At 35.6% G+C, this 144,179-nt stretch overlaps 3 protein-coding genes and 4 pseudogenes across 4 annotated transcripts; 4 read left to right on the top strand and 3 right to left on the bottom strand.

Moving 5' to 3' along the window:
- Positions 1-17,633: 17,633 nt before the first annotated feature.
- LOC146148671 (uncharacterized) lies at positions 17,634-20,297 on the bottom strand (annotated as a pseudogene).
- A 5,779-nt stretch (positions 20,298-26,076) lies between these two features.
- LOC146148670 (alpha-2Da adrenergic receptor-like) lies at positions 26,077-45,308 on the bottom strand. Its single transcript, XM_083387150.1, has 8 exons — positions 44,748-45,308; positions 43,454-43,551; positions 36,956-37,081; positions 35,825-35,907; positions 30,158-30,360; positions 29,409-29,791; positions 27,403-27,532; positions 26,077-27,327 (listed from the first exon to the last, which is right to left on the bottom strand). Exons 1-8 carry the CDS (start codon positions 45,228-45,230, stop codon positions 27,142-27,144), a joined length of 1,692 nt encoding a protein of 563 aa, XP_083243276.1. The 5' UTR covers positions 45,231-45,308; the 3' UTR covers positions 26,077-27,141.
- Positions 45,309-51,774: 6,466 nt separating this feature from the next.
- On the top strand, positions 51,775-54,814 carry LOC146148669 (uncharacterized; annotated as a pseudogene).
- A 10,934-nt stretch (positions 54,815-65,748) lies between these two features.
- On the top strand, positions 65,749-66,241 carry LOC146148668 (uncharacterized; annotated as a pseudogene).
- A 4,678-nt stretch (positions 66,242-70,919) lies between these two features.
- On the bottom strand, positions 70,920-96,258 carry LOC146148667 (xaa-Pro aminopeptidase 1-like). Of its 2 annotated transcripts, XM_083388537.1 has the most exons (16): positions 96,101-96,258; positions 88,589-88,714; positions 87,028-87,163; positions 85,410-85,489; positions 83,987-84,146; positions 83,662-83,743; positions 82,887-83,055; positions 82,460-82,600; positions 82,266-82,402; positions 79,979-80,050; positions 76,844-76,928; positions 75,525-75,675; positions 75,327-75,416; positions 75,188-75,264; positions 74,767-74,865; positions 70,920-71,754 (listed from the first exon to the last, which is right to left on the bottom strand). In XM_083388537.1, the coding sequence occupies exons 1-16, from the start codon at positions 96,215-96,217 to the stop codon at positions 71,635-71,637; spliced, it is 1,842 nt and encodes a 613-aa protein (XP_083244663.1). In that variant the 5' UTR covers positions 96,218-96,258; the 3' UTR covers positions 70,920-71,634. The 2 variants fall into 2 exon arrangements, with proteins under 2 accessions (XP_083244663.1, XP_083244664.1); XM_083388538.1 differs by lacking the exons at positions 88,589-88,714; positions 96,101-96,258 and adding an exon at positions 87,628-88,546.
- An 18,137-nt stretch (positions 96,259-114,395) lies between these two features.
- LOC146148666 (lymphocyte-specific helicase pseudogene) lies at positions 114,396-117,566 on the top strand (annotated as a pseudogene).
- A 133-nt stretch (positions 117,567-117,699) lies between these two features.
- LOC146148665 (histone-lysine N-methyltransferase EZH2-like) lies at positions 117,700-143,517 on the top strand. Its single transcript, XM_083388464.1, has 15 exons — positions 117,700-117,956; positions 124,692-124,791; positions 127,654-127,725; positions 128,293-128,435; positions 129,336-129,390; positions 129,943-130,090; positions 130,629-130,788; positions 132,084-132,234; positions 134,086-134,233; positions 135,291-135,454; positions 135,629-135,842; positions 137,038-137,216; positions 137,282-137,444; positions 138,422-138,597; positions 143,276-143,517. The coding sequence occupies exons 1-15, from the start codon at positions 117,736-117,738 to the stop codon at positions 143,420-143,422; spliced, it is 2,241 nt and encodes a 746-aa protein (XP_083244590.1). The 5' UTR covers positions 117,700-117,735; the 3' UTR covers positions 143,423-143,517.
- The last annotated feature ends 662 nt before the right edge of the window (positions 143,518-144,179 follow it).

The following is a 144,179-nucleotide window of genomic DNA, read 5'->3' as shown; positions in this document are numbered from 1 at the left end:
GAATTTGGGGAATGATCGAAACATATATTTGATAAATAGAATTTACTTAGATAATGCATATGGCTAATTTATTAAATTTTGACCAGCTTACGTGTTTGAAAATCAAATATTATCATTCTCTTAAAGACTAAAAATGGTTTAACGCCTATGGTTTGCTATACTTTTGCAAACTTTCACTAGGTAATTTTTTACCATAGCTTGGTCCGAGCAATCACTGTTAAAACAGGCTTTAAATCTGTCGTTTCAAACAATATGAAAAACACTATTACGTGCCTAATACGCAAACTATTAAATCGAAAGTTTTGCTAGATAAGTTTAGGCCCGATGTTGGTATGCTGGTTGGAGCAAGATGCACAACAGGTGCTAACAGAGAGGCGTAGACTGCCTTAAGATTTCGCATTTAAACTTGCGGCGGTAAATACACCCTATTGACACTTAATTATTAGGCGAAGCTTATCGCGAAGTAATTGGTCGCCCCAAAAATGCTGACGCCGCATTTAAAACAAGCATTATAAATGTGTCGCCGATATTCTGCCTTGAACATCCCTACTCGAAATGCTTCCCTCCGTTAATTGTAAGGTGGGTGAAACTTTATTCACGGCCTTACCTCTTTGTGTATTACCGCGACAATACGATGAAATACGATTTGGAGAATATTGGAAACATCGTATTTGGAGAATATTTGCTATTTGCACCTGTTCTGTATGTTACTCCAATCCAACATATCTACACACAATTATAAGTTGTGTATAATAATATAATAACTTATGGCTTTGAAGCGAAGGGGGTTCAAATATGGCGTAGATTTTGGCAAATGATCGAAACATACATTTGATCAATAAAAATTTACGTAGATAATGCTTACGGCCATGTTATTACATTTTGGTCAGCTAGCATGTTTAAAAAGTCAATATTTTCATTCTCTCTAAATGATTTAACGTCTATGGTTTGCTATACTTTTTCCAACTTTTACTGTGTAAATTTTTACCATGCCTTGGTCTGAGCAATCACTGTTGAAACAGAGTTTAAATCTGTAGTTTTGAGCAATATGCAAACACGTTTATGTGCCTAATACGCCACGTTTTATATTGAAAGTTTTGCCAATTTAAATCCAATAAACGCAAGATTTATTTATTTATGACGCCATGTTATGACGTAGCTTTGTAACGTCGTCGTTAAGAATGCGTTAAACTTAAGCTTTTTGTTGTTGCGGCCCTTGTATAATTATATTTGCTTAGACCTGGTGTTGATATGTTTGAATGGTGCAACAATTACAACATGTGCTAACAGAGATGTGTACACTGCCTGTAGGATTCGCATTTAAATTTGCGGTGGTAAAATATTTTGTGTTGTAAGAGCAATAGGTTTTTTTACTTAGAGAGGCCTCTTTATGAAAGGCAAGTCGCATGTGCATAGTTTTACTAGGCAAGCCACTTCCAACACAAATGTTGCACGCGCGGGACAATAGGGCGCAGCAGGGATGCCAGCAGCCGCCTCGTCGCGACGCGAGCTGTATAAAGCAAGTGATATGAAAGCATTCTGTATTGAAGTTTTTCTGCTGCTAGATGGCTGTCGTTAGCTACAAAGTGCTAAAACGCAATATTTCAGGTTTTTACCCCCCAAGCAAAGGCCCCTGGGAGTGCAGCCTCATAAACTTTTACAAAGCACCTACATACCACTCTACGCCATGTCTGAAAATTTGAAGGTTCTACGATGTCTACTTTTTCTATAAAGCTTCGGACAAAACTCGGTCTGAAACATACCATAGGAAACCATAGGAAACCATAGGAAACCAAAAAAGAACTAGACGGGGGTGCGGTTGTTGTATATTTTGTCAGGGGGTATATTTTCAGGGCTTAGTGTTTATTTTCAATTTTTACTTTATTTTATTTTATTTTTTTTATTTTTTTTGTTTTTAATATTTTGTATTGGGTACTTTATATTATATATTTTGTTTTTTAGTTTCCTTAACTTGTTTCTGCAAGCAAAAACAGATATGGGCCGAAAACTTCCCACTTAAAATATGCCTTTGATGCGAAAGGGGTTCAAATATGGCGTAGAATTTGGGGAATGATCGAAACATATATTTGATAAATAGAATTTACGTAGATAATGCGTATGGTCATTTTATTAAATTTTGACCAGCTTACGTGTTTGAAAAGCAAATATTATTATTCTCTTAAAGACTAAAAATGGTTTAACGCCTATGGTTTGCTATACTTTTGCAAACTTTTACTCGGTAATTTTTTACCATGGCTTGGGTCGAGCAATCACTGTTAAAACAGGCTTTAAATCTGTAGTTTTAAACAATATGAAAAACACTATTATGTTCTCAATACGCAAACTATTAAATCGAAAGTTTTGCTAGATGTTTAGGCCTGATGTTGGTAGTATGCTGTTTGGAGCAAGATGCACAACAGGTGCTAACAGAGAGGTGTAGACTGCCTTAAGATTTCGCATTTAAACTTGCGGCGGTAAATACACCCTATTGACACTTAATTATTAGGCGAAGATTATCGCGGAGTAATTGGTCGCCCGAAAAAAAAACTAACGCCGCATTGAAAGCAAGCATTATAAATGAGTCGCCGATATTCTGCTTTGAACATCTCTACTCGCAATGCTTCCCTCCGTTAATTGTACGGTGGGTGAAACTTTATTCACGGCCTTTTCTCTTTGTGTTTTACCGCGACAATACGATGAAATACGATTTGGAGAATATTGGAAAAATCGTATTTGGAGAATATTTGCTATTTGCACCTGTATAGTATGTTACTCCAATCCAACATATCAACACACAATTTTAAGTTGTGTAGGCCTGGTGTTTATATGTTGGATTAGAGTTGCCACCAGATTTCGCATTTAAATTTGCGGCGGTAAAATAAGTTGTTTCTTAACAGCATTAAGTAATTTTACTGAAGAGAAGCCTCGTTTTAAAATGCAAGTCGCACGAGCCCAGTTTAGGACGTGCCCCTTCGCACAATGAAAGTCTCACGCGCTGGACAATAAAGCCCAGCAGGCGGTCACTTCACAAGCTGGACAAAGCAAGCGAATATGAACGAATTCTGTATGAAGGTTTTTCTGCTGCTAGATGGCAGTTGTTAGCTACAAAGTGCTAAAACGCAATATTTCAGGTTTTTACCCCCCAAGCAAAGGCCCCTGGGGGTGCAGCCTCATAAACTTTTACAAAGCACCTACATACCACTCTACGCCATAACTGAAAATTTGAAGGTTCTACGATGTATACTTTTTCTATAAAGCTTCGGACAAAAATCGGTCTGAAACATACCATAGGAAACCATAGGAAACCATAGGAAACCATAGGAAACCATAGGAAACCAAAAAAGAATAACGGCAAAAACAAGATATGTCCCGAAAATAAATTTTCGGCCCATATAATAACGGCAAAAACAAGATATGTCCCGAAAATAAATTTTCGGCCCATATAATTATAACTTCGGGCCACATCCGCTTTTGCCTGCTAAAGCACCTAAACGACAAAAAACCTTGGGAGTGTGGGGCACGAGTTTAGATCGTTGAACTTATAAGAGTTTATTCAAACAGAATTGCGTGCTAATTCAGTGGTCTTCAACCTTTTAAACAAGCGACCCCAATTTGAATAAAATGAAATCAGAATTTACCTTGCGACCCCAATTTGTGTCAGATACGGATAAAAATATTTCAATTAATGCTTTGGACAAAGTAACACGAGCAAATACGCGTAAATATACACAATTCTAGAGGACTGTGGCTACAGCATGTGGCCTAAAAAGATTGCCTTTAGGAAGTTAACATATAAATTTGAATTTAACAACCAATTATCGCAGAAATTTCAATTTGTGACAACAATGAATTGCATTCAGTGCGATGGTTGCACATGCACAGTATCCACTAGTTTTTTGCAAACGCGGCTCCAATTTGCATACGCTTTACCGCATGTCATGCTTTACTTCCAAGCGATTACGATGTTTTGCTTTTAATGTGCCCGTTGCGCTGAATCCAGCTTCACAAAGCCAAGTGGCTGAAAACGAGATGAAGAAAACAAATCGTTAAAACCGCAAGATGTGGAACTTTTAAATCCATCATCAGCTGAAAAAATGTGACAACGTTCAGCTCTTTGACTTTAACCTGTGATTGATAAGTTTCAGATGTTAGGCGATGAAGTTTAAAGATTATGTTACTTTAAACACGCTTTAATTATTTAACACAACGAAAAATTTCAATTTTATTTATTTAGTGTATTTCAGCAGAGGCCACCAATTCTATTCGTAATGCGCGGATAACTGTATGGATTGATGATCGCGGATTGGACATTTAACATTTTGCGTCGAATTTTGTTAACTTTGTTATTATTAAGCGAAGGGCAAATGATTATTAAACAAAAAATCTGTAGTAAGCTTTATAAAGTTGCCCTTCAGTTTAAAACTTCATAAAAAGGTATTTAGGGATATTTCGTTTTTGTCAGGGAAGCATATAGAAATATATAGAAAGATTTTCGTATTGTTTTTAATGTATATCCAAATGTTCTACTTTCGGCAGGGAACTATTAACAGTTTAAACAAACATTCAATTCTTAGGATTCCTGCTTCGTTTTGTGCTCTAGATTTCACCATTTACTGCATATTTAAATTCTGAGCTCAAGTTATGATAGCACCCAACAACATTTCACCCTTATTTCTATACAACAGTAATAACATCAAACTCTACTGACTTTTTTAATATACTTACATCTGGTTCCTCAAGAATCTTGTTCTTTTCTTGGCTATCATTTGTGGTTGCCCAACTCAACGAAATGTAACTTCCAAGATCCATGAAAGAAATCAATTTATCCTGGTTTATTTTCTTGGCCTGTAAAAAGTCACAAATAACGATTAAAAAAGCATAAAAAATTGGAAACGATAATGACTTAAACGTGATTTATTCTAATTTAGAATCTGTACTCTCCCAATTAAAATGCAGAATGAACCACAAAGGTTTAAAAAAATATGTTAAACAATGAAACCTAGCATGGGTGATAGTGTGGTGGCAGTGGCCATTTTTACATGTTTAATTAATCGTTTTAAGTAATTAACGAATAACAAAAACATGCGCCCCTTTATTATTCCTTGTCTATTTATCAAAATTGTCATAACGCATCCTTACCAAAAACATCCTGTTGTATATTTATCAAAATTGTAATAATATATCTATTTATCAAAGAGCTTTATGTGTCTAAACTCGAAAATGTAATGTTGACGAATTGCTACTGTGTGCGTTTTTAGTGAAAACTTCCGGTAAATTGCCAGTGCCTTGCGAAACAGTTCGGCCACTTGTTCACAGATGACGAATAGCAAAACTGACACATATCCTTCCTTATATTGTCCTCGAATGTGCGACCTTAAATCGCCGCTTTGAGAATTGGCACATTAGCCACATCTCAAAGCAGTGATTCGAAATTGTGTTTACAGTTAGAGAAGCCGTTTTCGTGTACTAATATGGACAGATTCTAACTTCCTTGTAGGAGATATGTTGAGAAAGAAAGGCGATAAGCCAACACCCGTGTGACGAAATTACTATTAGATAATATAACAATTTGCCGTGTCATTGCTGCGTCATAATCTTTTTCTCGCACAGAAAATTTCTCTTCTGAATTTTGTGTATAAAAAGGATTGCTCACAAAATAAAAATGTCCAGTTCTCAGGATCAATTTACAAGTTGTTCTGCTGTTGAACCAATCCAGTCTTGTCTAGTCAATACAGTGAGTGGTTGTGCTTGCCGGGATTAGCCGGTTTGCCCATAATAGCCAACACAAACTGTGTGGAATTGTAATCAGACAACAGCAATACTTATTGAAGCAATAGCGAGGTTGATTGCCGAGGCAAATTAGTTTAATGAGACTTGTAATCAACACGCTTGCCTCAATAGTAGAATTTTCAATAAAATTAAAAATCTAATTTTTTGGCTTTTATATTTTCATCAAAGTAAGTCATAAAAAATCCACTATTTTTGTTTTCTTTTTCTTCCTAAATGTTCCAATTTTTTCCCACAACTTACCTCGTCTAGTTTAATTTTTTCGTCTACTCTATATTTCCTTAGCCCCAACCAGCCCCAGAATTTCCATTTTAGGTCATTAGTATTGACGTCTTTTCGGACAATAATTTCCTATCAAAAAAGACGTACCGGGGTAGGTTAAGTAAGCTTAAACAAAATAAAATTTAATCCCAATTAAAAAATTATGTACTAATTAAAAAAAAAAATTTTTGTTCTGCTTTTTATGTCTTTTAATCCACAAAGTTTGAACGTTTTGACAAAACTTACCTCTAGTTTGGCTTTTTCGTTTGAACTAACTCCAACTTTTTTAAACCCGACCCTTCCCCAGAATTTCCATTTCCAGACATTAGTTTTGACCTCATCTTGTGTGATAATTTCCTGTTAAAAAACAATGGTTAAGTAAGCTTAAACAAAATAAAAATGTAACCTTATTAAAAAAAAATTAAATTAAATAAAAACATCGTTTTTGTTCTTATTTTTATGGATTTTATTGTGTTTTGCTAAAACTTACCATGGGTTTAGCTTTTTCGTCTGAGTTAACTTCATTCTTTCCTAACCCAAACCAGCCCCCAGGCCCCACAATTTCCATTTTTCGTCATTTGTTTTGACCTTATATTGGACGACAATTTCCTGTAAAAAAAATACGATGTTAAAGCTCAAACCACAAAATAAATTTAAATAAAATATATGTGATAAATTAAAACAATTTTTTTTTGGTTAACACATCGTGGAAAGTTACTGATTTTTTTCATTTAAAACTTGTTATAAATAATTGTTTAAGAGTTTATGAGCGATTAGAAGAATTTTAATAACTTTTTAAGAAAATAAACATTAGTATTTTAATTGTATTAAATAAAATCTTATTTCAGTATTACTTAAAAAAAAGGAAATATCGCTATCAAGGTCCTAAAATTCCTCCAATATGCCTGCATTATGATTGTATACCTTTTCAATGGAGATTTGTATTTGATCATGTTTTGATTCACTTTCTCCAATCTTCTCCGCTTCAAAGAGTTTCTTGTGATAAAGATCGCTAAGGACAACAAGTCTAGCAACCCGTAGATTCTGCGCATAACATAAGGTTGTTTGTAGTCTTTATAAAATGCCTTGGAAAAAACTAATTAAAAAAAAAAAATTAATCATTTTACAAACTTATGCAGATATTCTTAAACAAAAAAAAGTAAAAACACCCAATCGCGCCAAAAATATACTTTTATAATGTTTATGTAAGCATAAAATAAGCAGAATTTTATGCATGGAATTTAGGGGATTAAGAAAATGATTCATTATTCTATGACAAAGTGACTACAAAATTTAATATTAGTCGTTTTTTCATTAGATATGCGAATTGACTTAGTTGATGAAGTTAAAGTTTTCCTAATATACACCGCAGCTAGCTAAACGCTTTTATTGAACTTTATTTCTGGTTGACATGACAGCATTACAGATTTCAATACACCTTGTAAGAATGCCCATAGAGGTATATTCTGAACATTTTGAATAAAATCTTTATTCATTTTCAAACGTACTAAGATTATGTACCGGTATTACAATTTAGCCCAAAACACCCAATATCTACATAAACGTACTAAGATTCAGTCAGCCTGGCCCAACATATGCCATATCTACATAACTACACATAACGTTTAATTGTAACTTTACCTTTGCCCGATCGACTTTATCTTGTAGTTGCATTAACATCCTACGTCTAACCCTGTCTGCTCTGAAATCTTTAATTGTAACCAACCCAGCAATCTTGTCGGTGACTTGTGTAAAAAAGTTCGCTACTAAGTCAGTGGCCCACCACAATACAGATCCCTGCAAAAAACACGCTGGTTTTTATAAATTGCTCGTATCTTTCACAAAAAACGGTGTTTTAAAACAAAAGTTGTAAGCAGACGCGGATATAGGATTTATTTTAAGAGTCCTTAAATTTTTTTCTTAGATGCGTCACAAAGTAGCATATCATAAAGTCAAAAAAAAAATTCTGCACTTCACAACTATTAAAAGGTTAAAGTAGCCTAAAGTTTTGCACAAGCCAGGGGTCACAAATATTTTAAGACACGATATTTGCAAAGGTCATTTTGTTGACGCAATATTAGGATTTCTTCAGCCGAGTACTTTTAAAAGAGGTTTCTTGTAATTCAACTGTTTTTTTAATTTAAGATTGACAAATTTATCTAACTCTAAGAACTTAAACACCCAATGTAATTTTCTGTTTCGAAATTATGTGTCTCATTAGATTTTTTTAATGCAAATCACTTTTTTTTTAATTGCAAATTACTTAAGGGCTCAGCATCGCCATATTTTAATATTATTGATTTAGTACACTTACCTTTGGTTCAAAATAAGTGTCGCAATCAACAAAGTAAGTTTTTCCAACATTTTTTGCCGAATCACCAAAATCAAGCACTGAATTTTCTTCCTGCAAATGCGACTGAATTTTCTTCCTGCAAATATTTCTTAAATGATCCTAAAGCATGGATATTAAAACCATATTTGGCGAAATGTATGTCGGATGAAAAACTAAACTAAATTTGATAAAATTTAAACTAAACGACAATATCATAAAGCTCGGTAAAAATTTTAATAAATATTGTTTTCGCCTTTTCTTCTTTACTAATTCAATAAAATCAGATGAATGCCGGCGATTGTTAGCCCTGAAGGCTATTCGGCCTATTATGAAAAAGAATTACCAAACCCTGAGATAATGATTCTATATTGTCAGCGTTTTAACAGTTTTTAACTAAAAATACTCACAATTTAGTTTGTTGTTAAAATTCACCATTACCATATAAAGCCACATAACGCACTTCTCTGCAGTTCTACTTAGGGTTCCTCTTTTTCCCGGATTTTTTCACTTTCGGAAAACGGGATTGAAAAATAAAAATTCCCGGGAATCCTGACGAAATTTTCGTGACCTAATTACGTCATTATGATGTTTAAAATTACTCTATATTAGCTCCAAACATTTAATTAAGCTCATTTATGTTCTGTAGTATTGCTTCTGCAATATTACAAGACCTTCTCGTATTAAAGGCTGGACCCTTATTTGTTTTTATTTAGAAAACACGCGCATGCAGGGCGCATTTTTATTGGTAAAATAAATTTAAACACGTTATTTCCGCTGGAAAGCGCAAATAAAGCAACTTAGGCAAAAAGTTTTGCCATGTTGCCGAATAACGGGGATTATAAAAAAAATCCCCGGGAATTTACCGTCGAAACATTCCCGAAGAGGGGTAGATTCTTTTACATCTACAAGATGCAGGACAGAGCAAAGAGATTATAACCATGAGGACAAACTGTGACGTAGCCCATTGTTCTACTTTCGACAGCGTTCCGCTCTAGTGCATAATAGTAAAACGTAAACAACTGGGCTTGACTTGTATGTTGGTGAGCTAAAATTTTGGAGCAACCGGCTTATATATATTAAGGTTCGACATTTCTGACAGGTTAAAAGTTATGTTTGAATTAGGATTCAAACTTTCATTGCCGAGTTTCGTGTAAACACACTTAAAAATGTCTGTAGGGCATACAATATCAGTTAACCATAAGTACTATATAATATGGTTAACACACTCGTCGGCGCGCCAACGTCGTCCAGTTAATGACTGCGGAAGCGTACAACGCGTTTCTGTAGAGTAGACCAGTGGTTCCAAACCGGGGTGCCGGAGATGAATTTACATTTTTTATTATTACTAGTAAGCCTTTTGGCAGTGTTGGAAACAAGTCATTTTGAAATAACTTAAGTCCCAGTCAAGTCATTCGTAAAATAACTTAAGTCCAAGTCAAGTCTTTTTGAATAAATAACAAGTCAAGTCCCAGTCCAAGTCATCAGTTGCCCAAGTCAAGTCCCAGTCAAGTCATAATTAGAGCAAGTCAGCTTCAAGTCCAGCCCTTGTCAAAAAAATAAAACTTTAAATTATGAAAACCGGCAAACTCCTCCTACTATTAAGAGCAACTCAAGTAAAAAATAAAATAAAAGCAGCATATTACAAGCAACTTCTTTTATGTGCAAAGATTGGAATAAATAACGCAATTTTATAAATAATTGCTTAATTAAAACAATTTATTTTAACCCACGTCTTTGTCCAAATGACTTAAGTCAAGTCAAGTCATTTGCCCAAAAGACTTAAGTCAAGTCGAGTCATTTTGCCCAAAAGACTTAAGTCAAGTCAAGTCATTTAAAAACAGTGACTTAAGTGCACTTAACTGCCTTTTGGTACAACTTTTTGTGTTTGCTTTTATAGTACAATAAACAAAATATTACAATATTGCTTAAAGTTATTTTTATTGCCCCAGTTTCGTTTATTTTAGCATTACAGTAAAAAACTTAAAGAAAATTAGAGTAGGGATCTTGTAATATATTCAATTATTCTTTATTTTTGGTGTTAAGGAATATTAACATTACACATTTTGGTACTGGATAGGGTTTGGTGAACACAAACTTAGTGTGTAATATTGTTCATTGAAAAAGGAAAGCACCAGATTATGCAGCTTTGTAATCTGTTGAAATTAAATGTAATAATAACCTTTATTATTTTACTACCAGTTATCCAATCAAGTTTAAACTGAATAAAGATATATATATATTTAAGCTGTTTACAAGATGTCACCTATTTCTATACATGGGCTTTGATATACATTCAACTACATCCTCCAGCAGTTAAGCTCCAAACTTTTGTTATCAGCTATTAGGGAGAAAAGAGATGAGAAGCACTCAAGGTAAAAAATACTTTTCGGAAACTTACATTGAAAATGACAAAAAATATCTATTTCAAACAGGGCTGCGGAGTCGGTTAAAAATAACCCGAGTCCGACTCCGGTTATATGTGGCATTTCATTGAGTCCCGAGTCTAGCCCTGACTAAACAGCCTGTTTAACAATGGATGTTCAGCTATACACTTATAGGGGTGTCATATATTCATTCATTCATAATACATGGTTGGAAAATATTCCACCACATGCTATATTCCACCTTTACAATTTTCAGTTGGCGATCATATTAGTTTACTGCGCATGTCAGACTTGGGAGTCGGGTAGTTTTATATGGTCTTACTCGAGTCCCGAGCCTGACTCCAGCAAAACAAACCGACTCCTCGAGGCAGACTTCACAGTCCTGATTTCAAACCTGTACAATATGCTACCTAGTTCTGTGTGGAATTTTTTATTTACTCTAAATTAAGCCACTATACTTATACAGTCTATAATTTATTTCCTGAAATTTATTCAGAATAAGTAATAACTCAACAACTCTTTTGACGACAAAGTAAAAAATTATAAATATTTTATTCATATAAAACAAAACGTTTACTATGTAATACACACTTGGAAATATAAATATAATAAATCAGTGCAAAGAGAGATAATTTAATAAAATCATAAAAAACATTTGTAATATATTGGTCGATAAATTGTGTTCTTACAGACGCTGTTGACCAGGTACTACACAAAAGAGTACAATACTGAAATGGCCTCTGGAATCTGGTGTCAATCAAAAACTTTATTCATTCCTTAAATTGATTGATTCCTGCCATGTTTAACCAAATAAATGTTAAATAAACATTATTTTGTTTTGCTTGCCTGAGTTTGCATATTACCAAAGAAGTAGGAAAATAATGACACTTTTAACAAGAATTGATTACTTAAGACAGGGTGGTCCAAAACCCAGGCCCGACATCATTGTTTGTGGCCCGCGAAGCACTGTTGAATTATTGTAATGCGTACAGGGTTTATTTTTAAGAAATATAAGTGACCAACAATCAGTAAGCATACTGCAATGGTTTGGTTAGGGTTACATTTTTGCGATTACACTATTAAATAAACCAGTTTACTATAACTTGGCAAAAAAAGCCTAATTTTTTGTATGTGTCAGACAGGTTTGAAAGTCGCAGTGCGTCCTATATGGAACTTTCTAAAATGGCTATTTTGCAATGCAAGTTATATTTGTGTTCACTTATAAATGCAGTCTTTTTCGAAATTAAGTGTTGTCAAATATGCAATTTTGCGTGTTTGGAGCGCACCATTCTGCCAGTCTGATTAGTATCGCTCGATTTTGTTTGTGCACAATTTGGTGATAGCAGAAAGTTTGTGCAGTTTATATATCTTTCGACAGTTACTTTTTGACAATGCTTTGTGCCATCATCTGTAAACCCCTCCATGCTCCGACCTAACGAAAATCGTTTATCCGCTCCTGGCCTGCATGTAGCCTGCTTTGTGGCCCGTAAAGTATATGTAAGAAATATTGTGCAACCTTGGACCCCCCTGACTTAAGAAATCCAAATCAAAAGCCCAAAACAATTGCCAGTAGGAATTTGTGTAAACCAGTGTCATATGTTATCCACAAGAGAATAAAGTTTCACATTAATTAATAGGCTTCTTGCAGCACAACAAATGGTAAACGGGTGGAAAATTTGAAGGAATTTATTGTGTTTTACTCTTTAATCTGCTCATTCTGTGACCAGAACTTTTTAAGTGGAGGTTCCCGATCAATTTTCCAACCTGTATAATAGAAAAATAATGTAACATACTAAAATAAAAAAAGATTTTAAATAAATAAATACTTAAAATATGCCAGTAAGTCACAAACAAAACATTGGTAAAAGCACTCGGAAGTTTTGTATAACTAGACCAGGGCTTTCCAAACTGGGGGTTGCTCATGGAGTTAAATTTTATACAAAGTGCTAAATTTATAAAATTGTTATTTTTGTTTGTTTGGTATGTTAATGGTAAATTATGTAATACACATTACTTCAATAAATACATGCCAAAGCAGACATCGAGAAATGTTATGTTTTAAAATGTTAAACCTAGTGGGTCAAAAAGTTTAATACAATAAAAGCAGTCACAGACTGAAAAGTTTGGGTAGCCCTAAACTAGATAGGCCTAAACTTTACTCATGGACAGATGGCAGTTTAAAGTTTTGTTTATAAGTAAAATAAATACTCTATAATGGTTTGCATTACACTATGATCTCATTGTCACAATAATCTTACCAGAGATTTGTTGTATCTTTGAGGAATAGACTGACTATTTTTTTATTTTCCCAGTGTACTGTTGATATGTCTTTAAGCAATGTCCAACATAATCCCAGAATGGCTGAATCACAGTTATAGACGAATATGTGTTCTTATTATAGTTTAACTAGTAATACGAGCAAGTTCTATAAAAATAAACCAAGTGGAGAAGTTTAACATTATAATAACATACTCCAATACTGAGCAATCAAATATAATATAATTTGCAAAATTATTAACTGAATTCAGTGACATTTGGTAACTACTGATTTCAAATGTAACTACCTTTTTTTAAATGTAACTACAAATGCTAATTGCTTGCTTCACTCGCACAAACAGCACACCACCAATAATATTTGCTAGTTAAATATTACACACAGCAAACTGAGGTGCAAAAACTTTTTGTTTAAACGATGTTTTTAAAGAATTTGGTATTAATTTTCAGTTTATGGTATCAATTTCAATGTGTCTTAATTTGTAACACTGGAACAAGTGTATAGAAGACTATTTAGAGCAGCAGTACAGCATAAATTTATTTTGCGCACTGAACACTGGCATACTAAAGAAAAATTACTGTATGGAAAGTATTCTTTAGGATAAGGATATATTTGCGTAAAGAACATTTCCTAAATGAACAACGGCTGTTACCATTTACCAAGCACAGCAAATTTTTTTATTTAAATTAAATTTGTATACAAAAAATATTACTCCAACTTACTTTATGTAAGAAAAGCTGGAATTACCACCAAGGGGCAGACAAAATTTGCACTTCAAAAAATTGTTCGCAAGCTGCATAGCACTACTGCGCCCCACCACTAAATTTGGGATCTTAAACAGTAGTATAGAAATAGATAGATTTGTATTCCAATAGTATTGTAAGGCAGTGGTTCACAAACTTTTTTTGCGACGCCCTCAAAAAAGAATTTTGATTTGCAGCACACTTATCAAATTTGGAATTCTACAATTTTTACTAAAATTTATACACTAAAGCCAATTCATTTATGGGTTTGGTTTACCAAAAGTTTCTTTTTCTGTAATAGGCTCTGTAGTGTACAGTGTACAATGCAAAATACCTATATCATTTACATTAAACATTAAGAAGCTAACAATTAACACCGCCATACAGTTAAGTTTAATGAGTTCGGCACCTTGAGATTAACAACAAACTAAGTGATATTAATTTAATTTATACGCCAACTCCTCACATAAATCTTAACGTAGAAAGTAACGCAAAAAAACGGTCAACAAATACCGCATACGGCAACCGGTTATGGTGCGGGTTTGAGTTTGGGTTGGTAGAGCATTATTATTAATAATAAAATAACGATGTGCGTTGCGTTATGCGGCATTTGTAGACCGTTTTTTGCGTTACTTTCTACGTACCAAATTGAAAGAGACGACATAGCTCAATCGCGTACATTTTAACAGTAACACGCCTTTCAAAAAAGTACAGTAGGGTCCTAAGAAAGTTTCACGCAACTTGTGATAACCTTGCCTGTCCTACCAAGTCAATTTTGTAAACAGAAAACGGTTTAAATTAGGACTAGGGGTCATTAAACAACAAATTACCCCAAAAGCGTACATTTTTATAACAGGCTTAAATGGGAAAGATGATGTTTTTCTTATTGTGAATCAGACCGTGACGGCTGTCGAAAGTAGAATACATTGCTTAAAGGCAAAAGAAAAAAGGCAAAAGTGAGAGTTTGTCCTCATGGTTATAATCTCTTTGGACCGAGTAAAGAGTGAAATTCTTGAATTTCCTACTAGTGGTTAAGTTTTTTTTGATGGGGTCGGGTATTTATTAACAATATCTACAACTTTTTTCTAATAGATAGAATTATTTAATATAAAATGCTTTACGGTCAGAAGTTTTTATTTAAAATAATTATTAAATACATTTGCGGGGTGATGTAGAGGGTTTTGTGAATCGGTACGAAATGCCTTCAAATTAACTCAATGTGTGACTTGGGGATTGTCGAAACGCTTATGGTCTAAAGTCTAAACAAGTTTACTGAATGAAATGTTAAACACAGTGTTTATTTGTGATGATCGGGTGCACAACGCAACGAATTCATAAACAGACAAGTCACTACACACCTTAATATGAGAATTTTCTGTACAAAACCACAGCAATTAACCCTGAGGAATATAACATCTAGTACAACTATCACTCACAACACAGTTTTATTATGAAACTCGAAATATTAACAAAATTTATTCATAAGGCGTGTAAAACACCAACAAAAATAAGTTAAAAATACGCCAGAATGATGACTATTAGTGAGAGCAACAGGGAAGACCACGTGAAGGTTGTCATCTCCTTCCCCAGCATGCAAAAACAAATATGGAAGCAACATACAAAAATGAAACAAATTAACATTAAAAATAAACGCCAAACAGTTGATTGAAAATAAACTTTTAGTTATAAGAATGGTTATTCTTTTAATGGTCTTTATATCATAAATCAGGAGTTTGTTATACATATGTACAGGTGATAATAAAAGTGCAGTTAAAAATGTCTAAAGATAAATAGCCACCAGTTAGAACTATGCTTTGTAACTTTTATTATGTCTGGCCCACTATTAATATAATTTTTCCTAGTAGTTTATTTTAACCAAGTATGTATTTTAGCATATACTTTTTGTGTGCGTGGTAATAACAAAATAAAAAAACAAGCATGCTAAAACAACAAACATTTTTTTTGTTTTTTTAATGATATAGCAACAAAAAAACAAAATGAATTAAAACGCAAATTTTATTCTTGGGACACTACAACACGCCAGTTTAAGTATCTATGGACAGGTAATATCGGACATGTCAGAAGATAGACTAAATCCTATAGGCAGGGTTGCCATCAGCATAGACCCCCGAAAAAGGACAAATAGAAAGTTAAAATTTTATACAAGAAAACAAGTTTTAAAAAAATCGTTGCATTCATGCGAACCATAACATATGACATTTTTGGTCTAAAATCTAAGTTTTTCAAGAAGCAAGTAATTCTTGTCCTACTCTATTTCGAGAAAATTTTCACAGACCTCTCTGTTTGCTATGTTGTTATGCCAAAATGTGATATTATTATTATGAGAAAACTTCTTGCGCTTTGGGTTCTTGTAAATTATTATCGAAGTAGTTTTTGTAATTATTGAAAATAAGACAAAACAAGAACTCAAGTCCAAAAGTAGGACATTTCTTATAAATAAGGACGGTATGGTAACATTTCCTATAGGTCTTTAAATACCAATGTAAAGCATAAACAGAAAATCTGTTTTGTTTTAAAAATAATAAAGTAATAAAAAACAAGTAACAAAACAAAAAACATGCAATTTTTTTAAAATTTTGTTTGTATTCGTTTTTTTACCCCCAAATCAGGCCAGTTTAAGTCTTTATGGAAAAGGAATATCGAAAATGTGAGAAGATAGGGTAAAGGTAAGATTCTGCAAGAAAAACATGATTAATGATGTGCAATATGGTATTTTAGTTCATATTTATGTTGATTTTATTAAAAATGTGATTGAAGTAACTAACAATAAACGTCGTCAAGTTCGTTTACTATAGCTTTAATTAGACGAGTTATAAAGGGAAGGAAAGAATGTAACAAGACGCGGGACGTATAATGATAATCACGGAGAGAGGCAAGAAAAAGAAAGGAGAAACGCACAGGAGCAAATAGCATAGAAATCAGGGTCACAATAGAAACATAAAGCATTACATTCAACCCTTCTAGATAAAAGACCCTTCAGACAGTCCAGTCTCCGTAGCGGAGAGTCAGACGTTCACGACCCGATCGTCGGATGTCGGGGAGAGGTACCTCGACTCCAGGAGAGGAGGCGGTTTCCGAGGTCGGTTCATCTTCAACCGGTACCGGTGCCTCGCCTTCAGAGGTCCGAGAGGTTTCGGCGTCGCAAGGGGGAAAAGCGTCATGGAGCGACTCAGGAGAACCAGGACACGGAGCGAGGTCGGATGTAGAGACTGTACTTTCGCGCCCATCATAAAACCGAACATGGGCGTAGGATGGATTCGCGTCGAGCAATGTGACAAGGTCACACAGGGGCTCTCCCTTGGTTCGAACAAACCTACGTAAAAGAACAACACCACGATTAAGTAGCCACGAAGGCATAGCGGTTCCGGTTAAAGCTCGTCTCGGGAAACGGAGGAATCTTTCATGAGGTGTTTCATTAGTCGCCGTACAGAGAAGCGAACGAATAGCGTGAAGAGCCTCTGGCAACACTTCCTCCCAGCGGTTGCCGGACAGACCACGACTGTGAAGGAGAAGTTTAATAGTTCTCCAAACCGTTTGGTTTGTCTTTTCGCACTGACCATTATCTTGTGGATGATAGGGCGTTGATTTACTGGTTGCAATGCCCCGAGTAGTAAGAAACTGACGAGTTTCTTTTGCTGATAAAAGAGGTCCACGATCACTGTGAATATATTCGGGAAAACCGAATAAACAGAGAAGGACGGAGAGACAGTCGATGACGGAGCGGGACGTCACGTCTCTGCAAGGAAAAACAAAAGGATAACGACTATACTCATCAACTAGCACTAGAAGGTACGGATTCGGTCCCTGTACAGGACCCTTGAAGTCCATGCTCAGTCGCTCCCACAATCTCGTTGCTTTGACCAGATCCCGAGGTTCCGGTCTGTAGAAACGTGGTTTTAGTTCGGCGCAAGAGCGACAGTTCCGCCCGACGGCTTTGGTTTCCTCGGGAGTGAACGGTAGGTTCTTACTTTTTATGAAGTGATACATATGGGCGTATCCCGGATGTCCCATCGCTTTATGTAACTCCTCAAGATTTCGCGTAGAACCTGTGAAAGCACATACCCGTGATATAGCGTCGGGGACCAAGTTTTGAACACCAGGGCGATGAGTAATAGCGAAGTCAGAAGCATCGGTTTCCACCTCGAAGGGAACGCCGTCGCGAATAGCCCCAAGAGTTATCCTTTCGAGCTCAGTCTTTAAATCACGGAAGGAACGGACGGCCGTCTCATTCAGAGGAAAACGATTTGCAGTGAGCAAAGGCTGTACGCGACGAGAAAAGTCCTTGATCCACTTAGCGTAGTAGGAGAACATCCCCAAGACGCGTTTCAAGGCTTTGGGTGACGTGGGTGGCGAGAGCTCGAGAAGAGGCTGTAGACGTTGCCGGCTGTATTTTGTTTTGACTAATCCGGTATCCCAGGAAATCTAAAGAAGTACGGCGAATCATTGGCTTTTCTTCATTAAGAGTGAGATTCTGCCGAGCAGCAGCTTGAAGTAGAGCTCGAAGGTTGCTGTCATGTTCCTCCAAAGTCGAACCCGTTACAGTTATGTCGTCGAGATAGGCATAGACCTTTTTCAGCTTTAGCTTCAATAAACTCGTCAATAGCGCGCTGAAACGCGGCGACCCCATTAGTGACGCCGAACGGCAGGCGTTTGTATTGATACAGTTTTACGCCAGCTTCAAAAGCCGTGTAGTGTCGCTCACCAGGTAACAACGGAACTTGATGATAAGCGGAACGCAGGTCGAGCGAACTAAAGAACTTATCTTGAGCGACCTTGTTTACTATTTCCTCAATCTTCGGCAATGGATAGGCGTCCAACTGGGTGAATCGGTTTATGGTTAGAGAGTAGTCGACAACCAGTCTCTTCTTGTTACCACGAGAGACCACTAATACAGGAGCTCTCCAAGGAGAACGAGCAGGTTCTATAATATCAGACTCCAAGAGACGCCTGATCTCATCATTGATAAACTTCCAGTCTTCTTTACTATATCGACGAGAGCGTGCAGCTATGGGAGTACAACATGGAAGCAAAAACTCAAATAGGCGAGGGGGGTTTAAGTCAGCGACGGCCAAAGAAAGGTGGGAGAAATCATTGAATCCAATTTTCAGGGGTGCTTCCGATCCACCCATGAAGAAACTAACCTCGACAAGTTTCTTCAGAAAGTTCTGACCGAGAACAACGTCAGCGCAAAGGTCATCTAAAACACCAAAGGTTAGGATGTAGGATCGACCTAGTAGGGCTATGGTAGCGGTGGTTCTTCCCGAAGTAGCGATAGAGAGACGAGGCCATGGAAATGGAGGAGTGGGGTCCGAAGGTCTTCAGACGAAGCTTGGTGGCTAACCTTTTGTTGACAAAGTTTTCGGAAGCCCCGGAGTCGATCAAAACTTGGACCGGAGTGGATTGTAGAGTCGCATCGACTAACGCAGGACCCAGACAGGAAGGAGCACCGGCCAGAAACGAGGGCGGAAGATGACCGGAAATCATGGAAGAACCAACGGCGGTCGGAGAAGCGGGTCGTGAATTCACTCGGCGGGAGGAATTCGAAGAACGACTCTGGCAGACTCGTGAAAAGTGTCCCTTTTTTCCACATTGGTAACAAGTAGCGTTACGTGCAGAACAGGTCGCGCGGCTGCTGTGCTGTCCACCACCGCAGAAATAGCACAAGTTACCTTTGGCTTTTAAGCTTCTGTCAGCAGTTGCCAGAGAAACAGACTCGGAAGAAGTGGCAGAACTTCTATTCTCGTCGCTTTCTAGCTCTTTAAAGGCGGGAACAGACGCCACAGAAGGAATTGTCTTGCCCATCAAAACAGACTGCTGCTGCGCTTTGGACAGGCTTTCGGCAAGCTGAGAAGCCTTAGTTAAATCAAGATCTTCTATTTCCAAGAGACGTTGACGGATGAACGGAGCCGAAAGACCGTTTATGAAAGCATCTCTGGTAAGATCGTCTTTGTATTGATGAGCCGATACTGGAAGAAAAGTACAATCCTTCGCTAAAAGTTTAAGTTCCCGCAAATACTCCGCGAGTGTCTCGTCGGGGCCTTGATGACGACTTACAAGTAGATAGCGAGCGAATACGTTATTTTTCTTCTTCACGTACATTTGTTTTAAAGTACTGACGATTTCTTCGAAGGAGTCAACATCCTCTACATAAGAGAATATATCCGGAGATAAACAGTTGACAATGATGCGCTTCCTGTTTGCAGCGGAAGTGGTGTTATCGCCTTCGTCGAGATGGTCGATAAAGTCGTTAACGGAGCGTAACCAATACGCGAAGTGTCGAGCAGCATTAGGAGCTTCGGGCTCGATCGTCAAAGTTTTAGGCCGCAAAAGTTGTCGGTTTTCCATCATGGAAATGTTGTTGATTAAATTGAAGTAACTAACAATAAACGTCGTCAAGTTCGTTTGCTATAGCTTTAATCAACAATTTACAACATAGAGTGCTGTAACAAAAAGAACGTTATTAGTAACGAATATAAAAAGAGTACCCAATAAGAGAAACTGACAAAGACTGACGAAGCATAGTAAAGTTACACGAGTTATAAAGGGAAGGAAAGAATGTAACAAGACGCGGGACGTATAATGATAATTACGGAGAGAGGCAAGGAAAAGAAAGGAGAAACGCACAGGAGCAAATAGCATAGAAATCAAAGTCAACAATAGAAACATAAATCATTACAGTGATCAGTTCCTTACCTTATTTAGAATGGTTCCCTCCAATACAGCTAACTAAGGTTTAAATGAAGTGAATAAAATACTTCAATGGTAGCATTATCTGCAAAGTCTTTCTCAAAAGTGACCAATTATTTTTTATTACCTCCCGTGGAAAAATCTGTTTGTTGCACAACACATGAAATTAAACATAAATTGCACTTAATTTACAGCTCTCAAATACATATTTATAGAAGGCTTATAAGATTAAGATAATAATTCATTTTATTCTTAAGTTCAACAATTAAAAAAAATTCTTACGCTGTTTAGTTGCTCCATCAATGTATATGGATCCGTTTTTTTTTTTCGGTATAAAATTAATATTTTCTTTGATTGTGTCAAGTGTTAATTCAGTGTAAAAAAACCTTCTGAAACATTTTCGGGCAAAAACAAGATATGTCCCGAAAATAATTTTTCGGCCCATATAAATAGCGGCAAAAACAAGATATGTCCCGAAAATAAATTTTCGGCCCATATAATAATAGCTTGAAGTTATTCGAATTGCGACCCCTATTATGACGTCACAACATACCTTTGCCTACCTCGTGCGAAGCCGTTTCTTCTGCTGATTGTATTTTGCCACTAGCGCCTCCAATTCCTCTGCTGTGAGTTGTGGTTTGATGAAGTTTTGGACTGTGGTTAATATTGCTTTCTAGTAGTTCTCCACAGTTTCCCACCAACTAATTTCCTCCTGCGTGGAAAAAGTATTCTTACTAACAGATACAATTTAAAGGTTTTATAAAATCTAAGAGGGAAACCTTTATTGCGATAGTAAATCTAAAAGATGGACCTTGCTTTTTTCCTAGCTATAGTTTCTTATTGCACTGGTCTAGAAATACTAATTCTAAAACAATTACTTTGTCGTTGGTAATTATACTGAAAGTCATTTGGCTAGCGAAGCCTTTTTAGAAGCTGTATAGTGATTTTTGCTTTTTGGTAATCCTTATAAACCGGCAAAGTTTAAGTTTTAGTGGGAAAACATTTAAACAGGGCTTAATTCTAAAACAAGCCTCTAAATTTTTAATTCTTACAAAAAATCTGTCAAATGTTACCTGATTTTCCTGCATTGCCGAACCATTGACCTTTGTACCCAAAACACGAATCTCAGCTGACTCGTTGACCTCTGACCCGCTGACCTCTGACCTGCTAACCTCTGACCCGTTGACCTCTGACCCCTTTGCACAACTGACCCCAACCATGCAAACGAACGCAGCTAACTGCAGTTGCACAGAAATGCATCTTAATCTCGCTCAAATATTCCACTCTCTCTACACTATCCACCCTCTAAATCTCAAATATTTTTCGTTTTTTTTTCTAATTTGTAAATTTTGCGTTGCTAGGATACGCATATCGTTTTGTGACGCAACTATGAAATAATTTTTCTTATTTTAAACAGTTAATATTAAATAAAATAATAAACTTTTTCATTACGCGTTATGTGAACAACACAACGATAATGGGAAAATAATACAATAAAGTTCAAAGAATAATGTCCTAATCTTTAATTAATTATTAATTTTCCTAAATTGTGATTAATAAGATTAATTACTGATTTTACTTTAATTTGACATGCAATTTAGGTAAATAGTTTACCAAACAAAGCCTATTGTTTTTCACAAAGCATTTTATAACTGCTAGTAAATATCAATGCTATGGTTAAAACATTTATTTGTTAAGAATATTTACATTAAACGTCTGTAACAACAGCGGTAATTTAAGATGTTTTATTGAGTATTTCAGACGTTTATTTGAGTTGTGTTCTTTTCAAAATGTATAATCAAAAATGTTGCTACTTTTTCACGCCTTCACAAAACACTTCCTGTCACGCTGCGAACGAAGCTTCAGCTGGTTCACATATGATTAATGTATATTATGACTTATTATTTCCGCTTTTCGTCGCCTGTGAAATGTCTCTCGGCACGTTTCACAATGAGCAATCGCCAGGTAAAAACATACGCACCTTTTTGAGAAGTAAGCTGCTGTAAAAAGTCGCAATTTTTCATGCAAATTTTCACCTTGTTATAAGCAGCGCGTTATATCAATATATATCCAGTCTTGTCCAGTTAATAAATAGAATGGTTGCTGCTGCAAGGTCGAGTGGTTGTTAACTGAGCTAAGGCTTAATGCGAAGCAAAAGATGAAGAATTCAATTTGAATAAGACTTTACCTCGAACAAGTGAAGTTAATCATCGAGACAAAGACACTAATGAGACTTGTATTACCCCCACCTGCGTCACGTCCTTTAAAGCAGTGCTTGCCAACCAGCGGGTCATTGGTGGGTCGCGAACTATTTCAGGTAAGTCGCGAAGCATTTCTAAATGTTACAGTTTCCTAACAGATAGGGAAATTATTACGTAACATTTATGCAACAATGCAACAAATACGTAACAATCCTTAACTTGACCTGATAATATCCAATATGCAAACTCAAGTTTTGCATTATAGTAAATGGCATATGCATGCATGTTTCTTTTTCTTCATTAATTTGTTTTTCATTCATTTAATCATATCTCATTGTGGGTCGAACAATAAAACTTGTATTAAAAGTGGGGCGCAAACTGAAAAATGTTGACAACCACTGCTTTAAGGCATATTTTGTACCAACTAAGCTTTATGGAACACTGTAAACGTTAAAACTCGATATTAGATGGTTATAATTTGATTACAAATGTAAAATAACTCCAAGCAAGGTTAAATTCGGAAATAAAATCGAAAGTTGACACGGTAATAAAAAATAATTAAATAAAACTTATACACAATTGCTGAAAATAAAACTTATAAATTGGTGATTTGTAGTTAAACACAAAATACACTGTTTCATAATTTTACGTTGTAGATCACATTAACTACGTATAAGTATATAAGGCCTTATAACACAATACTGTACTAACGTTGCTTAACTTTACAGAATTTTAAAATGATAACTAATTCAAAATACTTTATAATTCTGTTACAAACTTCATAAAAACCTCAAAGTCGTTTTGAAAGCCATTAAGTGAGTCTTTTGTGATAATAAGTTGTTAATCTGAAGCAATTGTAGCAGAATGTTTGTTTTATCTCTCTCGGCTTATCCGGGCATTTGGTTAAAGCAATGTTCCAAAACCCATGTGTTGCCACCCCAAAATTAAATCCTTGTTTAATTTGGTTGGGTCGCCGACTGCAGTAGTTTACATTGTTAGATTTATTGAGATTATGAGCAAGTTCCTCCGAAACTGCGGAGTTTTTGAAGTATTTAAAGTTTTTTTTTATTTGTGTTTTGTCCACTTTCCCTTACAAGACGTCGTTTATCGAAAAGGATTGGGTCGCCAAAACTTTTGTAATATTTAGAAGCGAAGTTTTTAGGTCGCCAAGAAATAGGTTGAGAAACACTGATTTAAAGAACTGGTCTTTTTGAAAAAAATGTTCTGTCGCTGCGTACCACCTGGTTTCAAAATTAAGTCATTTTTTGCTCAAATTTGCGAGTGTTTTTTTTAGCCAAAATAAATTAAAGACCTACCTCCAAGCATCACAGATTTTAATCTGGTAATGAAAAATGATGGAATATCACTTACAACAGGCGTAATATTACAAATACGTTAAACTCCGCATATGCGCAGCTGGTGGGCCATGGAAAACGGTCAGGTGCTAAAGAATGTTTCAAAAAAATAAAATATATGAATATAAATACTTGTGGTATGCGTAGCACATATTTAGAATGACTGGTTTTACACTCCCAGTATGCAGCTGGACTAGTTTTAGGGTCCCATAAAGGCCTGTTCTCTTCAAATATATTCAAACTTTATTTTAATTTTACATTTGTTTGACCGAAAACAGAAGACTTCTTGTTTACTTGGTTTACGACGTCAATTCAATGACGTCAACTCTGTAAATTTTGATGGCGGACCATGTTCCACGTGAAACAAAAGTATATGTGATTTTCCACGAGTTATTGTTAAAATTGAATCATAATTAACTGACAGCAACCGCAATCTCTCCTCTTTGGATTGTTTGTGATTATTATTCCATATTTTTTTCCCAGTCAATTAAAAAAATTGCGTATCACTTTTGACAAGAAAATAAAACAGAGTTGGAAAATGAAATTTTCACAACTGTTAGAGACCCATCCAAAATTGTTTCTTATATAAAATTTTTGTGCCCAAGAACTAAGCGGTGGTTTTTAGGGGGGCAAAACCGTCATTTTTTGCTAGTTTTGGTTTTAAGCGTTTAATTTTCAGAGATAAAAAATATAAAAAAAAATCTGATATATTTATGGATGATGGATTCATGTCATATACAAGGTTAAGTAACAGAATTTTAAACCTTACCCCTGAACTGTTCATCCGGGGGGTCAAAATGCACAACACTTTAGGAAATTTCAATGATATATTTACACTATGAGAAAATGACATAAAAATCTGAAAATTTAAAAAAATGTTAGAGAACCATTTAAAGCTTAGGTTAAAAAAAACATTTGCACGCGCGGGACAATAAAGCGCAGCAGGGTACCAGCCGCTTCGCGAGCTGAATTAAGCAAGCGAAATGAACGAATTCTGTATTGAAGTTTTTCTGACGCTAGATAGGAGTAGATAGCTGTACAGAACTAAAACGATGGCGTCACACTATTGTTTTTTTGTCCCCCAATTGGAGGGCATAGGGGTAGTGCAAGAAAAATTGTTAAATATTGTATAATTATAAAGACAAATTATAGGTTTGCTTCGCAGCAAAATTTTGACTTTCAACTTAAAATTATTAAACTAAGGGGGGAAAAATATATAAAAAATTAACACTCACTAAAACAATCAGTTAATATTGTGTATATTCTAAAGTTAAACCTTCAGACACCATTTACATTAGTATGGATATATTTGGCACGGACCACTGGCAACGATCTTGTAAAAGTGCACCATGCCCAACTAATAACACGCAACTTCGGGCCACATCCGCTTTTGCCTGCTAAAGCAGCGAAGCGACAAAAAAACATTGGGAGTATATGGACATTGACAGATAAAATCCGTTTGAAGAATATAAAATAACTGCAGAAAACCCCACTGCTACAATATAGCGGAACCGCGCTACCCTGGTGTAAAATAGTAGAACCGCGCTATACACCCTTGCAAAATATACAAAAAACGCACACCCTGTCTAGTTTGTTAACAAAACTGTCGCACAAATTGCAAAAAATGAACAACATAAAGCTATAAAAATCAACTTGTTTAGAATTTCGTTTCTAGGGGTGTATAACCCATCCTATACTTAAACTCGTACCAGTTTATTAGCAGCTTAAGAGCTGCTGTCAGTACTACAACCAAATCTACAAACTTTATGCACACGAAAGAGATGTAAGAAATTGTAGGCCACAAATGTATTTCGGCGTTTAAAATACGGTTTTTATTGTATTATACAAAGATTATAAATACTACGACCATATTCATACAATGAAACGAAATTTCGCAAATCACCGGAATGTTTCACATCCTTAAAAAAATAATGTCGAATATGTTGGTTAAGGACTTGAGCCGATTTCGACCATGCTGCTACCAGCGGGGCATTTCTGCCGTTCCGTAGCTCACTCCACGTAATAAATTTCACTAAATGTAACTTGCCCATCGAACACCAATCGCAGAGTTGACGTTAGTTGTTATAGGGTTAAAGGTTCTGGGAAAAGCATAAGTAAGTTTAAATGTGATTAAGGTAATGTATTTATGCAGATTTGTGCAACCTTTTGTCCGCATTGTGTATGGCCGGACTAATTTATCGGAACACTTTGATGTTTCATCGGTCGTCGCGGACATACCGATTAAATCGTTAGTGATAAAGACAAGAGTTTTGTTGTTGGTGAGCGCATTTTGCGTAATAAGTATTCGTTATTACTTTTAGCAATGAGGTATTGACAAGTACTGCACTATCAACGTGTAGGACTTTTTTTATTAAAATTCAATATTTAACGTTCAGTTTATTTCATTTAACGTTCAGTTTAATAACTTAAAATCTTAGGTAAACATTTAGCCATTATTACCAACATACGATAGAAAAAAGTTACTTCAAGCCTTTGAAACTTTTAGCGTCAATTTTTACAATACGATAAACATATGGATATAATCACATAACGAAGTCATTTATGCTCCATCTTCAGTAAGCTATTAATGAATGTCTATTGCCGTTGCTCACATCGAAATATTTGTAACAGCTTCACAAATTATATTAAAGGCTTACACATATTTTTATTTTCTAGGCAAATAGTCGCCCATCTTGTGAAATCGAGCATGTTAAATTACATTTGTTTGCTGCTACATTAAATACATGTGTTTGGTGTAAACATTTTGAGCGTTAATTGCATTCCGGGTTAATTTATTACGTCAAATAACTTTAATAGGCTTGTCCAAACAACAATTGGTCATTTTAATGTTCCGTGTGCGACAGCTACTGTAATGACGTAACACATATTCGACGCGATTGACCAGCTGAGACGTAGCGATCGACTTGTTGGCTACCCCTGGCCTATAACAATAAAGCGTTTCAAAAAATAAAGAAATGCCAAGCAAAATACACTACTTGAAGCAGTAGTCACTTTTGATGATTTGCATTGAGCCGCCAAAACCAATCTTTATCGTTGTCACGATTCCACCGGCATAATGTTGAGAGCATTTAAATTTATAACCTTCTACGGTACTCTTTCAAATGAAACAGTCTACCAAATCCTCGCCGAAAATCTTTATTGAAAATTGTATAAAGAATAGGATTGATAGCGCTGTTGAGATAACCCAACCAGAAAAACACCTTAAATAACTGGACGTTTATGCAACAGGCTTGTCGGCAAATTGCATATATTGTGTATGTCTAAAAAATATAATATCTTGGTTAATCGTTGTAATTTTTGGTTTATCTTGTTATTAGTTAAATGTATATCTTTACCAGAAAAAACGGAAGCCAGCAAGCCATGAAAAATCCCATTACGATGCTAATGATAAAAACAAATCTTCTTTCCCGATTGGATATTACCGCACATGTGCTAGTCTGCGAAGCAAAGCTCTCTCTGTTTGCCCTGCAAAAGTAAACTATTAATTGATAATCGTGTTAGATAAAATAAGATTAAGCCAAAATTGACACGTCAGTTACAATCCTGAGTTTTAATGTCTTAGTGATTAGATTGACTGTAAAACACCCTGTCTTTTGTTTTAATGGCGTTAAAAACTCTTATTTTAATGGCGTTATAGGAAGAAAGTACGTTGAACAAAATACGTTAACTAGTGTAGCAACAATCGCCACGTTTGACTTAAAATGCATTTATCTGAAAGGATGGACTTGACCAAATCGGTTCTGCTCAAAACTAAAAGCTGTTCTATTCTCAAATAATACCATTTGTAGTTTAAATCACAATTTATTTTAATAACTGAAATGGCTTTTGCAAATCCACTCAAAACCAAAACGTTTTATGTCTAACTATTTTACTGATAGGGCCCACAACATTTGCAGCTCTAGGGCCGTTGTCGGCATCTTTTGTGGCGGCCAACTTGACATATTTGATTCATAGGCGTAGTCAGCCAAAAAAGACGTAGCCCCATAAGCGTAGCTTCCCAAAATTTATAAATATTGTTCTCTTGTCGGCTGTCAGATTTATGTGTGCTTCATTCTAACCGTAAAAGGATAAATGAAAAGATCGATCAAGTTGTCCCCTCTCTCAAATTTTTCGTCTGGCTATGCCACTGATTATACCTCCTATCTTTTTTTTGCTTAGTTATTCGTCTGTAACTTATCTTAATACAATTTATAGTTGTGACATAATAAACATCTTTGATGCGCTATACACGAGGATGGACACCAGCCATAAGATGGAAATAAGAACAACATCAACCTGGGAATGAAACACAGTTCGGAATAAGACCAAAATAGGACTTACCTAATAGTCGTAATACCATCTAAAAAGGAATAAATCCTAAACCCGTCGGACCTAAAATGGCCAGAATCAGGCCTATACAACATTTTACCTGACCAAAAACCCTACCCCTAAGTACATCACTAACTCACCTAAATTTCAACAATAACCCATTTTCTAACTCCACCATTAACCAACTAATAAGCCCAAACGGGGTCAAAATAGACGGTTCCAAACAGCGCCGCTCTAAAGGCGCAATTCAAACTGGGGCGCCCAAACGTCGACACCGAAAACGGATCTATAGCCCTCGATCGCCACTCACCCTCTCCCTACAGTCGAAACTAGAGCATTCTACATTTAAAGTATAACATTGAAAGCACATTGGCCTAAAATTTTGAAAAGACATTATAAATTCAAAGTGATGCGCGATAAAAGGCAGTCAGATATACTAAGCTGGCGAAACAACATTGTTTTTAGTTCGTGCCTTTAGGCTGAAAAGATTTTTTGAAAACGCCCCACTCGTCCCAGCTTGTGACAAAAGATGGCGGAACGGATGCTTAATTGGCAACCGGTCCGCGGGACGTAGGTTGAGAATACAGAAAAGTTATGTTTAATGTACACGTATCACTATAGTGCTGTACGGATCTGATTATCAGGTGGTATACGCGAATAGTTTACCAGTCGTAAAAGAGTTTAAACAATTTGCTTTAAACGAGTTTTTATTTCATTTGTTTTACCGATTTGACTTGGTGGTAGCCTGGTAGGAGACCATAAAAAGTTTGTGAACTTGACGGAGTCAGTTTATTTGGCTCAAGTCGGACTCGGAACTTGAGTTAGATACGTCCTGAGTCCGACGCTCACAACAAATTCAAAACCGATAACGCCGGAAAAAAGTGAAATGGAAATAGGGTGCGAAATTTGCATCCACGTTTTGTAGGCGGATGAGAGTCGAATTTGAGTTGTTTCCTACCGACTACGGAGACCTCGGTAATGGTCATATCTAATTTAATTTTAATTGGTAAGAAAATGTTAATCAAATACTTACTTTCGTATATGGCTTGTCACAGATGATACTGAAAGACTTTGTCTCACATCGTTTGAAGAATTATTTCGTGCATTTGTTTCTTGCCTGTTGTTTTCACGCCCACTGCTAAGCACAGTTATATAGTTCCCTTTGTTTTTATTTTTTTGACAGCACAGTCTCTTTAAACACAGCGAAACGAAACTTTTACTTTGTCCTGGTGACTCGATTATATCCAAATTCTTTTTCTGAGGTTTAAACGTTGTATATGAAACTGTTCTTCGAGAAGCACCTGACGTTTTACGATCATTTCCTGCGTTCACTGTCAAATCACGTGTAGCAACGTCATCACAATTCCAATAAGGGTGCAACTTCTCTCTTGACATACGCGATCCATTGGAGCTTTCCTACAATGAATATTTTTGACATAAGCTTCATCTTAACATCTCGATTGGTAATAAATAAAATATTATTTATGTAGGCTAAATACAAAGAAAACAGGGGCGGATCCAGAGCACCACAAATATTCCAAGATCCGCCCCTGGTCGTGGCATGTTAGACACGATATTTTATCCGGAAAATTTTTAGGCTGTATTTGGCAATCATCAGGTGATGAAATAATAAAAACGTTTTATATTTGTTAAACAGTTTTCACCATATATCTATCAGCTATTTACTAGTAGGCCTAATTAGCCAAGTCTACTGAATGGTGGCTTTGGAACGAACCGGCTTGTCGAAAAACAATTAGTTTAGTACTGTAGATGATTGCTTACATGTACAACTGTCTCTAAAACTCGAGGTGTTTCCAAATTACGACCAATTCCAGATGAACATGTTAACTTGTTGGGACCGAATTCATCATGTTCTATTATGGAGTTGATTTGGTTATTTTTGGAAAATTCTGTTAAGTTTGCTTCGTTATGTCCTTCACACATTGTTGAACATTCTTCCCTGTTGCAATCCAGCACACATGAATCTGCATAATATATGTGTAACAATCAATCGTACTTGTTAAATTGTCTTTAATATAGATAGATACAATCAGTTAAAAAGCATTTCTTAAGTAAACCCAATGCTATTTACTTCCTGTATTATAGCAACCTAATCAAATGTGTGGCTTTGCAAGAAAAACTTTCAGAACAGTGTTTTAAGGCAGTGTTCTACGATAATGTTTTATAACGTGTCGCTTGCGATAACTTTTGTTAAACTAAAATATCTCAGTTGCACTTTTTTTAAAGTAGGTTTCAAAGCAGCGCTGTGAACAAGTGATCTTGAAATGTTAATCACAGTCCATGTCATGGTCATAGCCAGACTTGGACAACTAGATTTATTTTAGCTTTTAAAAATGAGATTAGAATTAAAATTAGATCATTTCGGTTTTTCAAAACTAGATTAGAATTAGAATTAAATCATTTTGAGTTTTCTCAAATTAGATTAGAATTAGAATTACCGAATTCTTAAAAAAAATCGAATTTAAACTAGAATTTGAACTAGAATTACATTTGATTATTTACAATCAGTTTCATTTAAATCGAGAAGTATTCTAGTAAGATTGTGGATGGTCAATATATTTGTGCTAAGTTCGATGTCTTTTAGATTAACATATGCTTTTCAGACTGTAAAAATTAAGTTCAAACCAAAGAGTTTTAATTCAAATTCTTTGTTCTGACTAAGAGACTAAGAATGTCGTTGGACAAAGTAGCATTTTTGGTAAAATCCGGATTAGATTAGAACTAGAATTAGAGCGCACAAGCAATTCACAAATTAGATCAGAATTAGAATTAGCCGCATTTTGCTCTAATTCATTGAATTAGAAAACTAGAATTATCTAGTTGTCCAAGTCTGGTCATAGCAAGTCAAGTCCAAGCCACGCCATTTACATCAAGATAAAATGTTAAATATATGAAAACTAAAGTAAACCCGTCCGATCTTTTGACTATTTTACTAGAAGAAAAACAAACGGTGAAATGATAGCCTAACCCAATTTACCACAAATTTTAGGTCAAAAAGTTTGTTCAAAATACTTAGGCAAGTCGTTTGTCCAACGATTTCAAGGTATTCAGTTACTTAATTAAGTCAAGCCAATATTAAGACATACGACAGAAAATTAAATGCAGTAAAACATATAACTTCAAACATCTGTCAAACATCTTTTACGTAACGAAAACCAGGGACATATATCAAAAAAAATAACCACTCATGGTTCGCATTGCGTGATATTCAGCAAATACGCAATCCTGGTACCATACTGCGTCCGACGTAATCTCGTTTGAAACTGAAAATTGTTTACGATTAAAAACGCCGAATTAAATGCGAAATTTTGCGAACTCTTCCTAAATTTTGCGCGGTAACATACTTCAAGAAGTTCTTAAACCTAAATGGAATTAATTTAAGTAAGGCAATATACGTAATTTGATTTTTATTTCCACGCAGTTAATTGCTATTAAAGTTTTTTATAGAATGTAACAAAGTATGTAAGCAAAAGCAATTTTGCAACTACTCACATACGTAAAACCTTGCAGATACGTAATCCCTGTACCACATTGCGTTGAACGTAGGTAAAATCTCGTTTGAAACTGAAAATTGGTTACTATTGAAACCGTCGCATTAAATTCGAATTTTGCGAACTCAACCTAAATTTTGCGCGGTAACAGACATCAAGAAGTTTTTAAACATATAAGTCTTGTTGGAAACTTATTAAAAAAAATGATTAAGGCAATCAGCATGTTGACTTTAATTTGATTCGTACTGCTGAAAACCCGCGACATTTATCGATATAGAATAACTAACAAACGTAAAACTTTAAGTTGTAACAGCAATTGTTTACACTTGCGTAATATTCAAGCAAATAATACCGGCACCAAACTGCGTCATACGTGAAAAAAAATCTTTGAAAATAAAAATTGCTTAATGGTGACCGGGTTGCGACGGCGATCGCTTAATTTCCTCAAAAAGATATCTCCCAGCACCCGCCGGATAATATCCATTTAAATTTATTTACTCACCACACACAAAAAGAAACTATAGCCCCAGCAACCTCACCCCCAGAAAAATATTTCTTAACACTCGCTGGAAAACTAATTAATTTATGGTAAAAAAGTTTGCTTGACAGCCTTATTAACGAAAAATGAAAAGTAAAAAGTATTACTTAGTTTTGAGAATGAATTGTTAAATGGCTAACTCAAAATTTTTTACATTTTTTATTTATTTTGGTAATCTCAAATTAAAAAATCCGGGACAAATTGGTTAACCGGGCGGGACACCGGGACAAGGCCTCAAAACCGGGACTGTCCCGGCTAAACCGGGACGTATGGCAAGCCTACCTATGGCAACTCTTCAGCATCCTTTTAATTAATTCTAGAAATCGAAAACTGGGTTGTAGGAGTAAGGATTGTCATGTCATAAAGATTTATAGTATGTATGTTACACGGAATATTTCATTCGTTTGTTTGTGTTGTTTGCACCATTGCATTTTCACTTGCTTTCCTACTCATCTTCACTCTTGCGGCACCTTGCTTTTTACCTGTTTCATTTCTTATCTTTTACGTTTTGCTTTGACACCTTCTTATCGTTGGCCTTCTTCACTCACACTTTTTTCTTATTGCTTAGACTTTGAGTAAAGATTGGGCGTATGAGACAGTCAGATTTGGGCAGGCTGGGAGAACCTTTCGTTATTTCCACGTCAGAGCTCTCTTTGTGTCGCTGGCCGCATACCGTTTTCGCCTTTAATATTTCTTATTTACGCTGACTGCATTTAATACAATTATAGTAGACGTCTCGTGTAGTGCTCAGGCATCCGACAAGCCGTCAAGTAGAGAGTCCTGAATATTTAACGTAACATGTATACGGCGACTCTTGCTTCTAAAGTTGTTTTTTTGTGTATTTTGCCTTTAATAAATTCCAGTCAAATAGCAGGGGTCCGCACATACTTTTTGGCACGACCCAACATTACTAGTACAAAGGTGTCGCGACCTAAATACTTGTCTAGTTGTTTTTAACAAACACCTTTGTTAAAAAACACAGTAACTTATTGTGTCTCTATTTATTAAGACAAATCTGTGTTACGGTATGCGTTGTGTTCATTTAAAAAAGAAAAGGTTCTGGCCAAAAATAATGATGGATTGCAAGCGTGTTTTTCCTCACAAGATCGAACAAAGGTCTCACGACATTTAATGGGTCGTATATATTTCGCGGACAATGTCAGTCGCGCTCAATGTAAGACGGGTATATAATGTAGTGTACTAATGAAAACAATTAAAAACTTACCAAATGTAGGCTGTATTAAAATATATTAAGGGCCCCAAATCATCACACTTTTATTTTAAAAAATATAAAGCTATAAACCAAAAACTAACCATACCAAATCATGAATCTCTGTGGTCGGGTTTTCGACAAAACTATATACACGAACATTATGTGGAAAGTCCAGACGATTCCTGTCTTTAAACTTTTACATTCAATTCAATGTGTAAATTTAAATCAATAACGTAACTTTTCAGGGGATATTTCATCACGGTTCAAGTCAATTAGAAAGTGATTCGAATACATACTTTACGCTTGAAGCTACCAAAATTAAAATAGCCTATACTCAATCAACAAAATTCTATTTAAAAATTACTGTGAAATTTCTCATATGAAGAAAGTCGTTTTTCATGCAAATAAAAATGCCACAATCTTTTTAATTCTCATGGGGAAATGTTTTCCGTTTTTTTAGACCTTCTAGTACAGGGGTGTCCAACATGAGGCACGCGTGCCAAATGTGGCAAGCGACCTAATAAAAAAATAACACGCAAACCCCCCAAAATACAGTCAATTGTCAAAAAAGATAAATTTGTTATACAGCCAATTGTCATTTGTTATTCACAATACAAAACAATCCCAGCAATTAGACAACAAACAATATTACTTCTGATATAATAACACTATACTTTTTTTTATTTTTGAATAAAGGCGCTTTTAATATTAGAAAAAAAAAAGTTGCCAAACTTTGGCACAGAAAGAAGTTATGAGATAAAAATTGGCACGTCAGCATGTTTGAGTTGAAAACCCCTGTTCTAGTAATTTTGCTGACTTAACGCTACTATTAGCCAATACTTTTCCACAGAGGAGTTTTTTGGTACTAACGCGAGCCAATGCAAGAACAGTAAATATTCTTCATTATATTTTATATTTTTACTTTCCATGACAATTAATCTTTTTTATAGGTTAATCCAGCGCTTCTCAACCGGTGCGCCGCGGCGCACTGGTGCGCGTTGGAAGGCTACCCGGTGCGCCGCGAGCAACAAAAATAAAAACTAATATGTCTAACATATATATATATTTTACTTTCCCATTAATCTGAGCTCATTGATTTCACAGTACTTCCAGGTGGAAAACGTAATAAGACCTACAAAGTAGCATTATCTTAGTATTAAGACCACCGACATCATAGCGCCAAATTGGCAGTAATCACGACAGAATTAGATCTAATATAGTCTATAGATAAGGCCTAAATATGTCAAAATAAGTCCAAAATTAATCTGAATAAGACTCTGGCATTGGCTGTTTGTTGTCGCCATTTGGGCGCCGCTATTTTTGCCCCGGATTTTTGCCCCTATTTTTGCTTCAATTGGGTTAGGGTTGAAAATATCAGGGAAGTTAGTGATCATTATGGGTGGGGTTTGGGGTTAGATAAAAGGTGGTATAGGCCTTATTTTTGCCATTTAGGTCTGATTCCGAATTTGTCATTATTACGACTATTGGGTATTAGTCCTATTTACGCCTTATTCCTAACTGTATTTTGTTCCGAAGTTGATGTTGTTCCAATTTTGGTCTCAAGGAGATCTTTTAAAGGTTTACAACTATAAAGCCTATAATGAAAATTTGCACCAATTTAAAACATATACCGGTACACCTCAAAAATTTCGCGCTGGCTTCGCTCGTAAGGTGCGCCGCCAGGTTTTCATATGTCTCTAGGTGCGCCCCCAAGTAAAAAAGGTTGAGAAACACTGGGTTAATCCAAACCGTTGCTAATGCGTCGCAGTAAAAAAGGGTACACTGTGACATCAAAATAACGACTACACGATTCAACTAGTAATCTCAATCTCTGAGTTTTTGTAACAGGACAACGGATTTCGCGTAAAATTGCTATTGTTTAGTCGGAAAAATGTTTTCACAGAGTGCCATGGTTTTTACGACGTCGTTGGACTGAAAAGTTTCCTCAAAATCAGGTGTATAAATGCCCTAGTTTGCCTTAGTGCGGTGGTTCTCAACCTTTTTTTCCTTGAACCCCTTTGTTTTCTCCATTAGAAAATTAGGAACTGCAAATACAGCCTACTTTGAAATATTTTAACGAGAGTATAAACTCTTTAAAATTGTAATAAAACGATTGAAAGTATAATATTTTGAAGTTTGAATTCCAACAAAGATTTTGATATATGGTAAATATCCACTATACTAACCTTTATAGAATTTCATTTTCATTTTGTCTAAGCTTTGTGCTTTCCAGCCTTTGATACCGCTTGTAGTTCTTTCCTCACCGAGACTATACACCGACAAAAATGATTAAGTTTTAACTCGGTTTTCTGATTTGCAATAAAAACCATCTAAAAAATTCAATTGTTTTTTACCGTCTATCTACAATCCAAATTTAGAATAATGGATATAGGAAATTTACGGGAGTCACGCGTAAAGGGTATTTAAAACTGTGTTAACACACAAAACAATACTAGAAATGCATGGGCAAAAAATGGGAGGCACAAGATAAAGTACAAGTTTTTTTGGAGGCACAAGATAAAGTACAAGTTAGCCGTATAAATCAACGTTGCCCTAACTTTCTGATTGGGATGTGTGTAAACATACAGAAGTGGGGTTAATTACACACAACTTGTTTGTTACAATTAGCTCGACAGATTCCAATATACCGGGGAACGTGCAATTTTATTGGTATGCCCAATGCGTCACGCCTCCTGGTACTTGAAAATTTTGCCAATTTAAATTAAATAAAAACATGATTTTGCGCAATTTGCGTGGAGGTTTTGCCACCATTTCCTTGTATTTATACTTAGTTTTAGTAGCATATCTGTTCTCAGGTTCGACTGCAAAACACTTGCTTTATGACATAGGCTATTAGGCCTACGTCATTTTGTTACGTATCTCTCAAATTTCAAATTTTTTTCATGGATCCGCCCTGGTGCAACTAATGATAAAAACTGTAGAAAAACTACGAAATAGAAACCATTTACGTGAGTCGAAATAAAACCATATTGCAGAAACAAAGGTTCGATATTGGTATAAAACTTGGTATAACTGTCTGGAAATGAAATATGATCAATTTGGGAATTGTTATATTAGCGTTATTTCAGCTCTTTGCAATTTGTTAGATTAGATCTGAAAATAAAATTATATAAATTTATTTTATCCACCAATGAAATGTTTTCTGAAAAGAAGAAAAATACCTAACTTACTACTAAAACTTTATATGATGTGTTGCTAAGTTTTAACAAAGGGTTTCACTTTTTATTATATGATTAACATGTCTTTTTCACATATTGGTTCTGCAAAGGTAAACAATAGGCTATGCCTTTACTTACTTGGTTGAGGCACGACCCCTTCTGTTTATTTCTAAGTTTCGACCGACTTTATAAATCTTGAGATACACCGGCCACACAATAAACGCTGGTAAAAAGAATGACAGTAATGTTGACAGAATGATGAACCTACAAATTAGAACAATATTTAAATAGTTATTGGCGACAATCATTTGAGCACCGTATACCAGGAATAGAGTCCTAGCCAAATTTTACCCTGGACGTTTGGGTGCCAGGCGCATTGTTTTTATTATAAAATTGTTGCATTTCAATTTTAATATAACTACAACCCGGACAGAATCGATACGGACAGTTATTAAGTCAGGCCTGCTCAACCTTTTAAACATTGCGACCCAATTTATTTGCCAAATGACTCAGTGGGCCACTTTTGGTATAACGATAAATAACTTCATATTAGTAGTTATTGTTATTTTTTTATTAATATTATAAATTTAACTGTTGCCGGTAAATGAACACTAATTACCAGCCAAAGGGTGTTTTGGATAACAACGCGCATTCCGTGACCCTCTTTTATTGAAACAAAAAATCTCAACTAAAAATTGTCAGCGAGCACTAGCAGAATGCCCTTGTTATGCTGGATTGAGTAATCAATATCGGGTTCCAAAGCTATTGTTTTAAAACGGAAGCAACGTTCAAGATGGCTATCAGTGATAGAAGATTATAGTTTCGATTTGGTATGTTTCATGCTAGAAAATAATATAGTAGCCGTGCTGCTTGTTTCTTTATGTTGGGAATTTGTTGTGAGGACACATACTTTTGTTATGAGGACACAGAGAAAAATCAATTAGTGACTGTGTTAAACTTGCTTTTAATAAAATCGTTACACTGTAAATCAAGCAGTTCAAAATTCTTTCGAAACATTTCCAGCTGGCCAGAAATAGCTGGATTAAAGTCGAGCTCTTCTTAGAATGAAATCCGGTTCGTTAAATTCGTAAATATGTTTGTTATAAGAGTTTATGAACTCTCGTAAGGCGTTTGTTTTTTCGGCAATTAATTGAGCGCATAAGCAAGACACTGTACAGTACAGTGATTAATAATTAAACAATTTAAAACTGATGATGGCTAAAACCTCTTTCTGGAATAAAGTTAGTTGTTTATTGTAACAACCTTCATTACAGATGGAAATATGTTAAACTGGTACATTTTCTTAATAATACAATGACTACAGCACAGTTGCAATTTGGACCTCACCTTCTGGTTTTAAAAGGCTATTAGCCGCCTAACGACTATGGATGGTACTCCATCTGTTGAACCCCCCTCCAGATTCACCAGCCCAAATCCGTGTTTTTAAAGACACTCTTGAGGGCTTGCACAATATCAATGCCTTCTTTTCTATTTTAGTGAAAAAATAGCCAATAGTTCTTTAACGACATTAACAATTTCATCAATAGCGAGAACTAATATTGTTAGTTAAGTCGTCGGCTCATATCTGTGTATTATTCTACGGCAACTTTAATAAAATGCATTTATGTCATTTTACCTTAAATTGCTTTAATCGCTCAATGTCCTCTAATCCATCGAAAAAAGGTAGGGGGGGGGGGGGTGGACCATCGAAAAATTATACCATCAAAGAGGTACAATTTTCAGAACTTTAGGCAGCTTAAAATATTTTGTTATGTAACGTCATCATAAAGCGCTCTTTTACTCTCGGCTGACATTATGTGTCTTTAGTTATTTCACGAACATGATTTTTTGTATTGCAGCGATTGTTTTTTCAAACTCTGTTAATGTGTCGCAAGTGAAAAGAGGTTGTGGAGCACTGGCCTAGACCGCTTAAAAGTAACTAAATTAGTGTCAAATGTTACATAACTTGTACATTTCAATATTTAGACGTCAATACAGTTTTTAAAATACTTGCACACATTTTGACATTAGCACCTGTAGTTGTAATAATGTACGCATCTGCTTGCAAAAAGTGTGCAAAACTGGGTGTGTACATTTAGGCATAAACTGTGCGCACCTGCTTGACTAAAGTGGATCACAAATAGTTTTATGATTGCTTGCAATAACGCCATACAAAAAGGCTAGTATTTTTCCTGATGTTCTCATACAGTGGTAAGTTCCGTAAATATTGGCAATTGAGATATTTCTGATGTTCTGCTTTATAACATTCTAATCGGAATATTTACGTTTGTGTTTCACGTGATAGCAAAAAGTTTTTGTGGCAAAGCATGCCTCTTTTCGTTCGATTTGATTGTAGCACTGTATCGGCTTTGAAGAATGACGTCCTTTAGGTCAGTGGTTCCCAACCTTTTTAGCTTACCGACCGGTAAAATTTCAAAACAAGTTTTGCGGACCGGTGGAGATTTAAAAATCAAAATCAACCAAAAATGTAATTACGACAAAAGTATATGCAACTTAAAAGCAAAAAAAACGTCAATTTAATAAGCAATTTGCTGCTGTCTTTTTGATATCATACGTGTTTTACATGGTTCATTGAAGTTTTTCACCTACAACTGTTTTTAAAGCTTAAGACTTAAACGAGTTGTAGCCTACTACGACACTTGCACCATTGTGACGAACAATAAAGAAAAGTAGACCATTAACTCTATGTTGCGTCACAATGCAGCAAATTACGGAACTGGCGAAGTTCTATATTTGATGGACAAGCTTTTAACATCTTGCATTTAGCAACTAAGATATGAAATTGTAATGTATTTGGAGGACCGGCAGAAAAGTTGATGCGGACCGACACCGGTTCGCGGACCAGCGGTTGAGAACCACTGCTTTAGGTCACTTTTATTTGAGTTATTGGGGAGCTTTTTATTGTTTAAAAACAAGTTAATCTCGTGTAAAACAATGTCCGAAACACGCAGACAGAAAATCAATGCTCTCACATAATTGAGTGAAAGGATTCCCCAACTCTAACACAGTACCCGAGGTACACTGATATGCAGCTGTGCAACTTGAACAAATCTGTAAACTCTAGTATTGTAACCGAAATAAGCAAGAGTTTTGAAACCGAAATATGCAAAAACAGATTTTTTGCTTTTTTATATAGCCAGTGAATTTAACACAAAATTTCTTGACACATCACTCATTAACCATCTTACTAATAGGATAATAGGATATAGCATACGTAGCAAATTAAAACTAATAGCAGAAAGTTGGTATAAATCAGGCCTAGAAAAACATACAGCCCGCGTGCGGCCCACAAAGTAATAAAATGTTGCGGTTCTATTGCTTTTATTTTAATCAGTGCGGCAACGTCGTGAGTCGCATTTCAAATTAGAAGTTTACTGAGTATTCAAGTTGATTAACGCGTGGACATTTTTCGCCACGCAAGAGTACGGAAAGTAGTCTGTTGTGAGGTTCACGACACAGAGTTTGCACAACTATGGTCACAAACCGGGGCGAAGAGGTAAGGGGTCACCACGCTAATGTCCTTCAAACTGTATTTTTTCACAATTTACTACTTTTCTGATTTTACGCTGATGTCGTCAGTTTTAAGGATAGCTGTTCAGTCCGTAAGCACTATGCATACTGCGGCATGTTGAGCCATGTGACTCATAAAGGAATACAAAGTGCATTTTTTCTTAAATTATGCTATAAATGCCGTTATTCTATTTAAATCTATTTATTCTATACCAAAAGCGTCACCTTATTTAAATCGAAAATTTTTATATTTTAAACCAAATAAACGCAATCGCACAAAGGGATTGTACTTCAGTTGCACACTTGAGCACGATTTTCGCTAATATTGTTTCACGACGTCGTAATTTTGTAACTTCATTCCTAAAAATGCTGTCCAAGAAAATGTTTTTTTCAGTTGTTTTCAGTTGTGCCTGCCTAGTGTAAATAAAACACACGCGCGTTGTAAAATTTATAATTGTTTTTTAGAAAATACTTTATTTTAGAAATTTACTTCCAATGTTGTAAAATGATTTCTGGAATTTCGATTAGGCTTTTACGGTTTCGTCTGCGTTTTGGTCCATGGACCTCGGTCAAGAAAACTTGATTTGAGCACTAGATATTTTTACCTGGTGCAGCTTAGGCTACTCTGTGCATTGGACAGTTGAGTCGGCTCCTTAACCCATTATCCAAAGATGAATCATTCCAGATACGACAAATTACAAAAATGTGGATTAGGCCTATACATACAGCCTGAGCAAAACTAATTTATTTTATCGCATTCTTGTTTTTTTTTAATTCTCCTTCCGTACAAGCGCAAACACTGCCATTTTCTCCCTAGCGAAAAAAATATTACAAAAGATAACAAAAATGGTAACTTTGCAAAAGATAAGTATTCACCTTATTTCACTGCCTATACTTCGATGAACTTGTTGACAAAAAAACTACTGTAGTATAAGCTGCGTATATAGTCTAGAGTCTAGACCAGTGGTTCTCACCTTTTATGCCTCGTGACCCCCTTCGAAAGGCTTTTAATCCTCGTGGCCCCCCTCGATTATAAAAAATTACTTTTTTGAATTTGTGACGGCATCATTCTTTCTTCAGGATGCTTTTTATCACGATGATTTTTAAGTTTTGAGGATAGTAATGACGCATTTGAGGGTAGTAATGACGCATTTGATCACCACCGAGCAGTGCAGACACTGCGCACAATTATGGCTACCTCGTCTAACTTTTGTGAAGCCAAAAGAGACGTAACTCTTGCATCATTCGCGAATTTTCGACATTTGATAACACAAAACCTTGCTCTGTGTAAAAACGCGCATTTTCATTGGTAAAGCTCTGAAAGTATGTGCAATTCAACTATTCTTCGCTCTGTTAAGCTTTCTTTAACCAATTAACAGAATTAATTTTACCACAAAATTTGAATCAGTGAACCAACAACAAATCTATCTCTCCGATCCAACATGGTAATATCGTTATTTGACGTTTTGTGAAAAAAATGTTCAACTTGCTTGTATTAGTTTTGCTATCATTCTAGCTTGCGGTTTACAAACTAATTAAAATGCTGGTTAAACGTTCCATACAAAAACTGAGAAAACTAGAAAAACAGAAATGTTGGTTGTAAGTGATGTAACAATGTTTGGCAATTAAGCGACAGATAAAGAATTGCAATTTGCAAGCTTGAGATCGACTGTTGCAAAACTTCTCACGAATAGCAGGTAGTAACATGTGAGAAAAAATGCGTTACAATAGGTCAAAAAAGGTTTACCACTACAAATATAGTGACACGGGTTTTGTAATACCACGACATTGCTACAGACTTATGCTCGTGGCCCCTCAATGACAGCTTTCGCAATATAGACTAAAAGATGTGTGACTATTTTACAGCACATTTAGCCTACATTTAAAAAGTAAAAAATCGGGTGAGGGAATGGCACGCCGAAGAGAACATTTGACGAGTCGCTCCCGTTCGAGTACAATCTTCTTGTTGTGTGTTCCCGTAGCGACATTTTATTCAACTCGTGCCCCTTTTTGTTTAGTTTTAATTTACTTTTCTTTGAGATCACATGTAGTGTAGAGCAAATGCGGAGTCAAAGTTTTGTTTTAGAGTATAGTGCTTGCAACCGGTATGCCGAGGACCATGGCAGGTGTGCTGCGGTGGGTAAAACACTTTTTACTTTCCAAAGGCGCCGTCTAAAATATAGCAATATAATTAAAAAAGGTACAGCTTGGGCAGGTATTTGATTGCATGCAATATTTCTGCTAAACTTAACTGTTATTACATTGTTTTTTTTTAAACCTATGTTACATTCAATCGCAAAAATAATTTGGAGATAATTTTGCAACAAACTCAATATCCACCAGGCTATTTGCGCGCCTAAACAAAATAGCAACGGTTTCAAACCTTTGTACGCGGGAACCCCGGAGATATTATCCATACGCTCGAAACCCATGCAACTTGAATGTAAAACAATAGGCATTTTTGTTCCCGCCTCGGTTCGCACTTATTTTTTTATCTTGGTTATTGGTCCACAAATTTATCTTGGTTGGTGTTGCAAAAGACTATTTGAACATTTAAGTACGAAATACAATGTTCGAAGGAGTTTTCCCAATGTAGTTTGAACGCCGTTAAAAGCCGAGGCCCAAGGCTTTGGTCGGATTGTTTTGGGACTTTAAAATCCTAAAATTAGATGATAAGTGAATTTAAAACGGCAAAAATTATTCGCCTTTGGCTCCATTGAATTTAGCCAATGTGTTATCGTCGTTTTGGGTATGTTTTTGTAGGTGTGTCGCCAAGAATTTTAAACCCCGTTGGTGTGCCGCAAGTGACAAAAGGTTGCGAAGCACTGTCCAATATGCATACACATTTTTAGAGTTAACGTTTAAAGTTACTTGATATTGTGTCGTCATAAAACATGTGAATAATAGTTTTATTATTATGTTTTCAAATCAAAAAAAAAATTAATTGTTAAAAATACAAAACTTTTCATTTAGAAAACACCTTCTTAAGATTAGCACACATCTCAACTCATTCCCCTATTAAGTAGAGGAATTAAGTAAGTTCGCTATAAGGTACTGTAAAGCAACACTAAAATATTAAATCAATTTATGACACAAACTTTTTACCAGGTCGAGTCGTTAATGGAGCAGCTTTGATTTTCATTGTCGTCCTTGTTTTTGCCAGCAAAAGAAAGAAAGGAAAGAGCTGCGGAGTATCCCCAAATCTGCAAAATGGCCATGTACGTTTGAAAAAAATCCTATCGATTTTACTGTTTGTAGAGGCACAGGCGTGTCGAAGTTTGTACAGTTGCGACGCTGTGTGCAACGCATAACCATTTTTTTTCAAAATAATCTGAACGTTGATTTTTAGATTCGCTTCCAAATCGATTTATTGACGGTTCATTTTAGGCGCTTACAAGATGCTTGTGATTTTCTATTCTGCGTGCTTTGTCGCGGTGAAAGTGATTCAATAAAACCATTCCTGGCGATGTATAAATGTTGACTTTTTCTTCTGTTATCGATTTGGCAACTTGTGTTTAAACATTCAAAAAAATGTCTTCTGTGATAATTTAGTAAGGTATTATGTCAGAGCACCAGTGCCGAAGATTTATATCTTTCCTCACCTCGCCTAACCTCTGTTGGCTTCACCAATGCAACGCTTCACTTGTAACTTAGGAATTTGGCTAAAGCACGCACAACTGTAGCAATAAATTGCTCAAAAGGAAATATAAAAAGAGCCAAATAAGAACATGTTTAAACATAACAATTAATCTTCCTAGGCTTAACTTGAAATTACTCGCAGATGAACGTGAATGTGTTTCCAAACGCCTTCGCGTTGTCAACAAGCAGAATTAATTTGACAGTTGCAAAAAGCTATTTATTACAAGTTACATTTATCTCAACGAAACGATTTTTGTGGATGGCTATGTCGTTTATAAGATTTTAATTTATTCCGTTTTATCATATTATTTGTTTTCACACTACGACAAAGCTTAACGTACGACTTTTAACGGATATGTTATCCAATTATATTATTATAGCCCAAGGCAATGTACAAAATGATCGTATCACCCATATCTATATTAGATTTTGTAAAACATCCATCAAATGAAGTCACCGGTAAGCCGCCGTGGCAACCCGATATGTATAGCCTAAATGCTGTTATGACACATAGTAAATCCGTTGGTAAAATAGATAGATTCAAGTTGTTGGATCCTGCACGCTTGGGTCACTTTTTAGGTGGGTTAGCCTACGCCATTTGAAAATTTTTACATAGGAGTCAAATAATCGTAATTCGCATAAAAAATGAGTTACAAACGTAGAATTAAATCATGATGTCGTTTTCGTGGAAAATATATTATAGGATAGCCTACAATTAATCAAATATGCTATTTCAATTTTTGTTAAATACCGTACTTACAAACAAAATTGCAATCCTTATTTTGGAAACAGTGCGAAACTTTCTGTAAGTTGTTGGATAGGACACTGAAACATAGCGGTCGAGGCCAATAAAGCAAATGTTCCAAATGGATGCGGTACAAAGCATGATATCAACAGACAGGTATATGCGACAGTACAGATTTCCGAAAGGCCATCTTCCTAATAGCTCATTGGCGAGAGAAAATGGCACAACTAAGACAACAAGGCATGCGTCGGCGACAGCCAGGGACAACAGGTAAAGGTTCTGTTTGTGTCTACTAATTACCCTGTCTTTGTATATAACTAAAATGACGGCAACATTGCCAACCAGGCCGACAAAGCAAAACAGAGCGCAGGCGATGGAAATTAGCACTTTTCCCACATCAGTATACACAGCAGTTTCAGTTGAATTGCTGCCAAGACAAGATCCGTCGTTTAACCATCCAATGCTTTCATTTCGCAACATCAACACGTCTTTTTGCATGTTTTGTCAAAATTGTTTCGAAGTATATACTATATTTTGACACAAATAAATCAGCCTATGTTCACTCCACACGGAAATTTCTGTGTAAACTAGCAAGAAATAGAAATTAAGTAAAAGCAAAGCAACCTGGCTGTATTTTATTAATAATGAATGACCTAATTTTACGGAGAGTTTCATTATACACGCCATACAAGCTTGTAACAAACTATAGCAAGAAAGGGTGAGATTAGTTGATGTAAAACGCTTTTTGCGACAGTTCCTATACAGAAAACACAGATGTGCAGCAATCGCAACACGGCTCACAAACCCGTTTTATGCTGCGCTTATCGAAAATATTCCATAGCTTTTTGCAAAATAGTTACCGGGTCTACTCTTTAAGCGATTAGTTCTGCAGTCGACAGGATACGAAAAAACGGCCCCGAAGTGATGCGTATTTTTAAAAATATGGTGCCTCAAACAAGTTATAATAAAATTTTATACCAAATAAATATTTGAACGACATCGCATGTGTGTTTTTCCTATGTATAAAATTATTACCGGCATAGCATAACCCATTAGGTCATCATGTGGAATATTTTCCGAGAGCCTATAGTTATTTGCACGCGTCAAAACGTTTTTGCTTTTTTGTTTTAGTTTAACTTTTCATCAGAAAGTAATACTATTTAGTTTAGATGAACCCCAGCTATGACAGCTAAGACTTAGAATTCTATGACAGTTTAAGACTTTGTATTATCTGTATTATTATATCAAGAAAAGTATTAATTGTGGCCCTGCGTTCAATAGTTTATTTTTATGAACCAAAATAAGTTTGGTGACAAATAAGTTGGCAAAGTAGTTTTCATTTGTTTTTGTTTTATTTTTTACCTCAATAACTAAAATGAAAGTTAAGTTCAATAATGCTTTATAGACTCTAGAGGTAAACAACTCTCTTCCGTAGAGATTAACGACTTGACACTAATACTATAATCCAGAGGTTCTTAAACCGTGCATCGTTTCAGTTTTCCAAGAGGGTCGCACAATAATTCCGTTCCGTATCTAAACTCCATTGCGGTTATAAAATGCTTGCAAATATTATTATATCCTGACATGTGCATTCAAAACCGTTGTTACGAAAAACCTGCAGCGATGGATATGATTTTCTGATACCATATATTAATAAACAAAACAAAAAATTAAATTAAAAATTCCTATCGCTGGGCGCTTCGCCAGTCCAACGAACTTTTCGGAAGGCGTCGCACGAAAAAAATGATAATCACTGCTTTAATCCATTGACAAACTTTAATAGCATACTTTAAAACAAACGCAAAATCTATCGATTGAGGCCAATTTGAAAAGCAAATCACCTCAAAATTGCAATTGTTAAACACCAAATGAAGTAAATCAGGATTTATATGGTAATGGGTATGCATACACCGATATGTTAAACCGTACAAGTACTGACATCACAACACTTGACACAACAACAAGACTAAGAGGAAAATTAAAAAATTAGCATGATAGGATTGCAGAACATGATGATTTTACAAATACTTAACTTAAGTGTAGCAGCAGAATGATAATAATTTACAAATTTTCTAACTCAACTTCCAGATTTGTTATCGTTATGCTGCGACTCATGGAACAATTACACGCCCAAGCGCGTTGCTAAACTTTCATTTCCTACTTGTGACTACATCAAGCCGTTGACCCGCACGCAAAACATTACGCTAGCCACAGACAGAGAACGTAAATCAGTCAACGTTAAAAGCACAGCACAAGAAAAAGGGAGATCAAAATTCTTTGCACCACAGTCTGCCTTACGAAAATCGAATTGATGCCGTTGTTTTGCAATCCGTAAAAATGATTTAAACCTTTTATTTTCATAATTTAGTCAGGGCGCTTGAGAGTTATATCAGTTCCATAATCGAAACAAAAACGACAATTGCGACAAATTAATTGGACAAAAGTTTCGTGATCAAACATTGTAATATATTACTTTGTGTTATAGTTTAGTTGAATTAGAAGAGTGATGATGCCGTTATAGGCAATAATATTTCTCTTTTGACATAAAATTACACAGTTCAACACAGCATGACAACTGCATGACCTAAATGTGTGTTCAAAAAAAAATAATCTTGAACAACACATAAAAAACAAAACATAAGACTAATTTTAGAAAGCGGGACAAGTTTGTCGTTTGTCTAATTTAGGGTAAACAAAACTGTTGTTTGAATAGGGCTATTAAAAACTTTCAACGTTTTTGTTTAAAAGACGTTAAATCGTCGCACGAATGTACTTTTATACAAATCTTATACTAAGTTGGAAATCCTTTCAGCATTTTGGGGCTTAACATCTTACATAGCGGACTAAAATACACTAGCAAGTCAAATGAAAATCGCGTTTAGGTAACCAATGCTTCCTGTCCCACTAGCGTTACCCTGTCAGCAGATATACGAATTTATAAACGGGCAAGTTTCTTTACAAACACGCACTTCTGTTTTCTATAGTGGTTAAATTTCCGAGTTAAACGCATTTGATGTTGGTTGCAACTGTTTTATAATTTAGGTTTCTTATAAATTTTTAATAATACAAAAATCGCAGACATCGGCTAGAATGTAGATCAATCACTGAAGGAGAAAGATCTACTACAAACAAAAAAGCAAAATTTCGTGCTTCTCTCTGTTTACTTGCGATTATTGGTTATTGCTCGTTGTCGTTCGCTATGTTGTTTATTTGCCCTATAATTTTTCAGGTGTTAAAAATTTCATAAGTGGCCTTACATATATAACATATTAACTACATTTTGGTATTTTATACAACTTTATTTTTGTACAGATACTGATAATGCCTATCTTTTTTTATGTAAACTTTAAGAAATTATTTTATGATTTTTTAACAGTTTTTGCTAAACAGTTTAAGTATCGTCCGATTCGAAAGTAAGAATCTTGTTTTTACATTTACTGTCTGACCGTTAAAAAAATGTTCGTTTTAGTTTTGGCCAATTAATCACTAGTTTTATATGATTTTATATTTTTATTTTATCAAAAATAAACATCTGTAAATAACTATTTAGTACATTTCTATGAATTGAAAAAAATTGCAAAATATCATAATAGGAGATTTCCTGAAAATTAATGATTTACCTGCAAAACTTTAACTTGATAAACATAGGGAAATAGTGATATTTTTTACTAATTCATGGTAACCAGTTCGCAAAATATACCGTTTTTTCAAATGTTTAAAATCTGAATAACCCTATCAATCCATTTAACATATGCTGATGTAAAATCACCTAGTATAATTTGCTAAAGTTTCTTGACCGTGACACATGTGGTTCGCGCGGGGGTAAGTGGCACGAATCCATGACCCCTACTCCTACCAAACCCATGCAGGATTGTATAAATCTTTATCTAACTTTTAGAAAACTAGTGTGTCTTAGCCGATTTTAAAACCTTTCTAAAATTCAGATGTTCAGAGGTGCGTTACTTTGCCAGCAAAAGTGACATACAGTTTTCCTAAAATATGGAAACTTTGAATAACATTTTTTGTCTGGTAAAAGTGACCTCGTCATGTTATACAAGTTATAGCTACTGTCAGGCAAGTCTGTATTTCATGGCACTTTTCGGCGATGTCGGGTGCGCAGCGCAGTGGTGAAGGTAAGTCGGATGGTCCAGAACGTTCAGGTAAAAACAATTGCTGCCGGAGCTGCATTTCGGTAGACGGGTAGAAGAATGTTGTACACCGTACCAGTAAACAAATTTTCACCAGGCCAACATCTCCTGATGCATTTAGACTAAGACTTTAGTTGCATGTTTGTGCACAACTTCAATCGATAACCTCAGGTTACTTGTTGCGTTCCAATAAAAAAAATTCGGTAAGAAAATTATTTACTTTCTGTCCAGGTGCAGTGACAAATTTTTAGGTGTGCAGGTGTGCAAACCAGGTTGTACAGTACGTTAGGAATGGGTATGTAATTTAGTAATTCAGGAATGCACACAAATTGCGTTAACATATATATAACCTGGCGAGCACCTGCCAAAGAATTTAGACTACCTGTTAGATGCTTTACGGATGCCCTTAAAGCGCCAGGATTAGATGTTGCAAGTGCTACATTTTGTATATTAAACAAATCCGTTTTGATTTGCGATTTACTGGTTTAAGCTGACAATATAATTAAAAAAGGGGACGAAAAAACAATGTTGTAAAAAACTGAAATTAAAAGAAACTTAATCGCACACAAATCATATTTGCATAGGCTACTACTCTGAATGGTACACCGATGTTAGTTACATCTGTGGAATTACCAACAATGAGACAATTATTTTTTACGACAAACAAGCAGTAATCGGTTCGTGCGATGTAAAGAAAAACTCGGTAATATTGATTCCAAAACGAACACGCAATTAACTAACTTCACACACTTTGCGGTTTTTGACTTAAAATACAAGCGCTTAAGTAGCATATATACAATAAGCTACTAATTAATTGTTTTTTCGTGTCCCCTACGCGAAAACAACAGAAAACAAAACAGGAAATTCCTAGATTCGTAGTTGACAAATGAATCAGAAAATAGATTGGCAGCGTAAGTGAGACAACCGGACATGTTGTTCACAGCATGAACTCAGTTAACACTTAAAGTATCTCCAAAGGAACGCAACACGTCCCTGAAGTTTGGACAGAATGCATGTGGTATTTTTAAATCGCCAATGTACTATAGGCAGGCTCTAAATTAGGACTTTTGTTTTGGGACATATACATTGTTTAGAGATGACCACGTGCTTCCTCCCTGAATGTAGGCTACAACATCTCTACTAAATCAATTTCAATATCAGTTGCTAAAACAAATAACTGAAAACTATGAATACTATAGGTTCTCTTTTAAGAAAGTTTGTTCCCTTTACCAAATAAAAATGGAATGGTCCTGGGACACTGAAAAAGTCCCAAATATTTTTTTTTGCATTTTTTGCTTTAACTTAAGTGCTGAACTTAATAATATTTTTATGTCACTCTTCGGCATAAAACCTAAGTGGGGTCAAATAATTTGGCAAAGGATTGTACCGTTTAAGTTTTCCGGTTTAGGTTCTGTTTAGGTTCGTGTTTTTGTTTTAAATCGGTTCAGTTCCTGTTTCGGTTCGAAGCAATTCAAACGCTCTGGTTCATTTTCGGTTCAACCAAAGTTGTTTTAAAATCGGTTCCTAAAATATCGGTTTGTGCTTAGTGAAAGTATCTTTCCTTAACTTAATACTGTGTATCTATAAATGTATAGAATAATTATATTTTGGTACAAATACTGTAACTCGTATTTTATCTGAAGTTTGTAACTCGTTTTTATCTAACCTTCCGTGTGGTGTTAAAAAGAAAACAAACAGCTATCATTAAAATTTCTGGACAGTAAAAATCCAACGTTTTGTTTATGAGTATATGTATTATTTTTCGTCATTTTCGTGCTGCTGCAGCCAGGGGGGCACGCGATCATGACCCATCAAACCACGTTAAGACAAGCAACGCTTTTCGTGTAGAAACTGTTTCTACTTTGTATTCTACTTTCGTAAGGACATCGGGCGTGAGCTCGTTCAAGTGCAGTTTGCATTACATTTATTGTCTTTCTCATAGTAAAAGAGTTTCTCATAATAAATATTTGCGATTCTTTTTGGGACATTTTCCCACAATAAAACATCATGTCATGGTATCCACCCAGTCGGCGATCAAGAGCCACATTTCTGGTGTTTTAAGTGCAAAGAGCCCAACACACCAACACACCTTACAAAAGGAGAACTGACTATATAACACGGGCCAACAAAAAATATTTTTTTAAAAGGCATGATATGTTAGGTCGATTTAGGGGTGTATCAGGGGAGCTGAGTCCGAAAATGCCATTACTTTTGCCTATTTGGCTCTAGTCTTTGAGATATTGCTTGATTTGATTGATAGTGAGTAACACAGGTTAAAGTGGGTAACATAGGTCTAAAGGGCTGGCCTCTCGCCCCCGTGATCATAACATTCTTGATTCGGCAATAAACACAATATTTTACCGGGACAGAGAATAAATGGTAATGCAATTTTTCACTCGAGAACATAATTTTGTGTACTGTAATAACATCGAAGGACTTCTTTTGTCTATGGGTCTATACTTGAATATAAACCAGAGGAATGAAGGTTATTCATTAACAGCTCCAAAAAAAGTTTGAAATGTGTGCTACTTCACAGCGGAAATAAGTTTGCATGTGTTCCAATTGGACACTCAGTCGTTTTAAAGGAACAGTACCAAACTGTAAAGATCCTGAAGAAACTTTCTTATACTAGAATAACTGGAAGATATATGCGTTTATTTAAAAATGGTCAAATTTCTCTTACAACAAGCTAGGCGGCTTCACCAAGTAACCCTGTTTTTTTTTTGCTACTGGACTAGCCGGGCCACTGATCAACACTGGATTAAAAAAGGAATGGCCCATACGTAAAAACAGCTTGTGCACGGAGATAAAGATAAAGACATTGTAGTACCTTTGGTCAGTCGTGATCGCATCATTTTACCCCCATAGCACTTAAAGTTGGGTTAGATGAAACAATGTATCAAGGCCTTGATAAAGATGGTGCTTGTTTTGATTACCTGTGCAAAGTATTTCCTGGTCTTAGTATTGAATAGCTGAAAGCAGGGGGAATTTTTGATGGGCCACAAAAACGAAATTTAATTAAAGATCACAGTTTTCAATCACATATGACTAAAGTTGAGAGCAGCCTGGCACTCTTTTGCATTTGTAAAAGGTTTTCTTCTCGCAGAAGTAATGCTTACGAACTTTTAAGCTCTTAGATCAAGGATGAGCATAAAAGTTTACCGTCCATTCAGTTGTAGCGAACCAGCGTCTGTATTCGTGATCGGATCCTGGGAAGATTTTAAAGAAGAAGCGCGGCCCAACGAACTGCTAGGAACTTTTTCGTGTTCCTGGGGGAAGGGGGATGGTGTGGCGAACCAGCGTCTGTATTTGTTATTTACCGTGCTGTGTTTGTTGTGCGTGTGCTAAAAGTCTGCTAAAGTCTTTCTGGCGTATTTCCTGTTCCCTGCATCCTGCTCGTTTACTGGCTAGTTTTAATCCCCAACGCATTCCCTTTTACTGGAACGTTAGTTGTATCCGAATTCTAAAAAACTGCAGTCAACAATGCACGCCTTACTGGCAACACGTGTTTTTACTGCGCTGTAAGCTCTTTTATTGAAAGCGAACTATGCTGAATTATGTGAATGTACAATAAATCTATAAGCGACCTGTCAATACGCCCTTTGAAATGCAATGACAGTTTGTTAGATTTCGATATAGTGGAGTTCAGATAGCACGGTGGTCATGTCTTACCTGTTGAAATACACATTGGGGACCCCGACTGAGATAACAACATGCAAATAAATCCTTCCGAATGAAATTTTATGCATACTGTCAGGTTGCATAGAAAGTATGAATTATCTTGGTTTGCTAGCGCAGTGTCTCGTTTGTAAGTATTTTTAAGTTACGCCGATCAGTTATGATATGTTGAAACGTTTGTTAACAAGTTTATGCCAGCGTTATTGCTTGTTAATTTGATGTTTGATTAGATCAGGGGTGTCCAACAAGCGGCACGCGTGCCAAATGTGGCCTAATAAAAAATGGCACGCAAGCCCTCCCCAAAAAATACGAAGTTTGTTATACAGCCAATTGCCATTGTTTGTTCACAATATAAAACAATCGCGGCAATCACGACAACTAACAATTACTTTTGATATAGTCACATTATACTGTGTGGAGGCTAGCATTCACATAATATTATATAGATTGGTGTGAACAAACAAAAGTCAGCTCAACGAGAGACACTTCGATGTAGTGATGCGCATTTCTACTATAGACAGTTTTTTTTTTCAAGTTTAAATAAACGTTCTTATTTTTGGTAAAAAAGCGCTTTTGTGATTAAAAAGAATTGGTTCGGTTACGAAACTTTGGCATGGGAAGAAGTTATAAGATAAAAATTGGCACGCCGGCATGGTTGAGTTGGACACCCCTGGATTAGATGTAATGCAGAGAAAATCGTTTGACGCTTTAAATTGTTAGTTATGCAAGACTGTTATAGTTATTGTTGCGAAATTATGGCCTTATTGGTAAAGTTTTAAAGGTGAAAATATTACGATTGAGGTTAAATACCTCTCGTGATATCTAATCTCAAAACCAATAAATGGATAGATTCTATCTCAATCAGCACTTACAGAAGTCGTTACTTCTAAAGTGTCAAAGCCACTGCGGCTACTGTTTCTGGTCACGTGTTATGGTGATTGATGTTTTATATCTCACCCAAAATAACCCGACCACTTTGTCTAAAATCCCTGCGTCACTTAACCGTTATGTTTCATTACAGAAGGAAAACAGAGCAGAAGGCCAAACCTTGTTGCCAATTCCCAACATAACGCGAGATTTATCTCATTTGTGACTGCAAGCGAGCATGCTCTGGGTATTATAAACCCATGATTACTAAGGCCTTTGATGCCTCATTTACCTTTCAGACGGTGTGAGATACCGTCATATGCTACATATGTAGCCCACATGAAGTTACTAGCATGCAGAGAGTAACTTTCCAGAATAACCTTTTGCGCCAAGGTTATTATGTCTGCTATTTAGGGAACCCATTTAATGTGGACTAGGCGATGTAATTTGTTTTCGCGTTTCTGACATTAGCACCTTACCCCCTTCAATTGGTATTCTAGAGCAAAAGACTCTAGGCAACTAACTACAGTTTTGCAATTTGAAATGAACTGCGTTTTAAGAAGGTCATTTTCTGCATTATAGGCTATTCAAAAGCGTTTTGCATTGTTTGTTTATTGTGCCTTTTAGGTACCATTTCAGACGTTACATCGTGTCTCACAATCAGCTACCCCTGGAGTTGTTCGTTGGCCGCCAAGACAAGGAATTCATGAAACCTCTTCGCTCTATTGAACACCACGATCCCCAACATGTGCTGTTTCTATATTGCACAAATGTCCGACGTTCTGCGTTTGCTGGTCGACTCGTGATCGGATCCTGGGAAGATTTTAAAGAAGAAGCGCGGCCCAACGAACTGCTAGGAACTTTTTCGTGTTCCTGGGGGAAGGGGGATGGTGTGGCGAACCAGCGTCTGTATTTGTTATTTACCGTACTGTGTTTGTTGTGCGTGTGCTAAAAGTCTTCTAAAGTCTTTCTGGCGTATTTCCTGTTCCCTGCATCCTGCTCGTTTGCTGGCTAGTTTTAATCCCCAACGCATTCCCTTTTACTGGAACGTTAGTTGTATCCGAATTCTAAAAAACTACAATCAACAATGCACGCCTTACTGGCAACACGTGTTTTTACTGCGCTGTAAGCTCTTTTATTGAAATCGTCTTACCTGTTGAATTATGCACAGTCAATTGGATCGCTTGACTAAAAACCTCGAAACATAAGTGAGGAACAAGCTGAAAGGTTTCACCAAGATTTCAAATAAATGGAAGAGAGATATCAAGGTAGATGGGGTATCGTATGATGGCAGATTACTGCTGGTGCCTAATGCGAAGCTGTCCACAACAATACTGCAGGCGAAAGTCGTACAAAAGGGCTTTCCTGCAGATGACTTCGCTAATTTGAGTAAATAACTAGAGTCGCAAGTGTGTTCACTTCAAGCAAGTTTTAAAGTGAAGAAGGTTAGTCTCACAAATTTCAATATGTTAGGAGAAACTGACGAAAATACGAATAAATGGGTCTTTTTTTGTGTTAAATATATGGAAAAAAATAGATTTATTCAGCACTTATTCATTTAGCTAATCTCTTTATGCCTTTACCTTCTGCTCATTGTTGTGGATTAAGTGCAGATAGACTTGTTGCAACATTTAATATAGGCTGTTGCGTCGTTATTTTGTCTTATTTTCAACAACTGCAGAACTTCGATCGTTTTCCTCTGGTAACCAGTGTTCAATAATGTTCTAAAATTATGCTTTTGCGCCGAGTTTTTATGACATCATAAATGAAAAGAGACTTCCGTCCCCGTGGCGTTTAACTCTCAGGATTTTACTTCTAAGTAGAGAGAAAGGTAGGGCAGTGGTATACCAGGATACAGCAGCTAACGACATTTTAGCAGTAAACAGCAGTTACTATAGGGGAGGTGCGGGACCAATGGAACGAATTTTTTTTTCCGTAATATCTTTCGAATTACAACTCAAAAACACTCGCGGTTATTTTCTTTGAAAAGCTTACAGCTATGGGTATCTACATGGAAAAAATAATGGAAATCTGACATATCCTTCTAAGTTTTTTTTAAATATAAAAAACCTAACTTTTTGTTCCATCGGTCCCACCCCATAGGACCTATGGAACACCCCATAGGACCTATGGAACAGAGCATGACTGCATCTAAAACAACTGCGCTGAGTATTGCTGAAGTGCATAACTACTCAGTTAATGGTGTAGAAACAATAGCACAAGAAAATGTATTTTCAGAAATAAAATAAAAACACATGGAAACAAGCACAATATGCTGAAATGATATTTTTATTTTTGGTAGAATTTGCAACCCAGGTTTATTATATCCATTGTTTTTATTTTTAGGAGAACATATCTGCAAATATAATAATAGTCAAATGTGCGATTTTGTCGGGTCCTGAGTCCGGCCCTGACTCTACAGTCTGTATTCCGCCAAATTACGTAACTAAATACGTTGGATATTCAGCAATCCACTCATAGGGATGTCATATAATTCATCCACTCACAATAAATAGTTCGAAAACATCCACCATATGCTATTCCGCTGTTACACACTGCAATTGACGGCAATATCATATTTTGGTACTGCGCACGTCGGATTCGGGACTCTGGTAGTATTACATGGTCTTACTCGAGGCCCGAGTCCAACCCCGAGTCCGCAGCCCTGGTCCTCAGTGAACAACCTCTTATTAGATGTTCTTGTCTTAAAAGTTGGCATACTAACCTTAAAATCTAAAAATATGATCACAAAATTATCGAGAAACCAATGGAACAGACTGTTCCAAAGGTCCTCTAATCGCCATGTTTAATAAAAACACTCATGGCTAGCCAGTACTCGTACCAAATTAATCAAACTAACTTTCAACATGTACCTACCACAAAAAAATATTCACTGATTTACAATTACCTAAAGACTATCAAAACACCTTACGAATACCAAGCTAAAAAGTACATTTTTTACCTAGAAAAGTGAAAAATTGGAATAAATCAACCATTTCCAAAAGCACGCTATAGAACTTTTTGGACAAAGTTCTGTACACAAAAACTTCCAACAACCAAAATTTTCTTTAGTTTGGCCAACAGGGGGCGCAATATGCCAGTGTTGGCTGGCGCTCTATCTGTCAAGATGGCAGTTAGTTTTGCTATGGAAAAATCAAATTTGTAAATGCAGCTATTATTGCTCTTTTTCTTCTATCCTGTAGGCTCTGTCTTTTAAAGGAGTTACTCTTTAATCAAACAATTGTTTGACACAGAGCGCACAAAGATTGCTAACTAAGGCTTTAAACGCAATTTAACTAAAATACTCGCATTCCTGAACGCATGCGAAGTACCAAATTTTAAAACTGATACAGCCGCCAACTCGAACTTGCAAAGGTGGAATATTTTCCAACCATGTATTGTGAGTGAGTGAGATATATGACATCCATATAAGTGGATTGCTGAATATCCACGTTATTCTAGTTACGTAAATTGGCGGAATACAGGCTGTAGAGTCTGAGCCGGACTCGGGACTCGCACATTTGACCAGGAGGAATCGCACATTTGACCAGGAGTCGTACTCAGATATATTTTTTGCCGGAGTCGGACTCGGGTTATTTATAACCGATTTCGCAGCCCTGAAGACCTCAATTGAAATAAAATCAAAGTCGAATTTAAACGAAATTAACATCGATTCCAGATTAGCGATAACAAACGAAATACGGTACAAACCGTATAAAAAAGGCCTAAAGGTGTAGGAAAAATACCAAAATGTATTTAACATCAAAATCCGTCAGAATAACAGCACCTCAGACTATCGGAACAAGATCAAAAGCTGTCGAAATAAGACATAAAGCTGCCAGAGTAAGTCTATAAACTGTTGAACCAAAGTCCAAATTTTATTAGTCCAAAAGCTAATAAAGCAAGGCGTAGAGAATGCGAATATAGGTCCCAAAGCCGCGAGAACAAGTTTTTAAACTTTTGAACTAACACCTAAAGCCGAAAATTACATCGAAGCAGTCGAAATAAGACCAAAAGCCGTCGGAATAAGTGTTACAGCCGTGGGAATAAGGCTTGAAACCATCCAAACAAGATGGAAAGCCTTCGGAATAAGACCGCCCAGAAATAGTTCTAAAACTGTTTGATTCAAGCTTAAAGCCTTTGGACTTAGACCTAATCCCTTCAGAGCAAGACCTAAAATCGTCAGAATAAAACCTAAAGCTGTTGGATTCAAACCTAAAGCCTTCGTACGTCGACCGAATACTTTCAGAACAATACTTAAATCCATCAGAATATGACCTAAACCGTCGAAATAAGTTCTAAAGCTGTCGAACAAAGGCTTGAAGCCGTCTAAACAAGTTCAAAAGCTGTCGGAATTAGACCCAAAATACCAGAATAAGTTCTTAAACTGTTTCATTAAGACCTAAGGGCGTCGGAAGAAGTTCTAAATTCTTGTCAGTTTTGGGCGAATTTATTCAGCCCAAAGGTCACAAACTCGACGAAGTGCAATGTCAGCTAAAATAGACTATACATGTCGTTATTTCTACCAATAGTTAAAATAGACTATAAATTGTCGTTTTTTTTTCATCCATTTAAATTGAAAGTTTTACCAATTAAACCAAATCAAGGCATTTTTTTCATACGCGCGATTAGACTGGTTTTAATCTACACTTTGTGATGGCATACCCGAAAAAAATATGGCTGGCCAAAAATATTCTGGACCCGCCTGGGGATACTCCGTATATGCAGATACATCGAAAGGGTACGCAGCTAATAAAACAAGTGTTTGAACCCTTGGCCAGAGATTCTAAAGTTTTTGTGCTAAAATGTGTAATGGTTAGAGGTTTCGCGGCAACGTTTAATTTTGACTGGTTCTGTTACGATAAGCTGTAAGTCTCTTCCTACTTATTTAGGTCTTATTCTGTGGGTTCGTGGTGTTACGACGTGGTAATTAGTAATTATTCTGACTGGTTTCGTTCTTGTTCCGAAGAGGTATGAGATTATTCCGACAACATTCGGTCTCAGTCCGACGAGTTTAGTTCTTTTTCCGGTGTCTTTAGATTTAATTGTGTCGGGTTTGGTTCATATTTCGACCAGCTCTATGTCTTATTCCTACGGCTTTACGTTTAATTCTGAATGATATTTGTTTTATTCCAAACGGTTTTGCTTATGTTCCGACAGGATTTGGTCGTATTCCGACTAGTATACTTCTTAACTACGGCTTTAGGTCTTATTCAATCAAGTTTAGGAAATATTACAATATCGGCTTTAGGTCTCATTTTAACTGGTTTCGGTATTATTCCGACAAGTTTAGGTCTAATTACGACAACTTCCTGTCTTATTCCGACGAGTTTCAGTGTTATTCTAATCGCCATAGGTCTAGTTCTGTAGGCTTTCAATCTAATTACGACGAGTTTAGTTCTTATTCCTATACGTCTTCCTTATTTTATCGGGTTTCGGACATGTTCCGACAAGGTTAGGTTTCATTCCTACAACTGGTTTCGGTCTCATTCCAAAAGGTTTTGCTATTATTCCACCAGGATTCAGGTTTAATTTGGCTGATAGGTTTAGTTTCGACGACTTTAGGTCATATTCTATCGGGTTTTAGTCACCTTTCGACGAGTTTCATGTAGTATTCTGACTGATCTAGATCCTGTTCTGTCTGGTTCTGGTCTAATTCCGAAAGGGTTTATTGTTATTCCAACCTTTTTCTGTTTTATTCCAAAGACATTGCGTCTTATTTTGACGCCTTTTCGTCTTATTTCAAATGGCTTCGGGCGTTTTCCAACTACTTTAAGTCTAATTTTGACGGATTTAGATCTTGGTGTGGCGTGCTTCGCCCTTATTCCGAAGAATATTGGTTTCATTCCGACTTTTCCGATGGCTTTAGGATGTTTAGATCCTGTTCTCATCGGTTTTGAATTTAGTCCGGTGGTTTTAGAACAGGTGTTAGAAAGTATTCGGTACGGTTTTGGTTTTATTCATGCAGGTTTTATTGCAAAATATAAATTATTCAATGTAGGTTTGACCCTTATGTCAATATTGCCCTTGCTGCGCTATCGGTGAATTTTGTTCCGGCGTTAAAGTTATTCCGACATGGGCCCAAATACCTTGATATTATGCATATATAAACCGGTGTTTATATTGCGGCATCGTTCGTAGTGTGTGCTCCCAAATCAATCAAGTGGGCTCTACTTTGCAATATGCAGCTTAAAAACAAAGCCCATTTAAAAAAACCCTTGGTAATGCTTATAATTATTACTTTTTACCAGAAAGTCGAACCGGAACCGAACCGAAACATCATAAACCGGTTTTGGACCAAATATTTCCGAACGTGAACCGTTTTTTGTAAGATTTTAAGGAGCCGATTCGGAACTGAACCGAATATTTTGAAAGAACCTGAAACTACATTTATTGACTTAAATTTTTGTTTATCTGCATCTCATATTGTCTCTGAACCGTAACTTTATAAACAGATTTTGGAAACAAATTTGTTCGAACCAGAGCTTAACCCGACCTTTTAAATTGCTTGAAACCGGAACTGAGCCGGATTCAAACAAATCCTTGAACAAAACCGAACCTGAACCGGAAAAGTCAAACGGTTCGACTCCATGCTTTCTACTTATTAAAACAGACAGCAATAGTGATTGAAAGTTTAAAACGCGTCTAATTTAACTAGAAGAAAACAATAATATTTTAAGACAAACGCCAACTGTTATTTGCAATGAGGATTTGTAAAACAAAATCCAAAACAATTAAGCTGATAGGCTTTTGATATTTAATTAGTAATGAATAACGATAGACATTCTTTAAAAGACATTGATAGAGCAAAGTTGCGACTTATCTGAATGACTCTAGCCATAAGACCGAACAGCCACATAAAACAGATTAAAGCAGTGGTTCTTAAACTAATGGGGGGCGTGTGAGGTTCACTAGGGGGCGCGAGTTTTGCAAACCCCTTGAAACGACTACTAAAGCAGAATATGTATTTTAAACAGTTGCAATAATCATACGAGTCGTCAAGTTCGTCAAAACAAGTGCTGTTAATACGAAATTGTTTATTAAGCTGTGTCAAAACATGGACTCCAATTATAAAATTCTACTGTTTCATACATCCATTTGATGGTTTTCAAAAGGTAATATGTTAGCTCGAGTGTATGAAATAAGAGACGAACTAAAACTATTTTTGGAAGCTCATGGGAAAAATGATCTGCTTCTGTCATTCACTTGAAAAGTTTAAGTTGGAGTTGGCCTACCTCGTGAATATTGTCGAAGCCCATAATAATTTAAATCTGCTCCTGCAGGGCAAAAATTTTTGATTTTAAAACAAGGTGGAGCGCGAGTTTTGTTGGAATTGTAGAAGGGGCCTGTCTCAAAAAGTTTTAGAACCACTGGGTTAAAGAGTCGCGTGGAAAGTAAATATCTCCGAAAGTTGTGCCGCTAAAGTCATCGCTTGTATAGTTAATATCAATCGGGCTATGCTTTTAGTATTCGATAGGTTGAAATATAACCTTTCGATTTCAAAGTCCTTAAACAACATCCATAAAATTCACGTTGGCAATCTAAAATTTACACACACGCCTTGTATTTGCTTCACCACACCACCAAACATGCTTTTTAGCAAAATATATTCATGAAATATTAATATTCATGATTATGAATATTTATATTCAGCCCTATTATAACCTAACTATTGACCCTTCTCTCTGAATTTTTCACGGTACAGACTACAACGGAATAGGCTAGTCTTCAAAAAGCAATCACTTGTAGGATCGGGCTAGTTTTTTATATTTGAAAAAATTTTTTTTTGAAAAAATGCTAAATTTTTTACGACATTTCGTAAACTAATCTCTAGGACTAAGCCTATATACCTCATGAAGCTTTTTTTAGGCTAAACTTTCGTCTGGTCCTTTGGGTTCCGGTGATTTGATCAAAGATACCATACCGAAAAATAACCGAAGCGTTTTTCTTGAAATTCGGACAAAGATCCCGATGATTTGTGAAGGCAATTGATGCCTCTTTCAGACAAATGAAATACCACCGCGGCCATTTAAGTTACCAACTTTACATAGTGTAACTTTTTAGTTTAACATTTGCGCCAAGGTTAAAATATCATTTTAGGGATTACAGTATATATGGACACGGCGTCCTGGTTTGTTTTTTGAATTTCAGAGATTTGCCCCTTTTGAATTCCTCAATTTTGGTATAGGCTTCTAGAGCAATAGACGTTCTAAGCAAATGACTGACACCTTTGTCTTTCTGCCTTTCCAAAAACTCGGTCTTCAGGAAGGAATTTTCTGTAACAAGCTTTGGTAATTGTACTTTGCACATAATTCATTTGTTGTTAATTCGTAATGGGCTAGCAAACAAGGTGAAAAAAGGGGAACAGAGAAGGTTTTTTTGATTCATGACGAGAAAGCTTCTAGAAACTCCCTAAAAAAGTCCCCGAAAATTAAACGTGTCCAACACGTCATAATGACGTCATTCATATTCCTTATAGGCTCAAAAATTGTTTCTAGAGTTCTAGACACTCGCGATTGGTCTTAATTTAAAGAATATTATCAAAAAAAAGTCAATTGAGTCCAATCGATTAAATCAACTTATGACGTATTTAAGAAGAAAAAAACTGTAATTGATGTAACATTTGCTCTTAGCGCAGGCTGGTAAGAAGGACCTCGAATAGAAACTGAAGCTTACATGTACAAAACATTAAATTGTTATAATAATAACACATGATATGACATTTATTACGTCACTGGTTAGAGGCAGTGGAGGGATTCAGACGGTCCGCACCGGTTCTATAGAACCGTCTCACGAAATGTTAAGACATCAGCGAACCGGTTGGCATTACTGGTTACTGTCAATAGATTTTTGCCTTTTATTTAATACACCGATTTCGCACGTAACACTTGTGTACATAGTGTTAATTTTTATATTTGTAATTTTCCTTTTGTGATTGTTTGTCTAAAAAATTAATTGTTGCGTCATAAGTACAAGTCATGAGACGACTGCTGCTTTCAACAAACCGGAAATATTGGGTTCGCGGCATGACAAACGCCTTTTTTGCTTGAGTCGCTGATGGTCTAACACTCTAACATCACAAACCAGAGCTTAATATAGATACAACCTCGGCACCTTTATATATTTTTAATACCTAGCGCTACGCACTGACCCATACATCGCCTTTTTTCGCTGCTATTTTTTGTCCTTTTTTAATTTCTTTTTACGTTTTATCGCTTTTATTTTCACTTGATTTTTACACTGATGATGGCATGAGTAATTGCTGAAACGTCTGTAAAAAAATGTCGATTTTATCGAATATTATGGCTTTGATATTTTTATTGAAATCACTTCTGTTAATTTTCAATAATTTATGAGCAAATATAAGCACCACATGGATGTAGTTAACACTTGTCACTCATAGATTATCGCCCAAGGTTTCGTTTTGGACAACAATATTTCTACAGGTCATTCCCTTGCATTAACCGCATGCAAACGTACATAGCAAATTATGCTTCCTGCGCGTACATTTTACGGTTGTACATGTCGTTGTAAAATTACATCGTATCGCCGGATATTCTGTGGAGCTGCTTTTAAATCTGTCATTAATAAACTTTGTTTCATTGATGTTTTGTGCAGCACAATATCTCGATCTTTCCCCTTTTGAACCTGAAAGTACGTGCGCATGCCATGATATTTTATAGCAGCGGATGTAGTGGGCAAATTTTGAGGTTCAACCATAGAAACCTTAAATAGAAGGACTAGTAACTCGCACTCTCGGGTTACGAAACTTGGGTCCCAATCATAGACACCTTAAATCAGAGGTTCCCAACGTGGGCGGTACCGCCCCTTGTGGGCGTTGGCGAGTTACAAGGGGGCGTTTTGGGTCCGTTTCTAATTTGGGGGGCGCTGAATGCACTTAAGGGGGCGTTACATAAAACCACTTATAGGCTAAATTTTATAAAAAGTTCACATAAATATAGTAACAAACAGGACTGTAGGTAGCTTTTAACCTTAAATGACAACTTTCGTACTGCGAACTTGTAGCAGTTTTCCGACCATTGTTACGTAATAAATGTAAAGTTGTTGGTTGTTGTTGCGTTTCACAGTTTTACACGCGGCAAAAATATTTCTATATTTAAAGCAGGGGTCGCCAACTTACGGCCCGCCACCTGTTTGACAACTATAGACACGAGTCCATTTTAAATACTTTTTGACTATTTCAACATAGTACGGGCAAAAATTTTTCGAATGGTCTTTCTACGTCCAGTTTGTTTACGTTTTCATGCTGTTTTTGGAATAGATTAGAGCTTTTTTACCGTTGCGGACAAACGGAAAACGTATTCAAAAATATTAGACATATATTATTTATCATTTTTTGATTTTTTCGGCAATGTAATGAATAGATAGATAGATATGTTTATTGTTAGGGAAGTAGATTCCCAGGGAGCAGCGAAAGACCGTTAGGTCATCAAAGTCAGCCGCTCCCTGACCGCAATATAATCAGAATACATGTACAGGTATACGACAAATTAAATCAATAAAAACAACTTTAAATACAATGAAACAACATAATCTTGGCCACATTAGTGGCTGCTATAACAGTGAACAACCTTTGTAGAAAAAACAAAACAAAAAGAGGTACAAACAAACAGCAAAAAACAAAAGGGCAACGGTGCAACACAAGCAACAGAAGGGGCACAATTTGTGGATGGCACCTTTGCCATACAATACAATAATTACAATGATAACTAAATACAATACAATGATAACAATACAATAAAAAACGAACAAGGGTATAACAAACAGAAACAAAAATATGACAATGCAACGGAACGGAGCGGGACGATACAACAGCCAAAAAACTAAATAAACAACTAATACAGGCACGATAGAGAAGGTTCCGTAAGCGACTAAGCGTGACGGTTGCTAGGCTGCGTTTACCATGTTTTTTTGGACCACGTGGTTTTGGTTTGTTGTGATCACACGAGGTAGGATTCAAAGTAGGCTTGTTTTATCGATCGTACGAAAGATTTAAAGGGCAGTGATTTAACATTAGAAGGGATGGTTTCCCAATATTGCGTACCTAAGTATCCTAATGTATTTTTTCCCGAGTCAGTTTTTACCTTAAGACGGAAATAATTTTGCTGATCATGTAGTCGTGTGTTGTAAGAGTGTATACTAGTTAGGGGAACAAGCAAATTGAAGAAAGCAATACTAGCACGAAATTTAAAAGAAATGTTGGCATACCCCCAAAAATTGCAGGGGGGGGGCACTTGCCCCTGGAATTCCTGGAATTTCAAAATGCGATTATTAGTAATATTTGTAAGTGTGATATGTATTTATTATGAAGGTTAAAAATATTATACATTATTATCCATTGCCCCCAGCGGCGTATCCAGGAGGGTTGGGGCTCTTGCCCCTTGCAGGTGGCGAAAGGCGTGCTTGTAATTTAGCGCTAGTTCCGTTCATGGAACTTAGGAAACTACGCTGCTGATAGTCGAATTATGTATGTTTCTACCACAATTAATTAAACATATTTCACGGTCTTGGTTTATTTTTTCGCCTGAAGTTAACGATTGCACACTGTGATTTCGCAGCTGGCGCCTGGCAGGATTGTCGACGACGCACGTGTTCGCTTTGCGTCTAAAGGTTCGCTTTTGGTGGTCGTTCTTTGGCTGTTTCTGATTAGTTGTTTATGACGTCTTGCAACCACCATTCTATGACGTCATACTGTCACTGTTTTATGACGTCATTATTCATGAACGTCAGACGGAAGATAGGGGAATTCCCTAAGTTGAAAATTTAGGACCCCCCTTTTTGATTTTCTGGTACGACCCTGATAAAAAACTTAATTCAGATCAACTCAAGAAAATTCTACTGGAAGCTCTAGTAGCGGAAAACAATGCTGGTGGTAGTATAATTTCTTGTGTAGGTGATAAATGCAATTCAAATGTTGCAGGTAATGGTAAATTACATGGCCCTGGTACAGTCTATTGACGCTATAAATTCTTATGCTTTCCTCGTTTTTGACTACGTTTATTCTTTTAAAAATATAAGAAATAACTTGATAACGGTGCATGTTAAGGAACTTTCTTTCACAAAAGATGGAAACACATATATTGCACGATGGAAGGACATAGAAGCACTGTACAATGAAGACCGGAAAAACAGCATCTGTCTTACCAAAATCACATACACAGCTGTATACCCAAAATCTTTGCAGAGACAAAGCGTGCCTTTTGTATGCCAGATCTTCAATGACAAGACAGTTGCTCTTTCAACTCTAAAGGATAAACTTGGCATTAACGAGGGCACCATCATTTTTTTTTTCATTTTTTCTCATGATGAATGTGAAAGGTCGATATTCCGGTATTAACATGCGTGATGAGTGTCGTTAAAACCATGGACCAAGAACTGCACTAGTTTCAAGAAACTTAATGAAACTTGTGACATTATAGCCTCTTGTGCATGGTCAGGTGGTCGATGTCGGACGCAGAAGCTTACCAATCAAACTGCAGAAGCATATTTGGAACACAAATATCGAGCTAATATCTTGCGTATCGAAACTGAAAATGACGACGACCATCAGATTAATTCGGAGTTTCCCACAAACTTAAATAGAGGTGGACTAACTGTACCTCTACTCTTAACAGTACATTTCGTACACTCAGCCTATAAACTGTTTGATAAGTGCAACTTGCATTGCTGCCGAGCTCATCTCAGCCATGCTTTGCTTCGTATCGATATTCCAATGTTGTAATTCAAGGATGTCTTACTTTATCAAACATTCTTTTGAAAGCATTTGTGCTTGACAACAGTGACAAAAAAAACTAAAAAAAGACCCTCTACTGAAAACTGTATCTTTAGAATGCCAACAAGTAGTTTGATTACTCATTTCTACAAATTTCATTGTGATGAGTCCCTTGAAATAACATTGTTCTAGCAATTTTTCCCTAAAAATATTGAATATATATTGTAGAAAACTTTTAATTATGTTATTTCAAGAATAACTAAGTTGTTCGTCTAAGATATATTTCTGTTGAACTATCCAGGCTAAACTGTCCATGTATAGATTTTAATTCAGTCACAGGGTAACATATTATGTGTTTCAGTTGTTTAAGTGAGAAAATATGTAATATTTTGAGTGATTTTGTGCTATTTTTATGTGATTTGACCTTTAAATGACCTTCAGATGACCTGGTAGAAGGTTAAAAGTATGAAAAGGTAATTCTTCACCCTTCAAATCCCCCCAAGAGACACCAGAATGAAGGTTCTACCATGTATTTGACACAAATTATGGTGGGACCCAAGTTCCAACTTGGGACCCAAGTTCCAGATACCGAGCATATAAGATACCAGTCCTTCTATTTAAGATGTCTATGGGTTCAACACACTTTGTAGAACTGCTAGCTATCTGCAAGTAGAATTTTATGTGTCTTAACTGGTTTCCCGTTTCACCGGCATCCCCATTATAAAGAAGACCTACTGCTTTGCGCCCGTTTTCAATGACAGCGATAGAAGACAATGCAGATGAATAGAATAATGAGACACAATCACGGAACCCTTTGTTTTTCGCAAATAGAGTCAACGCTTTAGGTTTTCCTATTCCGAACTTTAGGTTTTCCTATTCCTTTAGGTTTTCCTATTTCCGCATCCAAGTATTGCGTGTAGGAATATTGAACTCTGTGGTATTTCTTTATCAAGTTGGCACTCTACTAATGTGATTTTCCAAGTTTTTGTGCTGGATATATACTTTTTAGAACAGGACCAAAATACAACTTGTAGGGACTATGCTCATTTACGCCGGCGTGACGAATGAAGGGACCGGAAATCTTTATCACCCCAACTATAATTGTGTTGGTTTATTTAAAAGACTAGATCATCAGCATCTTCCGGAGCATGAAGGAACGTACATTTGCCTTTAGTGTGATATGACCCAAGCAATTTAATATATTTTTTTAATTTCTCAGAAACTGCTCCTTTCGTAGCATGTCGCCACGGAAGTCAACATTTACTCCAGTATTTCCATGTGTTCTTCTCGCGATGGTGGACGAAGTGTGAATTTCTGGGATCCATGGTAATACTTGAAATGGGATTCTTCCACCAGCCACAGTCATAAACTGGTTCGAGGTTATTGGAATATCATTCACAATTGTTCATCATGTTCATAACGCATTTGCAAAAGTGGTTTGCATGCTGGCCGCGTAATGAAAGGGGATATGGAAAGGTCTGGCGGTTGAGTAAACAATTCAAACTTAAAACACTCTTTGAAAACATCTAAGTTATTCGCAGCAATTACCAAACTTTGAAACAATATTTGTGGATTGACATCACTATCAAATTTTCACATAGACTTTTATGCCCTATTACCTTATCCCAGACCTGGGCAACATACGGCCCGCGAGCCGAATCCGGCCCGCCAAGCAGTTTAATCCGGCCCGCGGCTTATTTTCCTAAAATACATAACCTAATTAAAAACAAGTGCATAAGCTAAGTAAAAAAACACGAGTTTTCACATATTTGGTTGTGTCGTAAACACTCTTTAGTAATGACCCGGCCAAATTTGATTTTTAGCCTGTTTTAAATACTAAAACGGAAAATATTATCGCGCTTAGCACGAATTTCTTCTATCTTTCTCCTAAATTCCATGTGCATCTTTACAGACAAACAGCGTCCTATGCACTAATTGCCCACCCATGGCTTAACCTGTTGATTTTTCCAACAAACAAATTCTGAAGCATTTTTCGTGTTTAATAATTTTAAGATTTTAAATCAATTTGTTTGTATCGAGCGTATCGCGATTTTGACGTGCGTTTGACAAATCATTATGTTATTAGTTTTTTTCCGTAATCGAAACCAGTTAGTTCTTTAAATGTTGATCTTGCAATATCTTTATTTGTATAATCGTTTTTATTTATTGTCTTTTTGATTATTTAAACTTTACCTTTCATATGAGATTAATTTCAAGGTGTTAGGACTATTGTAAAATTTCAGCCTATATTAACATGCTCATGGTTTTGACTTCATTATGACGTGTTAGACACTATATTTTTTGGGGGGGTTGTGGGGGGAGTTCCAGGGACCCTTTCCGGTATGATTCATAAACAAAACCTTCTGTTGCAATTAGACCAGTGATTCTCAACCGCGGCTCTCAACTGAACATTTTGCGGCTCTCTAACCGAGTGAAAAATTAGTTATAAGTAGCAAAATTGCAACAAAGTAAGTAAGAGAAATCAAGAATTAATGAATTGTATCAGCAAGGATCCCGAGTACGAAGTACTAATGTTACCGGGTACTTCCGTCCGGCTCTTTAAAATAATTTTGTGGTTTGTTACGTCACAATATATTTAGTCCTGATCGACAAGCTATGGCAAACACTGTTAATTAGTTAGGCTAGGCTAGCGTAATGTATATTTGTTGTTTTCTAGTTGCTTTCTTAATGTTTTTTAATTATATGCCTACTTTTGTTTTTTATGCGGCTCCTTGCAAACCTTAGGTTTGAAATGCGGCTCTTGCACTAAAAAAGGTTGAGAATCACTGAATTAGACCAAGGTTTGAGCTTTTTTCCACCGGAAAGTATTGTTTACTGTAGTGGCTTGTCAAAATGTTGTGCTTGCTATTCTTTGCCCCGTAACATGTTCGTACACAGATTTTTTTGTTGCAGCAAATGAAATAGGATTAAACATGTTAAAATATTTAAGCGTTGGTGCAATATTCGATGTAGGAACTTTTTTGGATTAAGTTGTCAGTGAGTGAAATTTCTTTCATGGGGCCTTCGAATGCTTATTACCTTCAGGAAATGAAAAAATCTTGCGGACCTATCCAAGTCGGGTTGTGACCAGTGACGTGCGGTGAGGTTCCTATGGTGAGGCACAAATTTTTTTGAGTTACGTTTTTCTTTAACAACCACAAACACGGTATCGTACTAATAAAAATATAAAAAAAAGTTTGAACTTTTTTTGTTTAGCTTTTGCCATTGTATGAACTGCGCATCGAAAACAAATAAATATGTTAGCAAACCGTTTCGAGCAGCAACTGACTGAGTTCAGCGCAAATCTCAAAAACCATTCAAAGAGTAAAAACAAAATGACTGAAAAGTAGTAAAACTACATTAATATAGCAAACGTAAGCATGACTATACATCGTTTATGAGGTAACGGTGCATGACAATTGAAGGTGTGGCACGCCTGTGATCGTTGTGGTACTGTTAATCAATGCTACATAACAAATTATATAATTAAGAGTACAATATTTAAAAACACCCTATGCGGGCATTCAAGTTGGACAAAGAGAGGTTTTATAGCGTGGACGTCACAATTGAGGCATGCCTCAAATCGGACTTCAGCCATAAGACCGAGATAAGAACAACACCAACGCCAGAATAAAACACAATTCGGAATAAGGCCAAAATTTAGTACCATCTAAATCGAAACAAGTCATAAATCCGTCGGAATAATACCTAAAAGGTCTGAATCAGGCCTAAACGACACTTTAACTAACCTCAAACCCCACCTCTAAGTACATCACTAACTCCCCTAATAATTTCAACACTAACCCATTTTCTAACATATTTTGACCGCTTGAACGCTGGATATGAATAACGCAACATAGAAGAAAAAATAGAGCACGCTTTAGCTTTAGAAACGTAAAATTTGCGATAGAGATATGATACAACTTTTGCTTGATATATCTTTTGCTTTGCCAGATGTTGACAGGTGAGGCAGTGCTGAACAAACTGATTTCGAACGAATATTTGTTGTGCTAGATAAATTTGGAGACATGTCCGGATGTAAAATTAATATGCAAAAATCGCTTGCATTCCACGTAGGAGCCAATCGTTCTTCGACAGAAAAACCTTACGCGAACAAAGGCCTCGAGTGGCCAGAACACTCATTTAAGTAGGTATAAAAATTCCACTAAAAAACCCAAAGGAACTGTTTACGCTTAACTTTGGTAAAGTTATAAATAAAATTAGTGAAGTTAGTTTTAAATATTTGGTCCTCTCGGGGGCTAACTCTTCTGGGACGAATTTGTATACTAAAAAGTTTAGTAATTCCCACACTAATTTACAAAATTAGTGTTCTTCCGGTCAACTTGCCCGAATCATGGTTGCGTAAAGTTAAAACGAAATTATTTCAGTTTATCTGGGGATCTAGATGGGAGAGAATTACGCGAACGAAGTTATGCGCAAAGACTGAACACCGACGAGCAAATATGTTGGACTTTGACGCATATATCATGTCGCTAAATATTAAATGGGTGTCAAAACTTTTTGACGATGAGTATATAATGCACCGTGCAAAACGCTTGAAAAGGGTGTTCTAACACAGTGGTCGGCAACCGCCGGTCCGCGAGGAATTCGTTACCGGTCCGTAGCAGGGTTACCAGATTAAAACTTTGATTTAAACCTAAACCTTTCGTAAAAGCAACTTTTCAATCACTATAACTTTCGTTTAGATATACTTTATGGTTTATTGGTATGATAAAAAATCACAATTAGCATCAAGCTCTCATGAGATTCAAAACAAACCAGTGTGCTGTGGTCGATTTAGGCCTACAAAGCACGTTCACAACATCCAAAAATGCATTCTTATTGTAAAATCTAACTACGTTTTTCATCGAAAAAAGGCTGTATATGTAATGTTTTTTTGATGTTCAAGCTTGCTCACCCTAAAGTGCAACATAATCAAATTATGCACACAGTGTTTATAAACAATGTCTCGTGATAAAATGATTCATTATTTTGATGTCAGGCAGGAAAGTTTCGAAAAAACGTAGGGGAGATGTGGAACCGGTCACTCAGGAGCTTTTCCCCCTTCCATTTAAAATAAATATTTGAATTTTTTGCTGTGATGTTGAGATGCAACGCCATTTTTGTCTACGAGGTTTTCGAACAAGAGGTAGAACTACTCACCAAAATCAAGCTCGGGCTTCACGTAAACAGCGTTAAGACTAAATAAGTTGCAATATTTTTGCATGCAAGAAAAATTATTTAATTTATTACCAGCCTGAAAAATAATGCACGCCTTACACCGGCACGCTGTGCGAAACAGATCGCCGAACCCTGCAGTAAATCACCTCGCGCAGGTATTTCAGCAGTTGCATAAAAAATTAAATTATAATAACGATGATAAAAGTAAAACTTTTGGATTTTCGCTAACAAATCATGAATTTACAAAAATATCGCAATTAAAACATCCATTAAATCTTGCAAACTTGATTTGTAACTAAACAATAGGTTCGGTGTTAGCTAGAAGCCAGCGATGAGTGTCATCAAAGCCCCTATTTTGCAGTAATGGTCCTATAACATCTCGACATCGCTGATGGTAAACGTTTAGCCACTCAACCTATAAAAAATTACAAAACGTTAGTTTTCATTAGAGCTTCTTCTGGCTAATGTGTTTTTCGCCTAAATTTCAACGACTTTTTTAGGTCGAAGCTAACCCACTGTCCAGGTTGGCTTCAACATTTATATTCAGCAGCAACAGTTTATTTATAGAAACATAATGTTGAGTAATGATCTTTTTTTGGAATTATATAACTGGCGTGGTTCTTTCTAAGATATACCCAGACTCAATCGCAAAACTTAAATATTGGACTTAAAAAAACTCTTACATTTGGCTGTAAGTTGCCTCGGAGATAAAGGGTATTAACGTTTTCGTATTACATGTTTTACATTACAACTGATTCATATAAAAATATAAAATTGTGTTTCTTGTTTTATGTAGTGTTAAAAACACGTATACACATTTCGCCAAACAGTGCACTGAACCAGTGGAGTATGCCTGCAAGGTTCAATGATGCAGTTCTAAGATTTATTTGATCTTTCTAGCTGTACAGATAAATTCGTTTGTCGTGTACAATTTTCGAAAAAAGTAAAAAATAAACCACAATCATTTTGTAGAGTAATAATAAAAGAAACACAGTAGAGGATACTCTCAGAGTTGAAAAAAAAATAGCCACTCTTAATATTTTTGACCCGACTTCCTATACGTCTGTGTGCCACAGCATATTATGGAAAGCACCTTAAGGGTCAAAACACTTTTATTTGCAAATAAAGCTGCCAGCGATAGTCGGAAGTAAATTATGTTAAATCGTGTTTGCGTTAAAAATCAAGATATACCTTTGACGGTACATTTATTGCATAAAGGTGGCACCCTGTATTAGTGTTTCGTCTATTTTTTAACATGTGCGCAGGTGCCCAAAATTTTGCACAAGGGCCGAAAATCAGTGCGCAAAGTTCCCAAATTATTAAACGTATAGGCTCTGCGAAAGACCTTTTTTGGTCTTCACTTTCACTTCTTTAGTCTACTATTATCCGTCGCCTTTTTCACTTTTTTAGTCTATTACTATCAGATCACTCATTCGCTGTGCTTACTTGCTTGCCTTTCTACAGAGCATCTGGTCTTTTTATTGACACCATGCTTGTAAATTCTATAAAAGTTGATGCCAAACGTAAAAAAAGTATAATTCGTTTGGATAATTCTGCTTTTATTAACTCCCAAACATGATCGGGAGAGCAAGAGAGGCGTTGCAATAATATTATTTATAAAGACAGTGATTTTCTCCCAGACATCACAATGAGTATCATTAATTGGGCTATTGCGCTCGCTTGAGACGTTTCGCTTGGTAGTTTGCGTGGCGGACTTAGCCAAGTGTAGCGCGGGGTTACCGCTTAATGGTCAAGGCAATGAATTGTTCACTTTTCAACGGGTTACGAATTTCTTTACGTTGATAACTTTGATTAAAACGAGATTTCGCCCTGACATCTTTCCTGTTTGACATAAAATCAGGCTGGTCATTTAGTTTATCCATATAGGACACAATACACAAAATTGCTTTTTTTAGTTATTTTAGAATTTGCATTGTACACTGTTTCACCAAACAGTGAGCCTGAGCGTTTTATCTTTAAAACGTCCTAACTTTTTAGGCTTTAAAAAGCAGCGTAAAAGCCCTTTATTGCTAATAAAAGCTTATAGCAGATAATTGCAATAATTTTGCTCGGATAAAACTCATTTGGTCACTCTTTTGTCCGTACCTAGCTCGGATAAAACTAATTTGATCACTCTTTCGAAAAGTAAAAATAGGGTACCCAAATTAAAACGGGGTACCCAAAGTATGATATTTTGCAAAGATAGCGATAATGTGGGCTTCAGGAGACGACTGGAGATTTAATTTTAGTACAAAAAACAACTTTTAATAACATACAAAAATAAAAAGTTGTTTTTTTACTAAAACACTGCCCAGTATTTTATTATTAGTATACCGCAATTGTTCGTCAAATATATTTTATCAGGGCGAAATCACATAGTAAATCGCCATGTATATGGCATGGATCCGGCCTTTAAACTGGGTTGATAATCCCGTTCTATTTAGTTGTACGGACGAATGGGAAACAGCGGTCAACGGTTCTATATTTTTTTATAGTTTTTTTAGGCTTACTGATATCGGTAATATGTTTTCCGAAGTAATCATGTATGTTTTAATTAGTAAGCCGGAATCGTTGGTTAGTATTAGTTTTTGCAGGGCTTAAACGGGGCACTGCATATACCCATAGGCGCCAAACTTTCAAAATGCCAGGGCGTTTTTTAACCAGAAAAAAGTGCCAATCACCAACAAAGCGTAACAGCTCTTGAAACAAATTGTTCTTTACTAAGCAAAATCGGTCCTGTCCATTTCAGCCCTTCCGTTTTTATGTCTATAAGTGCGAACTAACACTTTCGCAGATTATGATTGCAAACGAAATTCAGGACAGTAACGCCTAAAATGAACCTAAAACTATGTTAGTGGCGGCGTATTTGCGTTTTCTTATTATAGTTTTCTCGCGTGTAACTTGGCCGAATGTATTTTGACGCCCTGCAAGAAATCCATGGCGTCGAAAAACGCTCTGCACACCAACGTTCGTCGCCAATGTATATACCCATTACTTTAGTATTCCAGGGCTTGGTTAGGTTTGATTAGTGTCGTATATTTCGTGCAGTTAATAATTCGAGATATATTGCAAAAAATAGCTAAATCTTTTACTAATTGCTTTTGTAATTGACCGCAATCAATTTTAGAACACTTCCAAATTTTTAGCAGCAAGTCCTTTACTAAACAAACACTGTTAACATAGTTTACTATTTACCAAACCAATGTGTTTTCTTACAAAACGCCTCTTTGTCTAAGCTTTACATAATTTATGACCAATTTAATTCTTCAGCAATAAAGAGAAACAAAAAAGTGTCAACGAAACTCCTGTGAATTTAAGCCACTCTAGTAATACATTAGATGTAAAACAGAATTTAAATTTAAATATTGTTATATTATAAGTAAAGTTGTTACAATTGGCCGAAATTTTCGTCGGAAAACATACAAACCTCTGGATCTGTCAACATTGACCGTTCTATCAGTTTCTTTTGGATTGGAACCAAAGCAATTGATTCAAATAAAAAAAACTTCTTTCCTCCAAAGCAGAACTAAAAACAAATAGGTGTTTGTTTTCAAGCAGGCAACACATAAATCGATATATAGTATTTTGGGGGATTGATTTCGAAGACTATTCTTATCTCCTAAACTCAATTGCCAAAAAATAAATCGTTCGAAGTTCTTTTTAGCAAAATTGGTAAAAATTGCAGGTAATTTCATTTCCCAGGTTGGTTTTTAATTCACAAGTTTCACTTTTTTAATTCACAAGTTTCACTTTTTTAATTAACAAGTTTCACTTTTTTAATTCACAAGTTTCGCTTTTTTTAATTCACAAGTTTTGTCATCTATTATAAAATTTTATCAAATGAGCACCTTAGTTTTAGCCTCTTTGCAGAGAAGGGCGTTTTCTATTCGGATTCCAAATTTCCCATCCTCATAGTAGCCAGGCTCTGCATGTCCAATACAACAGTCATTATTTAAACGAGATTTTAATATGCTTACAGATACTCACCATCAGTAATAACCATTCCAGCAAGGATTTCAACTTCACTTGCTACAGAAACGACTCGGTCACTGTTTCCAATATACGCGCCCACTGGACCTTATCAAAAAAAAAAAATAGCCAAAAAACTAAAAAATCTTATTATTTCTTAAATGTTATAGCGAAAATGGGAGCAAATATGATCGCAAATTAATCGATTAAGGTTACCTTCATGAACATTGAGAAAACAACCAACTCCATGTCCTGTTCCGTGCCGGTAATCGAGTCCATCTTTCCACAAATGCATTCGAGCCAGGGTGTCAAGCAAGTATCCTTTAGTACCGGCAGGAAAAATGATACTGGCAAGGGCAATGTGACCCTGAAAGTTGAAAGACAATAAGCTAGACCAGGGCTGGCCAAACAGTCAGAGACCAAGAGTCACATTTCCTACTTGGTTAACCTCAAAGAGCCACACATTGAGCATAAGCAGAAATAAATATCCCCTGTTTTTTCCTCACTCACACGTACATAATTTTGCTAAGCTGGAATCATTCTAAATAAAATTGCACACTTAACAACATTGCGTAGGGCGTAGGCTACATTGAACCGAATTTTTACTCAGATTACACGACTTTTCCAATAAATGCCATCACGCTGTCGAGGTTTCGACATTCATTTGACTTTAGATGTTAGCGAACTGTCGCGAGTCGTAAAAGGGAACAAGACATATTGCAAAGTGAAACTAGTTTTTTTTTTGCATTACCATTCTTAGCATACGAATCTTTACCATGTAAATTCTTACATGTTTTTCGCCCAAAATTCTATTTTTGCCTGTTTTAAACAAATGCTTTCGTCCCACATAATGCCATGAGACGCATTGTTTTTGTTGACAAGTTTCGTGTTTTATGCTGACAAGATTGCCCCAAGGGGTTATCAAGACATATTATAATGAACCATCAAATTAAAAATTTTTTTTGCATTTAAGTAGCTAAAACAGACAAAAATTGACACTGGACATCCCAAAAAACTCAAATACAACCCTAGGATGACAGCCAATTAAAAACGAGTTAAGAGTCGCATACGGCTTGCGAGTTTGGCCACCCCTGAGTTAGACTATTGGGCTCACAAAAATATAAATAAGAGTTTTATCTGCATTTAAAAAAAATATTCTGTTCACCCCAGTAAGAAAAGTACGATTTAAGAGTAACCCGAAATAACTTTATTTTAGGTTCTTGGAAATACATTGTCCTTACCCTTACAAAACACAATATAATTAGACATTATAATCCAAAATCGTATACGGTAAAACAATTTCGAAAAAGGTACACAACAAATCAGAAATAATTCTGCTCTACGCATTAGATCAAAGCTGACTATTGACAAGGTGGTCGATGTTTTTTTAGCTGCGTGCGTTCTACTTCAACCAGAACCACCAATATAAATAATGAGATTGAAAATTGACCGAAATTGACTTCATTTGAATCTGGACTTTTTATTACAATGCGAACAACGCCATTCAACAAAATCATATCACTAAAGTAACTGACCTTCAATACCCTTGTAAAGCATTCCTTCTCATGTTTGGTTGGAATTCCAAAATGCACAGTTCTGGTTGTGTCAGTTGTGCCTTCTCTGAACAAATGTAATGAAAATTTTACATATATGATCAGATCACTGGTTCATACCTTGCTTCCCAGAAGGCAATAAAAAAACATATCAAAAATTAAAACAAAAAATAAAATGCGTTTTTACTTTTCTTTCTGCCAAGAAATGTTTAATATGGAATAATAAGCATTAACAAGTTCTTACTTTCTGTAAAACTCATTTTACGCTTGGCTGATAGACAGCGCTAAAATTGGCGTAATTTATTAAATTTCTAAAGACCTAAAAATATTAATATATGAACTATCTGGCTAAGCATGTAAGTCGGTCGCCATTGTGTCATATGGTAAGAAAAAGGGCGGAGGAACGAGAAACGATTGGCCTCGCAATACTCCAAACACTTCAGAGCAGTAATTCAGGTATATTTTACAAATTATTTTGCTTATTGCAGAAATAATTACTAAACAACGCAATGAGTCACTACTAAACCACCTATAAAAGCTAAGTCCTTATAGTTTTCAATTAAACGGTGTTTTATTAAAAAAAATCGCATTTAATAACAGTTATCAAATTAATTATTTAATCATTTTTTGGCGTATGCTAAGAAGCTAAAGTTTTCTTCTTTCAATTAGACAAAGGTATGTTTTTTTTCACAACGATTAGTTTTTCGCCAGTAAAAATGTATCTGAAGCATTTGAACTCTATTTCATTTACTTGTTTTTATTGTGCTTTCAAACATCATATTTAAAAGTTGTCAGCCACCCCAAATAAAAAACCTACATTCGAACAGAACAAATGATGTAGATAGTAAACATATTTTTCTAGTGGTTGGTGACACTGACAGCACTTCGCCTGACACACAATTTTTAAATGTTCTACATAAAAAAGTGTGTAATGCAAGAACTTGATTTACAGGTTTTGTCGCTATCTTAAAACTGCAATATAATGACATTTCTATAATATTTAACATGGAAAGCCAGATTTCACAAGATGTGTATTAAATTCAACACTAAGGCCGTTTATATGCACCTTTCGCGGGCAGATTAGATTAAGGTTCAATCCGGATTGAAAAGTAATCGGTTCCAGCGTTGTAATTGCATGGCGCGAAGTTCAAGCCAGCTTAAGTGTACAAACTGCACTGATATGCATTATTACGTAATATTTCAGTAAACTTATGACGCGCAACCGATTTTTCGGCTTAGGCTACTCCTTGCGGTAGCAATCTATTTCTGCTTGTTCGTTTTTATTAACCTAAAAGTAAAAAAAGCAAGAATTATTTGAGTTAGGTTTGCCGATTAAGTACGTTTTTGACTGTATAGTGCTTCAGTTTACCTGGCACACAGAATGTAAGTGCAGGAAAGTTAATCTTATGTGTGCCGGTCAACGCTATATACAAGGCAGAGTGGACAAAAGAAGGTGAAAGATGTACCAAACATGACTAATGAAAACTGTATTTGGCGCTAGCCTACAATCCTACCACAACGTTGAGACAATTATTAAAGCAATGTACAATATTTGGGTGAGGGTGGGCCAAGTAGGCCTACTACTATTTAAACCTACCCAAACCCGCATCCTAACCCAAATAATGTTCGATTCTGTCGATTCTAGACAAAGGGCCTCTGTCACAAATTAGTATCTAACGCAGTGTTTCTCAAACTGGGGTCCGCGAGACAATTTTCTGGGACCGCGAAGAACCCAACAAAAAATCAACACGACGCTTCTGATGAAGAAAGCTTTTTGTGCAATAAAACTTTCAGGTAACTTAGTTTTCCAAACCGAGCTGATTAGTTGTTCTTTCACGTTATTGCACGCTTTGAGTTGAATTGTCCATTGTGACGTCATAGTGTTGCATTGTGCCCCTAACGAGAATCACGTTTTTACAGCTTCCTGCGCTGGCACTGTGGGCTGTACGGTCACGGTTTTAAAACTGTTCGTGATTGCTTCAGTCAAATAAATGATTCGTTAGAGGTTAACATAACCGAGCTGATAGCAAAGAAGCAAGTGCACCAATCCCATTGATACCATTAAAAACAAATGTTATTTTGTGTATATTTTTAAGGGACCGTGAGCAATTTAAAAAGTTGCTGAGGGACCATTTCGCAATATTTTTAAAAAAGTTTGAGAACCACTGATCTAACGAGTATATGTAATAATGCAATATTCTTTCCTTATGCGTTAAACTTGTTGTTTTGTTTACGACTAGCCGTTCGTGTTACGTCATAATGCAAAAGCGGCGTGATGTTTACTCGGTTAAAGCAGGTCGTTCTACATTAAACGTGGCAGTGAAAACATGTGTGTTTTTATGTGCAAATAAAAACTCAAGCTGAAAGTTAAATGAAAGTTAACACTTCTGGGTATTTAGCCTGGAAAGCGTTGAAGTAGTACCAAAATAGCGGGCACCTCATTTGTGTTCGTGACAGCCTCCATTTTCCTTACGATTAAAATAAGACTAATACCACACTAGATATACTTTAGCAGCCTAAGCAGCGCAAAATTTGCTGTTCTCCCTTGTCAAACACTAGCAACTATACGTTTAACTTCGGAAATTCTATACTTCACACTTTGTTGTCGTCTTAAAAATAATTAAACTTCTCGCTCGATTTAGGCAGTCCGCGAATAGAATAGATTAAGCGGCGATCGGATTGAAAACCACTCCTTTTGACCGATTAAGAAACGAGAGAACTTAATTCATTCCAGCGCCAAAACGAGAGAGAATGAATTAACGAAATAGATTCGAATCCGACTTAAACGTGCATATAAACGGGTTTACTGTTGGATGTTGGTCCATGACTTTAAAGCTTTCGCAAACTTCTGGCCAAGGATAGAAACTTTGCCGAAAATCTAAAACATCATTATATTTGGTACGTTTTAACTCTTGTTCTAGGTGAACATGATGTTGGAGTTAGCTGTCTGCTTACATGGCCTTCGGACGAACCTAATATGTTTTTTTCTAATTTCAATGTTTTTTGGTTTATTTATTGGTTATTTATTTATTTTTGTTTGATGCAGCCTTCTTTAACGCAATAAACAATGCTTTGCTCAGCTTTCTATTTAATAAAAATATACAATGTTCCACTTACTTGAACTGGGCCCCAGAGTCACAAAGGTACAGCTGGTCAACCAGCACAGGCTTGTCATCCAGACGGTTAGGACTAAAAAATGGAAAACGTTTATATTATGTGCTAAAACCATGCAATGCAGATTTCCAGATAAGCGCATTTCTTGTTAGGGTGGGAAATGTAAAGTTTAAATCTTATTAGGTTCGGAAATGTATAGCTTACAATGTATGGCTTAACGGGCATTTGTGCGTTTTTCCTTTATTACAGAAGTACAAAGAAAAAGAGATCGATATCACTGGTTTACAGCAAATTTGCTCCAGCCAAGGTGGCAACCTTTTTTGACTAATTTGAGGATGCTGAGTTGAAATCTGGCATTCATTTTTGTCCATCACGTCAGGATTTTGAGTTATGAATTTTTTTCAATTAGAGGCAAAAAACGAATATTTCGTTGAACATGTGAAAAGGGGACTTAAATCATAATTTATAAAAATTGAAATACAGTCTTATTAGAGATTTAACTTTTGCAGTAAGATGAACTTTCCACTGTAATTCCGCCAAATGCACACTCTGCCTTTTTTACATAAAAAGAAGGATAGAGTAGCCTACCAAGGGGGGGGGGGGGGGGGGGCAATTGTAACATTGGTAAGGGGCTGACAATGATCCAATATTACGAGGAAAAGCGGTCCATAATCTAAAAAAGAGACATGGCCAAAATTAATTTGGAGATGACAGTGTGAAACAGTTCAATATACCAAAACACTAAATTTAAATCGCAGGATTATAACGAAATGACAAACTGGAAATATCCAACAGAACCAGTTTACTATAGGAGGCCCACATCAGTTGGAAAAAATCAGAAAGGTTATATAATACATGATGAAAATGAAAAAAGAGTTATTCGAAATGTTTATAATGCCACCTACTTCTGTATGAGCTTTCATATTCTTACTACGTCTTACTACAACCTCTAACCATTGTGCTCCAAAACTAATAATAATGTTTAGTAAAATTGCGCATCATTCCCAGTCAATTGAAACAGCTAATAGAATCTTATAGCAGCAAGTAAAATTGTTTGTAAATTTAAAATAAGAAAGGAAATTATTCTTTCCAAGTTGAACTCCAGAAAACTCCATGCATCATCTAAAATTCTAAATCAAAGCAGAACTGTTTGTCATTTGTAATGACAGGCAACACTGGACAAATTTTATTGTTTTGACATTTTCGGCAGAAATTCAATTTTTAATACTGGCCCAATTAGCATTAAAACACAGTCTCCTGCCGCTATATCTATTTGTAATGAGTTTTATTTTCCATAAACATTAATTTAAAGTCATGTTTTACTTAAAAAGTACAGATTAAAGGCAAATCCAAAATTTTGCCTTTTTTATAAAATTTTTTAACTCTGCAGATCTTACTTGCTTCAGTTATTCCATAAATGTCTAAAAAAACAAGTATTAGGTCACAGCAGATGAATTTCACTTCAAAAATATAGGTTAAACATAACCTGAAATTTCGCATTTTTACCCGATTTTGCGAATTTCCGCAAAAATTCAACTCGATTTCCTCACACCAATACATGTTCAAATGAGCTTAAATTTTGTATACAATGGTTTTAGGTGTCTATCTATCAATACCCATATGAGTCAGGTGGATTTGAAAAAAGGTGATTTTGCGACTCCCCCTACTATATATGCTTCCAACTATTCTGGAAGACAGGCTGTATTAACCGCATTGCAAAAATATACTGATTCTAAACAAGCCATTTTTTTTAGAATTTTACTAATTATTTTTCAGACTACATAATAGTGTCGTAACATGTTAAAATATGTTGTCACAAACAGGGCAGACTTACATCAAAAAAACATAAATTGCTACTTTTTCATAAAATTGCGAAATTCTGTACAGAAAAAACCTGACGTGATGGAGAAAAACTACTGCCATTTTCGGAATCAGTGATCTCGAAATAGGGGGAAACGCCTAATAGGGAGGCTGGAACTTTCAATGAGTTTAAATTTGTAAACCAGTGATATTTTTTTACAGATTTATTACAAACAAAAAAGTGCCCAAATTAGTTTTTTTTTTAGTGTCAAAAAATTGAAGAAAAATGCAGCTGATTGGAATTCTTAGTTAACTTGTGAATGTATTGTGTGCTTCAATTCTACTGAAGTAATAATCTCATTTTAAAAAGACAAAATAAATCTAGGTGTCCAAGTCTGGTTATAACAATAGTGAAAAAAATAATTTTTGAGCTTAACTTGAAATTATGACACAAATTTGTTTAGGCTTAAAGTCTATGAGGTATGCTAACCTGTAATGTATTACTGAGCCTGTAGGGCCAGAACTGGAAATTGTAGCAAAGCTCAAGGAAACAAAGCCATCTTCCTGACTGCGAAACTCGTGTGATTTATCAGCAGCCGAGCATTCAGTAACTTTGTTATTTGGAACCTAAATCATACACATGTTTTAATTAAAAGGCCAATGATCAAAATAGCTAATACATACCTCCAAATCCATCCAACTGAAATATCTACAGAGAGCAACTGCATCTTTTTTATTTGCCAAAATCATTCCATCAATTTCAGCCTGATTTTTTACACACTTCATCAAACTTACAACACTATTGACAGACAACAATCGTTTTTCCTGGTTAATAAACAAAATTTTGTTAATTGGTACTTTAGTAAGGCCGTGTAGGTAACAATACACAGATTTTTTTAAATCGCACAAACAATTTAGCAAATGAGTAAAGTCGTTGCAATTGGGGAAAACATCTCTACAAACAGTATTTTAGTTTTAAAACAAATATTTAATGATTATGTTTTAAGAAGTAAAATTTAAAATTCAACCACAATTTAAAAATCCTTAACATTTAGAGAGTGTTTCTTGTATAGTGTTATTGTGAATATAACTAAGATTTCAGTCATCTAACCTTACAAATGGCTGACACAACTGCATAACTTGATCCAGAACAAAGCAAAGTGTCTTCACTGGCACATTTTCTTTTTAAAAATGGAATAGTGTCATCATACTCTTGTATAGTTACATCACTTAAATGAGACTTCAGTTCCAGAGTAATCCTTGTTGGATTAATAAATAAGCTAAAACAAATACGAATGATTTAATCAAAGAACTAACTGATAATAACAATAGTGTTTGGTGTCCCCGTTTGACATTTACAATGAGCACCAGATGTTTAAAATTTATATTTAAATTAAGCCAAAAAAGAGCGACACAACATATAGTAACAAATGTAAAAAATTCTGTGATTTAGCCACTTATAAAGACATTAAGAAAGTGTTATTTGACAGACTTGTGAGAGAATTTGTAAAGCTTTTTTTGGCATGAATACCATGAGGCACAAAACATTTCAAAATATTCACACATAAGTTAAATTTATTAAAAAAAGGCTTGTGGAAATGTTTACAGGCTAAAAAACAAAAAATAGCCTCAACGCAAAAATTACAACAGTCAGGACAAGTAGCAGTACTGTTTATGATGGACAGGCCAAATGTTCCAAAATTAAAAAAAAATGATTTTCTCATATTTCTTAAAGTTAAAAAAAAGCCTGGTCTTCTATTTAGTTAATATCTAACAATAAATGTACTTAATTTTTCACTTCTAAATATATACATCATAAAATTGTAAATAACATAAACACTTGTAAATATAAAGTAGGCATAACAAGTCTATGCAATTAAACATACTGAATTGACTGATGACCAATGACAGAATAGGCAAAAAACACTGGATTGTACTCGATGTCAGAAGCTCTCATATTAAACAACCCTTCAAAACAATAATAAAATTGTTCAAAGTAAAATCACCAATATTAAAAAAAGTATGTTGTTTTGGGTCAAAATATAGATATAAAATAAGACACTTTGTATGTCCTATTAATCTAAAATGTGTGTTTAGTCCCTTGTAGTACAGAAGATTTAAAATTTTTTAATAATTTCCGTCTTAGTTAATATTTATAAACGATATATATCAATATATTTTGTTTAAATAGGCAAAAATCAGAAAAATTACATGCAATTTCATCAAGAGCTGTAATAACCAGCCATTTAGCATCCTTGGCCTTCATCTTTTGTCTAATATCATGAATTTTTTCCTTTGAGGATTTGCCACAAACATCTTCACTTACGATCATTAGTTTTGTTGAAGGGACAGGTGGTTTGTTAATCCAAACCTAAACATAAAAAGATTTACACAAGCAAGGCAGATTGTCAATTAAGCACAAGGTCTACACGATACAGTATATTAAATAAACTTGCAAGTCATATACTCATGTTGGTGGAAGAGTTACTTACACATAATTTAGTAAGAATAAAAAATATTTTGATAAATTCTATGGAACTAAGCAACTTGAAAAACATAAAACTCATATAAAAAAACTTGGTATTTAACTGGTGAAAATGTTTAAATAGAAAGAAAGGCTGTTTAAACAAACAATTAAAAATGTATTATATTGTTACACATATTTTCCAACAATGAAGCCAAATGCGAAATGGTATAAGTGGACTGTTTGAAATACTTTTGAAGTGAACCGCTTTTTTGTCTGCTTTAGGTTTGGTTAAGCTTACGGTAAAATATTCTGTTCATTACAGGCTTAGCTACTTTAAATCTTATGAGTATTAAACATGATGACCTAAAACAGGGTAGTCCAAGGTTGACAGCATCGCGGGCCAACAATATTTCTTGCATATTTTTTGGGGGCCACATAAAGTGCTACAAACGTGCCAGGGGCGGATCTATGATTTCCGTTCCGTTTTTGGACGGGGAGTGATATGATTAAAAAAAACGTCACAAATATTGACAAAGACATACAAGCCCAAGAAACTTGCTACTATCGTCGAACTTGTGCCCAAATGAAATGTCTAAAAATTTGCATATTTGACAAAACTTTTAATTTAGATGACTGCATTTTATAAGTGTAGAATCTTTGCGAAAAACGTGCGTATCTTACTAAAATTTTAAGAGAGATGTTCATACTACACAATCGTCAAATTACAAAGACGGTATCGCATAAAACAGCCATTTTAGAAAGTTCTATATGGCGCAGTGCGGCTTCTCTCAAACCGGTCTAACACAATGCCAAAAATTAAGCGTTTTTGTATGCCACACCCTGGATCCGAATTTGGTGAGCAATAGGAAACTGGTTTAGTTAATGGAGCAAACGGACAAAGGTAATCAAACCCAGACAATTGCAGTATGCTTACGGTTCTTTGGTTACTTAGATTTCTTTAAATAAACCCTCAACGGTACGCATTGCAATAATTCAACAGTGCTTCACGGGGCACGAACAACGATGGCTCCACGGGCCTAGGTTTGGACACCCCTGACCTAAATTATGACTACCCTTTTTTTATACTGATAAACATTTGACTTTATTCTGTAAGAACAAAGCCCAAGCTAATATACCCTAACAGAAATTACAAATAAATTAAAATACTTTGTCTATTAGATCCTCTGGTGTTTCCAAGATTATATGGCCTTTCTTTCCTAGTTCCATTTTCATTTTTTGCCAGGAGCCTAAAACATTAATATACAAGTGTAACTGTGGTGTTTTCTATGTTCACTCTTCCGTTAACAACCTACTGCGGACGAAGAAAAGAAAAGCAGCATGGGCAAGAAAAAATTTGGATACACCCAAGCCAAGTAAATTTTGCCTGGGGTTGAATGTGTTCACAAGTAACAGAAAGCATGAAAAATGAGGATTTGGTTGGCCAAGAGTCCTTGTTTGTTTTCCGCTCTGGACAATCAGTGCAACTGGCTAAGGCTTCTAGTTTGCAACTCACCGCAAAATAGTGACTAGCTAGTTGCAGCAAACATTGTAAATACTGTCAAGGTTGTTAATGATGCTGCTGAGAGATCAAGTTAAACACTAATTACTCATCATACATAACTGGTGAAGCACAGCAGCGTGCTAGGGCAGCTAGCCTCCTGCAAATCGGGGATATTTTGTGGGCATACGTTGTTAGTATATTATAAATAACTAGGGATGTTCAAAGTAGAATATCGGATCCCAATTTTGCTGTTTATATCGGGTAATTGGAACCGATATAAATTCATTTCAAAGTGTGCTTTCATAAGGCCGTGTGTGACGTATTTGGACTGACCGCGCTATTAAACTTTGGACTCACGGTGGTCGTAAAATATGCTGACTTTGCATGTAAACGTTTCGCTTTGTATTTCTGCTGCATAAATTTCATTCCTAAGGGTGCTTTTTAGAAAGGTGTGTGTGACGTATTTGGACTGACCGCACGGTTAAAAAATCGCTGACTTTGTTTGTATTTTAACTTTTCGCGATGGTGCTAAGGCATGTATCACTATTTGTTGCCATTGCAGTTGAGAAGCACAGACAGAGTTTTGACTAAGGAGAAAAAAATGCCACATGCAAGGTCTTCACGTATTTGGGAACATTATACTGCACCATACCAACAAAATCATGTCACATGCAGAAATTGTAATGTTCAGCTTGCATATTGCAATAGCACTGGTAGTTTATTTAAACACTTTATTAAAACACAAAAGATCACTGTTGGCTTCATCTATTCTAGCATAGTAAAGTAAGTTGAGTTTTTTGTTAAAGTGTAAGAAAATCATTGTTTTGACTTCACAGGTCAGAAGAATCAATTCAAACATCAAGACAAACCAGATTGACCACTTATTTTTGCCAGAAAGTGATCCCTAATCAAAGCAATAAAATTACCAAACTAATAACAAATGTGACTGTTGGTGATTTACGACCAATAAACCTTGTAGCAGGGGAACATTTTTAAATTTAGATAAGAGATGGCTCCTGGTTATGAATTTTTTTAGGGGAATAATAGGGGAATCAATCCTATTTTTAAGGTCCAATCCATAGGGGGAAATATTGATTAGGTAAACTTTTCAAAACAACCCCACTAACCCCCTAAATTGACAAGATTTTTGCTTTGATTAGGAACACATTATTGTGATCCACATCAAGTGGAAGTTAAGACTATGAACCTTATATTAACAAAAACATAAAACAGCAATGCCAACCATGTCACAATGATATAATATTAAAGAACTAAAAAACCCACCAAAAGAGAACATGCTTGGATTAATACCAACAGTAGAGTTTGGAGAAAGATTTAAACATAGCCATTTCTCAATACTGGGAGTTTCCTGTAGTCCCATTTTCATCAACTTCCAATTTGAATCCATTTCTGTTTCTGCCTATATCAACATACAATTGACTTATTTTTACCTGTAAACAAGATGGGTTGTGTCTTTAACGTTAATGGTGCATTAAAAAGTTTCAAATTTTTTTCTGATAATTATATTTCAACTTTTATTTTTTTAATACGTCTTAAAATCCAAATATTTTTTTCAAACTAGTTGGCCATAAACAAATCGGCAACAAATGCTTTTTTTTTCAGCTATTATAATTTAATTGCTTAATTTGTCACAATAGTTTTAAAGTCCCTGGCCGTGGCCACATAAAACACAGCATTTTGGAGAGTTTCGTTATTATTACTTTAACCTAAATATGTGTTACTTTAACCTAAATATTTCTAGCTTTTGCCATTTGCAGAAGATTTTAATAACTATGTACTAAATGTCACTTTCATAATTTATCAGGGACATCCATTAAAAAGTTTATGATGACTTTAAAGGAAAAAATATCAAAGATTACCAACATTTTGCACAACTGTTCGCTGGTACAAGGGTTGGCCACGGTGCCTTAATACAGCTATTGGATTGGTAGAGCACACTTGCATAAAAATATTGTCAACCTGTCGTTCTACTCAAAATACTGCAGTATAATAAAATATTATATGTTTTTGTTGGTTGTGCAATAAACTATACAAAGGTATAGTGGAGATTTACTCTTCTCATGTCGAAGAATCGGCCATCTGTGATGTATCTTGTAAACCCGCACCATGATAGACAATTATTTATCCATAATACCCAATGGTCACTAACTTTAAATAACTTCTTACCGACAAAGTGGAACAGAGAGTGTTATCGCCACTAAAACAACTACAGTTTCAATATTAGCGTGGGGAGTGAGTGACAGGAACAGCTACTGTAAATAAGCTAAATACATTAAACAAGTGCCATAGAATGGGTAATTTTACCGACAAATTTTAAATGATTCTGTTCTATTTGCTAGAAACTATAAAACTTTACAACTAATGTTTTTATTTGTAGAATGTTCCTGTGAATTACGACATTTTCTTATATGAAAATGTTAAACAACTCAACTTTCCAGCTTATTTACGATTTAGTAACTGTTTTGACACACTAAAAAATATTTTATTATAAAATTAAAAAAACAGGTTAGCAGTTTTATCCCTTCAAAATGTAGTTAATGGCCTGACACATTTCATTTATTTTGGGCTTGACTATTATTTATATTTACATATTACAGACTATTTTAAACAGAGAATTGAATAGTTGGCAATAATTATGTGGTTATTTATAACATATAAAGTATTTGTTTTAAATTTAGCAAAGATTATAACATACAAATATTTATAATTATATTAATGATTAGATCAAGGTAGACAAAAACAATTTGAATTAGGAAATTAGTTTTTGCAGGATAATTTATACTTATATGTATACATACATTTGTTTTCAAGATGGTATAAATACCTGCAAGAAATAACGTCCATCTGTCCAAAGAGCAGCCTTGTTGTAAGTAATAACAGCAGTACCAGCTGATCCAGTAAAACCAGATATAAAACTGATCCTCTTGTCACAGCTTGCAAGATACTCACTCTAAATTATCATGATTTGTTTAGTTGATGGAAACCTCTAGTTACTTAATAATGTTGAGCACTTTTGATGTATTTCAACATGAAAGTCTAAAAAGATCCTTGTTTAACAAGAAAAATTATCTACTAACAATTTATAATTTAGTTTGACTTTTAGTATGTTTTATACAGTAATTAGTTTGATGTCAGACAGGATCAATTTAGGCAGTTAACTTAGAAATGGCCAGCAATCCGAAATTACTATTATATACCTTAAATAAAATTTTAAATTGTTACTAAAACGTGATAACATGCTACATTAGATTATTCATTAGTATAGTTTTAAATAGAATCTGTTGATTTAATGATTTTTGTACACAGGCATACTGCAGAATTGGCCCAGTGGTTGGGTTGAATATTTGTGTATTAGTTAGTATGTTAGAAGAAGGTGTTGTGCTGTGTCCCTGGCAGTAGGAATTCAAAATAGCATTATGGGTTCCTTGTAAAATTATAGATAATTCTGATGTAGATATTGTTGCTTTATAGATTTTTTTGTCTGTTTTAATAGTATTCTGTGAGGTATTCTTTTTGGCGGTGTAAATTTAATCAAGATAACATAGATATCTGCAGTCTGTATGAACCCCATGCGAAAATGATTAATTTATTAGGTATAAAGAAATTTTTAGCAAATTATTTGTAATTCATTTGGTCTTATTTTTAATGCACATTTGCGCAAGAATTTATATGAGGACAAAGGACTCTCTTCAAGTTAAATGTTTAAAGTCACGTTATGAAAGTGCTTGGCAACCTTTTCCACTTGCGGCACACCAACAGAGCTTAAATAATTCGGCCACACACCTACAAAATTTTTATGTCGATCAACAATAGGCAAGCATTATCAAATATCCTGAGCAATCAAGCGAAAAATTAGCAAATTAGATCAAAAGTGCTGAGGTGCTAAAAGTTTTAGAAATTACATTCCTTTATCTTTTGATTTTGCGGCTTTGCAGACTTAAATTTCTGGAGCATAAAGTCCTGAAAATTGTAGCGTCTTGCATTAGCTGATAAAGAAAACTGAGAACTTTTAAAAGCATTCGCAAAAATGAAACCTGGCATTGGTGCTTTGTAATAATTTATTTTTCAAAACAGCTCCCAAGACTAATTATACAATCAAAAAACGCTAATGTTATATTTACAATAATATTTTATGGGTTTTGAGCTACAGTAATCTCCTTTTTAACTTTGAAAACAACTGTTAAATCTTTATACTCCTGGTAGTTCCGGGAAATTAAGTCGGTTAAAAAAAATATTTTTGTATTTTATTTCCTGCGGTAGAAGGTAACAGAGGTTTTAAAAGAGTTTCAAATATTTTGAAACCATTATAAAATTAAACAGTTGGATTATTGCATAATGTCAAAATATCTATTTTAATAAGATAAATATTTTTCGCGTTAATTAGATTGATTTTTATCACTGGTCAACAGCAAATTTTAAACAGAGATGTGATAGATTGATTCCTAATGTGTTTCGGCGCTGATTCTGAAAATGGCCTATTTTTTTCTAGCCCATTAGGTTTTTCAAACATTTGCTTTTTAATTATTTCAATGTATTGCTGTATTAATAATATAGGCAAATTTCACACTGTGACATAATCCAACTATAATGTGACTCACACCATTTTATCTGTTATTTTACTGATATCTCTAAAAAAACAACATAGAAAACATATTTTATCAACGATTTTTGTAATTAAGCCGTTAATTTCCAGATGAATAATCAGCATCCAAGCTATGTATACATGTTGTTTAAAGAAGTTCTCGTAGCACTAAAGCAGAAAAAGATGCCAGATTTTATTCTTGAATTCTCTCGACAATGTTGAAGATTGAATGGAGTTAATAAGAACAAAACAAAAGTTAAAAAACAATTCTTCTTAACAGATTTAAACAGCCTCACTGTAGATCAGTGACTCAACCATTTTAGTGCCAGAGCCGCATTTCAAACCTAAGGTTTGCAAGGAGCCGCATAAAAAACAACAGTAGGCATATAATTAAAAAACATTAAGAAAGCAACAAGAAAACAACAAATTATACATTACGCTAGCCTAGGCTAACTAATTAACACTGTTGAAATAGCTATTTCTTATTGCCATAGCTTGTGAGCAGGACTATATATATTATAAAGTCACAAACCACAAAATTATTTTAAACAGCAGGACAAAAGTAACCTGGTGACATTAGTACTTGGTACCCGGGAGTAACATTAGTACTTCGTACTCTGGATCCTTGCTGATACAATTCATTAATTTTTTATTTCTCTTACTTCCTTTGTTGCAATTCTGCTACTACTAACTAATGTTTCACTCCGTTAGTGAGAGCCGCAAAATGTACAGTTGAGAGCCGCATGCAGCTCTGAGAGCCGCGGTTAAGAATCACTACTGTAGATGCATTTTTTATTCAAAATAAAGGCTTTTTTCTATAACAACCGTGCTACCAACTGCATTACTAAGAGATTATTAGCCTATAAGAGAACTGTAAGTGGCTAATATCACAAACGTCATGACTCTTAGAAAATTTTTTGTTCAAGAAATAGAAAAAAAGACTTTTTAGAAAATGCAAATGGCTTTTTTCATAGTTCAGTGTTGATGATCTGCTTAGCTTAGCATATAGATGGGTTATAATGTCACTCAAAGTACATTTTCTGCACATGTATTTTAACTTCGTTCCAGAAAACCTTGGTTCAGTTAGTAACGAACAAGGACAAAATTTAAGTGATTAAACCCCTTCACCAAGGAGTTTAGAATGCGGGTAAGTTGAAACTTCCATCATAGAAGTTCTATGGTGGTGACTTGAGTTATGTGTATGAAAAAGTTACATGTCAAACGTTTTGACGGGCTATGTATCACAGCTGTGCGTTGTTTTCAATGCGGTTTTTCAGGAAATTTAAACTTGACAATATTTAAAAAATATGATATCCTAGAGAAAAACTAAGGTATTTTCGAATACAGCGCGAAAAATGCATCTAAGATGAATTACTTACATTGTCGTTTATAAAAAAAAAGTGAAAATTTGTTGACCATTGTTATTAAAAACTACCTCTAAAATCACAAGTAGTATACTCCGGGGAACGTCGTGGCACACCTGACATGGTCGCGCTAACTTTATAATAAATTGCAAAGCCAAAAAGGTCGAGTAAATCGACGGCATCTTGATTAAGACGTTTTGATACAAGCTTGTATTATCTTCAGTTAATGTGACTGAGAAGCATTTCAAGCATCAATTATAAGAGATGGGACGCAATTATTATCAGTCTGAGATTCGAAAGTAGGGGCATTATTTAGCACCTTCAGGTGTTGAACAGGTACAGCGGTGTTGATAAGGTGTCAACGTTCAGTTCGGGGCTGCAGTATTGGATAAATAGCGACTCGAGTAGCCGCAATCTAAAAACGTCTGAAGCCCATCCGAGAACTTAGGGTTTGTCAAAATCAACCTTATGATCGGAATGTTGCAGAAGATGCCTGCAAACCTCTGATTTCTCATCTACTCTGTGTTCTTTGACCCTCGTTAAAAGTTTCTCAGGATTGGCCAATGTAAGAAGCACCACATGAACAACTTAACTTATACACGACACTAGATTGCTGTAAATGTTCTTGCCGATCCTTGATTGCAAAGCATTTTGTCATCTTAGTTGTGTCATGAATTAACCGAAACCCAACTTTGCCACCAGTAGAGCGTAGTACAAACCTGTGTATTTCACAATGTATATGATGTGAGGCTGGACCTAAGTATGGTAGCCGCATCAATATATAGCGTGATGGGTTTTCCTTGCACTGTGCTGAAGGTGCTTTTTCGAGTCGGTGTTTGTTATTAAAGAACTGCTTGATGGATCTGTCGAGAAATTCCAGGGGATATCTGCTGCGTAGTAACATTCGCTTGATCTTGTTGATGTCCATATGGATAACCTTGTAGGAGTTAGCAATCCTGTATCCCTTTGCAACAGAGAAACAAACAAATTGCGTTTGTAAAGTCGAGGTGTAGAGCTACACCATTTAGTGTAGAGACCTGAGTGCGTTGGTTTCCTAAATGTCAATGTTCGTGCTTTTTCGCTGGTATTTTCCACTAAAACGTCTAGGAAACTGATAGTGTTGTTATGTTCTAGCTCCTTAGTGGAGGATAGACTGGGGTGAATTGAGTTAATACAGTCAAAAACACATCCAGAGATTTAGAATTAGACAGTATGGCAGAATGCTGGCGACTTGGCGACTATGTCGGCTGAAGAATCATCTAGAAAAACGAAGAAATTGGTGTAAAAAAATTAGGTAAAAAAAAAAATTTGAAAAAAAAAAATTTTTTTTTCAATTTTTTTCCAACATCCAATTTACAAAATACCTTGTGGTCGTTTCCACACATATTTAATCACATCTATTTTTGAACAGCGGAAATATGTAATAACTAGGGCCATTTTTAGTTTAACCTAAAAAAAAAAAAATTTTTAACTTTATTTTTATCAAATTTTAACTTTATTTTAACCTAACGAAATTGCCTGTTTCTAGAGGCCACAGTTCTTCCTTGAATTGATGCCTGTTACCCAAACATAATATTTTGTCGATTTCAGACTCAAACGTAATATTTTGTCGCAAAGTCAAGGTGTTGTATGGATTATAAAAAGTGCATCAGTTTTTTTGGCGATAGATTTAGCTTGCTTAGGCATTTTTGTATTACACAATGTCAGTAGGCTATTCCTAAAATCCAAACTGTTGATCTTTGAAAACACCACGTTTATGAAGATAAAGTGTTTGATAAAAATTTTTTAAATACTTAACAATAAATAAAAAAATGTACAATTTGCGATAAAAGTTACTGCTGATCCAAGTGGGCATTGTGACATTTTTCCTGCTTTTATGGGTTAATATGTTTTTTAATTGTGTCGCAGTTCCTGATTTACAATGCTTCCACAACGATTTACAAAAAAATTACTCTCAAGAAACACAAAAACTTTGTCAAAAGCCCTAATTTGACAAATTTTGACTTTATTAATAAATTTTAACTTTATTGTAAATTTTAACTTTATTTTAACCTATAAACTTCTTAGAAACAGTCCCTTAGGTGCTGAAAACAACTTTATTCTTTGATTCGTGGACAGACAAGCTCCTTAAAAAATTTTAACTTTATTGACTTTTGCGGGCCCTAGTAATAACATAACACACTACAATTGGCAGAATTTCATTTTGTTGTGTCATTTTGAAAAAGGTCAGTAGTGTGAAGCACATTGTTTAGCGAGAAACAGCCAATGTAACGCATATAGACTGTTTATTATTTTAAAAAGTACACACTTTTGATCATACAATTGTTATGTGTCTTTTTGATCATACAATTTGTTCAGTTTTACTTTGAATTGGCAAGTACTTCTATATTGAGTTGAATTCCCAATTCCTGTTTCGCATCAGCATATTAAGGATGTGGCTATGCTTCTCCACCTAAGGCCTAAAGTATTTTTTTGGTTGTTTAATTACGCAAATGCAAAAAATTTTCGCGATTCGCGCGTACTTTGGCCTGGTTTTGCTAGGTTTATGTGTCTTTGTTTTCAACAAATCTATCCCAAAGGTAATATGCATACTATGTGGCATGTTGCGCTGTGACTGTGACAATTTTTATTATAAATATCATTATTTCGAGCAATATAAATTGGAAATTTATCCAAAAAATATTTTTTCCGTGCATGTATTTGTTAATGACTTAATGTCACAAAAAATTTTGCGCCTTCGGCGCTACGTTTTGTTGTCTAATTTACTTATTAATAGGCTTGGTTATCGCCAAAACATGGCAAGGTTCATACATTCCTTGGGCAAACACATTTTTTAAGTTTAGGGGCTTGACCGAAAACCGAAGAATTTTCGCCGAAAGTGCTTGTCACCAGAAGGCTGGCATGATTCTGCCAGCCTGGAATTAGAAAACACTAAGAACATGTTGTCAACGTAACGACACAGTAGCTCAGGCCTGTGATCCGGCTTGGTCTTGTCGATTGCCTTCTGTATCACGTGGTTCATCATAACGTCTGCCATCATCAGGGCTATTGGAGAGCCCATTGCTACACCATATATTTGTTTATAAAACTAACCATTGAACTGGAATGTAGTGATTTTAGAGACCCAACATAGAAGGGAAAAGTGTCTGCAAGGTTGGTAGGGTGCTCACCATTGAACTGGAATGTAGTGTTTTTAGAGACCCAACATAGAAGCGAAAGTGTCTGCAAGGTTGGTAGGGTGCTGACGTATATGGTCGAGCGATTTTGATAACCATGTGGCACAGGCGTGGGTGAAACTTCCAACAAATGCTAGTATAGGCCTTAACGGTACTGAAGGTTTGAAGATGATACAAGCTCGTATCGAAACGTCTTAATCAAGATGCTGTCGATTTACTCAACCTTTTTGGCTTTGCAATTTATTATCAAGCTACATTACAGATCCATGCATAGTGTACCCAAGTATATTAACTTTTTTTGCTTTCTGGAAAAATACTGCTTACTCATTACTCAACCAACAATCATATTTTATTTTGTAGTGTCTTTGGCGAATTTTTAGCCCAAAGTTACGCATAAGATAGTATTCTCTAATCAAATGTAACATACTTATTCTACATAAATGGAATTTTAAATGTTATTTTCTGTTTTTTAAATATAAAACTAAAATTTGCTCAGCTGTAAAATTTTTGTGATTTGAGTCACTCCAAATGGCATTTTTATCTGTACAGCTATTGGGTTATTTGTGCAGCTGTTGGGTCAATATATAGTCAAAAATCAACAACGCTTTTAATGATAAAAAATCATTTTAATGAAATTATAACAAGCAATGTGAAATTGGTTTATGTACTTAATGCTTAACGCTGCTTTCAAATTAAAAGTTCTGTTGTTTAAACCAATTCAGTTAATAATTAACATTAGTTTGATCAGGATATAAATGTACTGTAGGTGTGTATTTAGAAATTATGTATGAACAGAACTCTCTTTACAAGAAATCTTGGAGCAGCGCCCGCCACAGCCAGTCTGCATTCCATGCCAAGTGCCAACCCCATATTTTTTTAGGTAATTAGTGTGCCCTCCTGAATTGGTATATGGCACACTTGAATTTAAAAAAAGCAAAAATGTGGTTGCATTTCTAACTCTAAGATGTGCAAAAAACACAACTGCACACCTGCACACCTCAAAATTTGGTTCTGCAAACCCGTGCCATGATATGTAGACAGTTGCCACAGAAAGCAGATTGGCCTTAGGCTTGTCAAATTTCTGAATGCCAAATAAACATATTAACTAATTACAACTGTAAGCTGCTAAGACAAAAGGACTGTAAATTAATTGTTTTTGTTTTTACCAAAAGGTGTTTTGAAAATTATCAAAATGTAATAAACATACAATATACCTGGTGGGAATCAGATGATGGAATGATTACAGCATGGATTTCTTTTCCTAATTTTAAGCCATCTTTCATATAACAGCGTAGCTTTGCAAGTAATTCTGTTGTGGTCTTAGTTTTCATTATGCAGTTGTACAAGTGTTACACACTTAGAAAACAATGAAAATGCTGTCAAAATAAAACTATACATTACAGACGTAAAGCAAATTAAAGACAGACTTGTAGGCCCATAGGTTTTACCCTATGAGTAAAACACTATGTTCACCCTTGATTTTGTAAAACAAAATATGGGCACTGGTCTACAATCCAAACACTTTTTTTTTACAGCAACAAAAGACCAGCGCCCAAATATAACTGAACAATAATATTTATAGATATGAAAATCAATATTTCATTAATTTTTTTCGATAAAGTCTGATTGTTGGATAATTTTGCGTTTAAGAGATTTTTTGCGGCCCACCGCATATAACGTTGAATTTACGTGAAATGCGAGGCTATGACCGCAGCTGAGCGAGAAACTGTGCAGGGGATAAAAATTTATCCCCCGCGCAGGCCTTAATTTCCAACCTGGATCATACATACGCGAGTAGCAACTTTGGAATAAGGCCGCCTACTGCTATGGCCAAACAGTTACTGTGCTGCTTCATGTAGCGTATTATATTGCAACGCTAATGTTTTTTCGGGCGACCAATTACTTGCAGATAACCTTCGCCCAATTATTAATTTTCCATTAAATGCTGTTGTGCGAGCGACTAACGTATGATAACAGGTGCAGAGATTTCACAATTAAGAGCGTTAAGTTGCAAAAGAAACATTCCATCGTAATACGCGCAAAGTGCGCTACGGGGTTACTCAATGTCAACTTCAGGCCAATATTTATCAAGGTTATCTGCCGCAGCGTAATTGTCAAGTTATAGTAACGCATTACTGGCAGTGGTAGCTCTTCATTCGTTGCAGGATGCTTGTTAAGTTCAAAAAAGCAATTGCAGCCAAATCTCCCTTTTTTGCAACTGCAATGAAGCTGGCAATTGAACAAAAGTAGTGGCTCCAGTTTTTTTTTAATATTTGCAGTTTCCTAATTTTATAAATTTGCCTTTACTTATTTTGCGCTAACTGCTAACATTGTTTGCTGTGTTACTGTGTAGAGCTCCAAAATTCAATACACAACACAGCACAGACAGCGCACGTTGGTTACAAAAAATACATAAAAACATTTCGGTAAACCCCCGTACTAGTAAAATGTTTTCCTTCGCTCATAAAATTGTTACTTTTTACACAGTTTCGATTAGAAACAGGAGTATCAACCAAAAGAATTATTGTGGAGTTCAACCAAAGAATTATTGAGGAGAAGGGAAGGACGTGGCCCGCATGCGGCCCGTGAGAACATTTTAAGCTGCTCGCAACGCACTTTCGTATAAAATAACAATTATCTCTTCGCGTATCCAATGATTTTGACCGCGTGAACGCTTGATATGGATAACGTAACAGAAATAGAAGAAAAAAAGAAGCACGCTTTAAGTATAGAAACGTAAAATTTGCGGTAGACATTAACTTTTGCAGCGACGGCTGAAGTGACTCTACGCTGACCTCGACAATATGATAAACGAACTTAAATCCAAGTACAATTAAAATCTTTATTTTTGTTGTTGTTAAAGTAAATCTGTATCAGAACCAGCCCGCCGATATAATTCGCCCGCCGCCTCTTTGAAAAATTGGACACGAGTCTATTTCAAATACTTTTTAGCTATTTTAAGTGTGTAAATGCTAAAAATATTCGCGCTTCGCGCGAATGATCTTTCTAATTGCAGTGTGTTTATGTTTTGATGCTTTTTTTGCACTAGATCAGCGCTTCTTTACTGTTGCGCCGTGGAAAGCTGTGCGTCGCAGACAAACGGAAAACGTATTAAAAAAAAATAGACAAATATTTTTTACTATTTTTTTTCAAATGTAACAAAATCTTGCAGGAAATTTTCGCTTTTTCGGGAAAAAGCAAGATATTTAGTTAGACAATAGACATGGTAGCGTCTTTCAGCAATAGTCTTCATCACACTAGGAAACCGGCCAACTGTAAGGGCTAAACGTATTACTTTTTCGCGCTACGCGGAATGATTTGTTTAACAACCTGAATAAAGTTATTTTGAACGAGTTAGTTTGTTTGGCCAGCCGATGGTATTTTTACCTGAATTATGACGTCACGCAATGATATACTTTTGTGACGTCATATCTGAAAAAAATGTGACGTCATACCTGAAAAAAAGTTCATGGCTCTCCCCAAACTAAAATTCTAGATCCGCGCCTGTTCATGTTGTTCACAATTTTAAGCACAAATCTTTAATGGCTGCGATAGATAATATGTACGGGTAATCTTATTATTTGTTCTCCCAAACAACTTTATGACGTGACGCAAACGCAGATAAACATTTGACAGTGTCTATAAATAAGTACGGAGACGTTACACGTTAACACGCCTCTGCTAAATGCCTTTATGGCCAGGCGATGTGTACTAAAGCCTAACGAGACGGGATCTTAACTTAATCAGTAAATCGTAACTGGAACTGATCCGGACCATTTAATCAACTGAAATAATGTAACGACAGACTTTATTATGCTGGACTGTGTTAGTATTGTGTCACAAATTTAATTATTGTAACCCTTTGAAGCATAACTAATGTGTTAGGCCGCGGGAACTGCCGTCCGGGTCGGCTACCCGCCGCCACGGTTTCCCCTCAGGGATATAACTTTGTGCGAGTTTCGTAGCCTCCCTTTTCTCAGCGCTGCGTGATAACTTTGTGTCGATTTCGTTAGCTATTGCGTGGTGTCGTTTTGATGATCATTCGTCGGGTGGATACCGAGCGAATCGGACGCATTTCGAGCACAGTTTGCAATCTCGTGGGTCAGAGACAAGCTGTAGCCTTATGCGAGCACTTGGTGTGCATGGTTATTTGCCGTATACTGATTGTCGTTCTGTCCAATAAACGTCTTGCTCGAGAAAGTAAAGTCATTCCTATCCTTAGCAGCTACTTTGGGGATTGTGTCCCGATCTAGTCTGCGACAATTGGGGGCTCGTCCGGGAAGTAAACAAGGTTTGACTTAGAGACCTCTTCAAGACGTGGTAGAAATGGACCAGATAATCGAGGCAGGAAAGAGCATGGGACTCGAAGGTGATGACCTGGTGAAGTTCATGCAGCAGCAGCAGGCCGCAGAACGCGAAGAACGTCGCTTGGGACGCGAAGAAGCTGAGAAAGCCCGCAAAGCAGCGACCGAAGAAGCTGAGAAAGACCGCAAAGCTACATCAGGGTTGGTAGCCGAGGTGGCATATACGGGCGTTTATGTCGCATATACGGGCGGAGATGTCGCATATACGGGCGTTCGCATAATATCGCATAAACGGGCGAATTTCTCTACTGAACATACTGTGTGGTTTAACGCGTCAAAACAGCGTTCGAATAAATTTTAGTTGGCCTTTATAAAATGTTTGTGTTGCCTGACAGTTATGACGTCATATTATGTCTTCATCATTATGTCACACAAATCTAGTGGTGTAGTAAATTACCCACATATTTGGCTAGGTCGCATATACGGGCGTTCGCATAATATCGCATAAACGGGCGAATTTCTCTACTGAACATACTGTGTGGTGTAAGGCGTCGGAATGGCGTTCTATCAGATTTTAGTAGGCCATTATCAAATGTTTTTGTTGCCTGACAGTTATGACGTCATATGATGTCTTCATCATAACGTCACACTCATCAAGTGGTGTAGTAAATTACCCATATATTTGGCTAGGTCGCATATACGGGAGTTCGCATAATGTCGTATATACGGGCGAATTTCTCTACCGAACATACTGTGTGGTGTAAGGCGTCGGAATGGCGTTCTATCAGATTTTAGTAGGCCATTATGAAGTGTTTGTGTTGCCTGACAGTTATTACGTCATATCATGTCTTCATCGTAACGTCACACTCATCAAGTGCTGAAGTAAATAGCTCATATTTGGCTAGGTCGCATATACGGGCGTTCGCATAATGTCGCATATACGGGCGAATTTCTCTACAGAACATACTGTGTGGTGTAAGGCGTCGGAATGGCGTTCTATCAGATTTTAGTAGGCCATTATGAAGTGTTTGTGTTGCCTGACAGTTATGACGTCATATCATGTCTTCATCGTAACGTCACACTCATCAAGTGCTGTAGTAAATAGCTCATATTTGGCTAGGTCGCATATACGGGCGTTCGCATAATGTCGCATATACGGGCGAATTTCTCTACAGAACATACTGTGTGGTGTAAGGCGTCGGAATGGCGTTCTATCAGATTTTAGTAGGCCATTATGAAGTGTTTGTGTTGCCTGACAGTTATGACGTCATATTATGTCTTCATCGTAACGTCACACTCATCAAGTGCTGTATAGTAAATAGCTCATATTTGGCTAGGTCGCATATATGGGCGTTCGCATAATGTCGCATATACGGGCGAATTTCTCTACAGAAAATACTGTGTCGTGTAAGGCGTCGGAATGGCGTTCGAATAAATTTTAGTTGGCTATTAGATTTTTTTATTATGGTTCTACTGAGGACCGCGACTGAAGTGACAAGAAGGATTAGGAAAATATAAAATGAATTTATTTAATTTTAAGTTAAAAAATTTATTCGAACGCCGTTTTGACGCCTTACACCAGGAGTCGGCAACCTTTTTTGCACTGCAGCCCCGTAGTTTTGTCGCGGGCCGGCCTTCAATATAAACAAATGTCCGTAAAGGAAATTTATTACAATTTTTGCAATGCGAACTTTAAGCTTGTTTTGCCGCAACGAGATGCTCCCTCTAGGAATTATTGAACTTAATGAAACCCGCGGGGGGATCCGGCCCGCCAAGCAATTAAACCCAGTCCGCGGCTTATTTCAAGCCGCTGTTTTTAGGCCATTCCTTTGTAAGAAGTCACACTTTGTATTATAATATTGTATTTTAGTTCCTTTTTTGACAAAAGTACAACTGAAAAGTATAGAAAAGACATACGTAAAATGTCAGAAAATACATTCAGCTTTTTGGCTTTTTTCTGTCATTTTATAGAGGCTTGCTAACACTAATTAAAATTCATAGCCATAAAGCCTACGTTTTTTTTGAAACCTTGCCTGCTTAAATATTAAAAAAATAGATCATTTCATTATGGGATGTTGTTTATATATGTAACTCAAAAAAAAGATATGGCCACATTACACGTAGTTAGAACATTACATGAGCTTGATACTAATTCTTATTTTCACCATACCGGTCAACCATGGACTATATTTAAACGAAAATTAATGTGTTTTAAATATAAAAATATATTTAATTGTTTTTGTGCATTTTTCCTACGTACAGTTTGGGTTTAAATCAAAATTTAATCTGGCAACCCTGCTACGGACCGGTAACAAACTCCTTGCGGACCGGCACCGGTCCGCGGACCGGCGTTTGCCGACTACTGCCTTACACCACGCAGTATGTTCGGTAGAGAAATTCGCCCGTATATGCGACCTAGCCAAATATATGGGTAATTTACTACACCACTAGATTTGTGTGACGTAGTGATGAAGACATAATATGACGTCATAACAGTCAGGCAACAAAAACATTTTATAATGGCCTACTAAAATCTGATAGAACGCCATTCCGACGCCTTACACCACACAGTATGTTCAGTAGAGAAATTCGCCCGTATATGCGACATTATGCGAACGCCCGTATATGCGACATCTCCGCCTGTATATGCGACCTACAAGCGCCCGTATATGCGACATAAACGCCCGCATATGCGACCTCGGCTACCAACCCCTCTCCAAAGCTAAGGCAGCAGCCGAAGTAAGGCTGACCGAAGAAGCTGAGAAAGCCCGCGAAGAAGCTCGGAAAATCAGAGAATATGAAATGGAAGTAAAACGCCTGGATGCAGAGATGTCCAGGTCGCGCATATCGCAAGGCCAGGTCGCGCAAGGCAACTACCTCACGAAATGGACTAAGTTATCTAAGTGGAACTGCGAAAACGTGTTACATGAGCTTACACTGAAAGAACAGTTCTTACAATCCTGCCCAAAGGAACTTGCAACTCACCTTAAGGAGCAGTCTCCGAATTCAAACGACGCCATGACGACAATGGCGGAGCAGTTCTTGTCAGCACATGGGTGTGGAATGGCCGATACAATGGGTACATCAAGAAACCCGATAGGGGCAGACCCAAAAGAGAGACAGCGCCCACGACCGGAACAACGGTTCCCTATGAGATGCTTCATATGTGACAAGACAGGGCGCATTGCTAAAGATTGCAGGTCCCGTTCTGTTCCTGAGAGACCACTTCGGATGACGAGCGCGGCATTGCAGACCGAAGGAGAGGTGGAGCCGGAAGGTGGTTACGGTTTACCACTCGTGAAGGGATTCGTGGGAGATCATTCTATCACTGCGATGCGTGACACAGGGTGTACTGTACAGGGATCTTAGTTGATAGAACGTTTGTCCGTGACGATGAAATTACCGGCCGTCAGGGTCGAGTGAAGATGTCAAACGGGCGCTTGGTCGAGACGGAGGTGGCCCAAATCTACATCGACACGCCCTACTTCTCTGGAAAGACCGAAGCATTCTGTCTCCCGAATGCATCACACGACTTGTTTATAGGCAATGTGCCTGGCATAAAGGGATCAACTAATCCGGAAAAATTATTCGCTGAAGTCAACGCTATGACCAGGTCACAGGCACAGCCTGAGAAAAGAAAACCTCTAGCCGTGCCGGACGCCGACAGGTGGCCTATCTCAAATAAACCTGGGTTTCGACAGGCTCAGCTCGATGACACATCAATAGAAGAACTCTGGCAAGCCACAAGGAAAATCGCAAGGGGTCTGCAAGTTACAAAGTACAAGACTATCGATGGGCTGCTGTACCGAATGTACCTACACCACAAAGTTAACAACGGGAAGTGGCTGAAGCAGCTGGTCGTCCCAAATCGATTGCGGCAAAAGGTCATGGAAGTCGCCCATGATTCGATGATGGGGGGACATATGGGAATAAAGAAGACATTGGACAAAATTCTAGGAAGCTTTCACTGGCCAGGAATTCAAGGCGAGGTTAAACGGTTCTGTCGATCTTGTGACGTGTGTCAGAGGGCAGTTAACGAATGGAGCGTTATCAGGGTGCCTTTGCAGAAACCACCGGTAATCGACGTTCCCTTTAAGAGGGTTGCGGTGGACCTTATTGGACCTATACATCCGCCGAGTGAAGACGGTCATCGCTATATTTTAACGCTCGTGGATAACGCCACACGGTATCCCGAAGCAACGGCATTAAAGACGATAACAATAGAGGCGGTCGCTGAAGCGCTGGTAGACATGTACAGTCGGCTTGGTATACCAGACGAAGTCCTAAGTGATCTTGGAACTCAGTTCGTTTCTGATTGTATGAAAGTGGGAGGCTGCTCATGATAAAGCATCTATCTACAACTCCCTATCACCCGATGTGCAACGGATTGGTGGAGAAGTACAACGGGATGCTAAAGAAAATGCTAAAGAGACTATGTTGCGACCAGCCCAAACAATGGAACAGGTATATCAGTGCGCTGTTGTTTGCCTACAGAGAAGTGCCGCAGGATTCTACTGGATTTTCGCCGTTTGAACAGATGTTTGGACGTACAATTCGCGGACCGATGACCATCCTGAGCGAGATGTGGACAAATGCGGAGACGGAAGCAGCAGTGAAGACCAGCTACCAATACGTGATTGACTTGAAGAAGCGGATGGAAACTACAAATCCGTGATCTAGTGATGCGGCCCGTGGGTTGATATACATTGTTTCAATTGGATCTCAGAGTATTTTCAAATTGAGACCATTGTCGTAATGCCACCTCCAGCTTGCGCCTTGCGTCGTACGCCATATGCCTTCTTCTTTCCTCTCGTTTCGCCCCTTTTATCTCGCATGTGTTGTGTAAGATTATTTTATTGCAGACACGTCTGATTCTGGGTTTTGGCGGTGTAGGCTACGCAGCTCTTAAAGTTCTAATAAAACAAAAAGGGCAAAACGACGCAAGGGCTCCTCCATCTGATCCGGACGACTCCAACGATACTCAGCAAACTAAAGGCCAGTCATTGAACATATTGTGCATTATTTGTGAAAATCGTAAAGCCTTTACTCGGTACGTTGCATTCGGTGTGATTTTCATTGTGTCTATCCCTGTGTTGCCTATAACTGGATATAAACGGTATAAGCATGTTTTCTTCTACTTTTTTAAACGATAAAAAACAAACAAATAAAAAACAAACTGTAGCCTTATGTTGTTTTGTATGGTTTCCAGCCTGAAACACTTTCAACTAAATCGGCCGCTTACGCTAGAAGAACTCGGAATATTTGGATTACCAGTTACTAAAACTTCTCTGGACACATTCTATGCTACATTTGAAAGCAGCAGTTTCAATAAAATTAAAAATATATTAAATTGCTTGGGTCACATCTCACTAAAAGCAAATGTATAGTCTTCCTTGCTCCGGAAGATTTTGATGTCCTCCTGGTTTAAACGGCTATATAGATCGTCAGAGAAACCAACACAATTGTATTTGGTGACAAAACAGATCTCCTATAGACCTATATAGTTCTGTTGATTTATCACGCTCACGAAGATCGGGATAGACCCAAGTTGTATTTTCATCCTAAACCAAAAAGTAACTTCTAATTTAAATAAAACAATGGATATCAAATTAGTTAAGTGTCATCTTGAAAAAGGAATATCACAGAGTATATTATTCATAACTTACAATACATTAATTCGGCACGTTGTCGCGTTCTTTTGGTGTAGGAAAATTAAAAGCGTTGACTCTATACGGTACACGACACGACAAACAATGTGTATAATTGCTATGGCTTTTAAATCGTCTATTCTACATAGTCTTCTTTCGATGTCATTACAAGAGGATACAAAGCAGTAATTTTTTTATAGTGGCGAAGTACACCAAATTCGCCAAAATGAACATATGTTTCAAAAGTCTCACGTCTATGATATGCATGGCAATTAAACACCAACACAACGTTACTGTTCTTGTGAAACCGATTTTGTGCTTCCGCATATTATCCCTAAAACAAAATGTTGCGGCACTTTTTTATTTTTATCGTTATAAATTGTTCTTTCTTTAGAAAAGCAAGACCATGATCTGTCCAGCAATACAATGACCTACAATCACTGGGGAACACAATTTTTGTTGACTTCGATCTAACAATTGTTTTTGGCTAACTTTTGGGCGCTGAATCTAAAAATGACATCAGTTTTTCTCTATCACGTCAAGTTTTTGAGCTAGGCACCCACCAATTTTTTTGAAAAAATACAACGTTTAAGACATCTGCGTTCATTGTATAAAATGCTGTAAGAACTACAAGCAACCGAAAGTAACTCAATGGTATTCAATTAAACATTTGTACAACTTTATTCTGTTCCTTAAACGGATATTGCTTCTGCAGGACAAATAAAGTGCGAGTTTTAGGGCAAACAATTACGCTTGTAGGGGTCAGTTACGCTTGTAGCTTCTCCTGGCATGTTTGAGCTGTGGGCAGTCTCGCCTTATACTCCAGCAATAGTCAGCCAGCATATGCTAGTCCCATCTTCCCTGATATGTTTCCTCCATCACCTTCAGATCTTGGAGGAATCTTTCTCCTTGCTCATCACTGACTGCACCAAGGTTTTTCGGGAAAGCAAGATGGCTATGCAACAAAATGCATCTTGATGCTCCCGTTTCAGCCGAGTTCTTTGTACCTTTACAGTAGCTTCTGAACAATTTTGATATAATCTCTGCCAGTGAATTCCCAAGAAATCCCTTGATAATGATTTTAAATGACAACCGCGCATTTTCTTTTTGGACATTGAACCACTAAAACGTACATATTTGATGAGTTGCCGAATTGGTGCACCATCAAATACACCAGCCTTACTTGTTTGTGTTGCCAGGACAGGAAAAGCCAAAACGAGGAAATTAAAACAGTTGCTTTCTCATTTGACGATGCTTTAACGAATTGCTTCATTGGTCCGAGCTTTATGTGCATCTCTGTCAACAAGTGACTCATGTAGAATGATGGGATGACCAGGTTTAAGGTCAGATCTGTGAGGCCAGTTCTTCTCTACACAGTGCTGATCTCGAGATCTGCTGTCCCACATACACAAATAGCCGGGGTACTTTGTGTATCCATGTTGCTGACCAAGAAGAAAACATACCATTTTGAGGTCAACACATATGATCCAATTGTGCTTTATTGCAACAATTCAAGGAATCTTTTTATGTTTCCGTATCCTTTACGTAGAATAACTGAATGGGCAATTTGATCTCTCATTAGCTTCGATTTTATTGTTTTTATTTGCTTCTACTTTCTATTCTGGATTCCATATTGACATATTTCTTAAATCAAGTAATTACATTCCAAGCTTCTATGAAACTACAGCGAGGCAACACGTATTTTAAGTCAGCGGATTTAACAAGCTTTTTAAACGTGTATCGACCTAAATCAATGTCTGTGCCTTTTTTCCTTAATAATTCAGTTGACCCTTTTTGTATATGACAATTACTATATGATTATAGCTTGTGCATTCCTATTACGTAAGCAAAAGCAATACGGCTATTCGTGAAAAGTAGCTTATTTTTGTATGTTGTAGAGTAAAAACTTGACGTGATAGAGGAAAACTGGTGGCATTTTTAAAATCAGCACATCGGAATTAGCCTAAATCAAGTGCAAAAGCAAAGTCAACAATTTTTTTTGCAAAATTGTTCCCCAGTGAATAGGACTATTGTTAACCAAGACGTTTAACTCAATCCTGCTGAAACGTCGTTTAAGTATGAAAGTAATTGTTAATTTCTTTATTATCGCAAGTCTGGGCAAGCGAAGCGAGCATAAATTATTTTGGTGTGAAATTTTTCTTGAATTGCTTTCAAGTTTTTATCACATAGGACTCACCGCTGCGTTGTGATACTGCATGCTCAATGAGAACTTTGCATGAAAGCACAAATGACTTTGCATGAAGCACAAATGCTCTGCTAAACCAATTCCATTTTCAAAATGAAGACGGAGATATAGTGACAATAACACTAAAAGTCGTATTTTACGTTTATCGAATATGGAGTGCGAGAGAGACGAACTTATTTTATGTTGACGAAGTGTTGAAATTCTAAAAGCTCATGTTTAAAATTGCTGTAGCCTACTTTCTTGCCATATTGAGCGATCAAACGTCACAGCCATGTAGGAATTATTACGTCACACGAAACAGTGTGCCGCGTTTTAAGTTGGGAAAACCAGTTGACGATTGAGTTGACTCGACGCCTATTTTACTACATAAGCTTTGCTATATATTTGTAGGTGCGAACAAACGCTTCGCAGATGGTACTTTTCTACCTCGCCTGTTCACGATTAAAGAATAAAGTTTTGTTTTTAGCACATAGGGGACTGTTTCTAAGAAGTTTATAGGTCAAAATAAAGTCAAGATTTGTCAAATTATGGCTTTTGACAAAATTTTGTGTTTCTAGAGCAGGGGTGGGCAAGCTTTTTGAACCACGGGCCAAATTGTTTTTTTATTTTTGACAAGCGGGCCATGTGACTAAATGAAAAGACAATAGTGTTAAGCTACAGTTTATTAGAAACATTAGTTACATTATTTAACATGTTTCTGAAATTAAATGACATGATAAACAAAACACGGCAGTCTGAACAAAGTCCTTAAGCAATATTTTTTGCCAAAGTATCGAAATTTGGGGTTAATTTGGTTGTGGCGATTGTCAGAACAGATTTTAGGTGTGAATCTGACAACTGAGATCTATACTTAGATTTGTTGAAATTCATCAGGCTGAAAGTCTGTTCACAAATGTATGTTGAGCCAAACAAAACCAACATTCTCTGCGCCATTTTTCGAATTTTTGGGAACCTGGCATCACTTAACGAAGCGTAGAAGTAATTCAGTTTCAGGGTTTCGAATTTGTCTTTTAAAAGGTAGTCACTCTGAAGATCGATCAGTTCCAGTTGTAACTCTGGTGGTGCAGTCGTAGCAACTTGAGACAGGGGGAGATGAGACGATTTAAAATGGTATTTTGAGTTGTTCAAAATCAAGAAATCTACGGCAGAATTCTTGGTGCAGATTATCCAGTAATTTGCTGTATTTATTCGCATGTTTATGGGCTTCTTTCATCGTCGCTAGAGTAGGGAAATGCACAAAAGAATTGTTGAAAATCTTTTCTGAGAATAAAGTTAATTTAGATTTAAAAGCCTCAACTTTTGTGTACATTTGGTGGGCGAAGAGATATTTTCCTTGCAGTCTTATGTTCAACTCATTCATATGTGTTAATATGTCCACAGCAAAAGCAAAATCACCAAGCCAATTTATGTCTTCTAGCTCAGGCAAGTCATCAGTTTTTCCGATTAAATTAAAAAATGAGCTAATGGCATCCTTCAGTTCCCAGACACGTTTACATGCTTTCCCTAGACTTATAACCAGCGAACATGAGAATGGTAAAGCAAGTCTTGATGTTCAGAATCTATTTCCTCAAGAAACTTTATAAATTGTCGATGGTGAAGTCCTCTCCCTTTTATGTAATTGATCAGTTGCACCACTGCCTTCACAACATGATTAAGCTGCAATACAGACTTACATAGTGCCTCTTGGTTGATGATGCAGTGTAAAAAAGTTATATCCATCCCAGGGCTTTCCTCTTCCATCTTATCTTTAAGTCTTTTCATCAGTCCAATATTTTTCCCGTCAGATTTAGTGATCCATCTGTGGTGACATTTGCAAGTTTGCTCCAAGGTAGCTTCAGCCTGTCAATCACACCAGACACTTTGATAAAAAGGTCCTCTCCTCGTGTTTTCCCCTTTAGCGATTCCATGGCTAAGAGTTCTTCTATAATCTTAAAATTGGTATTAATCCCTCTGACAAAAACCAAAAGCTGGGCGGTGTCCTTAACGTCATTACTTTCGTCCAATGCCAAGGAATAAAATATAAATGATTCTGCTTTTCCTTTTAACTCTCTGGCTAAGTGCTCGTCAATTTGTTCTACACGGCGAGTTACTGTTCTTCGTGATAAACTAATTTGTTCGTATTTGTTTTGTTGCATCTGGACACAAAAGATCGGCTGTCTCTACCATACACGGCTTAATAAACTCTCCATCAGAGAACGGCTTGCTTGCTTTTGCTATTCTAAAAGCCAGTAAAAAGCTTGCCTTGGTGATTGACTGATGAATGGCTCTTTGCTGGTAAAGAGTATTTTGTTGTATCCAAAAATTTGTTGTTAATCTTTGCAAAGTAGTTACTCGTTGTTGAGTTGACTGGCCACTAAGATAGTTTGCGTGGTTGGTGCCAAAATGGCGGCGGATGTTGTACTCTTTTAAAACAGCAACTTTATTTTGGCATATAAGACATACCGCGGTTGATCCGACTTCTGTAAAAAAATATTTTGCTGTCCATTCCTTTTTGAATGTTCTGCGCTCACTATCCACTTTTCGCTTCTTTAATGCACTCATTGAATATCATACAGTGATAATTTAGCTAGTTATCAACAAGTTTAGCAACAAATCTTATTTAGCTTTCACACTGAAACTGTTAGCATAACTTGATTAATGTGATACTCACAAAGCTTCAAAAACTTTACTAAACGAGCTATTCTTTAAATATTTAAGTAGGCTAGCTCAGCAGATTAATTTGTTAAACAAAGTTTCAACAATTGAACTGTGACGTAACAATGAACCAAATTAACAATAAACCAAATCAACAATAAATGTTTTTGGGGTTAATGGATACGGTAATCAAAAAATAGTAATGAATTGGTTTAAGCTAATTGTCAGACAGGCCAGACTATGCAACCCAGCGGGCCGTAGTTTGCCCATGTCTGTTCTAGAGAGTACTTTTTGTAAATCAAGAACTGCGACACAATCAGTGTCTCCTCTAAGAAAATTTTCTACTGCGCAAATATTTCTTGAAGTGCACAAGAATATTTTTGTGGTGCGCAAGAATATTTTAAGGCGGCGTTGGCAGGGGCCCGCGGCGGATGAATGTTTTTTGTATTGGGGCAAAGAGTGAAAATTTTAAAGATGACGTCATAAAGCGTGACGACATGAAACAAGGATAAGGAAAACAATGCGATCGCGCGAAAAAAATCCGAATATTTGGGTTAAATTGACAAAATGTTTAATTTTACAAACATAATGCGTGATGCTTTTTCGCGCACAAACAAAAATCACAAACTATCCGCTCATTTGATTTATCAAGATGATTTTGTCAATTTGTGAAGGCGCCATTATTGGCCCCACAGCTGTATCTGCACCTAAATAGTGTAAAAACTGTAATTGTGTTAATAAATTTACGCCCTTAAAATAAGTTTCGGTTTCATGATCCCAAATTATTGTCAAACACTCCACTGCTATGTTCGGTCTCTCGATTTTCCTGAGTAGACATTTTATTCTACTTGAGATAAAAAACATACACACCGTGGAAGATAAAACCGATTAGACAAAGTAATTTATTACGTCACAATGGTCTATGCGAATTTGAGTTATTTACTTGCTTTTAGCTACAAACCTCAATGAAAAAATGGCTAATCTCAAACTTTGTGGCAAAAAAAGTGAAGATTTTTGGTTTTAGTTTGAGAATGATTTAGGTGCGCAAAACCAAATTTTACTGCGCAAAAGTAAATTTTACTGCGCAATTTGTCTGGTGTGGCTGCGCAATTGCGCAGTTGCGCACCTTAGAGGGAACACTGGACACAATTAAACCGTATTAACCCATAAAAGCAGGAAATATGTCATAACTCCCACTTGAATCAGCAGTAACTTTTATCGCAAATGGTCCATTATTTATTCATTGTTACGTATTTAAATAATTCTTATAAAACACTTCCTCTTCATAAACCGGGTCTTTTCGAAGATCAACAGTTTGGATTTTAGGAATAGCCTACTGACATTTTGTAATACAAAAATACCTAAGCAAGCTTTTCTGTAGTTTTTCTGTATTCGCTGTTTATTAGAATTTACCATGCGGAGAAAATCGAGGCAAAGCGCCCTTTCCACAAGGACAAAATAACACAAGCTACCTAAATCTATCTCCAAAAAACACGGTGCACTTTTTATAATCCATAAAACACCTTGACTTTTCGATAAAATATTACGATAACTGGCATAAATTTCAAGAAAGAACTGTGGCCTCTAAATATAAGCAATTTCGTTAGGTCAAAATAAAGCTAAAAAGTCAAAAAAAAAATTTTTAGGTCAAAATAAAAATGGCCCTACTAATTACATAGAACAGCGTGGTCCAACTACTAGCCAGCGGACTCTTTTTATTACGGGCGATCTTATTTTTATGAACAAAGGCTAAAAAATGTACTGCCAGCGATTAAAATGTATGCTCACACAATCACCCATTGCTGCAGTTGCTCCTCTTTTATTTCGCTGCTGTTAGTGCCCCCAGATCAAACTCTTTACAAAAATGCAATTTTTGCCAAATTATTTAGTTAATGCAATTTTCTATACAGATTTGCAATATGACCAATAACTCTTTGGCCTAAACAGTGCCTATATATTGTCAATATATAGGCACAGGCCTAAACGACCGGGTTAGTTTGCGTCACGGATCAAAGAAGAAAACGCGGGTAATTTCTCACGTGTGCAAAACACTGATTCTTTGATACAAACTGTGGCGCTGGTCTAGGCTACCACAGTTTTGCAGCAAGGGCAACAATAAGGTAGTTTAAAAGTTCAAAGATAAATAGTTACAAGTGGTGGCGAGCTAAACGTTTTAAAGTAACGCGACATTTCTTGTTATCGCATATTTTCATTTTTCGAGTCATAAAGGCAAAAGCGCGTCTCTTGCGATTGGTGTGATTTGGGTCATGTGAATTGTGAAGCTCCGTGGGTTTATATTGCTCACATTATTTGGGTTAGGGTGAGAGTTAGCGTTTGGGTTTGGTGGGTAGTATTATTACATTTATTCTTACAAATTTATGCCTACCTTGCAATGTGAACATTGACAACTCGTTTGGTTAGTGTTAAAATAAATGTGGTAGGATTCTAGACCAGCGCCGTTCTTTCTATACACTTTTTTCGCACTGTATTGAAACATGAAGCTAAATTTTTAAATTGCCCAAGAATTTTTTGAAAATATTTTTGGGCGTAGGTTAGTATTAGGGTATTTTAAATTCCTATTTAGGTATAAAAAATACAAGAAGCCTTTAAACTTATGCAAAATTACAATTAGAACAAACTAGAAAAGGCTTTTCAACCATTCCAGGATTATATTTTCATAATAATTTAAAAAAAAATATTAGCTGAACCTTTCAAAATAACATTTCTAACATAAAACCTTTAAAAAACTTGTTGTTTCTGTGAAAAAACGTCTTTAGTCTTGGCGAAAAGTAGTACACTCAATTTCTCGCTAAAAACGCGTTTAGTTGTGTCTGACTGCTTTGCATAAATTTGCGTCAAGTCTATTTGGTGGACACGCAACAACAAAGGAAGCAGCGTTTCACCTCATTAGTCTCGATCAGACTGCTTTTCAAAATGACAATGTTTGTAAAAAAAATCTGTAAAAATTGAATCAAGATAAATCATCTTTCTATCAAACTTATCTGTTGGTTTTCCTTTGTCAAAAATCCATTCACCCTGGGAATAACCAGTCACTGGTTTAAGAAACGGTGTTATAAGATACTCTAAGGTTAGAGCAATTACGAAAGGCCTGAAGCCAAAACAAAACGTGTTTTTATGTGAACATGGTTCATGCCATAAACATTTCCTAAAATCACATTTCGTAAAAGATAATAACTTGCCAAAAAACAAGAAGTTAATAACAGATTAATTTTACAAGTTATGAACATCTGCCCGACACTCTATTATTGGACATCCAAGCCGAGATAAGTGTTTGAATAAAGTAAGCTTTGTTGCTTTTTATATTGATGTTAATTTTAAAAGATGCACTTTGCTTCACATGAATCTTTTATTATAGAGTGATCATCAGTATATTGTAGGAATGTTAAAATGGAGAGTTAAAGGTCAACTTTAGGCTAATACTCATTCTTTTGGCATATTATTGAACTGCCTAACACAGGGGTGGGCAAATTTTTTCTAATGACGACAAAAAACATATTCAGAAAGTTCTCTGTGGGCCATTAAAACTTTAACTGTGTAGACTTATGCATCTTATTATAACAACTGCAACAACTGTTAATCACGGTATAAAACTAGGTATTTAGCAATTAAGGGGTCTAACTAAATGTTACATTCAATGTAGGAACAAAATTTGTGCTAAGAGCAAACAGATTTTGCTCTTTGATAGATGACTTAGCCAAAAAACTATGAGGAATGGCCCCGTGTCCAGTTTGTAAAATAGGACGCTGGCGGATTGTTTGCGTTGGTTCACCTTTGCCTAACACATTATGTGACTGGTAAAGTGAAAACTATAACAACAATTATTTTTTATAAATCACACTCAAGGGTTATAGAATTATAATTACACTCAGTACAATAGTTTCTGTACGTCTAGCCTCAACTGTTTACTGGATTATTGAACGTGTAAGATTTTTTTCATGTAGATGTTCTTGTCCCTTGCTACTATCATGCCTCTCCTAAAATAGCGAAATGCTTACAAAGTTATATATTGCAGTATATACTGCTAAGCTATGGGAAGAATTTTGCCAAATTTTAAAGTTTAAGCAGTCAAAAAAGTTTCAGCAGTCAATTTTATATAAACCTTCTAAATTTCTCTGGTCAAATATTCGAAGATTGTTATATAATCATGTTTGTGCTCAAGTAGTCTAACCCTAAAATTTTTCAATGGTAACAAATATAACAAGTTAAAGTTAGACTATGTCTTGTAGGCCTGTCTGGACCAGATTTGAAAGTTTGACCTGCCTGGGGGATTTAACTTGCACTAAAAAGCTGCGGATCTAAAAAATTGCGGTGAAGTTGTTCGGTCATGTTGTCTTGTTGTGTAAACACACACAACTTTAGCTGCAGTTGTTTGTTAGGTGCAATTTATTTCCATGATGAATAATATTAATTAAAAGTTGCACTCACCAGTTGGAGGAGAGTCTGACAATTAGAACTCCCCTTCACCCCCCCTTGAATTCGCACAAATAGTTTGTTTATTTCGTTTTTGTGGTTCCACAATTGGATTGGAATACCTCTAGGTTTGTTTAGAATGAGATATTTTACTTTGAACATCCCTCGAGGTGTGCTTAGCAATAAGTTTATTTATGCAAATGCGTACAAATATATTGCTGGTTTATTCAGTGACAAGCATTATGGTTGATACTTATTTATGAAATGTTATTCTAACAGTATTTCAAGTAGTTTACAATTGAATAATTGGAATTCTGCAACAATAGAAATCTTCCTTCCTAAAACAATAATAAAATATATGTGTGTAGCAAAGTTATTCAATTGAATCTAAGTATCTCCAATTAATGAAAGAAGGAGATCAATTTCCTGCTACATCAAAAATATTTGAAATCAATTCAGGAACTACTAGAAAATGGCAGATTTGAACAAAAGTGAATTAATCAAAACTGAAGAAACTTTTTCAAAATTGCCACAAAACAGTTCTGTTGAAAACCATTTGTTTACTACATCAATGTTAGAAGAAGAAAAAAAACTAATAGCCGAAGGATCTCTTGCATCAGATTTAGTTACGCAAGATGGATTGGCCCAATGGCAACACATTTCTGAGGATATGCGCATGAATCAATTACAGCATCTTTTGGATAAAAGTAGCATTTATGCAAACTATCTACTTGGTGTCATTGAAAAAGATAAGGAAAAACAAAAACGTCGAGCTGAAAGAAGACAGAAAAAACACCTTAAAGAACAACAAAATTTATCAATGAATAGTACCATAAATTCCAAACAGCAAAATGCAGTGCCTAATTTGAAAGTAACTCGGAAGAGAAAGAAAAATAGTATAGATGAAACCTTTCAATCCCCTGCCAAGGTGAAGAAGGTCATAAAAAGCAATCAAACAGAAAAAGTAGAGTCTACCACATCAAATAATTGCTCACACCCAAGGCCGAAATTGGAAGTTGGTTGTAAAGTAAAAGTTGTGTATAAATTAGACAACTCTGAAGATGATCTTCATGAAGGCAAGATTCTTGATATTTGTAATGTCAACAAGGAATGGAAATATTTGATTCATTTTGCAGGTCGTAAAAAGTCAGATGATAAATGGGTTTGTAAAACAGCAATTATAAGTGATATTAATGATGATTCTGATGAAGAAAACAACAACCAGGCAAGTTTAGCTGTAACAAAGAAGGAAAAGGAAATAGCTAAAATTGATTCACAAGCTTTGTTTCAATCTAAACTTTATCTTGGCAAACACGCTGAAAACGATATTAAATTTGTCCATGGTGTAAAATATCTTAATGAAAAAGTTATTCCGGATTCTCAACCTGTTTTGTTAACAGGTGGTATATTAAGGGATTATCAAATCGCCGGTTATGAGTGGTTAAAAATTTTATTTGACAATGCAGTTAATGGCATTTTAGCTGACGAAATGGGATTGGGGAAAACCATACAATGTATTGCACTAATTTCACGCCTTGTGAAGTTAGGCTTCCCTGGCCCTTACATGGTATGTGCTCCAATGTCCACAATATGTAATTGGTTTACAGAGTTTAATCGGTTTTCTCCACAGATTCCTGTGATGTTATATCATGGCTCTGCAGCTGAGCGACATATTTTGCAACCAAAAATAGGTGAGAAAAGTGAAAATTTGATGTGTTGTCCAGTTGTGGTAACTTCCTATGAAATCCTAATACGAGATAGTCAAAGTTTGGCAAAGCATTCCTGGGACTACCTGGTGATTGATGAAGGACACAGATTAAAAAACATGAATTGTCGGCTAATAAAGGAGCTTCGAAAGCTGAAAGTTAATGCCAAATTGCTGTTGACTGGCACACCACTACAGAATAATCTTACAGAACTTTGGTCGTTGCTTAATTTCCTTTTACCTGAAGTCTTTAATGATTTAAGTACGTTTGAAGCTTGGTTTGATTTGGACAAAATTCAAAACGGAACACAATTAATCGATTCTGGTAAGGAAAAGAATGTGATCTTAATGCTGCATAAGATTCTGGCACCTTTTTTACTGAGAAGAACTAAGGCAGATGTCAGTTTATCATTACCACCCAAAAAAGAATTGCTTGTATTTGTTCCTCTATCCCAAAAGCAAAGCGAGTTTTATCAGGCACTGACTAATCAAACTATAATGCAATATTTGAAAAATAAAGGCTCTGAGAAAAAAAATGATGAAGATGTTGATTGCCACAAAAAGTTCAATGGAAGCAATGAAAATAAAATAAACTTTACTGCTCATAAAACTCGAAGTTCCACATTAGACTATCGAATCACGCAGCAACGGGAGAAATCTTACTTTCAAGATTATGAAACTTCTGTTATAAAGGTATCGTTGAATAATGTTGCAATGCAGCTGCGTAAATGTTGTAACCACCCTTATCTAATTGAATATCCCCTAATACCTGGCACAGATATATACAGGGTAGATGAAGATATTGTGTCGTCTTGCGGAAAGTTGGAACTTCTTGATAGAATGCTACCCGTACTTCAAAATGATGGACACAAAGTTCTCATTTTTAGTCAAATGACAAAAATTCTTGATATTTTAGAAGACTATTGTCGTTTCCGAAGTTACAGCTATGTAAGACTAGATGGAAGCACCAAATGCACTGATAGGAAAATAATGATTGATGAGTACAACAATGATTCTGACATGTTTATGTTTTTGCTTTCAACACGAGCTGGTGGCCTGGGAATTAATCTCACAGCAGCTGACACAGTTATTATTTATGACTCTGATTGGAATCCTCAGAATGACCTACAAGCTCAAGATCGATGTCACAGAATTGGCCAAACACGGCCTGTTATAGTTTATCGCTTGGTTGCTGCCAACACTGTAGATCAATTTATGGTGGAGAGAGCTGAAACTAAACGTGTCCTTGAGCGAGTTGTTATGAACAGGTCAAAATTCAAAGGCAAGCTACAAGAAGATATCACCTCTGATCAATTTATTTCTGGAGAGTCAATGTCAATCCTAAAAATGCTTCAAGCCTCTGTCGGCAAAGATAAGTGTGCAGTAAAACCAATTTCTGAAAATAACTTGTTAAAAATTCTTGACAGAGATCAACTTTTAAAAACCTCTGATGTCAATATTGGATGTGGAATTTTTAGAAGTCTTGATTAACTTAATGTGCTGAATAACCCTTGTTTTTTGTATCTTATGTTATTTTAGATGTGTTTTCTATTATATACTATGTTATTTCCATTCTAATGTTATTTTTAATCATATGGATGTATTTGTTAAATTTGTACCCTAACCTTACACAACATTCTTTAATTTCCTTAGTTTTTGATAACAAAAGTTGTTAAGTTAACAATCACCTTGTATGTGCTTCTCTAAAATTCTGTTATTTGAAGTTATTTTTATTTTGTTTTTTTTGTTAGAAAAAATGTACGTCCGATATCAATTAAATTACATGCAATTAATTTGAAGTAAATCCTAATAGAAAATTGCGGTTTGTAATGCTCCTTGTAAAAACAAACCCTTTAATTCTTTCTTTTTTAACTTGCAGGTCACATTTTTTAGTCAACATTCTTTATTATTGTTTTACAACATGTCAACAAATGAGATTGATTGGAAAAAAAGGGTCCGGCAGGAATATTTTCGCTTAAGACAAAGGAAGCGTTTTCAGCGAAGCGATAATATTAAAAGTGCATTTCTCAAAAATCTGAACTTAATTTCTGAACAGTCCACATTGCTAAATGAAGATACATCACATTTACATGCACAACCAATTGAAACAGAACCTTCACTAGACAACAATCCAGTTACTAAGTAAGTTATCTCTGTATCTGTTTCATGCATATTGACACAGGCAATGTGTGGGTATTTTAGAGAAACAAATCATTTATTTTTCTTAATTACCTATACTTAACTTAATTCATAAACAGTGACACCCAAATTTTAGATCTTGAACCATACATGTATATTCAAATATGCAATGGCCGATTTATGTATGCTCAGTACCTCCTAAAACATTGACAAATATACCTTTAAAACAGTGTATGTATATTTCTGTTGATGTGCACAATCTGCATAAACTACTACAGAATTAGTCAACCTTCTATTATTTGCTGTGGCTAACATACCCTTTTCACCAGTTTTATACTTTATTCAACAAATTTAAAACTTTATTGTTTTGCCTGTAGTTATATAAAATGTAAAAAAGGTAATTGTATAGCTTCAGTACGGTGGCATATTATTTCCAGAAAGCATTATCTTGCTTAAAATGTGCCCGATTTTTGCCTTATTAAGAATGCTTGCCAATAAACTAAACGGTTACACTACTTTTCTGTTTATTTTGCCAAAATCATTGCGGCTTGCAACCATTTATAAAGTCCGAAGAGGCTGCCAAATGTATATATATAAAGTCTGACAAAGAGTGTTCCCGCTAAGCACATTTTCTTTTGCTTTTTTTTTAATTTTGGGCACTTGCGCACTGTTTTTACTTCACGAAAGTTTCGAAAAAGTGCCGTAATTAGTTTTATCCCAGCTGCGTACGGAACAAAAAGTGCCCAAATTTATTTTATTTGAGCTACGTACTATCAAAAAAAGTACCCAAATTAGTTTTATGTGAGCTACGTACAGACAAAAAAGTGCCCAAATTAGTTTTATCCCAGCTATGTACGGAACAAAAAGTGCCCAAATTTCTTTTATTTGAGCTACATACGATAAAAAATTGCCCAAATTTCTTTTATTTTAGATACGTACGATAAAAAAGTGCCCAAATTAGTTTTATTTAAACTACGTACGACCAAAAAAGCGCCCAAATTAGTTTTATTCAAGCTAAATACGATAAAAAATGTGCCCAAACTAGTTTTATCCGAGCTACATACGGACAAAAAAGTGCCCAAATTAGTTTCATCCCAATTACGTACGGAACAAAAAGTGCCCAAATTTATTTCATTTGACCTACATACGATCAAAAAAGTTCCCAAATTTGTTTTATTCTAACTACGTATGAAACAAAAAGTTCCCAAGTTTCTTTTGTTTGAGCTACGTACAATCAAAAAAGTGCCCAAATTTATTTTGTCTTAGCTTTGTACGATCAAAAACTGCCCAAATTAGTTATATTTGAGCTACGTACAGACAAAAAAGTGCCCAAATTAGTCATATTTGAGCTACGTACAGACCAAAAAGTGCCCAAATTAGTTTTATCCCAGCTATGTACGGAACAAAAAGTGCCCAAATTTCTTTTATTTGAGCTACATACGATAAAAAAGTGCCCAAATTTCTTTCATTTTAGCTACGTACGATAAAAAAGTGCCCAAATTAGTTTTATTTGAGCTACGTACAACCAAAAAAGTGCCCAAATTAGTTTTATTCAAGCTGCATACAATCAAAAAAGTGCCCAAACTAGTTTTATCCGAGCTACATTCGGACAAAAAAGTGCCCAAATTAGTTATATTTGAGCTACGTACGGACAAAAAAGTGCCCAAATTAGTTTTATTTCAACTATGTACGAAACCAAAAGTGCCCAAATTTCTTTTGTTTAAGCTATGTACGGACAAAAAAATGCCCAAATTAGTTTTATTCCAGCTACGTACGGAACAAAAAGCGCCAAAATTTATTTTATCCAAGCTATGTACGTTAAAAAAGTGCCCAAATTTATTTTATTTTATCTACGTACAATCAAAAAAGTGCCCACATTCGTTTTATTCGAGCTACGTACGGATAAAAAGGTGCCCAAATTAGTTTTATTTGAGCTACGTACGGACAAAAAAGTGCTCAAATTAGTTTTAGCTGGGCTACATACGACCGACAAAGTGCCCAAATTAGTTTTAGCTGGGCTACGTACGACCAAAAAAGTGTCCAAATTAGTTTTATCCGAGCTACGTACGACCAAAAAAGTGTCCAGATTAGTTTTATTTTAGCTGCGTATGGACAAAAAGGTGTCCAAATTAGTTTTATCCGAGCTACGTACGACCAAAAAAGTGCCCAGATTTACTTTATTTGAGGTACGTACAACCAAAAAAGTGCCCAGATTTATTTTATTTAAGCTACGTACAGTAAAAAAAGGTGTCCAAATTGGTTTTATCCGAGCTACTTACGGTGAAAAAAGGTGTCCAAATTAGTTTTATCCAAGCTACGTACGACCAAAAAAGTGTCCAAATTAGTTTTATTTTAGCTGCGTATGGACAAAAAGGTGTCCAAATTAGTTTTATTTGAGCTACGTACGACCAAAAAAGTGCCCAAATTAGTTTTATTTTAGCTACGTATGGACAAAAAGGTGTCCAAATTAGTTTTATTTGAGCTACGTACAACCAAAAAAGTGCCCAGATTTACTTTATTTGAGCTACGTACGGTAAAAAAAGGTGTCCAAATTAGTTTTATCCGAGCCACGTACGACCAAAAAAGTGCCAAAATTAGTTTTATCCTAGCTACGTACCTACAAAAAAGGGCCCAAATTAGTTTTATCCGAGTTACGTACGACCAAAAAAGTGCCCAAATTAGTATTGTATGAGCTATGTTAGAGCCAAAAAGTGCCCAAATTATCTGAGCTACGTACAGAACAAAAAGTGAAATTTGGTTTGTGATTTTGTGATAGGTAAGTTTTTGAGCTACTAATTTTGATTAGTTCACGGCCTATATGCTCATTTAACTCCTGTTTTACGACAAATTTTGGCTAAGTTTGTCTGAACATTGTTTTTTTCAGTGAACAAGGTAGTACAGTTGACAGGGATCTAAAAGTTGTGCATATAGGTTAGGACACCAGGCCATGGCCTGGTGTTCAGTAACTGGATGTTTTTGCGATATGAGCGAATCTTTCGTTTTACAACTTTCTTTTGTCTTAATTTGGAGATTAATTTTAGCTCAAGTTATTTGTGTTTAGCAAGTGTGTATGTTTTGTGGTATAGGAAAGTACATGCTTCATATAAAAAACTTCGCGTCGTAATAGCTTTAAATTTTTTCAAACAAAATTAATGCAATTATCTGCGGTATGCTTTTATTTGCAAAAAAAAGAGCTTTTCATGCTGGTTTTTGTAGCTTAAAAGGTTGGGATTTTTTTTTTCAAAAGATAAAACTTTTCGGCACATTGTTTTGGTAAACCAGTGTACAATACAAAATTATAATATACCCAAAAAAGCAATGTTGCGTGTTGTGTCAACTAAAGGTGTAGCTTGAATTTATGTAAATATAAACAGGAAAGACCCGAGCAAGAAATCCTATTTTAATGAGAGTTACCAACTGAAGAAAAATGCATGACCCGTTTAAATGCTTGCAACCGCTGCACTATGCGCGATATTTGCTTTGACCATTGGACGGTTACACCACCGCGCTACTCTTGACCAAGTTTGCCACACAAACTACTAAGCGAAATCGCGTCTTAAATGAGCGCAATACTGCAAATAAAAAGACTAATTTTTATGTCTGGGAGAAATTAATTAAGATTATTGCGACGCCCTGTCTCTCCATAGGACTTGCAATTTAGAAAAGCGGATATTAGTATGGCAGAAAGCTGGCGACTTGGCGACTATGTCGGCCGAAGAATCAGCCAGACAACCGAAGAAATTGGTGCCAAAAAATTTTGGTAAAAAAAAAAATTTTTTGAAAATTTATTTTTTGGAAATACCTTGTGGCTGTTTCCAAACATATTTAACCACATCTATTTTTAAAATCAGAAGTGCGTAATAACATTACACACTACAATTGGCAGAATTAATTTTGTTTAAAAAGTCCTGGTAGTGTGAAGTACGCTATTTAGTGAGAAAAAGCCAGTGTAAGGCATATAGATAGTTTCTTATTTTAAAAAGTACACAATTTTGATCATACAATTGTTATGTGTTGGCAGTTTTACTTTGATTTGGCAAATACTCCTAATTTGAGATGAATATCTGTATATTGAGTTGAATTCCTAATTCCTGTTAAATGTATAGGTATAACATTCGCATGGACATATTAATGATCTACCAGGCCAGGGTGGTCCACGGTTGACTGCATCGCGGGCCACAATATTTCTTGCATATATTTTGCGGGCCACATAAAGTAGGCTACATGCGTACCAGCAGCGGATCAACGATTTTCGTTTGATCGGGACATGAAATAATTAAAGAAAACGTCACAAAGTAACATAGAAAGACATATAAGCTCCAGAAACTTGCTTCAGTCGTCGAACTTGTGCGCCAATAAAATCGAACGTTATGAGACTGGGATAAATGGTGTGCGCAAAGTGCGAAAAATTTGCGTATTTGACAAAAATTGTAATTAGAAGACTGCATTTTATAAGTGTAGAATGTTTGCGTGAGCGATATGTTGCATACTACACAATCGCTAAATTACAAAGACGTCAATTGTGCTTAGCGGGCCACGAAAAATGATGTCCCCCCCTTTTGAAAGTGACATAATCGTTTTTGGTTTGTTTTTGTCAGTTTTACTCACCGTCCGAAGCTGCGTGTTTTTAAATGTAATTGGGTCATGCATCTTAAGCTAATGCGAAACCAAAATCAAACGCAAAATGTCGTTTTTCGTATTTTGTTTGGTCGACCGTAAACGCTAGATAGTTTTTCTCTTTCGCCTTTCGTTATTTATTTGGGTCATTTGGGTTGGCTAATCATCAGCAAGTGTGTGTTCGACAATTAATAATATAAATCAAGCGGTTTCCGCTTTTTTCTCTCTGAAAACGTCGAGTTAGACGGTGCTGATGTTTCTCGCTGTTAGTTGTCTGCGTTAATATCAGATGTTGGTGTAAGACTGGGGTCGGCAACCTACTGTAATTCATCGGGCCCGTCGCCTCTTTGGCAAACTATACACGAGTTCATTTCAAATACTTTTTGACTATTTTAACTACGAAAGTGCGAAAAATTTACTGCGTCCGGTTTTTGTTAACGTTTTGATGCTGTATTTTGAACTATAGATCAGCGCTTCTTTACCGTTGCGCCGTGGAAAGCTGCCAAGTGCGTCGCGGGCAAACCGAAAACGTATTCAAAAATATTTGACATATATTTTTTAACATTTTTTTATTTTCGGCAATGTAATAAAAACTTGCAAGAAATTTAAAAGAAATACCGTTATTCCAAAAAAAAAAATCGCGCTCGCTTCGCTCGCCAGGTGCACCCAAACTTTAAACGCTGAACTAAATTAACTAACTATTAAAGTTATTCCGTTTCTTTGAAGTAGTTTTGTGTCGCGCTAATCGAAAACACCAGGGAAAAACGATCTCCGTTTAGTTTTATTGCAGGTGGCGACAGACGTGCTTGTAATTTAGCCTAGTCCCGTACATGGATCTACCAAAATCAATCACATATATTTCATGGTCTTGGTTTAGTTTTTCGCCTGAAGTTAACGATTGCACACTAAGCGGCTTCGCAGCTGGCGCCTGTAAGGATTGTTGATAACGCACGTGTTCGCTTTGCGTCTTAATGTTCGCTTTTGCTGGACGTTAATTGGCTGTTTGGGATGATTTTTTTCTTGTTCATGACGTCATTACCATCGCTATTTTATGACCTCATATCCGTCACTATTTTATGACGTCATTAACGTTAGACGAAAAAACAACGGGGAATTCCCTAAGTTGAAAATTAGGAACCCCCATCCCCCTTTTTGATATTCTGGATACGCCCCTGCCCAGGTTGTACCTTCACATGTCCCTTGATATATGTGTTAATGACTTAATGCCACAAAAAATGTAGCCCCTTTGCCGCAACCTTTTTATTTTCTGATTTACTTATTAATAGCCTTGCTTATTGCCAAACATGGCAAGGTTAATACATTCCTTATGCGAACACATCATTGAAGTTTAGGGGCGCAACCAAAAAACGAATAATTTAGGCCAAAAATGCTTGTCACCAGAAGTCTGGCAAGATTTTCCCAGTCTGCATTTAAGGGCATCAAAAATAAGATTCCGTCACAAATGGTCTGAGTTTGCATATTGTTGAACAATTAGGTAATATTTTGTTTTATTGCTCACAGTCCCCTTAAAAATATACAGAAAAAAACATGTTTTCTGATGGTATCAAATTGGACGGGTGTATTTGCAGTCTTAGATAGGCTTGTTGATACCACATTTAGTATTGTAACGCTAACTAAATCACATTATTTGAGTAAAGCAATCACAAGAAGTTTTAAGTCAAACCGTGACCATACAGCCCTCAGTGGCAGCGCAGCAAGCTGTGAAAACGTTAATTCTTATTAGCATAACACAATACTATGATGTCACAATGTACAATTCAACTCAAAGCATGCAATTACGTGAATGAACAACTATTCGTAGCTTGTGATGACAAGCCCAAACACATTGGAATTAGGTTAGCGTAATAACACTTTATGCGTATAGGTCGAGTCTGAGTTTGGCTTTGTTTTTTTCCTTTTACAATTTGAGTGTGGCTTTTGTTTTATTTTTTACTAGGTCTATGTACAGCATTTTTATTATTGTGTTTGTTAAGCTTGGTTAGGAAAAGTAAGTTGCCATCATGTCAATTTTTGTTTGGTGCTTTGCATTCCCAAAAATTTTCTCGCGGACCCCAATTTGATAACCACTGGTCTAAATAGAAATATTTTATGCGTTTTTAGGTCATGCATAGTAAAAAGCAGCATCCACTCATTTCGTGATCAGGCTGTTTCACTCTTTACACTGAATTCTGTTCCTAGTTTACCGATATGCTACTCTTGGGTAAGTACTATAAAGTTATTTTAATCATCTCTCACTAGATGCAATAAAATTTGCAAAAAATTTCAGCATTTTCTCTGTGATTTTTTGTCTTTTCTTGTCGATTATGCAAGCCCATTAAAATATCTTGATGTTTTTCTTGCTCGGGTAAGTAACAGGCAATAGTGTGGAGATGTGGTAAACATTATTTAAGCTTGACGTCCTAGTAATTGAAACAAAACTGTTTACTGTTATTTAGATTGTGCCGTCCAGCATTATTTTCAACTTGGGGTTGCCTAGCCCCACTCTTATCAAATATATGGTTCTGTTAATTAACAATATATGTTTCTGATAATATGTACTTGAGAAGACGTTTAATGTACATATTCGAATATTTGGCAACTTACAAAGATTTTCTGCCTTTGTTTTTTTAAATTATTTGGCTAAAAAAAACATTACTGAGACTGAAACAAAGTGATTCATGTTTGGAGTACATAGTTTGGAAGCACATACCGCTGTGAAATATGATTCTGTCACCAAACTTAAGAAGTCTAAGCTCAACGATAGCGCTTAGATGGATGCAGTAATGTGCATTGCTACTACACAGATCAAGGCCAATCTCCAGAGTTTGGCTTAAAAACATAAACGTTTGTAAAGAAGCAGTTTTGGTCAATTATTAATGGTTTACTTGATTAAATAAACAAATATTTTTCATGTGTAAATGAACGTTTTCACTATTTAAAAAAACGCTTTAATATTAGAAATAAATAATTTCTAAACTTGGGCGTGGGATGAACTTGGAAGATAAAATTGGCTCGTCAGCATGTTTGAGTTGGACACCCCTGCTTAAAAGATTAAAAAAGTGCCAAAATTAGTGTTATTTTTAAAGCTATGTGCAATAAAAAGTGCCAAAATTAATTTTTTAAGCATATGCCATGAAAAAAGTGCCAAAATTAGTTTTATTCAAGTTACATGCAAATCAACAAAAATGTATTCTAATTAGTTTTATTTAAACTACAGGTGATTTTAAAAGTGCCCAAATAGTTTTTTTTAACCACATCATGCGAATAAATAAGTTCCTAAATTAGTTTTAAGCAATCTATGTACTAACAAAAAAGTGACCTAATTAGTTTGATTCAAGCTAATACAAAGAAAAAAGTGGCAAAATTAGTTTTATACAAGTTTTGTTGTGTCAAAAACACCAAAAAAAGCATGTTTTCGACCTCAAACATGGCATAATCACACAGTTTTATTTAACCTTGTTTAGACAAACAAGCCCTAATTGTACATACTGACATGTCCATGTAAAAAATTGTGCCAGTTATGTGAATTTTGATAAATTCTTATAAATTCAAAGGAAAGGCAGATGTTATGTCTACACCCAATTGGTTCTCAACGTTTGTTAGCATCAAGGCCAAATTTAAAGAGTCAATTTTAAAGATAGCTGCAAAAAGATTTGAATAAAAACAAATTTCATTTTAAATAAAAAATGTTTCTCTTATTATTTACGATGGAATGTACATTTTTATTGTTGAAGAGGTTTATTACATGAAAAGTTGATTTGACGTATAAGTATGTTATGTCATCGGTGAAACCAGGATTTTTGTTTTTAGGGGGTTTATTGTCTTTAGTTATAGAATAATGTTATGTCTCAAAACAATTGATTTTAAAAACTTCTGTTTTCAAACGAACTCATGCACAAATGCAGCTTAAACTTGAAATGGTGTACGCATGTGACATGCTGCCACATTTGTACCTTGTTCTTATATGCAGAATAAGGCAAGTCATCTTTAAACTTTAGTGGAGATCTTTTTGCACTTGTTGCCATCTTTCATGTTTACAACTGGTTCCTGTAACAATCCTCTTCCACCATGAAAACTAAAGAATCTGATCTGATACTGAAATTTTTATCAGTGTACAGGGATTTATTAATGACATATAAGCTTACACGAGTGGATTCATATCTGATTCAAATAGAATACAAAACAATTTTATTGAAACAGAAACAGCATCAGTGTAGTTAAACATCATTGCAAAACACTTGCAAGTAACTAACAAAGTTAACTCCTTCCGTGATAAGGTAGTAAAGCTTACTGCGGCAAGGACAACTGCAATGTCAAGGCACCATGTGCTCTTTGACCGTTTGCCTGCAAGTAATAGAATGCTTCACAATTAAATAGGTCCTAAAACACTTTCAAAATGCGCTTTAGCAAACTCACTGTTAATCTTAACAGAAGGGATTTTGTAGAATGACATTTGTATTCTAATTAAACTGAAATGCGATTTGTAGAATTTATTTATTAACACTGCAAAAACATGCCATAGCTTGCATTGTTTGGTTGAATCGAGTTCCCTAAAACAGGCAAAATTACTTTAATAACAGTGTTGCTTGCATACTAGACATAGGCAAAAATATAGTTTGGGATGACATGGTCTATTGCCCCTCCTAGATCCACTCCTGGTTACGAAGTACTTGACCGCGCATGAAAGTATGGCCGTTTTCAGAAAAGTCCTATTTCATTGACATGTTTGATATTATACTATGTTATATTTAGTGTAGCGTTTCATTAATTAGGTCACATAATGTAAAGACATTATGGAATCTTAATTGTAACTGCTAAAAAGAAGAGCTATGCTGCTCAATCCCTTGCTTTGATTGAGGACCATTGGCTTTCATGGTTTTGCCGTTAGGTCTTCCGCTTAGTTTGATAATGCTGTTACCATAAAAAAGTTAAAAACTTTGAAAAGCGAGGTTGAATTAATCTAGTTCTTCTAAATTAAAGTTAGAAATTTATTTAGAGACACAAGATTCTTCCCACAAGCTTTTTCTTAACAAGTTGTATCAGTGTTTTTACTATACTAACCAAATGTTTTTGATAAATTAAGGTTCCACTGCAGCAAAATTTTATGGTAGATGATGAAACAATTTTGCACAACATTCCATATATGGGAGACGAGGTTTGTTATATTAGCAATAATGTGTTTTTTGCCTATTTACTTGTACAGGATTTATATGTAATTAAGTTTGCACTTGCCTGTCTGGTGTTCAAACAAAACAACACTTGCATTGGCATGCTGTATGCAAATTTCCATGTTTTTACTATGTTTGAGGCGCTTGTTTAATATGTTTTATGTAGTTCTCGTCTTTGGTGTTTAGCTTAATTTATCACAGATAAACAAATTGAGGCCAGTTGATCAGATAATAACAACAATTTTTTGCTTAGAGGGGCACTTGGGCAGCTGGACACCAGGATGTCAATCATTTTTTAAATAACTGCTCCAAAATCACACAAAAAAATGGTTGTTTTGCCCCCTCATTTTAAACATGTGTAAAATATTGTTTGTAGAATAAAAATTAAATTAAAATTGAAATGACTGATAGTGGTAGATACCCATGTTGTATACATAAATTAATTGATCAATAATGTTGGGTAATGTTGTTAATTTAAGAGATATCTATAATACAATAAACTGTGTGGGCAATGTTACCTTTTAAAATAAATGCAATGTAAATCTTTGTGTTAGGTTTTAGATGAGGATGGAGCCTTTATTGAAGAATTAATCAAAAACTATGATGGTAAAGTACATGGAGACCGAGAGGGAGATTTTATCAATGATGAAATATTTTTAGAGCTTGTTGATTCTTTGAACCACCTACATGTTGGCCGGTATGATGGTTTTATGCCCAGTTAAGTCCTAACTTTCAATGAATGAGGATTGTTTTAAAACTAGTTCAAATCGGTTATTTTTTTTCTTTCCCCTTTTTAAACAGGATGACTTTTCAGAGTATGCTAAGCATGTATACACTGAAATATGTTTTAGAACAGAACTTTTAGTTGGAAATTGTGTGACTATCACATTCAACATAGATCAATCACAATCACAAGGATTCAAAGATAAAAAATGTTGTAAAAGGGCAGATTCGACAATGACATACATAATAAGATCGTAAACTTTGGTAGAATAGCAGCCAAAGAGTATTTTATAGGATCAGTTGCACCTTCATTGCAAAGTGTTTGGTTTATTTGTAGTCTGCTAATTTATTAATTTATTGATTAGCTTTAATCCCATTATAAAACATTAATTACTACCCTGTATTTAACATTAATTACTATCCTGTATTTTAAATGCATACAATACTCCTAAGCAAAAGTTGTACCAACCAGGTTTTGTTCTCTTGGTAATACATCACAATATAAATTTGTCATTTACAACCAAGTAGAGGAAATGTACGGCTGATAACTATTATAAGGGTCGCAATATGACAATATTGTCAAATGTTATAAGATTGCTTAAATCATTCAGTCAATTATCCTTGCTACCAAACTATACAGTAATAGCATATATTTTGCTATTGACCTATAATAATGTTAATTATTTTGGCCACTAAACAGTAATCTATATGAATCTCAAAAAGCTGACTTTTATTGTATTTGAGATTATATCATTTGCTTCAAGTTATAGATTATTATCCGAATATTTACAGTAGTGTCTTGTTAAACCTGCATAGATACAAATAGTAAAAAAAAATTAAAAAAATATAAATATTTAGGATTGTGTATTTGCAGGGCAAAGCGAAAACTAAGAAGTGGGGCAAGCTTAGCTACAAGTAATAGTGTTGATGTAAGCTATTCTTATGTTTTCTTTAAAACTGAAATGTTCCAAAATATGTTTAACTTTTGAACTAAATAATTGCATAATAATTCGCTATGTAGTTTTAGTGGTTCATCTGTTAGTTGTCGTTCTCTCAAAAGACAATAAGCAGGAGTTGTTCCCACCCTTTTTTGTTGCCACAACCCCCTGTCTAGTTTTCGAAAACCAAAGCGTTTCCCCAATTTTTGTGCATAAAAATTAACCAAATTACAAGTATATACATTTTGGGAAAGTTTACATTTCTGGTCATTTTTTTTTTAATTGTCAAAAGGGGATTTACACAAGCATGCACACATAACTGAAGTCACAAGTTAAACTTTATTCATGCCATTAAGACTTTTTTTTTTTTTTAAAACAATACAAATTAAATTACTTAGATTTTGTAAAGTCCAGAATTAAAGTTGTCTTAGTAAAGCAAATTCATAGATTACTAGAACATGTTTTAAACGGCATCACTACACATCAAGTTCAGACTGCTTATTGTTGAAATGACTTGGTTGGTAAATTGTATTTAATAAACAGATGATGGATTCATGTGCAGAAGAAGAGAATGTATGCAAAGATTCTGATAATACTATTTGTAAGGACTCGAGTCTTATTTCTCAAGATGAACACGCATTTCCTTGTGATGAGATATTTTCATCTATTGCAGATCTATTTCCAGACAAAGGTATTTATCGCTTTAAGTTTAAGTAAACAGTGGGTTATAGCCATCACATATCTATTCACATTTAGAAAGTACAAAAAATTAAACAAAATAGAAAACAATTTCAGTCTTGGTGCTTCAAAGTATAATAGAGCAAAATAAAAATGTCAAACATATTACTAAAATTGAAAGGGGTTCAAAATATTTACTTTGGCTTGCGGAGTGATGCCATTCAATACAATTGACATTTTTTAAACACTTTAATACGATTGCTTTTTTGTACTTGTACAAACATCATTGATAATAATAATTAATCAATTATTAATAAAAAAAATAATTTTTTTTAAACATTTAAATTGGAACTAATCAAAATTTGCCACTTACCTGGATAGAAAATTAGGATCAACATTCCATGGTAAAACAATATGCTTTAAAATAATTTCAGCATTCTGATTATTATTAATATAAATTGCAGATATTATTTTTACCCACTCATGGTTTAATGAAACAAAGGTCTAGATTCTTAAAAAAATGATGATATTGGATTGTATTATTTTTGCAGGCTCTGTTAAAGATTTAAAGGAGAAATATAAGGAGCTTACTGAAATCCTGGATCCCCACTCTTTGGTTCCAGACTGTACACCAAATATTGATGGTTCAGAAGCAAAGTCTGTTCCACGTGAGAGGGCACTTCATTCTTTTCATGAACTTTTTTGTAGGAGGTGTGTTCAATTTTTTGGCAGTATTATTTTTAAATCAATGGAAATAGAACTTATTGATATATGATGGAAAAAATAACTCTATAAAATGGAATTTGTGCTGCACTGAAATCTAGACATTGCGGAACATAGAAAACATTGTAAAGTAGCCACGGCATCCCTGTTTTCCATTTTTCTAAAAATTTTTGCATTTTTTTTTTGTATTCTGTTTTTTCTGTGCTTAAAGGACGTTTCACTGCAGTTTGTTTCGCGCCGGAACAAAAAGCCATATTTTGCCTAACACTGTAGTTACTCGTTGAACATCTAATAATGACAAAATAATTGTAAATTTACAACTAAACCTTTCATTCGAAAAGTTAACAGCCACATGCATCAGAGGTTCTGTGCTGCGCGACGCCCTATATGCGTGCGGCCGTCCCCAATCGTTTTGATTTATATCTTAACATAATTGCGATATGAAATATGTTATTTTTTAGGCTTGGTTGACCGCTATGAACTTTAAGAAATCACAACAACATACTTTCGTAGACTAGTTGCTAATTCTCAGCAGTAGTTGCACAAGTAGGTGATATTTTAAAATATGGTGGTGTTCAGTGGACCGTTTCGGTCCCTCAAAACATCTTATAAAACACTGCTTACAAATGCTGAAATACTATCAAAAGACATTTGCATTCAAACTTATTGTTACTAAAAACTGCAGCAATTGCTTTTAATTTCCTAATACAAACAATTCAATAAATACAAAAGTAGAATTCTTACATCGCATTAACGATCAGGTTAAACATTTAAAAATAAACAACCTTCAAGTTAAACCTCTAATAAAAACAACAATAAACCTCATAATAAGTATTTGTCACTGCAACAATGACGCCTTTGATTGTTTGCCATTAATTTTTTTAACGGGACAAAGAGTCTTTATTACAAGCTTCAAACATGACTCTGAATAAACTTATTATTTGTATTGTGTTGAATGTATTGGCGTGTAAAAGTAAATGACTGGCGCTAAATTGTATTTCACTTAGTAGTTACTAGTGGTGCTTAACACAAGTTTTCCTACACTAACAAATAAAATTTCTCACATTGAGCCAATAATATATATATATATATTATTGAGCCAGTAAGCTTGTAGCATGTCTAAGTTTGCACTTTTTTCCTAATTTGTTACAAAGTATTGACATTAATGACAAACCAATCAGTCAAAAAACTCATCACATTTTATGATCACAAATTCTGAACCTCTTCCTATTTTTATTTTAATTATCCTTCATTAACAAATATTTTTCTATGCTTTCTCTTAGATGCTACAAGTATGATTGTTTTCAACATAGTCATACATATCGTCCTCCTGTGAAAACAAATAGAAGAAAAACTCTAGATGTTCGAGTTCCATTGGAACCATGTGGTGAAAAATGCTATCTTAACCTTGATGGTGCTCAGAAATTCACTGCGGTAAGTTGGCAAGACAAAAACAACATAGATAGACAGACAGGAACCATCCAATAAAAAATATAATACTTAGATGTTGCCCCAGCTATTCAAAGAAAGATGCACAGTTTGTACACTCATATGTGTGTTAACAACTGTGTTCTAGCCCTTTTGAGCAACAATTACAGCTAACGTATCATTAGATCCCATAAAAAACTGTTAGATGTAATACCTTTAAAAATGAAAAATACAAATGTGCTTTGCGGTACAAAGCACAGGTAAGTTTTGGTCTAGATTTCACATTATCCAAGAGTGTGCCTGTGTAACGACTAAACTGTTACCGTTTTGCTGCCTTTAACTCACGAGTGCTTATATCCATATTTTACTTTCTTATATTCTTATTTTGACCTGATGAAGCATGGTTTTAAAAAGCTTGTCAATTTTCTACTACAATTTTTCGTTAAAACAGTGTCACCTGATTTTCACAACTGTTATCATGAATGTTATATACCTGGCCTGGTAAATTTACAATCACTCTAATGTGACAGGATATATACAGTGGATTTAGAAGAAAGGTTCCATGCTTAATTGGGGTAGTTACTGAATTCTGCTTGTGTTGTGTTGATCAGGCTGGCAGAATCTTGCCAGCCTTCTGGTGACAAGCATTTTTGGCGAAAATTCTTCGGTTTTTGGTCACGCCCCTAAGCTTAAATGATGTGTTCGCTTAAGGAATGTATGAACCTTGCCCTGTTTTGGCGATAAACAAGGCTATTAATAATAAAATTAGACAACAGAACGTAGCGCCGAAGGGGCAAATTTTTTTGTCACATTAAGTCATTAACAAATACATAAGGGGCATGTGAAGGTACAACCTGGGGCCTGGGGGTGTACGTACAATCGTACATGTCTGCTTTTCTTGTTTTAAAAGTGTTACATAGATAGCTGTTTTCAGGCAAACTTGTGTGAAAACGTGCTGCTCAAAGCCAGATTGAAAAGCAGGAAAAAAATATTCTTTGGATAAATTTCCAATTTATATTGCTCGAAATAATGATATTTATAATAAAATTTAATAGAAATTGTCACAGTCATAGTGTAACATTCCCCATAGTATGCATATTAACTTTGGGATAGATTTTTTTAAAACAAAGACACATAAACCTAGCAAAACCAGGCTAAAGTTCGCGCGCAGCATTTGCGTAATTAAATAACCAAAAATATACTTCAGGCCCTAGGGGGAGAAGCATAGCCTGGTACATCCTTAATATGCCTATGTGAATGTTATACCTGTACATTTAACAGGAATGGGGAATTCAACTCAATATACAGGAAATCAACTCAATATAGAAAAACTTGCAAATTCAAAGTAAAACTGGCAACACGTAACAATTGTATGATCAAAAGTGTGTACTTTTTAAAATAATAAACAGTCTATATGCCTTACACTGGCTTTTTCTCACTAAACAACGTGCTTCACACTACCGTAACTTTTTTCAAAATGACACAACAAAATTAATTTATGCCAATTGTAAAATAGATGTGATTAAATATGTGTGGAAACAACCATTCGAAAAATTTTTTTTTTTAGCACCAATTTCTTCGGTTTTCTGGCTGATTCTTCGGCCGACATAGTCGCCAAGTCGCCAGCATTCTGCCATACTGGTGTTGATGCCCATCATTATGGTGCTGCTTATAAGGTTTTGGCCTTTTAGGTGTTAAAAGCACTTTAAACCAGTTTATGGGTCAAAAATTCTAGAATTGGCATTGTCATATAAATCACTTTGCTCAAATGATATTTTCTTAAAAAACAATATTCTCAGAAATTTTAAATTATCGCTATTATGTAAAAAAAATTTTTTTATTTATTTATATTGACAGTTTCTTCATCAATCTTTATCAACTCATCACCAAACCAATAAAAAGTCACGAAATAATCCTGGTTTGGGTAATATGACATCAGGCAGCAGTAGTGGTAGTCGCCCAAGTACACCCATTCCAAGTGAAAGCGAAACTGACACAAATGAAGGTAGGCTGGTGAATATTTCAGAAAATGTTAATTGTTTAGCACAATAAATCCATTGATATTTGATTTTAATAATATGTGGTTAAATGTTTCGAAGAAATAGGTAAATAAAACTGAGCAACAAGGAAGTATTTTTAAAGGCAAAGATTTTTAAAATAGTTTTAAGATATTTAGGGCATGTGATCCCAAAATGAACGTAATTGGCACTAGTTATAAGTATTTTACGCCTTTCACAGATAAACACCTATTAACAAATTTAACTGCGTTCATGCCTGGCTGCATTCCATAGTTTGCCAAAAGACTCCCGACAAATGTTTTTTTGCCCAATTCTACATCAAACGTATTCAATGAATATGCCAGACTAGTCTACAAAGTTTTTTATTGATGGTAAAAGTTAGATTTATTCGAATTAAGATACACTGACGCAGTATGGAAGAATGCTGGTGACTTGTTGACCATGTCGGCCGAAGAATGAGCCAGAAAACGAAGAAATATGTGCAAAAAAAATTAATCCCCAAAAAAAATTCTTCAAAAATTTTAATTTTTTTTAATTTTTTTTGAAAAATTCCATTCCTCCTTAAAAAAATTGTTGTTTCTACACATACTTAATAACATATATTTTTGAAATGCAATATATGTAGAAACATTACACACTACACACAGTAAGGCCGTGTTGTTCCATCTAAGGCTTAAACTATATTTTTGGATATTTTTATTACAGAAAAGCAAAAAAGTTTCACTCCGCGCAAACTTTGTCCTTGTTTTGCTATGGCCGAATTTTTTTTTTTTTAAATATTTACTTTGATAATTTTTAAATATTTACTTTGATAAAAAACTAGAGCCAATATTAAAAAAATTAAACACTTGGGACTCCAGGTCCCAGGTATCTCATTTTTTTATCAAAAATTTGTGAAAAGTATATTGTGTCCACATATTCATATGTAATGCATGCTACAGTGGCTTTGATTTTACCAATTACCTTGTAAGATTTAATCGTCAAAAATATTTTTACGAGGCCATTTGTAAAATCTAGAAAAATCCTAATATTGAAACATTTTAGAACGGGATGTTTCCAACCTGATTAGTTTAGAAGATCTTCCGCCAAGTCTTCAAGATGTTCATTGGGATGGCGCAGACTGTACTTTATTTAGAGTCCTCCACGAAACTTTTGTTTCAAACTTTTGCATTATTTCAAAACTACTCACAACAAAGACATGCCAGGAAGTAAACTAATATAATATATTGCAATAACAATTTTAGTGTTTTGTTAAAATGTGGTAATACTTTTGACATTTTTTTTAGAAAATTACTTTTGCGCTTGACAGAAAAGTAAATCATTTGCACAAATCTTTACTTGCCAAAACTTACCTTGATCCAACATAAGTAAAATGTCTTTAGGTATTTGCGTTTACTCTTGGAAAAGGTTCAACTCTCACAATTGCCCCGTCCCACACTAATGGCCGAATGATTGCCGACCAAGAGTCTTTAGAGTTTTCTACTCCCAAAAAGAAGCGGAAACACCGTTTATGGTCGTTACATGCTCGTAGAATTCAACAAAAAAGAGACAGTTCAAGCAGTCATGTGTACAACTTCCAGCCATGCTTTCATCCAGGTAAACAGAATTTGTTTTATTGTGTAGTTTAGCATGTAAAAATACCGTTTTACTGGTTAGGAGGCAGATTCAGTTTGCCAAAGAGAGGCTTTGATTGTTTGATGGCTTAACCAGAGGTCTACAAACCATTGTGGCCGAAAAAAAAATATTACAACGTAGTACATCACAAATTTTGTGACTTTATACTAACTATTAACACATGTTTCCCCCAAAAAAGTTGTACTGGCAAACTTTTTACATAACGGATGACTTTTGAAAAACTGAATATTTCAAACAGGTTATTATTTATTTACATGCTTCCTAGCAAGACCAGGCTGGAAATACTAATGCTGCATTAATGTTTTCTATTTATCTATATCGATGTCAAATTAATTGAAAGTGGCACAGATGATCTTGTAAGGATATGGCATTTCATAACAATATTCATAATAGTTTGTGATATTTTATTTCATTGTTTTGATTAACATGGGAATGTAGAAGTTTAACCCAGTTTCTAAAATTATAGTAACTGTCCTATTTGATAAACTGATTAACACCTCCTGCTGTACAGCACTAAACCAATAGAATAAACATATAAAGAAAAAATATTTTTATTTGACATATATTGCATCCCTCCTGACAACACTGCTTAGTATACGCAATAAGTATATTATGTCAACTTTTTTGGAAGCAACATGTAAACAGGATTCTTATTACTTAAGAGAACAGGTTAAATGATTGGCGTATAATCGTATATCTACTATCGCACCCCATTTCAAGATATGGTATCGCAGGATCATAGCGAACATAAATAATTTTCAACAGTAGATTACAGAGCCCTTAAAATGAACACAACACCACTTGAATTTGTTGCCAATCGCAAATAAAAAATCGATTTATGGCCCATTTATGTCTTTTGTATCACTTGTGTGTTTTTTTCACATCCGGCATTTGTTCTGGTAACACTTGTGCTATCAAGATGGAACACATTGTTGGGGCTACTTTTGGCAGCTGTATCACAGAGAAAATTTACAATTGAACAAAGACTGCTGTGAAGACAACACTTTTCATCGCGCTGACTAATGCTGACTAACGCTGACTAACATCTTCGCTTAAAAATGTGTCGATGTCAAAAACAGATTTATCTACTCTTTTTATAAGATCAATTTTCTCACAAACAAATGTCTTATCATAGCGCCACCTGCTTTTCTTTTAGGTGTACCATGTGACAACATGTGTCCATGTGTAGAACTTGGTAACTTTTGTGAAAAGTTTTGTCAATGTGCTTCAGACTGCCATAACCGTTTTCCCGGATGCAGGTGCAAAGCTCAATGCAATACAAAACAATGTCCATGCTATTTGGCTGTGAGGGAATGTGACTCTGACTTATGCACGGTTGTATTTTGTGTATTTTTATGTAAAAATTATCTAGACAAATCTAAAGTATGCATTATTTGCAGCATTGCGGAGCTGATCAATTTGGCGATAATCCAAAGTGTTCTTGTAAGAACATTTTGATTCAGAGGGGATTGCACAAACATTTGCTTCTTGCACCTTCTGATGTTGCCGGTTGGGGAATTTATATCAAAGAAGATGTTGCAAATAAAAATGAATTTATATCGGGTAAGTTCTTTGTAAAATAACAAAATTTTTTCGACATGCATGTCCATTGCCCATTGTTTGTGTACCTTGATATGTTCCATGAGGTGGGCACATACCCAGTAGGCCATAGGTGTGTTCTTGACTAAAATATTATTATCGATGTTAGTTAGAACCAGGGCTGCGGAGTCGGACTCAGGACTCGAAGTAAGACCACATAAAACTACCTGAGTCCCGGGTCTGACATGCGCATTGCGCATGCACAGTACCAAATTTTAAAACTAATATGGCCGCCAATTGGAAATTGTAAAGGTGTGGAATCTATTTTTTCCCCTGGTTCTAACATAAAATTTGTGTTTATTTTATGGAAGTATTTTTGCTACAGTTACTTACAGGAAAGATCCAGGAGGGTATAAGACAGTGCTTCCCAAAATATATTGTGATTTGTAGAATATGTTATTCGATTTTAAGAGCAATTTTTTATTCCAAAGGTTTCCTGCATAATGTCATTCTAACAGATAATAACTGAACTAACCGCTAAATTAAAAATGGCTAAAAAGCCACGTTTGTACCACCAGTTTGTTAAAGCCGCTTCTTATTATGCCATGTATTAGAGAATTTGAAGTTAACAAAACTATAAATTTATTTAAAAAAAAAAAAAAACTATTATGCTATTTTTATGAAGATTTAAGAATGTCCATTGTGTATTGAGCAACACCTATCCGACATTTATCACTAGTTTAAGGCAAAGTATGATTTTTGCGCTTCTTTCGAACTTTTTACGTGGTTTAACCTACTTTTAGCTGCATAATTGCACACCAGTTCATTGGAGAACAACACATTTTTCTAAAGATTACTTGAATTGTGGCCTCGTAAGAAGGCTTTCACTTAAAATGCTTGATCCGCCCCTGCAACCTTAGCCCGCCATATTTAACAAAATGCTTTTTTGATGTTCCGCGATAAACTATTGTTTTATTTATTTTGAGTTAATAATTTTATAGAGTATTGTGGCGAAGTGATATCTCAAGATGAAGCTGATAGAAGGGGAAAAGTGTACGACAAGTATATGTGCAGTTTTCTGTTTAACCTAAACAACGACTTCGTTGTGGATGCAACAAGAAAGGGAAATAAAATTAGATTCGCAAACCACTCCGTTAATCCAAATTGCTATGCAAAGGTAATTTTCTGATTTAAAATTTTGTGGTTTTCCGTTTTTAAACTATATGTATAATGTCGTTACTACGGCATAAATATACTGATTATGACAGGATTGGCTAACCTATAGTAGTGCATGTCAACAGTAGCGGATTTCACGGTTACAAATGACACACTAGAACCCAGAGACAACACAAGAGAAAGCATGATTGCCCGCCTCATTCATATTTTTGTTATTTAAAACATAAATAACACGTCTAATTTAAACTAGTTATGTTTATGTTGCAAGTATAAAATTATTTTTAATTAAAAATGATGGCACCGCCAGCACCATAGCACTGTTTCCTGCTGTATTTTGCCCGACGTCATGAGTTAACCTCATCGCAGACTAATTGTCTTCTAGCCTTACTTGCAAGAAAATCCTGAATTGACTGATTTCAGCAAGCGTTTCTGAAGGAATCTTATACTATAATGTCTGCCGTTCTTCTTGGTCTCTGGGGTTTGATCACACATTTTACACGTAGTGTATATGAATGTTTCAGCTTTCATATATTTGTTCGTTTGGAAATAATATATTAAAATAATCTGCAAGTTCAATAATACCAACAAATGAAAGCTATTTTTTGTGAAATGCGTCCCTTTGCAACTTATACTTTTGTTAAAACCAGCGAGGTTTAATTTTCAGTACGCAATCAGGTGCGGATTTAGAATTTTTGTTGGGTGGACTGTAACATTTCTGAAAGTCGACATGACACCGTTACGCCATAACCTCACGTCGTAAATAAGTAATGTTAAGAAACTGTGATTCTGGAGCGAACTCATTCCTAAATATGCTATTCAAATTTATTGTTAATAACAGAAAGTGCAAAGGCTTGCGTTTATTTATTCTTTTCGTTTATTAAATTGGCAAAACTATTAATTTAGACGGAAACGCGACGCGTTAAGCACACAGAAAAATACATTGTTTGACATATTGCCATCTAAAGAAAAGAAAGATTTTGACAAGAGGGTCATTGACTCCGCCTTAGAAAACATAGAAAGCTTTGAAAACAATTTAGCGCTTAACCCCCCAAAAAATAAGCATCGCGTTTTCAATTAACTTTCCAAGCAAAAATATGGAGTTTGCTACCGGTCCGTAGCAGGGTTGCCAAATTAAAATTGTGATTTAAACCCGAACTGTAGCCTAAACACCTTGAATAAAGTAAAACAATGTGTATTTTTATTATTAAAACAAGCTAAATTTCGTTCTGATATGCTCCATGGTTTATTGATATGAACCAAAATCACCATTAGTATCAACTATCAAGCTCTCGTGAGGTTCAAAACAACCAGTGTGCTGTAGCCATATACGTTAGATATAGCCTAGCACGGTCACAACATCCAAAAATGCATATTTTTATTGCAAAATCTAACTCCTAGTACTTACAATATATCAAAAAATTGGCCCAAATTTCATATTTTTTTATGTTTAAGCGTCCTGACCCAAAAGTGCAATAGAATAAATTCATGCAAAAAATGTTTGTAAACAATGTCCAATAATGAAATAATTTATTGTGTTTGATATTTAAGCAGGAAAAGTTTTGAAAAAAGGTATGCTTTTCAATTAGTTTTTGCACGTTTAAGCCTCTATCTATAGCAGTGTTTGTTAACCTTTTTTACTTGGAGGCACACCTAGAGGCATTTTGAAACGTTGCGGCGCACCTTTGCGAGCGAAGCGAGCGCGAAATTTTTGAGGTGTACCTATATTTCTCTTAAATCGCTTGCAATTTTTTATTATGAGCTTTATAGTTGCATATCTTTAAAGAGACTCCAGCCTTTAGACCAAAATAAGAACAACATTAACTTTAGGAATAGGGCGTAAATAGGATACCTAATAGTCGTAATAATGACGAAATCGAAATCAGAGCTAAATGGACAAAATAAGGCCAGATACAACCTTTATTTATCCCCAAACACCATACATAACTATCGCTAACTCCCCGAATATTTTCAACCCTAACCCAATTACTAACACCACCAACAACCCGCCAATAAGCTCAAACAGGGGCAAAAAATCCGGGCCAAAACAGCGGCGTCCAAATGTCGACAGCAAACAGCCAATGCCAAACAGGTGCCTCCCAATCATCCCACATTATTTGGCGTATTTTTGTCCATTAAAGTCTTATTCCGATTAATTTGGGGCTTAGTTATACATGTTTAGGTCTTAGACTATTTTAGATCTTATTCTGTCGTGGTCATTACTGCTATTTTGGCGTTATTGTGTCGGTGGTCTTAGTATTATGGTGTAACCCCCAAACTACAATGTAAGGTAACCCCCAAACTACAATGCACTATTATTTATAGTAACTTAATCGCGTCTTAAGCTAATTCGAAACCAAAATCCAACGCAAAACGCCGTTTTTCGTCTTTTGTTTGGTCGATCGTAAACGCTAGATAGTTTTTCTCTTTCGCCTTTCGTTATTCGTTCGGGTTGGCTAATCAGCAGTGTGTGTTCGACAATTAATAAAGTCGGCAACCAACTGTAATTCATCGGGCCCGTCGCCTCTTTGACAAACTATACACGAGTTCATTTCAAATACTTTTTGACTATTTTAACTACGTAAGTGCGAAAAATTTTCGCGCTTCGCGCGAATGATCCTGCTACGTCCGGTTTGTTAATGTTTTGATGCTATATTTTGAACTAGATCAGCGCTTCTTTACCGTTGCGCCGTGGAAAGCTGCCAAGTGCGTCGTGGACAAACCGAAAACGTATTCAAAAATATTTGACATATATTTTTCAACATTTTTTTATTTTCGGCAATGTAATAAAAACTTGCAAGAAATTTGAAAGAAATGCCGTTATACCAAAAAAAATCGCGCTCGCTTTGCTTGCCAGGTGCGCCCAAACTTAAAACGCTTATCATCGCTGAACTAGATTAACTAACTATTAAAGTTATTCCGTTTCTTCGAAGTAGTTTTATGTTTCGCGCTAATCGAAAAACACCAGGGAAAAACGATCTCCGTTTAGTATTATTGCAGGTGGCGACAGACGTGCTTGTAATTTAGCCTAGTCCCGTACATGGATCTACCAAAATCAATCACATATATTTCACGGTCTTGGTTTAGTTTTTCGCCTGAAGTTAACGACTAAGCGGTTTCGCAGCTGGCGCCTGGCAGGATTGTCGATAACGCACGTGTTTGCTTTGCGTCTAAATGTTCGCTTTTGCTGGACGTTAATTGGCTGTTTGGGATGATTTTTTTCTTGTTTATGACTCATGACGTCTTACCATCGCTATTTTATGACCTCATATCCGTCACTATTTTATGACGTCATTAACATCAGACAAAAAACAACGGGGAATTCCCTAAGTTGGAAATTAGGACCCCCCCCTTTTTGAATTTCTAGATACGCCCCTGCATGGGACCACTAATTACTATACAATTTTCCTAACAGCCCGCCCCACCCTGAAAAATAGTTGATGCAAAAAATGGATGAAATCTTAACTTAAAAAGAAGGTTGAAAAGAAAAATCAATGGGTTTAGAACCCCTAAATCTTGTCATACAAACACCTTGTTTCTATAATCGCACTCAATGTGTAGTATTTTGCCAGTTAGACTACTACAGGGCATGTCTTATAACTAGAGCGATTTTTTTGACGTAAAATTGAGAATTTTTGACAAATTTTTACCTAAACATTTTTTTTACAATATTTTGACCTGCTAGGAATACATTGATTTAAACAACGAATTTTTGTATGAAATATACTAGTGCACATCGTCGACAGTCATTGTATTTTATGTTTTACTGACTACCGGGAGAACACAAATTAGGTCTCTTGAAAATTAAAAAGATAAAAACTCTGAAAAACATGAAAAACAAGACGTTGGTCATTTAAAACTAAATGTTTAAGTAAACAGTTTGATTTAAATACGAGGTAAAGAGCATTGCAACAAATTAACAACGACCTAGCCTAGCCTGTCGAAATCGGAAATGGATAATCGTAAATTCCCACCGAAAATAGACACAGGGAATACTATTCAATACATTTCTAGATACACAACTATCCGCAGCAAAAATAAAGTAATGCGACAAACTAGGCCTGTTAATTTTGCCGGCTTGCGCATTTTGCTCTAATGAAGATATAATACAGTTAAAATGGTGTTGGGTGTAATTCAAAACTGAATTTAATAAAATATTAAACTAAACGACGATTTCAAAAAGCTTGCTAGAGTTTTTGTTAATAACGATTGTTGTGCACTGTAAACGATTTTGACCTAATAAAAATTGACAAATTTTGGCCTAATGTAAAATTGTGACAGTTTTTTAGGTCTAAAAATACTTGCCCTAATTATAACTGTCAATTTAAAAAAGCGTTTTTTTAAAGGATTGTTTTTAAATAACAAAATTGTGAAGGGGGTATTTCTTTTTTGAGAGAAAATTCGACGAGCTGAATGAATCGATTCCTATTTTAGTTGTGTTGAGAAAACTTTTTTGGTGCAAAATTGTTTTTGAGAATTCCGCAAACAATTTTCCAATCTTGCTTGCACATGCGGTTGCTGAACATCCTACTTAATTTAGTTAATTGGTGAAATACATGCTGTAAAGTCGGAGCCGGACTCCGGACTCGACGAAATCGCACATTTAACCGGAGTAATTTTTAAATAAAAAACCCAATGGTTCAAAATACCGTGATGGCAATGGTTGAATGCTATATTTAAAGGTTATGATGGTAAATGGTGATCACAGAATCGGTATTTTTTCAAACCGTCCAATTCAAGCTGGAGAAGAATTGTTTTTCGACTACCGCTATAGTCAATCTGATGCCATGAAGTATGTTGGAATTGAACGTGAGATGGAGGCTGCTTGAGAGTCCCGAGAGTATGTATGGTACTCGTGTAACATATATTAAAGGACGATTTGCATGTCGTTTGCTTAAATGATTTGCAATATATCCTTTTTCAAGCAACCAATAAACAACTTTCAAAATACATGACGTGCTTTATGGATGTGACAAACTGTAAACAACAGATGTATCCCTAATTCTAGTAGTAAAATGTAACTTTATTTACCTGACCGATACCTCAAACTGGTAACGGTCTATCCTAAATCAGTACATTTATTAGGTATTTTTGGGAAACGGGTGTATTGTGTTTATCTTTCCTTTTTTAATATTTTAAATGGATGTAGGCTACCTTGCTTTCGGTTTGTTAAGTTATAAACAATCTTAAGGGTACCTACTTCAGTTTAAAACCTTAACGTACTAATCTGCTAAACTTGTATGTATACAAATTGAATCATTGCCTTGTTAGCAGTAAATTTCAACTAATATTTTTATGGCAGTATGGCAGAATGCTGGCGACTATGTTGGCCGAAAAATCAGTCAGAAAACCAGAGAAATTGGTACGAAAAAATAAATTTATTTCAATTTTTTTTCTGTAAGATCCGTAGACCTTGTTGTTTTCACACATATCGCAGATAGATTGTTTATTATTTTAAAAAGTACTTTTACTTTGATTAGCGCTTAAAAGAAAAAGTCGTTACCCTGGCAATCACAATAGTTCTAATTTCAGTTAAATTGACCAGTATCACATTCGCATGGGCGGATGCATGGAGTAGTAGTACGA

Source organism: Ascidiella aspersa, chromosome 4 (assembly GCF_963924565.1).
Source record: "Ascidiella aspersa chromosome 4, kaAscAspe10.2, whole genome shotgun sequence".
Classification (NCBI taxonomy): domain Eukaryota; kingdom Metazoa; phylum Chordata; class Ascidiacea; order Phlebobranchia; family Ascidiidae; genus Ascidiella; species Ascidiella aspersa.
The sequence above is the reverse complement of the archived record's forward strand: the minus strand, read 5'-3'. Positions and strand labels throughout refer to the sequence as shown.

Coding starts and splice junctions, on each gene's coding strand:
- LOC146148670 (XM_083387150.1), bottom strand. CDS start 45,230: ATGCAAAAAGACGTGTTGATGTTGCGAAATGAAAGCATTGGATGGTTA. Junction 35,908..36,955: donor AGGGGTCGTGCCTCAACCAA/GTAAGTAAAGGC, acceptor GTCGGTGTATAG/TCTCGGTGAGGAAAGAACTA. Junction 27,533..29,408: donor GTGACAAGCCATATACGAAA/GTAAGTATTTGA, acceptor TTACTTTTGCAG/GGCAAACAGAGAGAGCTTTG.
- LOC146148667 (XM_083388537.1), bottom strand. CDS start 96,217: ATGAAAACTAAGACCACAACAGAATTACTTGCAAAGCTACGCTGTTAT. Junction 74,866..75,187: donor GCAAAGAGGCTAAAACTAAG/GTGCTCATTTGA, acceptor ATTTGTTTTTAG/TTCTGCTTTGGAGGAAAGAA. Junction 71,755..74,766: donor CAATGTTGACAGATCCAGAG/GTTTGTATGTTT, acceptor AATTTTTTATAG/GTTGAGTGGCTAAACGTTTA.
- LOC146148665 (XM_083388464.1), top strand. CDS start 117,736: ATGTCAACAAATGAGATTGATTGGAAAAAAAGGGTCCGGCAGGAATAT. Junction 128,436..129,335: donor AACCACCTACATGTTGGCCG/GTATGATGGTTT, acceptor GTGTATTTGCAG/GGCAAAGCGAAAACTAAGAA. Junction 132,235..134,085: donor GTGCTCAGAAATTCACTGCG/GTAAGTTGGCAA, acceptor TTATATTGACAG/TTTCTTCATCAATCTTTATC.